Source organism: Serinus canaria, chromosome 4 (genome assembly GCF_022539315.1).
Source record: "Serinus canaria isolate serCan28SL12 chromosome 4, serCan2020, whole genome shotgun sequence".
Taxonomy (NCBI): Eukaryota; Metazoa; Chordata; class Aves; order Passeriformes; family Fringillidae; genus Serinus; species Serinus canaria.
Window position 1 is genome coordinate 26,663,001 of NC_066317.1, and position 108,482 is coordinate 26,771,482.

Below are 108,482 nucleotides of genomic sequence, written 5' to 3' on the forward strand. Positions count from 1 at the left end.
ATTAAGGCTTTATTTCTAGCAAGTGACACTTGTAACTGGAGTGTAGTTATCTCCTCTTTGCTGGAATGGAAACTGCCTGTCAGCATAGCTGTAAATTTTAAGACCAGATGATCACAATTTCTTTAAATCTGTATTCTGCAAAACCCAGATTAATGTAAGACTGAAAGTTTTGACTGCTTCAAGTTGAGTATCTCTAATCTAACAGAAAAAAGAGAACAGGTAAAAAGAGGTAAACAGCTGAAACAAGAATAACTCTTATTCACTGTTTGAGGATTGTGCCTCTAAAAAAATTATATTTGCAGGTTGAGACCCCTCAGCTGCAGAGTTTGGAATGTGCAACAACATTAGGGAACCTGGATGAAGACTAATTGTTATGTGATTCTGTCCAAGCTCTCCCCCAATCTTCTGAATTATGTATTTAAAGAGCATTGTAACAGATAAGAAAAAAGAGCATTATGTTGAAAGAACAAGTTCTATAATGAAGTTTACACCAGATGCATCTCAATAATTGGGACACAACTTTCCATACATAACTTCATTTTGGAAAATAGCATTCTTTACTGGCAAAAACTCTTCTGTAAACTGTATTAATACTGATATAGGTGTTCCTTCTTACATTTTTAGGCTCTGTACATGTGGTTGTCATTCATAAAAATTACTCTGTCCCATCTCCTTTCCTTTTCAAAAAGGATAATCCCTCTCAATGCAGAAAGGCCTGTGTGCGAGTTAAATACAGGTTAAAAGAGTGAGGATTTATATTCAGAGGCTAGAGGAGTTTAAAAAATGCACTCTTCATGTGTGCAAATCTCTCGTCACAGAGAGCACCTGCCAGAGGCACTTAGGGTTTGCTTGGATGTTTGGCTGAACATCCTTCCTTCCAAGGACACAGCATTTTATAGAATTAAGCTTCACATTATGCAAATTACATATCAAGATCAATTCAGCTCTCCAAGTTGTTTTGTGCCTTCCGGAAGGTATAATCTCATTCAACTGTAGGTACTAATCTATTTCCCAGAGAACCTTGCATTCAAGAACAAAAGGCAGCTTGAATACAGAAGTCACCCAAGAAACCTACAAAAACCCACTGAAAATCCATGGCAGTATCTCCCTGATCAGCTGATTACTTCATCAACTCATTCTCTCCATTTTGTGGGACGTATCCAGGTGCTTTACAGCTTGCTGGGCTGATGTGTCCTGTAGCTCACAACAGTACTTATCCTCCTACTACTTTGTTGTGAAGGATAGAAAATAGAGGCACTGATGGCTTCAGGTAAGTATCAGCAGCTCTAGTTCCAAGTCCAGTTCCAAGTTCTTTGTGAATACAAGTCTGCGACTGCCCAACGAGATGGGGAGGTTTAAACAAAGAGTGAGATGTAATCTGGCTCTTGGTCCTCTTGTCCACATGGATAAAGCAACAGCTCCTTCCCCAAGGAAGTGATGGGTTCCTCCTGTTAATAAAGGACATGATCAAACACCAGTTTTCAAACAGACCCTGCCTGTCACAACCTCACAAGGTGGACAGCAGTCTTCCTGCCTCTGTTATGGTGTGGATGTGTTCCCACCCCTGTGTGATACAGCTCCATTTCCTGTAGAACTCAGGGAAGGGCCCTCTGCCCTCTGTCTTCATAACACAATCTCTGTGCTCTGTATCATAACTCAGTGAGACAACTCTGGCAGTTCTAGGAAAGAGCTGCGCCCATCCCTGAGAAAACTACAGCTTCTCTGGCATGGAGTGGTGCCCTGCATAGAAAGTGCTAGAGCCAGGAATGTGTAGCATGCAGGTAAAGCAGGACCAGGGATTGTGAACTGTGTTTCTGACTCTGTTTGTGGGAGGACAAGGGTGGATTCTGGAGAGAGCACACACCCTCTGCTTAGGCAAGTCCTGTTCTAAGTACAGTCTGTGCTTCCAATCTCATTGTCTATCCTAGCAACAGATGCATGGTGGGAACTTGCCTTCTTTCATGGTCACCTGGTGGGTGATAAGCAGAACCCAGTGGGGCACTTTGGCAGTGTGGGTTCATCTGCCCACATGTGCTGTAGTACAGGGGAACTGTAGGATTCTTTGCAGACTGTGGGCTTGGCTCTATATTTGATGTAGCTATGCACAGCAAAGCCTTAATTCCTTTAGCTCTGCTACAAATAGCTGTATAACTCCTGCTTTTAATACTTTCATCCTGAACTGTGAAAATCTTGCAAGAAGCAAGCTCAGGCTGTCCACGTAAACTTTCATAGAGCAAATGAGTATAGCTATTGTTCTCATGTCCAGTTTTGTTTAGCTATGTCTGTTGACATTATTGACCTGTCCCTGGGCAGATCTTACAGTAAACAAATGAACAATCCACCTGGCTCTCCTAGAAACCCATACAACTGCAGTCAGTGCTTGTAAACTCCACTGTTATTGTTGCAAGAGCCTGCCAACCTTCCTCTTTCCCTTCTATTTTTCACCTTTGCTCAGTACCACCCCTTGTCTGCTTTGAGATTATAAAGATACATTGCCCTCTTTCATGCTGAAGCTGAAGATAAGCAGGATTTTGTGTTTACCCAACTTGCCAGTGCCCCTTAACCATGGGGAGAATACAAAAGAAAGGAGTTTGTATGAGTATGCTGTCGCCTCTCATCAACATTTCTACTAAGTAACTTGTAAGTAACTTGGGCCCAGCATGCAAGGTGTTCTGTGTGCTTGAGGGTGAGTGAATCAAATCTAAGATATCTGAGATGTATTAGGTCACTGGGCTGTACCAGTCAGGCTGACATACCCTTCTGGAGCAGCACACAGGATACCCAGCAGCAGTTAAAATGGGTCTTCAAAACAACTGAACCTAGCCTTTCTTATTTTGAAGTGCCCTGAGGCAATTAGGCAATTAATGAATGCATTGCTAGATGTTCACCTTGTGGTAGTCTACAAGGTCAGCCAGTGTTGAATGTTGCAGCTGGTCCACTCCAAGGAAGCTGTAGGAATCACTGGAGGCGTCAATGAGGAAATGTTTACATCCTTCCAAAGACCGATAGGAGAGCACATAGCCTTTGATTTTCTCACTGACCCGGATCAGAAAACTCCCTGGTAGTGTTTTATTCAGAAGCTCTTCTGCTTTCTTAGAGGTTAGGATACCTGTTCAAAACCAAAACACAAAACTGAGGGAGAAAAGCATTTGGGCAGGACTGGACAAAACAGTTCTCACAAGAAATCTGCTCTAAAACCAGTCCATGGCACTTCCATCCCTTTCACTGTTTTCTTGCCCAGTAGCCCAAGAAGAAGAGTGCTGCCATTGCTAGTAACTGGCCATGGCCAACAGCTCTTTGTTAACTGTGCCACACTTGGCCAACAATGAATGAGAGATGTGGAGAGCTCGAAAGGACTGTTGCTGCGTTATGAGAGAGAATGGTATTGCAGCTGTTGAATGTTGATTCTAGTATAGGAGCTTTACTCCCAAGCCCAGCCCATGTTAGCAGCCATGTTAACAGAAAACACTTCTTAAACACTTGGGTTGGAGCGGAAATTCCCAGGACTCACCATGGAACCAAGGTGCTATTGTGTCTGTGGTTTTCAGATAGCCAGCTCGGAGGGGGAATTGCTCCTCTTTGAACCACTTGATGATGCTTTCTTCTGTGGCATTGGAGATTGTCCTCTGGACTCCCTCTTTCCTGTTAAAAAAGGCCTCTGGTTTGTGCATCAGATTCAAAAGACAGGTTTTGAGTCCCTGTGCAGGGCTTACATTTTACTTAGGATTTTAAACATGCAGCTCACACCAGTTCAGCTGTATGGAATATGGTTTTTAGTATACATCTGGCATCATAGGGGCTCTCTGTGCTCCAGGCTTAGGACACTCTACTAACTAAACCTGTTACCCTCCAGGAATGAACACCTGAAGGCTTCATCACAACCTAGGCTGGAATATAGCCTAGGCTCTGTATTCTTCCCTGCTGAGTGTCTCTTCCACACAAGGAGGAGAGATAACCATTCCCTTCTCAACCATCCCATGCTAGAGCAAAAGAATCTCATCCCTTCTCCTTTCCACAGTGCACAGGGGCTTCCTTACCTAATTGCTCTCCCATTTGCTGTTGCAGGAGGTAGAAGTTTAGGCTTGGGGGGGAGAGGTGGATATTGAAGTGGTTGCCGATCTCCTGCTGTGGCACCCTTGGAAATATCTGCCTGCTTCCCTCTGTGGATGCCCTGCAGTGAAAGCCTCCTGTAGTCATCTCTGGCTTGCCGTGCAAGGGAGCGTCTCTTCTCATCTGCTGCCTTGGATTTCCGCACTGGAACAAAAAAGGAGTCCTACAGGAGTGAACAAGCAGCAAGTTTAAAGCTTCTACCCTTTGGCCATCTTCCTAATTGCTGAAATGCAAGAATAATTTCACAAGCTGAAAGAGTGAGACCATTTGCCACATCTCTCCCATGTGCTAAGTGGCACAGTTTTTATTAATTTAAAAGATTAAAACCCAGGTTTTTTCTGAGACAAGATTCAAAATCTGTGTGTTTTTTCTCGGTACCAGGTCCTTTTGTACTCAAAGACTTCTTGGTTTTGTTTCAGATGCTGACTCCTGGTTCAGACATAGATTTCTGTAGTGCCTTTCATGTAAACTGGTGGGGGGGGCAGAGCTTCAGGCTGCTGGAGTTGAAGCTGCTGAAATGACCCCAAATCAATAATTTGAAGGACTTGAAAGTGCTAATCAATTTTGGAGGGTGGGAAGGAGCCTTGCTGAAACTATTATGGAAAGTGAAGACATGACTGTGTTTTTGTTTGGGTTTTTTTTCCTGTAAAACTCTAGGTCCATCTCTCCCTACAGTCTGTATGAGTAACCAGCTCTCCAGTCAGCAGTTTTTTTATCAGTCAGAAAAATAAAACCACTAGACTGAAGTAGAAACAACTGGTGGTACAGCATTGCCATCTACTGAGCAGCAGGGGAGGAACTGGGAAGAAAAGTGCATCAGGTTCTCTTTCAGGAAGCATTTGGCAACAGTGATGGCTGCTACTGCAAGTGTCATACTGTTTGCCATTTTGCTTTCTATTATTGGGATTCATTACAGGAGAGAGTGCAGCAGTGCCTTATTTGGGTGGGATCATGCTTGAATGACAGGGAAGCCCTTTTTGATTAGTCCCTGTTCCCCATTATCCTTGTCCTCAAAAGCAGTTACTGCAAAGTCCTACAAAAGGCCAGCTTCTAGTTTAAAATTAATTGTACTGGCTATACTCATGTGGTTCCTGTTTGTTGCTTGTTTTAACATAATGTCAGTTGGAAAAGTTTTCCATTTCCCTGCCCAGCTCTAGTCTCAATGCTGCGTGGACTCAGAAATATTTCTGATAATACAGCGCTGTATTTATTGGCAATACTCTCCACCCTCCAACCTACTATTCAGTTCTAGTATGGCAGGGAAAGGGTTGAGATGACCCCACAGAGCCCTAGGATTTCTCAAGCCTTATGGGAAAAGGTAATTTTAAGATCTTACAGAATTCCTGCCATTCAGGCTCATTCTCATCCGATTTCTGCAGCGTTCTCTGGCTCTCTGTGCTGGAGTGGCTCTGTGGTATTGGCTTCTGGGGGACTGTGATCTCTTCTGAATTTTTCTTCTGTGCTTCCTTCATCTAGGAAAGAAACAGTATGTTCAGGCAAGTATTTGTCTCAGGCAAGCTTTAGCCCTGCTTTTTAGCTAGCCTTGAAACACTGGGAACTCCGTCCTTTACAGTGAATTCCTCCAATTTCAACAACATAGAGACCCTCTGTCTTCACTGCAGGTATCAACTGGGCAGGAAGGGAAAACAGCCTACCAAAAATCATCAGGAGCATCTCCCTGTGCCAGTCCTCAGTGTGCCAGCCTGGCCTGCTTTGTATCATCTCCAAATCATCACACCATAGATAAGGAGCATAGCAATACTGGATAAAACTGGTCCAAAATGTGAGAATATTCTTGGCTCATATGAGTCTCTGAAGCTGACTGAAACTCTAGGATAAAGCACTGACCCCACTCAATGTGTTAGGAGCACCATAGGTTGCCACTTACCTGTTGAAAACTCTTCTTTCTCAAGTGGCAATCCGCTAGCATCTGGTGAACATTTCTGGTTCCCCTCTGAGCAGAGCAAAAGAGTGGTGAGAAATAAATGTGACATTAGGACAATTGCTCCTTTTTTTGCTGCAATAGGAGTTTAATGCAAAAGCAGTTAACAAGTTTTTCCAACTCACTCTGACAAACATTGTGGGGGTTTTCCCATCATATTTGGCCAAACACGCCACGGGAGGAGAACTCAGGAACTCAGGATAGCCATAAGCATGCCTAGATTTGCTAAGCAATGCTCACAAGTGCTCCCAGGGAGTAGTCCCTTTCTTCCCTTCCTCTAAAGCAATCCCTTGCAGAACCTGCTGTCTACAGCTTTACCTGCCTGTGCGTGTTTGCAGCTGTGGCTGGGTTGCTGCAAACTCCTACTTGACAAACTGATCCAACTGGCTGGATATTTTGTGTTCTCTCTTCCCTGAAAACCAGTGCAGCTGCCCTGCCAGGAGTCCCTAGCTGAGAGCTGCCTCTGCAGACAAACTGTTAGGTTTGGCTTTCAGTAAACACCCACCCACCTCCCCATCAGACCCTGACTGCCTCCCACAGTACAAGTGATGAGTTAACTGTACTATTCTGCTTAACAAGGTCACACTTCCTTTTAGCTCCATCACCTACTTGGCTAATATTTAATAGGAACATGGCTTTACATTTCCCTCTCCACAACAGGAAACTAGGAACTTCAAATGTCTGTGGAGCATCATTTTTTTTGTAGATCACTCTATTCCCTGCAGCATGATACCTGGATCTCTCAGGTTAAATGGGAACCAGATCTCAGAGAAAACATTTTTATGCAGGAGGTGGGAAAAAGCCTCTCTCCAGCCCTAGAAAATACAACAGGGGATTTCAGTCTGGAGCCCTCTTCTAACAGGAAAAGCCCCAAAAACCTGGGAAATTTTACTAATAATATAATGACAGAAAAGAAGGGAAAATATACAACCCCCATCTATCCCCATGTGCAAGATTTTGAAAGTGGGTTAGATTTTGGGGGGTTTTGTGCTTGTTTGTTTTTTGGGGGTTGTTTTTGGTTTGTTTGGGTTTTTTTTTTTTTGGTCAGTTTTGACTAATAAGTTCCTTTGAAAAACAAGAACCTCCCACATAGTTGCTCAACTTCAGCAAACAGTGCAGAGAAAAACCCCATGTGACTCAGAGACTTTTGATAAAGGAGACAGTCACTCCAAATTCCATTCACTATTTTGGTAGCAGTAGGAGAGCATTTTGCCAAAACCCAACCTTCTGTTATCATACTTTTTATACCCAAGTATGGAGTGGCAGTATGATAAAAGAATATACACTCATACAAGTTCATTCAAGGCTGAATGAAAACTGCAGAATGAAATAGGACTTCTCCCACTAAATTGACAGGATGTCCTGTTCCTTTTGTTCAACTGCATGGGTAGTTAATTTAACTCTTTGTTTTTCTCCTTTCTCTGCAAATGGCTTTTTGTAGATAGTTAAAAAGCACAAATTTATTTATTGCTGGAGAAAATATCTCTGTAATGAAACACCACAGGAACCCAGACACTGTTTTACTGCATTTGGAGCTGTCCTGTGCTATCAATAAGCTGTTTTCTGTATTAGAAGACAAAAAAACCTTAAGAACCACCTAAAATATGCATGTCAGATCATGTTGGTAAAATTGTCTTCCCTTGGTCTTTTATAAAAGTAAATTATTTCACTGAGGGCTGTGACATTCCATTTAAAAATCTTAGGATAGCCTCCCTGGTTTTGCCCCAAAAGCCGTTCAAACCAGCCATGGTGCAGAAGGGGAAGTACTGCACCCCTTGTTTTACCCACAAAGAATGGAAACAAAGCAATCCAGAGTAGTTTATCCATTGGTGCAGAGCAGATCTATCCCAGCTGAGAACAGCATGTGGACCTTCTGAGTCTTAAGGAAGGATATAACAACATGGCTTCTTTTATGGCAACCTGCATCTGCTGCACTTCCTAGATCTCAAAAAACTTGTTATAGTTACGGCAAAATTGAAAACTACCTTTGTGAGCTCCTGGCTTTTTCCTATTGTATCAATATCAGCTATTCTTCTTCCATGTTCCTCTTTTTTCTCCACAGTGTTTTTTGTATTCTCGTGAAGATCTGTCTCAGCCAGAAGTCCTGGCCGTGGGTGCAGAGAGCATGTTGCCGAAGAGTCAGTCTCTCTGAAATGCAAGAGAGAGAGGACTTAGGAGGGAGTCACTTTCTGATGTCTGAGCATCTCGTGAGGAGGCTGCACGTGAGCAGAGCAGAGCTGCAATAAAGCCACATGTGTATAGGCAGTTATATCTCCAGATCAGGTAGGTAGGTAATTAAATTAATGACTCGTGGTGAGTAACCGTTGTCCGGCTGTACCCGGGCACCTGCCAGTGAATCAGAGCAATCTGAGCCCATCACCTGCTTCAGTGACAGCATCAGCATTTCCTGTGGTCTGCAGAGGGTCCCACGCAGCAGCCTTGTCACAGGAGGCTCAGTGAGCCAGGGCAGTTCTTGGGCTGCAGTTGGTCTCTGCCAGCATTGTGGGTCCTCTCAAAAAACCAACCTTTGCCTGTGCCTTTTGCCAGCAAGACTAGCATGACAGTGCTAACCACAGCCCCTACAGAGAAGACTCCAGCTCATGCGTCCCTAGACAAAAGCCTTCTCCTCCCTATCTGCCCACCAAGTCCTTCAGCTGAAGGGTGCTTACCTGCCCTCCTGGCCTTGCTCTCTCGCTAAGCGCTTTGCTCTTTGTGCCTGGATCTCTTCACAGATGGCTGCATAGGATTTATCTGAAGGATGCTCGCCCATCACCCAGACCCACACTTCATTGTCAGCGCCGAGTTTCCATGTCACTGACTTCCTGTTGGCTGGAAAAGAAGCAGCTCTTTGGCAAATGCTGTCTGCTTGGTAGCTCTTTGCAGGGCCTATGCTGCACTTGCTGTGTCCTACCAGCTGCTGTTGGTTACAGAGCTCCCCCAAAATAAACAGTACATGAAGAAACTCGACTAGGATGCAGCCCACATTTGCCAATTTTTTCACACTCCTTGAGCCAGGTCAGTGAAGGAGGCATTTCTGAGACTGGGAGCAAGGGAGAAGAATCACCACTGTTTCCTTTCTTGCCTTAATTCCTGACCACTGTCCTCCCCAAACTGTGTGAGGGAGAGCTACCTACAAATAGAGCATGTGAGGGAGACCTGGGAGAAGAGAGCTATCTTCCTAGCAGCCGGCATGCTGTGCAATCCTGGCGAGGGAACTTCAGTGGGAACTGCCCATCAGATCTAGTGCCTCAGGAGAGTTATTAAAATCCATGGTTATGTTAAAGACAGATTCTGAGGCACCATTTAGTGGGAAACTTAATGAGATGCATCTCCTGGGGGCAAATAAGCCCTGTCTTCCCAGTTGAGCAATTTGGTCAAGGACAGAATGTCTGGGCCAGGGAGTAAAAACCATTGCGTGCCAGGCCAAAACTACCCCATTGCAGGTGGATTTATTTATGTTTGAAAATAAGCCTATGCCATGTCCCTTGGAAAAGAAATTAATCTAAGAATATATTACTTCCTATTTCTAGGAAGCAGTCAACTAGGCCAGATATGTGCCAGAGGGTGAAGCAGCCAGGAGGCAGAGACTTACCTTTTCTTGGCAGTAGCTTCTTTGCTGAAATCTTTTCTGCAGCAGCTTCTCTTTCCTCCCACCGTCTGATCTGTTCCTGCCTCATCTTGAAGAAGAGGATCTGCTTCTGCTCCTCACTGAGTTCTGCCAGCAGCTCCGGATCGATGTACATGTCTGATAATATCTGTTTCAGCATGGCTGCAGGTTTCACTTACGCACGTTTGTGGTGATAATCTTCAGGGATCGGATCCTCTTCCTGGCTCCGACAAGAAAGAGTGCCTGCTCGTCTGAGACTGAAGCAGGAATGCAGGCGTGCCAGAGCAATTATACTTCTGTCTCTTTTTTTTTTTTTTTTTTAGCTCAGACTTCCTGCACAGACCAAAAAAAGTAAATAAATACCTTAAAACCTGCTGTTAAGATTCCTTGGAATAAGAGGTGAGCTCAGCTCTCATGCAGCCCCTGCTGCTCTGCAGGGAGAGCTGGCCAGAAGGGGAGAGTTCTGGAGTGGGGAGGTTGTGTTGATACTCTGATAAACCCAGCTGATAGTATATCAAAGAGAGAGAGCGCTGCCTGTTAGTCATCAGAGGTGCGGCTTGGCTGTGCTCAAGCAAACATTCTTGCTGGGCAGGGAATCAATGAACCCATGACTAAATGGCTCCTCCTCCTTCTACACAGGAAAACTTTGATGATTAAAAGCCCAGCCTACCTCATTTTACCAAAGAAAGACAGGGAGGACTTTTGACTCTGCTTTTGAGGTGGGAGCGAGAATTTCGGTGTATTCCCATCCATCAAAGTCGGCCTCCCAGCAAGTCAAGGGAGCACAAGGAGTGCAGCTGGTTTGATGAAAGGCGATTCGGCTAGCCAGTGTTGGAAACCGCTCCTGCTATGACACATCTGGCTGATGCATCTGCCCACGTGGTGAGCCTGGCATGGGACATATCCATGTCTGACAGGATGAAGCTGATGGGGAGAAGGGGCATCCCTGTTCCTGCCCAGGATATTGGCTTGTGTCCAGTGCATGCTCGCGAGATACTAACACCCGCAGAGCCTTGCTTTGTGCTCATGGATTTACATTTACGACGGAGAATTCACTGGAAAATTGAAAGCTCTCCTGTCACTTGGGAAGGTGACAAATGAGAAAGTAGAAATGTGGACTAAAGACCTTGAAAACAACTATTTTCCTTATCTTATCTGGATAACTGGAGATCAGGAGATTAGTGCTTGGTGATTGGAGATTGGCAGTGCTTTTGGTGACATGGGGAGGCTGACAGTCACATATTAAGTGCAACACCAGAGCAGGGTGGCTGACTGGCAAGAAGTGGCAGGGACTTTCTGGACAAACTCTTGGGAAATGTTGCTATTGGACTACAGAGAAAATTAAAGCAGTGGGATTGTCCATGTCCTCCTGCACAAATCCTGTGAGTCTAAGGAACAAGCATGCTAGAACGTAGCACAGTCGGTGGGAGGCAGAGGGTTATGGGGGGGCAGTAATGTGGAAATACAAAGGGCACAGACATGGCAGGACCTGTGCTAGGATGAAGTGGGAATACATATTAAATCAAGTTAATGGGGTCAAATCAATTAGCCATCTTACAGGAGAGAGACTGGACTTCTAGGAACCCAAATGTTGGAAGAAAACTACTGGAAGCATCTTCATCTTCACAGTATGACTGCGTGGCTTCTGAAAAATAAAATAACAAAGAAGGAGGTAGTAGATGAGCCTGCAAGTGCAATACTGAAGCTTCCCAAGGAGCACACACAGAACACACAATTATTTAGATGAAATGAGACAGCACAATGACAGCCATCATGAAGTCAGACTGTCAAAACAGTATCTGCTGCATTGGTCCACCTTTCTCCGACTTGCACCCGTGCTGCGAGCAAGCAGTCTGTCCCAGGCATCCCCCTGCTTCTGAACATGGCTTGCCTTAAAATTGCCAGAGACACAGCTGGCTGGAGCCCCACTCCAGTGAAGTCCCCATGCACTTTCGGCAGGAGGAGCTTGAAAGGAGCTTGGAGCAGGGGGAGGAGCTGTAGGCAGGGAGACAAATTGCTCCTCAAGGACCTCAAGGAAACAAGAGAGCAGATCATGGTCCCAGAAATGCATTGTCTGCAGCAGAAGCCAGGAGCAAGAGTCCTGGGGAGCGTGCAGTGACTAGGAGTTGGTGTTAAGTCTCCTCATGTCTATTTTGTTTCTCTGATTATGTAATACTTTCCCTATTACAAATGTTAACTTCATTCTAGAAGAAACATGAAGCTGCTGTTCCAAATCGGTATGGGTTTGTTTTAAATAAATTACTTTCTTGATTTAAAAAAAGGTTTTTAGGGGAGATGATCTGACTTGAGCAATGCCCCCTGAGTACCCCCCTGATGGCAGAGATTTTTCAGCTCAGCAGCCAAAGGGTCTTGGGCTGTCCTCGAGCCATGGAGATGGCAGGTATAGAGAGGGAAGAGCTTCCTGGGACATGACACATGAGAAACCATCAGCAGAATGCATGCAGCAGCATGTCCATGCTGCTCTGACTTCTCAGGAGTGGGAATGGCTTTGCTATGGCATTTACTTAGGAGAACATGGTGTGCTGTGCCATATGCCATGGTGACAAACTGGTCTCTCTTTCCATGCCTGGGGACATAGTGTGTTGACAAGATGGAAGGGTGCTCAGCAAACAAGTTTCACAGTACTGATGCAGTTTTGCAGAGTTGGATTTCCTCGTAACATTGGTTGTAAGAGGAAATTTATAACGCTGTATCCCAAAGGTACCCTTTAAAGCACCAGCTATTTTAGCACAGGGAAATTACATAAGTGTCTCGAGAGGTTTGTGATATTTCTGTGTTAGCAGTCACTTCATTAAAGATCTAGGAGCTGAAATCCTTGTAATCAGTCATATACTGTTCCCAAAGTCTGAATCAAAGCCATATTACTGACACCTGGCTGGAAGCGGTTTTGCAGATGCTGTAAGTACTATATTTACAGTTCAAACTTTGTGAAGACAAAGACCACAGTAATGGCAGAGGGACCTCCAAGCAGGTACCTCTCAGGAAAACTCTAGTAGATGTCCTGTTAAACTTTCTACTTGTTTGAATTCTTTTCATGGGAGTAGTAGGTGGGAGCTGGTTTTGTGGAGAAACAGAGATGGGAGTAGCCAAAAATAGCAAAAACTAAGTGGGGAGATGTGGGAAACCAAACCAGGGCTTTGGGGCTCTGCCACTCACGTATAAGATACTCAGCCTGAAAGCCATAAGGATAAACACAATTCAAAGGCTAAATGATCCTTCAAAATGTTGTCCTTCACACAACATTTGAATCTCCTACTGGAGGGCAGCCTCTGCTCTGTGCTCCTGTAAATCATCTACCATGAACAGGGGAAATAATTCTATGAATACACATGAAAGTGCCATAGCTTTGAGAAGAACTGGCATGAGCTCCTGCTCACGTGTGCAACAGGTGACACTTTGGGCACAAGAGGATCACAAGACACTCCACCTGGCCATACTAGTTCTGGTCCTCATTATCAGTGCTGCCAGCAGAGGGGAAGTTTCTCCAAGAAAACAACAGACAGACAGAAAATCATAGATATGATTTTCACCAAGAAATCAAACAGCACAGTGTAAATGTGCTCATTTTCAAGGAAGCAGCTTATTCAACCTGCTACACACATCTCCACTGTAAATGTGACAGTAACTGTAAATTAAAATTAACCCAAGAAACCCAACAGTGAGGAGGTAAGAGAATGTAAGAAAGGCTGCTTCAGGGTACAGGCTGATGACCTAAGAGGATTCCTATTGTCATAAAGTAGTTTTCCCCTTAAAAGGAAGACAAGACCACTGTGCTCAGTAAATGATGGAACTATATTATTTTGAGTCAAGAGCTTCTCCTTGGAGCTTATTATTTGTTTAGTGAGAGGTGGCTTCAGAAATACCACTGGGAATTCTTTTCCCTGATCAAGAGGCTAGACTGTGAGAATGCAACTGAATTTCCTTTCACTTGCCAAACTAAGCCTCACAGCACGAGGAAGCTCAGGTTTTTCTGGATTTCTCCAGTTCCAGCCACTCCAATGCCATCAGCTCTCTGCCAGACTTCATGAAGGCATTTCTGATTTTTTTTTTCAGAAGTGAAGCAAATCAGAATTGCAAAATCCACTTGAAATCAGTGCAGCCAAAAGTAATCACCAGCCCAGCCTTGCTCTGAGTACACAAGCCTTCATGGGTTAACATATTGGTTCATAACATGCACTTGTGCCAGAAAACATTTATGTTAGCAGCTGCACCAGCAAGGTTAGTACCAAAACATCCTTCCGTGCTTTGGGGTTTAGTTGCTTATTTGTTTGTTTTGTTCTTGTTCGTTTGGGGCTTTTTATAATCCTCATCCTGTTCTAAATAGGGGAGTTATTAATTCCTCTCTTTCTGTTTAACTTTCCTTCAGCCTACTGGTTTTGGTTTTTGGTTTTTTTGTTTTTTTGTTTGTTTTTTTAAGATGGAAGGAAAAATTCTAGTTTGGGTATAAGAGAAAGAAAACACAACTGCACAAGCACAGCCCCCAGACAGAACCAGACCTGTTTGTATCTTACCATTATAGAATGGCTTGGGTTAGAAGGCACTTCAAAGATCATCTAATTTCAACCTCCCCTGGCCATGGACAGGGCCAGTACACCAGGCTGCTCAAAGCAGCACCCAGCTTGGTCTTGAACACTTCCAGGGATGTTCCAGTGCCTCATCACCATCACAGGGGAAATTTTTTTTTCCTGATATATAATCTATACCTGCCTTCTGTCAGTTTGAAGGCATTCCCCTTGTCCTGTCACTTCATGCCCTTGTCCAAAGCCCCTCTTCAGCCATCTGGTAGCTCCTTTATGTACTAGATTCTGCGTAAGGCTGGCATATAATGGCTGAAAAAACAAAACCAATGAAGTCACCGCAACATAAACTACCTTGAAATTACCTATAGCTGAGCTGACTTGCCCTATAGGTTCCTGATATTGCTGGAGGGACAGCAGTTATCTTGCAGCAGGTAAGAATGGATGGTAATGTCAAGAAGGAAAAATAATTTCATATAGCAGCAGCCACTGAACACAGTCTGTGGCCGCAGGGCTCTATTTACAAGGAAAATGTATCTTGCCTCCTAGAACAATGTGCAAACATTTCTTGGATCATTTCCCTGTATCAAAATTACTGAGAGAATTAACAGTGTGGTGAAAAGGGTGAGAGCTTCTGTAAGTTAACACACAGGATTGGATACTCAACCAAACTCAGTCACTGTAAAAAAGGAGATTTCTCTAGCCATGTACTTTGATTAACTGTTCTGCACAGAAAGAGGTACTGGGTGGTAAATCCCAGAGCCAGCATCCCGAGGCACAATCTTAGGCTATTAAGTCTTACTTATGTCACTACTTGGCTTAAGTTGTTATTGGCTTGTCCTTTCTCTACCTCAAATTAAAGCCATTGTGTCCCAAGAAATCATAGCCCATGCCTGGTGAGTAGTAGTCTTTTTGTAGGGGGAGATGCCTGAGCTAGGGTGTGGTTTTTACTATTATAAGGAGCAAAAGTTCATCGCTAGGGCAAGTTCTCACTATAGAACCAGTAAAAACTGGGGATTTTTTTAGTTCATCATTAACATCCTGGATTAGAAGGGTGTTACCATTCTGTGTTTTCCCCTTTCAAGAGCTTATGCCATCAATTTTCTCCCTTCCACATTCCTGTGATTATTGCTTCTGTTGCTTAACCACTTTGTTCTTTAACTTGTTTGGAACTTCACTCCCTTTGTTCATCAAGGTGGTCAGAGGAAAGCTAATGTCTTTACAAACAAGAGTGACAGTATTGGTAGTAATGCCTTTGAAAAGGGTGTTGGTGTCTGTACTAACTTTGGGCAGCAGGTTTGTTGCAGAGACCAGACAGACAGCTTGGCTCCTGAAACAAGCAACGGGTCTGCACAAGCCTGAACTTCTGAACTTTGGGGTAAAGCAGTAAGTACAAGTGGGGATATGTGGTAGGCGGTTTGGGAAGGCTGCACCTTCCGAGTACCTCAGCCAATGGGGAAAGGAAGAGGATAACTCCTGCAGCCGGGAGTTGAGGAGAGAGGCTGTGCCCTCCAAAACCTCGGGAGAGAAAACCCCGGGGGCTTGTGCGGGACTCGCTCTCTTTATTCGAATAAAGTTGCAGGACTCCTCTGTCTCCTTTATGGACATAAACTTCTGGCGTTTGTGGATTTTCCTAACAGGGGGAACCGGTATTGGGGCACCTGTGGGGAATCAACCTGTGGGAGGTTGAAGGTCCACTTGCATTAGCCCAAGAAGTTTAGTCCATCTTTAGACAATTTATGTCCGTTCATATTTAAGTTATGATAGTGATTGATTTGTGGCCCTGTCAAAAGCCAAGATCATTTGAACAAGCACAAGCCGTAACAAGCCAGAGCAGAAATGAACTGGAGCCACAGACCAACCGAACATGGGAACAAACTGGAGCTGCAAATGAGCTGAAGCCAGAAAGAAGCCAGGGAAGGTGAAAACAAATTGGAGTCTAAAACACGCTGGAGGCACGAACAAACTCTATGAGCTGAACCTGAGACAAACTGGGGACAGAAGCAAATCACCTGAAGCTGCAAACGAGGTGAAGCAGAAACTAGAGAGAGCCTTCCCCGAGCTGGAGACGCAAACTAACGGGACTCACACAGGAACGGCAGCCGCCAGCTCCCCGCAGCATCTCTGGGCGGGCTGAGCCGGCTGGGCGCTGGCAGGGCCGTGCTGAGGGCAGGCAGCAGCAGCATCGTCCTCGGTGCAGGCATCCCGGCGTCTTCCTGGGGGATCCACACCCGGCGCGGACCGCTCGGGCATGAGCGGCTGCTGGAGCGGCCAGTTCGAGCTGTTCTGCCGGGTTACAGCAGAGCCAGCGCGGGGCCGAAGGGTTCGTCCTGCCGGCAGTGGCTCTGGAAAAGAGCTGCGGAGAAGAACCAAGCTGAGGGACGGTGGCAGGGGTGTTGCCGGGGGGGCTGACCAGCAGCTGCTCCCGGGACGGGACCCCCGGGAAGGACCCCTCAGGCTCCCGCGGCCCCGGGCGGTGGCGCCCCCTGGCGGCCGCGGAGGGGAGGGACTGTGCGGAGCGGCGGCGGCGCGCGCCTGTCCCGCACCGGGCGCCGCCTGGCGGCCGCGGCGCCACCCCGCAGTCCCGGGGGCGGCAGCGGGAGCGCCCGGCCCGCAGCCAGCGAGGCGCTGCTCTGCGATTTGCGCTGCGAGCTGCGTGAGGATAAGGCTAGCCCTCCACTCCTGGGAGACAGCTCCGGGAGGGACACTGTAAGGATCATGAATCCACTCTGTCAGAGGTTTATGTCCAAAAGGGAGACACAGGAATCGTGTGACTTTATTCAAAAAAAGGGAGAGGACATGGGAATATTCCATCGGGTCTCTCAGATTGTTGGGGGACTCAGCCTCCTTTTTATCCTAAGTTCCTGGCCACATCACCCTCTTCCCCATTGGTTGAGGTACTCGGAAGGTACAGTCTTCCCAAATTGCCTACTCTATGCCCCCATCTGATATGCACCCCCCCTTTTGTTATATAAAATAATGAAGAAAAATAAAGGTATTCATAATTCTATTAAGTCTTTGTTCTTCTTCTCTAGGTTCAGAATTTAACACGGCCTTGGCTAAGAAACAGTCCGTGTTGATCAGCAACATTTTCTAGAACTAACAGTTTCTTCTGTTACTACTCTATCTCATAAATTCCCAACCCTATCTACAAGCAGATTCACATGGCCTGTTTGTAGAGACACATTCATCTTATTCCTTTCAGACATCATGCCTGGGATGGATACAGTAGCTGGAATAGGGACACAGTAGTTTGAATATGCACACCATAACTGGGATATCACATTCCCAAGCAGAAAGACCCTCCCATCGTCCCACTCCAACCTTCCACCCACGAATAACCAGCCACAGACATAAAAACTTTGTCAAAAACCAGTTTTGCTACTGAAGCCACTTGAGGAGGAAAACAAGTTTTCCATGGCTGGAAAGGTCTCATGGAAGACTCTCACGTTTCCACCCACACATGTCCCCCTCCATGTCCCCAGTGCCAGCCACACACTCCTCCCCTTTCCATGCTGGCCCTGGCCACGTCCCCCTGAGCCATCTCAAGCCACATTTACCCCATGCCCTCTCCCAGCCGTGTCCGCCCCATGTCCAGGGACACACACTCCCTCCCGCATTTAGATCCGAAAACTGTGCTGTGCTGTGCTGCCACTTTGAGCTACAGACCCCGTGCTGCATTCCGTGGCCGTATCCACGGAGACACCCAGGGGAGGGGAACATGGAGCGGGAGCAGGGATAGCTGCCGCGGGGGGGGCCAGGGCTCCCTCATGAGGGGACACCGCCTCCGCCCAGGCCGAGCCCCGCGCCCTTTCCCCGCCCACCGGCCTTTGCCCACCGATCAGCTCTCTCTGTCCCCGTGCCTTGGCCAATCGTGACCTGCAGGCCCGGGCGCCCCGCCCCCGACTGCGAGCGCCGCTCTTTCCGGGCTGGCGTTGCCGCTTCCGGCGTGCCGGGCCCGCGGCCGGGCCCGTGCCGCTGCCATGGTGCGGGCCTTCGTGCTGCTGTCGCCGGGCGGGCCCGCCGGCCACGCCCCCTGCCGCGTGCTGTACGCGCACACCTTCGGGACCCCCCCCGGCGCCGCCCCCGGGGGCCCTCGGCAGCGCCTCCGCCGCAAGGAGCAGCTGCTGGTCGTGGCCAGGTACACGCGGGACATCCTCCGCGGGAATCCCCTTCCTGCGCATGCTGGGCCCGGTGGGACACCCGGCACCGTGTTCTCTCCATCTCCTGAACCCTCTGAACTTGGGACACCTCCTCCCTCTCCCTGGGTTCCCCACTGCCGTGATGGACCCTTTGTTTGATGAGACGGCTCTTGTCCCTGACCCCCAGGGCTGGGGTACTCCTTGGCTGTGGGACACCTTCCATTCTTGAGGAAAACCTGTGGCAGTTCCCCTTTTGGGGGACAGGGCTCCGCGAGAACCCCAGGACCATGCCCCTCACCCCCTTCATTCATGGGATCTACCCTTTTGGGGATCCTGGGCTCGGCAGGACCCCTGGGACTCTGTTTCCCAAACAGAGGGGTCACTGTCCCTGGATGAAGTGGAGGTCCTTAACACAAGGGGTCTCCCTTTTCTCTTCCAGGCAAGTGGCTACCCAGTGTCAACTGCTTCAGACATCCTTGGGGTGCCCGTCCTCCCCACAGCTTCCCCAGCTACCCGATGAGCTGATGTCACTCCAAGATGCTCCAGGGGGTCTTTTCCAGCTGCCTCCCGGAGACCCATTCCCTGAGCGAGTGACAGTAGTCTGGTTATCAGTGCTGGCGCTTGCCTTCGCCTTGGTTTGTGAGCCCCAAGAGAATCTATCGTTGGCTGAGATCACCCTGCGGCGCCTGGCTCCCCGCCTGCTCGTCTCCCTGCGCCTCCTCGGCCCCGGCGCTGACGTCCTGCTCCGTCCTGATGCCGCTGATGGCCTCCTAGACCGCCTCCTGCCCCATGGGCAGATGCTTTTTCTCAACGAAGGTTTCCTCCAGGCAATGGACCGAGAGCTGGGTCTCAAAGCAACCCGCTGAGCCACAAATGGCATTCCCGCCTACCACCCCCAGATATTTTTGAGGGATGAGAGACAAGGGAGGGATCTGAAATGGTCACCAAGCCCCAGTGGGATGGATGAGAAACATAGTTCAGGTATAAAGAGCAACAAGCCAGCTAAGAGCAGGGTTTTAATCCATTTATCACCCCAATGCCATCATGGGAGAGCTAATAGCCATCCCCATAAATCCACCTGGGGCTGGGACAGTGCCAGGTTCCTGTGCTGTTTTCCTGCCACGTGCACATGACAGCGAGTGGAGGCTGCACGTGGCCGTGAGTGAGGAACCCTGGGTTGTGGTTACCCCAGCTGGGCACTGTGGCGTAGGCAGGTTTCCCTGGAGTGGGAAACATGGATCTAGGATGGGACCTTGCCAGGGTACATAGGGCAAGCAGGAGCGTGCATCTGGCCATGGGGCATTGGGGTCTCTGTGTGGGGGATTAAATAAACAGGCAGTGGGGCAGGTTGTAGTGCCTGGCACAGCAGGGTGCCAGTCCCTAGGTGGTGCTGCTTGGGGCCAAGGTATCTGTGACTCCCTGGGAGGTGGCAGGAGCTGGCACCACCCTACCCAGCTGTGCAGGGTGCAGTGGGGAGCAGGGTCCTACCCTAGCAGTTTCTGGGTGCTGGGAAATCCAGGGAGCCAGGCGCTGCTGTGCACAGCACTTATGCCACTGTGCCGGGAACAGGCTGGGCGCTGCCAGGCTGTGCAGAGGGGCTGTCACAGGGCCAGACCCCAAAATGCTTTCCCTTGTAACTGCACCAGTAAAACTGGAGCACCTGAGGAGGGGTGCTGGGCACTGGGCTTCAGCCATGGTGGGTCTTTGGCTGTGCTGGGAGATCTCACTGTGCGCTGGAGGTGTGGGGACATTGGAGCCCACTGTGGCATCCCACCCTTAAGGGGAAGGAAGTACCATCTTCACCTTCCCTTGTGATAGCAGCTGTCACATACTGCACCCACAACTGGCTTGAATACAACCAAGAGCCAAAGAGACATTGTCCTGGAGTGTTTCAATGGTGTTAGCAATTAATTGTTGGTGAGAATCAACTGGAATCTGAATGTATGGGCCAATTATCATGTCTGCACTGATAGGATTGCAGTTGCTGGATTTCAATACCACCTGGTTTATGGCCAAAATTTTCTTGCAAATCAGCCACCTGAATTGGATCAAATGGAATAGTTATTTGTGTGTGATTTTCCTCTCCACCCTGAGGTCTAGTAGATTCGGGGGGCATTGAAGGAGATAAAGAATCATCTTTTCCCCATTCTCTGTCATGGGGATCGCCCTCTATGTTTGCATCCCATGTAAGTCTGCCAGACTTTTCCTGGAACTTCGATATCATGGTCACCATATATGGCACCATTTTGGTAGCAGTTTGCTCACCCTGTCCATCATCTGTGTTTCAATTTTAAGTAAAGGTCATAATCTTATTTCCTCCTAATCAGATGAAAATGTTACATGTATTTTTTTGTCAGGGTTACAGACCCATTTACTGTCTTCCAACTCCCTCATTGGATAGAGAAGGTCAGAGTTGTGAGACTGTATTTCTGCAAATGGTCCAGATGCTCTTTCCTGCACTGGTGCCTCCTTTCCCAGAGACACCACTGACCTGGCCTGGGCCAGGCACCACTTGGCTTCTGCTTCTCCTTGATCTCCTCCTGGAGCAAGAGCAGTACCTGCTCCATCATGGTGGGTTCCTGTACTGTGCAACCTGCTGGATCAGATCATCCAGGATGGAGCAGATCAGCTTATTCAGCCCTTTCTTACAAGAGGCATCGAAGGAGCACTCAGGAGGGCAGAGAAGGGGGCTACCCCTGCTTGCAGCACCCTCTCCCAGGTCCATAGCTGTGCTCCATAGCTGAGCCAGCTCTCATCAACCTTTTCAGCTTGGGTGTGGCAGGAGGGTGGAGGTGCCAGGGCTCCTGGGCACCAGAGCACATGGAATCCTGAAAGGTATGGCTGCCTGCAGTGAGGGTCCTGGGTGGCAGAGCTGTCTCTGCACCTCCACAAACCCGTGGCACTCGTTAAAGGGGCTGTGGTGCGGGGAGAAGTGCAGACGGGAGGAGAGGTGATGCTGGACTCCATTCCCGATCCTTTATGGCTTGGGCTTAGTGCATGGCCAGCATCCACGTTACCAAAGTATCCTACCAGGGATCTGGGCATGCTCCTGAGGCACTGGTAGTACTTGTCACGTGTGATTTGGGCTGGACTTTGCCTGATGGAGCACTGCCCCAGGCACAGTCCTGGCACAGGATCCACTACTGCCCCAGGCACAGTCCTGGCACAGGTGCCAGCCAGTTCGGAGGTTGTGGAGGCTGCCAGCAGGGAAGACAGCCAGTGCTGTGTGGACCCACTGTCAGCCATGGAGCAGGAAGATAAAATCATGCAGGACCTGGGAAGCCTCCATGGCATCCCCCTCTACAAGAGCTTCATCGAGGGCTGGCCACAGGTGAAGGCTTTCCAAGCCCGTCCAGACGACTTGCTCATCTCCACCTACCCCAAATCGGGTGAGTGGTCCTGGGGAAGGGTGCAGGGGGGATGGAGTGACACCAGCCTTTGCAATGCTGTCCCTGTGCGGCAGGCACAACATGGCTGAGCGAGATCATGGACATGATCTACCACGATGGCGATGTGGAGAAGTGCCGGCGGGATGCCATCTACAACCGCGTGCCCTTCCTGGAGTTGAAGGCTCCCTCGGAAGCGAGTGGTGAGCTTCCCCAGCCTGGCTGCCTGGCTTGGGCAGAGAGGGAACAGAGCCAGCATGGGGGGTGAGGGTGCTGGGGCTCACACCTCTAAGTCCCTGTGCCACAGGTGTTGACCAGCTGGAGAACACCCCATCACCACGGCTGGTAAAGACCCATCTCCCAGTCCAGCTCCTCCCAACCTCCTTCTGGGAGAAGGACTGCAAGGTAACATGGCAGGTGCTCCCTTTCTCCCCTTCTGGGTTGGTGGGAAGGAGGCACCGCTCTGTACCTCTCAAACACATCCTTGGCTCTCTCTCCAGATTATTTACATGGCCCGCAACCCCAAAGATGTTGCCATCTCCTACTACTACTTCCACCAGATGGCCAAGATACACCATGACCCTGGCACGAAGGCCGAGTTCTTGGAGAACTTCATGGCTGGCAAAGGTATAAGCTGAGCCACCTGTGGGAAGGACATCCCCCGCTACCCCTCTTTTCAGCTAATCCCTTGACCATATCCCGTAGTGCCCTATGGATCCTGGTATGACCACGTGCGCGGATGGTGGGAGAAGAAGCAGGAGAAGAAGATACTCTACCTCTTCTATGAGGACATGAAGAAGGTGAGGGTGGGATGTAGGGGAAGGAGCCCTGGTTGCCCCCCAGCTTTTTTGGCAGCCTCCTCATGTCAATCACCCTGCAGGACCCACGGCGGGAGGTGCAGAAGATCTTGCAATTCCTGGGCAAGGAGTTGGCAGAGGAAACAGTGGATAGGATCCTGCACCACACCTCCTTCCAGGAGATGAAGAAGAACCCTGCTGCCAACTATGAGACCATGCTCCCCACCTTGATGGATCACAGCATCTCCCCCTTCCTCCGGAAAGGTGGGGGTTCAGCTGGTGGTGGAGAATTTGGGAGGGATGTCCCTGGATTGTATTTCAGCCCCCATCTATGGCTGCAAATATGTCATGTATGTGAGGATTTACCCCAGTTATTTTCTTGCCCCAAGGGATCTCTGGAGACTGGAAGAACCATTTCACTGTGGCCCAGAACGAGCGCTTCGACCAGCACTACCAGGAGCTCATGGCAGGCTCTGACCTCCACTTCCAGATGGAAGTGTGAGGGGCTCATCTCCCTTCCCGGGAGTACTGTGCTTCCCCTTGCTCTCCCAGTGGGGAGGATGGATCCAGATGGAGATTCTTGCACTAATTCAATTTGCCCCCTGCAATAAATTGTAATAAATGGAGGTTGCTTCATTGCCTGCAGGGAAAATGAGGGTGGGACTTGGAACCCCTGAACTCCAGGCAGTGTCTGGGAACACCTTCATGGTTATCAGGAGAGAGGGTGGGCACACAGTGTATTTTTAGTTAGTGATGGTCAGGCATCACCAGGAGTGGGCACCTTCCCAGAAACTACCCCTGTCCCCTGGGCTGCCCCAGCCTACCAAGCTGCCTGGAGGAAACAAAGATCGATGATGAGTGGAAAATCCCCAGAGCACCAGCGAATCCAGGGCTGCCACAGCCCTTGTGTGCACAGGAGCTTTCATGCCTTTGGGTTGGGGCAAGTTTCTTGACAGAGTGGGTGGTGGTCAGGTTCTCATTGGCCCAGCTCGAGCTTGGTAGCTCATGGTCTGTGGAACAAAGGTGAAGGGGAACCGCTCCCTGCTGGTATGTGGCCAGACTCAGCAACATCACTGTCCGTGCTGGATAAAGAAGGACAACCTATAACCTGGCTGCACCATGCCCTTGCTCTGGGATGCCTGGACCAAACCAGTCCCTGTCCCACTGGGAGCAAGGGTGTGCTTTGGAGCCCCAAGTTCCCCATTTACACCCTATTTCTGACTGGTTCTTCTGCAGCTTCTTGGCAAGACAGCCTCATGGGGTTGTTCTGTCCCTAAAGAGATGCAGCCCAGATCCAACTGCTAAAGAGCAGCACCACTACGAGGGGTCCTGCCTCACTGAAATAAATCCTTTTCACACATTCATTTAAATGCCATGATGCCATCTCCAGTGGAGATGCCTTCCACTGGATAATGTGCTTAGCCAGCTCCTAGCTTTGCGCATGCAGACAATTTTGCTGGCATGTGGACAGCAAAACACCTGAACACTTGCTGTGGCATGCCTTATCTTACCAGAAATTTGGCCCTGGAGATAAATCAGGGACGTTTTTCTCAAGGCTGACAACAGCTGAGCTGCTGGCCCTGCTCAGCTGCCATCTCTCCTGCCCTTTCCACTCCCTCCCAGATAAGGTAAGGAAGAACATTGCCCCGCCATCGGCACCTTTAAACACTTTTCCCAGGAGCACTTGTGCTTTGCAACCCCGCAAACTTTGGACCCGTATTTATGTGGGGTCGGGGTACTACCAAAGCCTGAACCCCACATCCCGCTCGCAAGCCTCACGTCGGTGTGAGGAGCTGGGGACGTTCACGCATGTGATTCTTGGACCAGGACAGGGTGATATTCAATGTCCCGGGATGTAGGTTGGGATTTCCTCCCTGTGTTTACTTCAGCGGGTGGAGGGGGAAGCTGCGATTTCCACTCCCGCTGCCCGAGTGCGTCCCGACGAGCGCAGAGCACGGACAGTTCATCACAGGCATTTGGGGACCGTCCTCAGCCCCGCTCGCCCCTTCCCCGCGCTCCTCCCACCGCAGTCCCGGGACCGGGTCGCTCCAGGCTCCTGTCCCAGCGGTGGCCCCCGGGGACTCCATCTTCCAGGCAGGGGAAGGAAATTAACAAATCCCGCCCCGTAAGCGGCGTGCCAAGCTTTGCCTCCTCCCTGCCAGAGCACCCGGAAAAGAGGCAAGTAGCCGGGGGGTTTTGGCCACTGGCGTTTCGGGGTGCCCTTACCTTTATAAGCCGGGGACCTGCAGGGGTGGCTACGGCGGCTCCGTGTCCCCTAAAGCCGTCGGGAGCTGGAAGAAAGACACCAAGTTTCTCTCTAAAAATCACAGCGTGGGGGTTTTGTCACTGGCATGTCCAGCGTTTCTATCCTGGGCCGTGGGTGGAAAGGCTTCCTAGGGAGACAGTTCTGGGAGTTCTGCTCCTCGTTCCTGTCTCTGTCAAACCCTCACTCAAGCCCCCGAAAGCAAGGCTTCCCCCTGTGCTGTCGTGCAACAGGGAGATAGGGATGAAAAAGCAAAGAGAAAGCAGCCTGCAGCTCCAGCCAGGAATGCCCTTGAGAGTTTTTACATCCAGGAACAGCCGCTGCCAGCATGGTATGGGCAGCTGCCCACTGCCTGTCTGACATGAGCCCCCCCAGAGCTGCCATGCCCATCCACTCTCCTTGCACTGCCACCGGGGCCACAAAATCCCCATAGAAAACAGGTGCCGCCTCCTGCAATGGGCAGGGCATGGTTTCCTTCCTATGGCCGGGATGGCTGGGTACAGCAGGGATATTGGAGCCCTCAGGGAAGGAGATGGCCCCATGATGCTCCTCGCTGCCAGCCAGCCCTGGCTCATGTCCCTGTCCCCAGCAGGATGGCCAATTCAGACACCTACCTGCGGCAGCCCTGGCGCACCGTGCATGGCATCCCTATGGTCAGCGCCTTCGCCCTCAACTGGGAACGGGTTGACACCTTCCAGACCCGCCCCGAGGACATCGTGGTGGTCACCTACCCCAAATCTGGTGAGCATGCCCAGGCACCAAAGGAGGGCCAGGCTCAGGAAGGGAGTCCATGCCGCAGGTGCCTGGGCTGGGACTGGGGGTGTGCCAAAAGGCAACACTGGTAGGACACTGGATCTCCAGTGGGAAGGGCATCAGATGGACACCCAACCTCTCCACACCAGGCACCACCTGGGTCAGTGAGATCGTGGACATGGTCCTGAAAGGCGGTGACCCAGAAAAGTGCAAGCAGGAAGACATTGTGAACCGGGTGCCCATGATGGAGTGTGCTGCCCCTGGGAAGTTACCAGCAGGTAGTGGCATGGCAGAGGGTGGTGGGTGGCCGTGGGTGCTGGATGGAGACAGGTTTGGTTTTATATGGGAGGGCAACACAGTGGAATCACTGCTAGGGGAAATTCTTACAGGCACAGAACAGCTGGAGGCCATGCCATCCCCTCGCATCATCAAGACCCACATCCCAGCTCACATCTTGCCCAAATCCTTCTGGGAAAACTGCTGCAAGGTAACAGGCTGGAATGAATATGCCTGGAGGGATCCAGCAACCTAAGGGGGCTCCCTGCCCCGTTAGGACCTTGCAAGTCCCCACGTGCCACCAAGCTTTCCTGCAGATGATCTATGTGGGACGCAACGCCAAGGATGTGGCTGTCTCCTACTACCACTTCGATCTGATGAACAAGTTCCACCCTCACCCTGGGACATGGGCCCAGTACCTGGAGGAGTTCATGGCTGGCAGAGGTGGGACGGGGCACCCCTGAGTGCATGCAGGGGAACCTGCAGGGGACTGTCACCTACCGGCTCCTCTCCCCATGCAGTGGCATATGGTTCCTGGTACGACCATGTCAAGGGCTACTGGGAGCGCAGGAAGGATCACCCCATTCTCTACCTCTTCTACGAGGACTTGAAGGAGGTGATGGGGCAGGGGGGATGGTGGTGTGGGGTCTGGGGGTGGCAGGAGGGGTGAGTGTTGGCCTGTGTCGCACAGGACCTCCGCCGGGAGGTTGCCAAGGTGGCCCAGTTCCTGGGGCAGAAGCTGTCGGATGCAGCGCTGGACACCATCACCCAACACACGTCCTTCGAGGCCATGAGGGACAACCCTGCCACCAACTACACCAAGATTCCCTCCGACATCATGGACCACAGTGTGTCGCCCTTCATGCGCAAAGGTGAGCGGCTGCGGGGGGTATGGCGCACTGCCTGCCCCGGCCCCTGCTGAGCCCCATCTCTCCCGGCCACAGGCACCACCGGGGACTGGAAGAACCACTTCACCGTGGCCCAGAACGAGCGCTTTGACCAGGACTATGCACAGAAGATGTCAGGCACCGACCTGCGCTTCCGCACTCAGCTCTGAGGGGATGCTGCCGGATGCCCCCCAGATCCGCCCTTTGTTGTGGTGGCACTGCTGCCGTTCCTTCCCTCCCCTGGAATTGATGGAGAGAAATAAAATGTGTTTCCTGGCCCTGCCATGGAGTGCTCACTGTCCTGAGCCTCTGCTGATCCCCACCCAGCTGTCCCCCTGGGGCTTCTGTCTCTTCTTGGGCTGGGGACAAGCAGGTGTCACTCCTCAGCCACTGTGGTGGGAGAAATGCCAGCAGCAGCTCATGGGATTGCAGAAGGTTTTGGCACATCTGTGTATGGGGAGCGTGCTGGGTGGGTGTGGGCAGTGAGAGGTGCCCTTCCCCCCGCTATACAGGATGTTGCTTTGGACCTGAGGGGCTGAGATGTCCTCTGTGGCCCTGCCTGCAGGTCAGTGGCTGCCGATATCTCCCTGCACTCGCTCCTCCCTCTCCGCAGCTGCTGGGCTGGCAAACATTAGTGCCCTCAGTGCCCTGCCTCTTTCCTTTTCCTTCCCGCAATTACTGAGGGAGGCCCCGAATCTCCCTGTCCTCTGCTGTCACCCTCCTGTGTCACTGTCCCAGCGTCACCCTCCCGGCACAGAGCAGCAGGTCTTAGGTGAGACGGGTGTCCTGGGGTGCCCTGTGGGTGCTCTGCCCATGCTCAGCTGCACAGAGCTGCATGCTGCAGGGGCCAGAGTGGTGGGTTTGGGGCATGTTGGGTTTGTGTGCAATCAGCACCCCCAAACCTTCCCCTGCTCTATGGTCTCCTGCAATCTCCCCAGGGACTCAGTTCCCTGCTCTCCAGGGGTGCTTGGGCAAGGGAAGAGGTGCTATTCTAGTCTTATCCCTAGGTCTGGGTGATGCTGACACACTGTTGTCACTCCTGTCCTTGCTGGGGCTCTGGGCGTGCTCCTGTCCCCGCAGCTGGGACCCCTGTTCCCAGGGGTGTGTGCAGCAATGGCCGCGGTGCCCTCTGGTCTGTGCTCTGGTGCTACCACTGCCGCTCCTTGAGCAGGCACAGTGCCAGGTGACCGGGCTGCCCTGGCTGATGGCCGCTCCCTGAGAGGGAGGGGGTGGGCCCTCCCCTCATCAGCCAGCCCTGCCACATGTCCCTGTCCCCAGCAGGATGGCCAATCCGGACCCCTATCTGCGGCAGCCCTGGATCACAGTGCACGGCATCCCCATGGTCAGTGCCTTTGCTCACAATTGGGAACGGGTTGACACCTTCCAGAGCCACCCTGAGGACATCGTGGTGGTCACCTACCCCAAATCTGGTGAGCATCCCCAAGGCAACCAGATGTGCTGGCACTGGGTGGGCAAGCGTGTTGGTCAGCTGAGAGCCACTGCCTGGGAGTATGCAGCACATTTAAGGGCTGTCAGAACAGGGTTGTGTAGGATTTACCTTTTTCCCCGTGGCATCTGGTTGAGGTCTGAGGGATTGTCAGTGCTGAGACACCCAATGCTGCCCTGGCTGCTCCCCTTTATGGGTTCCTTTCCCCAGGCACCACCTGGGTCAGCGAGATTGTGGATATGATCCTGCAAGGCGGAGATCCCGAGAAGTGCAAGCGGGACATTATCAGCAAGAGAGTGCCCATGCTGGAGTTCTCTGTGCCTGGGAAGATAGCAGCAGGTAGTGAGGTGCTGGGGTACCCCACAGGGGCAGAGTCCCAAGGGTCTTTGCCAAGGGCCCACTGAGGAAGTGCTCTGGGATCCCCCAGGAACAGACCTGCTGGCCACCATGCCCTCACCCCGCATAGTGAAGACTCACCTGCCGGCACATATCCTGCCCAAATCCTTCTGGGAAAACCACTGCAAGGTAATGCCCAACACTTGTCCCTGCTCTGGAGGGAATAGCAGCAGTCCTGTTCCCCGGAGACAGGACTTCCCACTGCTCCCTCCAGCATCTTAAGTGTTCATGGGAGTGCTAGAAGCTGGAGTATCCTCCCTGCTGGGGGCCCTGGGGCTGTCCCTCATACATTCGTGGCCCATCTGCAGATGATCTATGTGGGACGCAACGCCAAGGACGTGGCTGTGTCCTACTACCACTTTGATTTGATGAACAAGTTGCTGCCGCACCCCGGGACATGGGCCCAGTACCTGGAGAAGTTCATGGCTGGCAGAGGTGGGACAAGGCATCCCTGAGTGCATGCAGGGGACCCTGCAGGGGACTGTCACCTACCGGCTCCTCTCCCCATGCAGTGGCATATGGTTCCTGGTACGACCATGTCAAGGGCTACTGGGAGCGCAGGAAGGATCACCCCATTCTCTACCTCTTCTACGAGGACTTGAAGGAGGTGATGGGGCAGGGGGGATGGTGGTGTGGGGTCTGGGGGTGGCAGGAGGGGTGAGTGTTGGCCTGTGTCGCACAGGACCTCCGCCGGGAGGTTGCCAAGGTGGCCCAGTTCCTGGGGCAGAAGCTGTCGGATGCAGCGCTGGACACCATCACCCAACACACGTCCTTCGAGGCCATGAGGGACAACCCTGCCACCAACTACACCAAGATTCCCTCCGACATCATGGACCACAGTGTGTCGCCCTTCATGCGCAAAGGTGAGCGGCTGCGGGGGGTCTGGCGCACTGCCTGCCCCGGCCCCTGCTGAGCCCCATCTCTCCCGGCCACAGGCACCACCGGGGACTGGAAGAACCACTTCACCGTGGCCCAGAACGAGCGCTTTGACCAGGACTATGCACAGAAGATGTCAGGCACCGACCTGCGCTTCCGCACTCAGCTCTGAGGGGATGCTGCTGGATGCCCCCCAGATCCGCCCTTTGTTGTGGTGGCACTGCTGCCGTTCCTTCCCTCCCCTGGAATTGATGGAGAGAAATAAAATGTGTTTCCTGGCCCTGCCATGGAGTGCTCACTGTCCTGAGCCTCTGCTGATCCCCACCCAGCTGTCCCCCTGGGGCTTCTGTCTCTTCTTGGGCTGGGGACAAGCAGGTGTCACTCCTCAGCCACTGTGGTGGGAGAATTGCCAGCAGCAGCTCATGGGATTGCCAGACATTTTGAAAAAACTGCATGTGGGGAAGGGGTTGGCTTCCTCTCCACCCTCACAAAGCAGGATGTTGCCTGGGACCCGTGAGGAAGAGCCGTACTGGTGGGGCTAGAGATGTCCTCTGTGGCCCTGCCTGCAGGTCAGTGGCTGCCGATATCTCCCTGCACTCACTCCTCCCTCCCTGCAGCCACAGCGTTGGTAAACATTACTGCCTCCAACGCCCTGCCTGCGCCCTTAAAAACTGCTGCTGTCACCCTCCCGTTGTCACCCTGCTGGTGTCACCATCCCAGCGCAGAGCAGCAGGTCTTAGGTGAGAGTGGTGTGCCTGGGTGGTCTGTCCATGCTCAACTGCACAGAGCTGTATGTGTGGGGGTCCTGGGTGGTGAGTTTGGGGTACTTCAGAGTGCAATCAGTACCCTTAAACCTTCCCCTGCTCTGGGGTCTCCTGCAATATCCCCAGGGATATTGAGAGGGAAGCAAGGGCAGTGTTTCATTCATCCTTGCTCCCCAGGGGTGCTGAAGCAAGGGAAGAGGTGCTTGCTCTGGGTGATGCTGGCATGCTGTTGGTTGCCCTGTCCTTGCTGGGGCTCTGGGTGTGCTCCTGTCACTGCAGTTGGGACCCCTATTCCCACCACTGGGTGCAGTGATGGCTGCGGTGCCCTCTGGCGCTATCACTGCTGCTTTCCAGACAGGAATGATGTCCGGTGACCAGGTTGCCTTGGCCATTGCAGCCTGCCTGCTTTACCCCCAGATCCTTCCTGCTTCAGCAGCAACTCTCCCACTAAAACAAGCAATTGGCAGGATGACTGGGAAAATCATAGGGAAAGGCTTGCCATGGGAGCATGAACAGCAAACATTCATGAAAAGGTGGAATGGAGAGAGCAACTCCTTTTTGAGCTGCTCCAGATGAGTGTCATCATGTCCATACCCATGGGATTTGTAGATTTGCCCATCACCACATCATGCAGCTTTCCCTGGGAGGGTGGACAGATGCTGGCAAGATAGGAGTGTGCCACATCTGCAGGGAGCCTGGGCAAGTCTGCTGCTGCTCCTCACTGACAAGCACAGGGTGCAGCACCTATTCTTTCACCAACAATGCAGATTCCTAGCAGGCACACCAAGCTTGGCCTGAAGCTTCTCTCATTTCTTTAATGTTTTGGCTTTGCAGAGTGGAAATGGCTCCCGTGCCAGCCACCCTGATTGCTGCTGTTTACCTGCCAAGGTGCCCCTGCAGCATTACAGCAGCAGTGAAGAGAGTTCATAGAATCTTAAAATGAATCAAAAAATCCAAGTGCCTATAAACCTGCCCTGCTTTTTTCATCCTGCAGTGCAGGAGGTAACATCCTAACAGTGCAAAGGTAAAATGATACAATTTAATCAAGAAAGATAGTCATGGTGAGGCAATTTCATCTCATTAACTTTCGCTGGAGTTGCCCTATACCCCGGGGGATTACAAAGCACATGTGCTTTTACTGAGTGCAGGCACACGTGACTTTGCAGAATTGCTTAATCCTGTCGCCTCTGTGTGTAGGGATGAGTCAACTTTGAAATTTTCCCAATCTAGTATACTCCCTTCCCCTTGCCAATCCACCCCCTCAAAAAAAAAAAAAAAAAAAAAAAAAAGGAAGCTAGTGAAGACTTTTTAAAGTTTGCTTTCAGACCAGAAGCTGCTTCATTGCATTAAGTGAAAGGGAAAGCACAGAGTCATTTGGTGCTTCTTCAGGGCAAAAGCTTCCCTTTTCCACTCTGGCCCAGAATTTCTGAGGTGCTGGCTGGCATGGAGGTTTCCTAGAAATCAAAGTGCCATGCACACTGCAACCCCCAGCCAGCCAGCACAATGGTGAAGAGACCCGTGTGTGGAAAACATTAGTTTGCATTGCCTAACTTTTGCATGAGGGCCTTAGCCTTGAAAAGCCTGTTGTTTTTTAACAAGGCTGGAGGTTGCATCACTGTCTGCAGCACTTCTGTTAGTAATGTTAGATGTGTGAAATACAGACACTTAACACCATTGACTTTCTTCTGCCCCACTTCTCTCTCATGTGCTGGATTTTGTACTTTAATCCTCTCAAAATACTTATTTTCTCTGATCTGAGTAATCTGAGTATCATCTTTAGAGCTGGCTGTGGAAACAAGACAATTTAACATCTTTGGTTCCCCTAGCAATTGCTCTCATTGCTGTGGAGGAATTTGATATGAAGGGGTTGGAAACAAAAAACAAGTTCCCATCTAAGTTTTTATCCAGGGAAGTGGTTACAGCACCAAGCCTGACAGAGCTCAAGAAGCATTTAGACAATGTTCTCAGGCACATGGTGTGATTCTTGGGGCCATCCTGTGCAGGGGTAGGAGTTGGACTTCAATGATCTTTGTGGGTACCTTCCAGTTCAACATATTCTGTGATTCTATGATCTGCTCTAGCCCATATATACATGGACTTTCATAGTCGCTGGGAAAATTATAAGTTTCTTATAGGACTTAATAAAATAAGCTACATTAGCCTGAAAAAAAATCTTACTCTGGATACAGAGGTCTGTGGAGAGACTGTAGTGAAATTCCTGGCTGTAAGGCCAAATTATGGTTGAAACATGCTGGCATAATAGTCCTGGATTCTGAGGGTTTAGAAAAATCCCTGTTTAATATTATGGACAATACGTAAAAATCATTGAAATGCACCTTTAGATTCCTATATTTTCAGGTTATTATACACTCGCCTAGATCTCCAGAATCAAGAGCCACAGAGCCAACACAGGTAACATACCAACTTTAGGAAATTTGCACAAACACCAGCTTTTGAAAACCTCTGCAAACAAACCACAAGATTCACTCTTTGTTCCTGTTGACAGTTTATATACATATCTACTATGTAAAAAACAATTTTGTTTTGCCACCTGGGACCCTAAAGGGAGCAAAAAAAGTATTTTTAGCAGTCAGACACCATATTTCTTATCTCTAGCATACAAAGTCTTCTGAAGAACCTGGCTCTGTAACAACATTATAGTATATTCTGGCAAGGGAAATACCATCTCAACCATTAAATTCCTAGAGCATAACAAAGCAATGGATAAGTACAGAATACATGCCTTGTTGCCATCATCCCGTATTTTATTACTTCCTCCTTTTGAAAAGTCCAGTTCAGAGGGTAACTTACTTAAGCTCCTTCTGCCTGATAACCCATCCTGCTGAACAGCCCTGGCACAGAGGAGAGGAGCAGCAGGGAAAAGCAGCAAACAGGTGTAGCATATTGCACCTTGCAACTCAGAGCACGATGTTCATGTGCCTCAGAAGACTCTGCTAGGTAAGAGTTTTTTGCTGCATGGTATTTGTTCCCCAAATTGTGTTGGATGAAGTGTTTCATTGTATGTGTGGGTTTTAGTTGTCATTTTGGCTCCAGGTGGTTAAAGAACTGCTTCCAGGCATGGTGTTTATATTCAAGGCACAACTTTCTAAGTGAGAGCCATCCCAGATGATGTAGGTTTTGCTCTTTAGCACCTTTAGGGCCCAGAAGAGGCCCAGACCCATGTTTAGACATCTGAACTGAGCCCACAACATGAGCAGGTTGGTGGTGATGTGTCACAGGCAGTAGCAATGAACTCACCCATTGTTGTCTGGGAGCAGTTGGAAGCTACCAGTGTCCTATTAGAACAAATTGCATGTTATTATTGGCATTATCATCAACCAAAGGAAGGATTTGTTGACTTCTCTCAGCTTAAGAAATATCAGCATTTTTAGCATCTCACTGTGAGGAAGGATGACACTTCCAAGTCAGCCCTGTGGCCTCTTATTCCTTGGCCTCTGGCATTGCTAGTTCATGGAAAAAATGCAAGGGATTTGTTTGAGTCTCAGGGCTGTCATGCAGGGGACTGGCTCCTTTGACAGCAGGGAGACTGCTGTCATCCTCCTAACAGGAGAATAGAACTCCCTCAGTGGGAAGCTAACAGGGTAGAAGGCAGAAAGGGAAAATATATAAATCACCGAACGTATTTTTTTTTCAGAGCTCAGACAAAACACAGGTTATAAAGGCACTACCACTGCAACAGCAAAGTCTCACTTCTGCTAAGAGTGCCAGGAAGGAGCCATCAAACACAACACAGAGGTGCAGAACTCCCAACTGGAAGGGAAAATTCCCAAACTATCTAGCCCTTGACGCTGCCATGGCCATGAAAACAACCGGCTCAAAGAAATACCTCCAGCTGCTCCTTTTTCAGGTTGCTCTTCTAGGGCCTGTCTTCTGTGGGAAGATACTGGTTTGGCCAACAGAAGGCAGCCACTGGATGAACATGAATGTAATGATACAGGAGCTCATCCGCCGTGGGCACAGCTTTACCATCCTGGTAGCCAATGCCAGCCTCTTCATTGAACCCAGGCCTAAGACCACAGAGAAGTTCGAGATCTATAATGTGCCCTATGGGAAAGATTTACCTGAGACCCTGCTTAATGAAATAGTGGATCTATGGCTCAACAACAGGCCAACCATCTTGACCTTCTGGCAGTTTTACAAGGAGCTGGGAAGACTGTCCGTAGGCTGGCAGGAGATGAACAAGATGATGTGCGACGCAGTGCTGACCAACCAAGAGCTGATGGCTCGTCTGCATGGCTCTGGCTTTGACCTGCTGCTGTCAGACGCCGTCACCCCCTGTGGGGAACTCGTGGCTCTCAAGCTGGGCATTCCCTTTGTCTACTCGCTACGTTTTTCCCCAGCCTTCACTCTGGAAAGGCACTGTGGCAAGATCCCAGCCCCACCATCTTACACGCCTGCATCCCTGTCTGAGCTCACTGACCGCATGTCTTTTGGGGAGAGAGTAAAAAACTTTGTGTCTTACCACCTGCAAGACTTTGTTTTCCAGAGCTACTGGGGACATTGGGATGCCTACTACAGCAAGGTCTTAGGTAAGCCTTCTGATACTTCACTTCTTGTTATACAGTCTGTCCTTATGATCTGCAGGGCTAGGAACCCACCAGGGTTGCAAAGTCAAGAGAAGGGTCAGCAAGAGTTTGTCACTATGTCCCTAAAAAGGAGCTGAGCCACAAGCAGGCAGGGTGCTGTGCTGCTATGCCACTGCATAGAGACAGGATCAAGGTCATTCCAATTGACGGATTTGACTTTTGTCATAATTGTAGTGTGGAGTTTGATATGACTTCCGCACCATACAGGGTGCTCAGCAAGGGCGACTGCTTGCACAGAAAGCAGCCAAGAACAGAGCCATTTTCCTCATACAGAGGACCATAACAAGGAGGCGAGAGCTGGTGAATTACAAGCCAGTCTTGTCACCCTCAGCAGCAATATTTAAGTGCATTGTGGCTTTGTAATAGACTTCACTTATGTCACTGGTCATATAAAACCAATTCTCTCTGCACAAAACAAGTTTTATTTAGAACATACCCTCCTACCCACAAAGCAAACTGAAAACAACGAACCTTTCTCTGCAGGCTTTTCTTCTGCGCTGTTTTGAGTGATCAGGTAGAAAAACATGTTTATTATTAATCACATGTCATTTCTACTACTTTCCCATTGAGCTCTTCAAAAAGACCTCTTGCATAATTCTCAGGGTTCAATTGCCTGCAAATACCTGCATGATGCAAGACTCCACAAGTACACCAAGCTGGTGTCATGTGTACAGTACATGAGGTATCTCAGTTTGGCTCCTCACAGTCCAGCTGTTTCCATAACCTACATTTTTGTCCCAGAAAGGGAGTCTAGTCTATGTACGGAAACCATACTAAAAGCCTTGGACGACATTAGGAAACCATTGTGTAACAGCACTGGGCAGAAACTCTGTAGCAATGATTTTTTGCACAGAAAAGAGATCTTACAGTATTCCTTAACTGCACATCAGGAGGGACCATATAAATTAAACTGTTTGATGGATTTTCTAGTTCAATTTATAGTGCATACTTGGCTCTTAGTGGCAAGCAGGAAGCCTGCACTATCCACTCCTGGTCTCCCATGGTGCTCTGTAAGAGGTAAGTTCACATGAGGATAGTCTTACTCTGATATTGGAGTAATTTGCTGTGTAGTTTCATGCATTTGACATGCAACTCTTGGGCTGCAGCGCTGGATCAACACTTTAGTGTGCTCTAAAGGAATGTTTAGTGGCTTTATAAAAGCAAAAAGTTGCCCACACAGTCAGCGAACATCTTTGCTACCTACCCAGCTGTGTTTCAAAGATCCAGAAGAGTGAAGAAGTCACCTCGTCTACCAAACAAGTAAAACGGAACCTGTAGTCAGATAGGCAGGAGGGACGGGATTACCAACAGGATACAATCCTTGCTGGACTGAGCCCCCCAGGGCTGAAGGCTCTCGGCTGCTCCAGAGGAGTCACATCTTTCAGCTTCAGCAAGCTGTTTACCACCAGAGGGTGCCAGCTGGTGCCAGTCACCTTTTCTGTGCCCTAGATAAACATGCTATTATACATGCCATTATCCACTACAGGATTTCACACCACCTTCCTTTGGCTCCCTGCCCTCGGGATCAAGGCAGTGTCAACTCCCAGCCCAGTTTAGGAGTGCCACTGCATCCGGTGAAGGAAGGCCACAGAGGCATTGCCACACAGGGCAGGCTATGGCAGGGAAGGAGGTGGCTGTGCTGGTGCTGCTGGCCGTGCTGGGCTGGGGGTCCGGGGGGAAGGTGTTGGTCTGGCCAGCTGACAACAGCCACTGGCTGAACATGGAGCACATACTACAAGAGCTTGTGGCCCGGGGCCACGAGGTGACTGTACTGCTGCCTTCGTGCTTCCTCATCGTCAATCCCACCCAGCCCTCACCCTTCCACTTTGAGGTGATTGAGGTGCCAATCACCAAAAAGGAGATGGTTGACTTAATGGATAAAACATTTGATTTTTTTTTTAATGAGGAGAAACTGCTACCTATCTGGAAAGCTACTTACAAGATAGCTCAAATCATGCTGGAAATGAAGAACGTAACCAAAATAATTTGTGATGGAGTTGTGAAGAATGAGGTCCTGATGGAAAGACTGAGGGCATCTGCTTTCGACCTCTTTTTGGCAGACCCACTGTTTCCCAGTGGGGAGCTGATTGCTGAGAAGCTGGGTATCCCCTTTGTGTATACATTCCGGTTCTCCATAGGCAACACGGTGGAGCGGCTCTGTGGAAAACTCCCAGCACCTCCTTCCTACGTACCAAGCACCCTAAGCAGCCTAACAGACAGGATGACCTTCTGGCAAAGGCTAAAAAACATCCTCGGCTACACTTTGCAGGATTTCGCCTTTCATTACCTTCTCTGGGCAAACTGGGATCAATACTACAGTGAAGTTTTAGGTAAGGCTTTCTCTTTCCAGAAACTACATCTGCTGTGCACACAAGAGTAAATTCCCAGAGATGAGAGGTAAAGGGACAAATCAGGAGCAAGACAATCCCAAATTCACCCTCCTTCCTTCAAAATTCCTTCATCAAGTCAAGCAATCCAGGCAAGTACAAACATTGCCTGTTAATCCTGATCTGCTGCAGTGGTAGAGCTAAGTCTGTACAAGTACTTTCAGGATATGTAAAACAGTGCTAAAGCACTTGAAACAGAGCTCATTAGTCATATTCACAGATGAATCATGACATAAACTAAGAACAGTAAAATACTATATACCCAAAAAACAATAGTACTTTTTCTCCCATAGCACACTTCTTAATTGCTACCTTGTCTCAAAATTAGAGGCAATATCCTCCTCTGGATCTTTAAAAATACAGGAGATTAGATGAGCCCAAATTCACAGTGATAAAAGGGCCTCTGCAGAGACATGATTCCTTGCTTTTCTGAAAGTGTCTGAAAAACTATTAGTTATATTTATTTGTAAGTGGTTTTTAATTTTTTAAAAAATAATAGTTGCATAATTGTTTTTCCATTTTTGTTCCAGGTGATGCTTAAAAGGAAACAGGCCAAACATATGCATTGCTAGTGGGGAGATAAAATGGGTATTTCAATATGAGACTTTAAAGTGTTTTTATTTATATTTCACTAGTAAGATGTAATTCTGATGAGAGAGCTAAGTTGTTAAGTATCCTACTCTTAGAGTCTCTAGCAGTGCTTTTGTGCCGCTTATCATATTATGATGACAGAGACTAGAAAATCTTGTGCTGGCTGGAGCACAGTTTGGCGTCTGTTGTGTAAGTCTCAGAGCTGTTTGGATCTTGTGGTATCTTTTTTTAATGTGAACTGCATGGTTTTGCATTTAAGGCTCCATGTGCAATACCTGTTTTGCTAGCTTGCATAGGCTGCATGATGGATTTGTGCTGAGAAGAGTTTTGATAATCTAGGGATGTTTTAATTATGGCTGAGCAGTGCTTACAGAGTGTCAAGGCCTTTTCTGCCTCTCAGCCCACCCCACCAGCGAGGGGGCTGGAGATCCACAAGAAGCTGGAAGGGGACACAGCTGGGACAGCTGACCCCAACTCACCCAAGAGATACCCCAGCCCATAATGATTTTGTGCTCAGCAATATAAAAGATATGGGGGAGAAATTTGTCAGGGCTGCTGTTTCACAGGGACTCACTGGGCATTGGCTGGTAGTGAGCAACTGTTCTTTTTGCATCACTTGCTTTTCTGGCTGTTTTCATTTTTTTTTTTTTTTTTAAGTTGTCTCAGTCCATGAGTTTTATAACTTTTGCGCTTCCTTTTCTCCTCCTACTGTGGGAGATTCAGAGGCTCTCTGGTGCCTAGCTGCCTATCAAAACTAAACCACGACACAGGGAAAAGGCTTCTAGTCTTCACATGCTGCAAAATGCACTTTGTGGTGATCAGATAGGAGCTGCTGTAATTTTGAGATCAGCTGTGGCTCTGCAGGACACTCCAGAATGGGATTTACTGCTTGCCCAGCCCTCCCATGAGTGTTTTGTGTTACGACATCCCCTCTGGCCACGTTTGCCAATCTTGTCACGTTTTCCAGTCTTAGTCACCAAACAAACGCCACTTTTAATTGGTTGGCTCTCAAACACTTGCACAGTGAAGCCGTGAACTGCTTCCAGTTCAGTCAGACCAGAGTCGTACATCAAATGCTGAGATGCTGGGGCCAAAGTTCCCCTGGCTGCTCTGGGCCTACACATGCTGCTGCAGCACTGTTTTTTGTGGGAGGGTGGTGGTCTGGCCCACCGATGCCAGTCACTTGATCAATGTGAAAGTGCTTCTGCAAGAGCTCGTCCTCCGGGGCCATGAAGTGACTATACTGGTGCCCTCAAGCAATCTGCTCATCAACTACCAGGACACCTCCTCCCCTTTCACTTTTGAGGTCCTGCAAGTCCCCTTCAGCCAGGAGACCCTGGATGCCTTCATGGAAGACTTCCTCAATTTCTGGATGAATGAAGCCTTTAACCTCTTCCCCTGGGAGATCATGTGGACGGTGAAAGAGCAATTGGAAGTCTTTACCAATATGTCAAAGCAGACCTGTGACACCTTGGTGATGAACCATCACCTGGTAGCAAAGCTGCAGCAGGCCAAGTTTGATGTTCTGATCGCTGACCCCCTTCTGTAGGTGGGGAGCTTGTAGCAGAAATCCTAGAGATCCCTTTTGTCTACAGCTTCCGCTTCTCAGAGGGGAATGTGGTAGAGCGGCTGTGCGGTGGGCTCCCATCCCCACCTTCCTATGTGCCTGCCAGCACAATGGGGCTGACACACCACATGTCCTTTATGGAAAGACTACAGAACTTCATCTTTTACATTTTCACGGATTTATTTTTCATGAAGTTTTGGCGAGATGAATGGGATGGGTACTACAGTAATGTCTTAGGTAAGGCAGGTGTTGAGTAGTTTCTCTTCTTGCTTAGGTTGTGCCTTTTGAATGCTTTGGGACCACCATGTTGTTGTCTCAAAATACTCTTTCTCAAAGGCCAGCAGAGGTGGCAATCCTGAAGTATCTTGCAACTCTGCATAGTGCAGGATGCTGAGTGTGAGTTCAGAGTCTCAACAATAAATGCTGTCACCTTTCCCTTTCATCCACCATTCAGAGTTTGAAACAGTCTCCTTAAACTACATACATACCTGAAAATTTTGCTCCAACATAGTACAACTCAGGTATGACTCAATATTTACAGAGTTCCTTTTAGTTCAATGGACTTTGAATCTTTTCCAGGGTATCTAAGTTTAGGCAGATAACGAATGAACAGCAAACACAAGGGCATCTCTTCTATTGCTTTCCAATCTTTTCCTGCATTTGCAAAGAACGCCTCTGTATTCTGAAAACTAGTCCCTCTTTGCTGGATTTAATTTTTTAATACCACATAAAGATTTAATTACACCTTTATATCACTCTACTTGTAATGCAAACTTAATTTTCACTTCAGCAACTTTATAACTGACTCACTGCTCTCTAATTTAAATATAAATAAAAAATTAATGGTGCAGATTATTATCCTGATCAAGCAGTGTAAAAGATGCCCTACAGATATTTTTTATCTTGCTGCTTATTTAGGTTGATTCCTGCTTGCATTAGGCAGGCTTTGGAAAACTATTTATCAATACTTCTAACCCTTTTATGCCCCAGTTTCACTTTGTGGAGAAAATACTGGAAAGAAGACTTGCAACATCTACCTAAGAATATATATTGATGGATTTCTAGAAATATTGGATTTTGCATAAAATTACATTAAAAGTATCTATGAAGGTGGTCAAATTTTCCCAATATGTGTAAGAAGCAGCTGACCCAGTCCTCAAGAACACTAGAGATGTCTGAACCTGGGTTTTATTGTTATCTGAGCAGTCGCTAAATGAGTGACCATTTGAAAAATGCTACAGAACTTTGTTTAAAAACTTTCCTCCTCCCTGACAGATAATCATCACACTCTGATTCATTCATTTTTTATTTGGAACTAAATTTTCTGTGATTGTTCTCTTTCCCAAGTGTGCTCTGTTTTTACTACAAGCACAGGTAATGATTCAGCACTACAAGAATTGCACTTCTATATCAGATACTAAAAGCTTCTCACTTGTGTTTCTCTAAAGTAATCCTGAAGGTTCAAAATCCTTTTAAAGATTGTACCTTGTGCTCCGGGCCACCTGCTAAAGCTGAGCACAGGACAGGGCAGGGAATAGATCCAGATTTGTTGATGTTTTCATTTTATGCATGGTTTGATGAACTATGCTGATTGGGAGTGTGAAAAGACAAAGGTAAGGGTCCTGTTTCACAATCCAGAGCAAACAAGGTCACTGCAGTGCATGTTGTAAACCTCTTGTACCTTGTCCACAGGAAGGCCCACAACCCTGTGTGAGACGATGGGGAAAGCAGAGATTTGGTTAATCAGAACATACTGGGATTTTGAATTTCCACGCCCTTTCCTGCCCAACTTTGAGTTTGTCGGAGGACTTCATTGCCAGCCTGCAAAACCATTACCAAAGGTATCCCAACTTCAGTTTTCTGTTGGCTAGTTTGTTACAATGACTGTTTCCCTCCCTGACAACCACACAAGCCCTGTCCTGGGAAAGCTCATTCTTATTCAGCATCCATCCATACTTGTCCAAACTGAGGGCTGGTTTACAGTCTGCTGTCTTAAAAGAGGATAGCTAATGTCAGCACAGGGTAATAGAGTGTCTGTTTTAGGAGAAAATAGGTGCTACCTCAAGGTACTTAAATGTAATATTTAATTCTAAGACACAGACTTGCAGCCCATGATAACATTGAAATACCTGATGCCAAAAGGCACTGTGACAAGACAAATTCTTTAGGTAAAATGGGGTGAAAAAGTGCAGAAATAGATGAGTGATGAACACTTTTTGTATTATACCTTAGTTTAAGACAGCTTAAAGGGAGTAAAGCGCTGAGAATCTCCAGCCTATGCTCTCTGTGAACTGAAGTAATCAGGTGGAATTTGAAATTCCCAAATACTGAAGATGACAACACAACAAACTCTGGTGTAGATTATCTTTCCTGCAGGAGCCTTGGAGAAAATAAGCCATCTTCAAGTGCAAGTTGTCTACTAAAAGAAACCTTCTAACTCTGTTCCCATTCCCCTGTAGCATGGGTTGAGCTTGGAGAAAATGGATAACCAATCTATTTTGCATGTTACTGCTCCAGTTCACATGATACTAACTAATAACAGGAACAGAAAAACCTGGTCTGATTTGTAGATGATGTTTTGAGCAATGTGGTGCGTTGTAAGAAATGAGAACTGTCTGACCAGCAAAGTGACAGCACCAACTTGGTGAAACTGTGATCAGGATGCTGAAACATCCTCTCAGGTTTCAGCAGAGCTATGTAATACTAAGTACTTGTTCCAGTAAAATCCAGAACCAGGACTATGCTAAGGAGAGTGTCAGAGTATGACAGGCCTGCTCATGATAATGCCAGTATTCGTTCCTGCTGCTTGAAATGAATCCTGAAACTGGCTTTCAAAAAGACAAAGCATCTGTCACCTGTCTCAACTTGTCCTGCTCCTTGTTTGGGAGAAACCGACTGTTTTGCACAGGGCCAGGTCTGTCTTTGTCAAGCCCTTCTGATAGGAGGTGCTCACACCACCATCATTTCCTTAATAAGCTGAAAAAGTTATGCTCTGTATTCACAGAAATCTGTGTAATCTGAATTGTGTAATTACCCCTGGTATGTTTTCTGCCTCTCCTAGGAAATGGAAGAATTCGTTCAGAGCTCAGGGGAACATGGTGTCATCGTATTCACTCTTGGGTCAATGGTCCACAGCCTAAGTGATGAAAAAAGTAATGTGATTGCCAAAGCCCTCAGCCAGCTTCCACAAAAGGTGAATTTCTTTTCAAGCCTCAAAGAAGTTGCCTTGTTTTTTTCATTCCCTTTTATGTTTGGAGTGGCCTGATCTTTACCTGCATCCCTGCTGGATGTGATAAAGCCAGGAAGCTGGGCTCTCTCAGAGAGACACACTACTGAGTTACTTCATGGGGAGTTCTGGTGTTTCACCTCCTCTGAACCAAATGACATGGAGGTGCATCTATGGGCCAAAATACAAAAATCACTCCATGCATTTTTTATGATTAGCACATAATAACCAGTCAAAGAGTTCAAGTGCAGCCAAAGCTATCTAAATTCTGGGAAAAGGTATATGGGTTTGAGATAAAGCTCTAAATTATATGTAATAATTTAGAGAGGCATATCACATGCACCGTGTTTATCTTATTCTTCCTTTGTTCAAGGTTCTCTGGAGGTACAAAGGGAAAAAACCAGAAACTCTGGGCTCCAACACCAGGATTTTTGACTGGATACCACAAAATGACCTGCTTGGTAAGACTGTTTCTATTTGGGATGGATTGCACACTTGGAAAAACTGTTTCCTTTTTTCTTTCCACTAGAATGGTTAATTCTAGCCAGAACCATGCAAGGCTTGTGGACACACTTAGTTTCACAGCTTAAGCTGCAGAGCTTTGCTCTTGGGAGCCTTTGTTTCCTAAAAGGCTCTGACTTAGAGAGCTTGGTGGCAGCTGTCTGAAGAGCTCAACTGCCACCAATCAGGAGTAAATACCAAAGTAGAGATGTACTCTGGAGTTGGATTTGGCCTCTGCAGTTCATTTCTAGAACTCATTCTTCAAAATGCTTGACTTAAGCAAGGCTGAAGCCCAGGGCTGTTCTGACCCTGATACCATATGAAAACTACAAGTGCACAACAGTGGAAGGGCTGAAGTAACTGGGGTAGTCTGGAGGGACATGCTGATTCACATGTTGTGTTAAAATAATTAAAACTGTGTTAAAGCTATGTATGCAAGTTCTGCTGCTGATCCAGAAGTCAGAGCTGCTCCCTTCTCTAGCAGCACATTGGCCCCTCTATGCTGTGTTCGGATCCCAGTGAATGGAGCCTGCCACAGCTGCTGTAACACGCCTCTCTCTTCTGTTCCAGGCCATCCCTTGACAAAGGCCTTTATCACACATGGTGGGACCAATGGGCTCTATGAAGCCATCTACCACGGGATCCCAATGGTTGGGATTCCCATGTTTGCTGACCAGCATGACAACCTTGTCCACATGGTAGCAAAAGGAGCTGCAGTTCAGGTAGATTTCAACACAATGAAGACACAGGACCTGGTTGATGCACTGAAGACAGTAATTTACAATTCCACGTGAGTTTTGTTCTTGCCTTACAGTGGCTGAGGTTATTAAAATCCTGGGCTGTTCATGTGAGAAATGCTGCTGGCTCTTCTGGGAATTAAAAATGCAGAGTAGCTAAATTTGGATTTCAGATAAAGGCCATCTTTCCTTTCTGAGAATCAGCATTTCTCAAAAAGGAGAGATCAGTAATTTGGCTTTTCCTTATAGCACATTTTATGAGTGCTTTGAGAAAAATCATTCTTGGAAACTTCAGAGGAGCTTTTGAGAGTTCTCTGCTAGTATAAATCCTCTGAGGACCTAATTCTAGTTTTAGTAGGTCTTAGCTGCCTGCAGTCATAACAGTTTTTTCTCCTGCCCCTGACTTAGCAGTATTCTTTGGTTACTGTACCTATCAGTCAGGACTTAGAGGAGAAGGAAGCCCAGCAGCTGGGATCCTTTGCTAAGAATAAGACCACAGACAACGGGACTGGAAAAATGCAGAAGTCCTCAATCTTTAGCAGCAACTCCCATCCAGTGTGAAGGACAGGTGTGTTCCTTCAAGTAAAAACCTGCAAATTCCTGAAGCAAATGGATCAGCACTGATGGAGGTATTGAGTATCTGAGGGAGTCAGCCATATTGGAGGTGATATGTAACAACCTGGATAGCAGCTGCTACATAAGCCTGACACCACAGGGTCTGGAACCCCCTTAGGTAAGTTGGGATCAGCTTTCCTTGCTGCACCCCCTCCCAGCCTCCTCGCTGGTGGGGTGGTGTGAGAGACAGAAAGGGCCATGACTCAGTATAAGCTCAGCAATAAGGAAAACATCCTTGTTGTATCAACACTGCTTCCAGCACATACCCAAAAAAATAGCCCACACCAGCTACTATGAAGAATGTTAACTCTATCCCAGCCTAAATCAGCACACTCTATTATACTGGAATAGAAATGCTGCAAATGCTTCCCTATTGTTTTTTTTTAAAAGGAGTATCTGGAATAATTTTTATTAACTGTTTTTTTGCAAAATACTGGCTTTCTCTATTACTATTCTTAATCCAATTTTACACATACAGGAATAAACTGGAACAGTTTTACATATATTTAAATAAGATTGATGAAAGTAAAAGCAGGGCTGTCTACCTTCCTCAAGAGGACTGCCAGGTGCTAAATGGTTTATGTCAGAAATAAATGAAAAATCTCTTTGGTTTTTCCTTTTGTTTTTTTTTTCCCCAGCTATAAGGAAAATGCTCTGAAGTTATCCAAGATACAGCACGACCAGCCTGTTAAGCCTCTGGACAGAGCTGTCTTCTGGATTGAATTTGTCATGCGTCACAAAGGAGCAAAGCACTTGAGACCAGCTGCTCACCATCTCACCTGGTACCAGTACCACTCTCTGGATGTTCTGGCATTCTTGTTCACCTGTACAGCCACTACTGTCTTCATTCTTTTCAAGTGCTGCCTATGTTGCTGTAGAAGATGTGGCAGGATTGCAAAGAGGAAGACAGAATAGACACCTTGTTCCCATCTCTCCTAGGCTGATTCAGCAAGGCATTTATGCACATTTTTTGGTGAACAAGTTTATTGGGATGTGTTTTAAGCTGGGCATATCATGAATACACCACAACAAAGCTGCTGTGGGGCACAGCTGCTTGCTTAGTCAGCAAATTCCATCTTGTCTAAATAAAACTGAATTATAGTTGCTTTATCCCTTGAGACCATGTTAGCTGATCACACATGGTCCTTGCCATAGTAATTGTTGCTCTATATTTTCAAATATCTCAAATATTTTGGTATATTTCATAAATTCAGCCTTGCCCTATGAGTCTGCAACTAGGCTCCTTATCCTAACTCTGTCCTCTCCTCTAATGTTATGCAGGCTTGATAACTGTTTAACAACCAAAATGCTTCTTCTGTCAGAAAAACTCCTGACTGGACAGTGAATCCAAGATCATGGGCTCCTAAAAAGTGCCCATCTAAAAGGCAACAATCATGAAAACTGGGAGCTGCAATTGAAAATGCACTGACTACCTGGGGGCTGAGGGGAGATTAGAATCCTAAGACCGCCATAAACATTACTTTCCTGGGAATCATTTCTCTTTCCCATTTAGTCAGGAATTCCTACTGCACAGGCCATCATTCTAACTGCAACATTGCAGGGGTGTGAAAACCACCTCTGTCAGGAACTTGCCCATCTTAACCCCCAAATGCCTCTGAGCCATGCTAATTGATAAATGCAGGAAAACCTCTAGAGAGGGAACTTGCAAAGAAGTAACATTCCATGTGGGAACAGCGCAACAGCCACTTGCCTTGCCTGAAAAGCTGTAGAGAAAATAGTGCTGCACTTGGGTCAGACAAGAGTGGTAGTAAACATAGTAACTCTTCAGGTGTTAAAGATGCCTGTAAAATGCTGCTAGTCCAGGCCTCCTTTTCCAGGTAAGGTTATTTCACTGCTGTGCCAGCTTACTCAAGAAAAAAACCTGCTCAAATTTTAACTGATATTTTTAAATACTCTGGAATTGTTTTCAAACAGAACATGATTATTTGTTTACATAATAAAATTCCTTATGCCACATCAACTTTTTTATTAGCATTGTCATGTTTCAACATCAGCTTAAACTTCTTCATACTAAAACAAGTACAAAAGCTCAACTGTTTCCAAACTATAGAGGGGTTACAAGAAGACTACTGCATCTCATGGCAATTTCTGGTACACTGTTCCTGTTGTCACGATGGGATCATAATCAGGAATATGCACAGCGAATATAAAGGGGAAGTGCATGACACTAAGGACCCAAACAGAAAGGCGTTGCTGTAACTGTTCAGAGAGCCAGGTGGGTTCCTGGGCACAGCTCCACCAAGCTGGATCACTACGAGCTCCTCTTGCTGAGATGTCAGTATGGATGCCAGAAGGCCAGCAAGCCTCCCAGCATGCTGCACAGGTATTGGTCAGACAGTGCTAACAAAGGCCACTGGAAACAGGATAGATGGGAAAAGCTGGACAAAGTGCCCCACAGTCCCTGTAAGGAGGTGCTTCATTTCTGTAACCTACTCAGAGTCATTTGGCTTATCTAGTACTGAATTTAAAAAGCAAAACAAACAAACAAACAACGCCCCCAAAAAAGCTCAAACAAAACCAAAACCACCTCTTCATTTTAGAGTCTGTATATAATGCAGAGAAAGATATCAAAGAGTGAGGGTGATCTATGACACATTTCTCCAGTTAGACATAGAATGTATTCTGACAAACTGATCTAATCCTCCAGCCAGCAGTCATTACCTCTCTGTGCACAATAAACTGTGCTGAGGAACCCAAACACATATTCAGCCTCTAGTACTGCTTAAAGAATCCAAACATATTTGTACATTGGAGATCTTTTTGTCTAACATATGTAGATGTTTACTGTGACTGTAGACTAAAACAAACAGAGCACAAACTATTGCCAGATCAAAAAAACACATTTCCACAATTGCCACACAGTGGCCAGTCCTTGACTGCCTTTTATAAAAATAGCTGCAACACCCAGCAGGAGGTGTTTACAGCACAGTTTGGATTTGTTACATGAGAAGACACTGAAGGAAGTTTATGAAGAAGTCCACCAAGGCAGTGCTACTCTTACAAGTTTTGGAAAATTGGAAATTGCTGGATAAACTTAAGAACTTTCACTACAAGTTAATCCTCTCCGCCCGCCCGCCCCCCCCACCCCCCGTTTTACCATTGGCATTTAGATAAAATATTTCTTATTTAAGAGAAGTAACAAATGATCACTACAAAGAATGTATGTGCAGACTCTGGATCTTACAGGACTAACACATTCCTGAGACAGGTATGTTGTGGCTGAGGACAGCCTCTCTACAGCTTGAAGATCATATTAAGTTGAACATGTAGGGCCTTAACTCTGATGAGCTGCAGGAGTTATTGGCTACTTCACTATGGAAACAGAAATGCAATTACCTTTTATATCAACAGTCCTTTTCCTAAATTCAGGCTTCAGATCAGTTTTGCTTACCACGAAGAACATTTGAATTATTTCTGAACATAGATCTTTTCCTAGAACTGCTGGAATCTAGCAAAGCTGCCAAGCTTAGAAAACCAAGAAACCCGACATGGAGTTTTAAACATTTCAATAGTTACCAATTTATTTTTATAAAAAAAAAAAAAGGTAGCAATGTAGAATACAGCAATATTTTCTGGTTCCACGCACGCAGGTTGTGAACATTCCAAGCAATGTGTACATTTTGGAAAGAGACCAGACAAGAGAATTGACCAAAATGTTACTGAACACAGGAAGATTTTTAAAAAAGGCTAAAAATTAGGTATCAATAGTGTCTTCTTAATATTGCTTTCCTTACTGAAGACTGAAAAAAAACCACTTGACTTCACAGATAGGGTTAAAAAATAGGGGGAAAGAAGGGGGGGGGAAAAAAGGCTGCTACAACACTGCCATACCGTCAAAAAAAAAGAAAGAGATCATACTTCAGTATTTGCATACTTGATAGCAGCATTCTCCCATCGAACCATATGAAACTACAGGAAGAAAACATCAAAGCAAAAAAAAAAAAAAAAAAAAAAAGGCAGTTATCCATCAGTATTCAAAAACCTAGAATGAAGTCACTAAGTAGAACACTTATTGAGAATTAATCAATATCTACATTCTTAGCTGCTTCCAACTTTGTTCCAATAGAAACATGAAGCTGAGTGTCAGCTTTGTGTATTTTATTTTTGGCCTATTTGAGTTTTTCCAGTTCATAGTTCACTGCATGCTTGGAATAGAGAGGGTCATTATAAATCCTTCTACACAACGAACTTTAAGTAGACAGCTGAAAATAAAATGTACTACTTGTAAACACACAAAAAAATACAAGCTTTTTTTGTTTCAAGTGAGCACTGCTCCAGATAGATTATCTTCGGTATCTACCTCTTTCACCTCTGTCTCTGTCCCGGTCACAAATCCTCTCTCTCTCCCTTTCCCGATCACGGCCTCTGTCCCGTTCTCTGTCTCTCCGATTATCTCGAGGCCGGTCGCGCTCCCGCTCTCGGTCCCTCTCCCGGGGCCGGCTTCTCCGACCACTGACAACAGCTTGTGTGCGGCGAAGGAAGTCATCTACTCTCATGTCATAGTCGTGCTGTGATGAAAGGAGAGCTCTGCTATTTTCTTTCTCAGATCAGAATTCCCTCCCTTATCTATAAGGCTGGCTGTAACTCTTCAAAAAGCCCAATATTTAAAAAAAGGCAAATCCAACCAAACCAACTGTCCAGCATCCATGTACAGAATTTGGGGTTCAAATGCCAGACACCAGCAAGAGACCTGAAAGCTAAGGAGTCTTTCAAGCCAGCTAACAGAAATTTAATCCACCCTGTTTTCTGATGTACCTGTAAGAAGTTTTAAAATACAAAATTCTGCTGATAATTTGTTGCCAATGAGCACAAGCAAAGTTACAGGCCTGTCCTTATTCAAACCAGGCTTCAGCATGAAAATATTCAGAGGTCAGGCTGGAAGCCAATTTAAGCATACACCTCAGTTTAAGAGTATGAGAATTTTTCACCTCTACCTCACCAGGGAGAGAAAGGCTTTTCAAATTTGCTGTAAGTGTGCAGTCAATCTAAACAACTGATCTAAGGAACTCTAATGCAGGTCATAAACATGCTGTTTATCATAGCAAACAAAGCTAGGCTACCCCTGGACCCCAGATTCCTACTCCGGCCTGCAGACTTGCATCCCCTCCGTCTGTGTGAACACTTACTACTCGTTTGTCTCTGTATCTCGCTTCATGGGGTACAGGATGATGTCCTGAGTATGGAGGGTGAGCTTGAGGTGGAGGTGCATGGTGCTGATAGTAAGGGTGGTGTGGTGGTTGCTCCATACCTGGATATGGTGGCTACAAGAAAGTTACAGGAAGTTTGTTGATGCAAAGGAATGCACACAAGGAGTGCATCATTCACAGGGAAAACACAGCATCTAAATAAATCTGATCACAGCCTCCTAACTGAACAGCAGACTACTTTCCATTAGGCTGGCATGCTTTACTCCCTCTCTACCACTGCTTGGAGAAGTCTGGTAAACACCCTCCCCACAGCCCAATATCCCTTCCTTCTGCATCTGCCTCAATACAACACTGTACACAAAACTTCTACTTTAATGTGTTAGTTTCGGTCTTGGGTTTTTTAAACATTTGTGTATAGAATGTGAACTCTGTCCAAAGCAGTGAGCTCTTACAGAAACAATTCATTCCTTACGAATATGTTTCTATTCTAAATTAAAAACCAAATAATTTGCAAGACAAATAATTTGACAAAATGCTAGCCTTTTTTTTTTTGTTTTAACAAGACCTATTTTGGCCAATCTCTTCCATTTCTTCAAACCGCACAGTCCTCCTTTGCCTAGTACCAAAGCATCTTGGCTTGCATTTTTGTTACAAAGAAAGTAAATGGAAGCACTGGATTCTAGGACAACTACTTGGACTGCATGCAGAAGAGGGAAGGAGGAAAAAAAACAGAGTTTCTGGAGGCTTAACTGTTTAAAAAAACTGTTTTCCCTACCATCTGACAACCTAGTTTACTTCCTTCAGTTGTAAGGAGTTGTGTCTCAGCTGACAGAAATGAGAGGCTATAGGGCATCTCTACATCTGGCTCTACTTTTTGCTCATTGCCAGTACAAACAAGAGCCAAGAGATTCATTATAGTTATACAAAATCAGGCCAGACTTACTAAATATAACCAAAATAACTTCACTATGACTACTTCTCCTGACATGAAGGCGACACCTTGTACAAGTGAACTATCTACATAGTTGTAGATATGTCTACTCATGTATCTGCTCATCTTACTGGGAAAAAAAGTGCATTTCAGTGGAGGCTGTAATACAGGAAGACTTATTTTAATTAGGTTGTGCAGCACATTTTGCTAATTTCCTGCATGCTTCATTGCCACAGCCAAAAGCAAGCCACTGCACAACACTAGAGCCCAGCAGCCCATTCCATGAGCCTCTTCAACAAGTCCACCTGTTTGATGCATTTGCTGTTCAAGAGCCAATTACCATCAACATTTAGCAGGACACAGAATGTGATCACACCCTCCCACCTAGGCTAAAGGAGGGTTCTGCTATTTCTTCAGAGCTTACTAAGAATGCCAGACTACTGTTGAATGTAAATTTCAAAATACTTACTATCAATATTTTTCCCTAAAATTTTTACACTGTTACAGCAAAGCTACATTTTAGGAAAAGCGAAGAGTGAAAGCATACTGAATATGCCAGGCTCCTTTTGGGGAAAACAAAAAGAAGCTGTATACTAAGGAGAAAAATCAATTCAACAAGACACAAACCATTCCTTGCCATGGTGGTGGTGGTCCCATGTTGTGGAACTCCCGCACGTAATCATTGTAGGACTAAAATGAAAGACAGTAATATTAAAATTACTGTTGAGTGTTCTTTGGAAGTGCAGAAAGCTGAATATATAGTTGCCCAAATGAACTGCATGCAGAAACTTACCCCATTTAAAAATACATCTCGTCGAACTCCTGAAAATCGTCTGTTGGGAATAAAAATTTATAGAACTAAATCCAACTTATCCGTGCAGACAAGTTACCAGGACATAAAATGAGTAACATGAACACACCTTACCTGTCTACTTCGGGATATCTGGGATCCTTTATATACCCTGTTCGAACATCAAGCAGTATTAATTCAATTTACTGTCTCAAGGTAACAATCTTAAAAATTATATTAATTAAAAACTGTCCTTTCATTTTGTGCCTGCAACAAAATTATGTCTATCTGCCATTACCCTCATTTTTAAAATAACTCTTGAAAACTTACAGCTTCTAATAGAAGCAGACAAGTAGTATAATGTAATAAAAAAGTGACATCAATAAACCCATTAAGAACTTGCACACAGTAGCAACAAATATGCAAGAAGGAAACTGTGCAAATAAAGACTTGAAATTTAGTCAAATGAATTAGGAATGCACATAATTTGAAGAGTGCTGCCTCCAGGCATTTAACCTGGTTGTTACTACTTCCTGTGTATTCAGAAGAATGTGTTCATCTGGGCAACCCTTAAATTAAGTTCATTTCCTAATATGTTTTGGATACAATGCCACACAGGAAATTAAAAACAAACTAAAAAGTATCTGGAAAAGCCCCACAGGGCAAAGAATTCTTGCAGCTTCAGTAAATCCCTTTAAAGAGCTCAGCAGAATGGTGCAAAACATCAGGCATGCTTGCACTAAAATAAAATAGCGACCTTCATTATTTTTTAAAAAAATCTTGTTTTTTAAACAACGGCCTTAGAAAGATGCAGAGCAGCAACAATACTTTTTGCATGAAATAATGTAGTCTTTGCAGACAAGCTGGACAGATACAGGCATATTCTGAAAAGGTTTAGAAATCTACGACTGAAATAGCAGAATGTGCTTTTCTAAGAGATGTGAAGCACAATTTGGTAGACTAAAAGTGACAAGTTCTTAATAGCTGCTTTTTGAAGGAAAAAAAAAAAAAAAGCTGCACTATGAGCAGTGCTGTTGCTGCAGTACCACTGCAAACATTTCTTTCTAGGGAACAACAAACTTCCCTTTATCATTAGATCCTCTTGTAAAATGCAGTGCAATGTCCTCCTCCCTAACTCATGTCAAGCTTGTAAAAAAACTCTCTGAAAAAATAACTGAATGTCTACCATCATCTTCACACAAAGGCTACTAGTCACACAGTCTCAGCTGACATTCCCAGGTGGAAATTTCTCAAACATTTTCATTTGATGATTAGCACCTTGACAAGTAGGTCAGATCTATTTTTGTGCCCACATTAACACAGCACTTAAGAAGATCATTCACAACAATGTACACAATTCAAGGGAATTAATTAGATTAACTAGATTAACTCAGCTCTCAAACCAGCAACAGTGTCACTGACTTCTTTGAGAGGTGGGTTAAAGCAGCAGGCAGCACTTGAAACAAGTCACATTTTTATATCCAAGTTATATCAGTATTTTACTGTTGAATTAATGAGGATATGCTAAAAGAGAAAACACTTGTGAATTGGTGCACACAAATCTTCACAGTAAGATATTAACCTGGTCTTTGGTGAAACTCAGGGGGATAGTCAATCCTTGGTTTCTTTCTGCTGTTATGAATATCATAATCTTCTGGTCGACGCCTACACAAATTAGATATCAAAGATTAAACAAGGTTGCTTGGAGCATTTGTCACAGCAGAATACCTCACAGGAATAGTCTGAGCTGCCCAGGATATCAACGTAATAATTCTCAACTCTATTTGTTTAAAAATATTCTACAGCTTTAAATCTGAGCTAAAAGAATCAGAAATAGCTCAATTATATACACTCCACTGTTACTTTGTGTTTACAGGAATTTTGGTAGTAAAGGAAGGAACTCTACCCAACTGTATCTTCATCCCAGACAAAAGGTAACAAATTTGTCTAAACCAAACTCGAACTTAGGCATTAACATTACACTTTCCACATTACATTTTGAAACACCTATTGGACAACAAAGAATTTCACAGAACATTGCAGTCAGAAGGTATGAAGACTACTGCATTTGACAGCTAATGGATAAAGGATTCAATAAAAGGTCTACTTACATAATATTTATAAATAAAACTCTGCATGCTTTGTGAAATTGCAACTTTAACTGTGACTTCCCTAACTGAATTGGCCAATTACATTATTTCTAATAATTTCTTTTCTAAGCAACTTACTAGCAATGCACTGGTGCATTTTTCAATTTAATAATGCTCCAGCTTCCTAACAATTAAAATAATTAGGGCTCTTTTCTATAAAAGCAGCTCTTTGACAGAAGAGATATTAAGAACTCTGCTCTTCCTTATAGTTACATTTCAGTTGCTGTTAGGCTCAAAAAAGAGCTGACAACTGGGTGCTTATTTTGCTCCAAGGTACAGAAACATTACTGTAGTGGGAGACTCTAGTGCTAATGTAACAGTGTTTCTAAACACAAAGCAGCTACAAAACCATTCCCTTCTCACCCCCTCCCCCTCCCCAAGAGTATAATTCCTTATGACAAGACATTAACACTTTCTTATATGGCTTAATTACTGTGCAACTTGCCGGCTGAGTAACAAGCTTATATGGCTTTTACTTTTATAAATAGTGACTTCTCCCTCCCTTCCCCAACTTCAGTCATTAAAGCCCACCATACCCAGTTACTAAGCTTTTTAAAATGGAAGCAGATTCTTTAGTATGAGCAAAAAGCCCAAAAACCAAAGCAGTTGCATCTACAGCAAATTCAGATCAAAGAAAATAAAAGCTGGTGTAAAGAATAAACATACCGCTTTCTTGTAGTTTTGAGAGTGCATTTACGACCGGTATAAAATATGATAGAAACAGTTCATATAGTAGTCCAACTACTGACTTTAAGCTGTAAGCCACATACATAAATGGAGGCCCTGGCAGGCTTGAGAAGGTGTGGTGGTGTTATATGTATAGTTTGCAGTCCATTGCAAAACCTTCACTTGTATATACTTTATTGCACTGGAAACCTCTTAGCTTAACTCCAAAAGCCATCTTGGTGTTCAGTCCTTTAAAGCCAAAAATAGGGGGGCGCTGCCAGGTTTCCTCCTACCTACTCGTTACAGTGTCCTTTTTTTTTTTTTTAAGCTCAAGGAAATGGGGACTCTTGTTGGGGCTCTGTACCTACCACAGGATGTTTCCACAAAAAGGAAACTTAACCAAAGGTTTCAGCCCAAACCATACATCAGTCTGTATGCAAAGTGGCTACCACGGGGAAAAGGTGTTTGGCAGAAGGGCTAGTATCAGTTCTTTGCAAAGACTTCTCCAATTCTGTAACAAGTTATACCCCCTTTTTTCTGGAAAATGATGTTAAGTTCATAAAGCAGTGATCAATAAACATGTCGATCCTCTAAAAATACTTTAAGTCCACAGGTACTGCCAGCATCTGGAAAGGTTGTATATACAGACACAGCAACAGCCATTCTTTTTGGTTTGTTGCCGGGTCTCCAAGGGCCACTTGATCCCTTTTGGAAAGAACCTACTGTTTTCAGAAGCTCAGCAAGATGTGTGAATTCAGTGGTTACATGTTAGAGAATATTTGGCAATAGGGTTAACACATCACGGTGACACAATTTGAAACAGTCCCAATAATGCTCCTCTTGAATATCAAAATAACTTAAATATTTTATCCTCAAAATGAGGCGGCATCTTCTGCAAAATTCTAAGTGATCCTTATAAAAGTCCCATATTTGATAAGGCTTATCCAGAGACACACCTGAAAGAAAAGGCTTTTACAAGATATTAACACATTTTTGGCATATAAATATTTCCTCCTCTCCATCTAGCCTGCTCATAATCAAGCCAAGCTTACCTACAGCTAGCATTACAAGTTGCATTAGCTCAATAAATGATCTAGTCTAAACTAGAGACAGAACTTTAAGAGCTTTTTTCTGCAAAAGCAAAGATCCCCATTTTCCTCTTGAAAAATGACAGACCGGGGAACCAAGTGAAATCCTCAATGAAGCCACAAACTTGTCCATGCAGCTTGATTTGAGGATTTTCTCTCTTCTTTATCGCAGGGAAAGCTTTGACGAATCACATTCCTCCATCACGTTATTCTCACACATGTGCCTATTATCAGTCCAAAGAACGTTTCTAACCTTCCCACGTCCCGAACGGGGTCTCGACGGGATGGGCGTCCTCTTGATCGGGGTTGTGAGTGCATTCTTCTCTTGTGCCTCATTTTATGAATGACTTGATACAAGTCAATACTTTCATCAGGAGGGAAGAGAAGACAAAGTTGGGTTCCACATTCCGGCTCAATTTCCTAGAATTAGTTAGAAGTTCAGTAGTGGTTTATAAACTGGAGAAATGAAACTCTCCCCAAATACACTGGCAACAGACATTTAAGGAGGAAAAAAAAAAAAAAAAAAGGACACTTCAAAGATATTTCAGTATCACTAGACACAGCAAAATTCACTTACATTACCTTTAACTCTTTAGGTACTACTTAGAACTTTCATAAAATAGTCCAACACTTTGGGTAACCATATCTTCCCATGAGACATACAGGCCACATCACTGTTTTGCTATAAAATCAGAGGACTGTTTTTCATCACAAAGAAAATGATTACCTATTACAGAAAGAAAAGGGACACACGTAGGAAAAAAAAAAATCCATCCCAGCTTCACATACAAAGCCATGGCCTGATGAAGTTGACTACTACTACTCAGTATGAGTTCTTCATTGGAGGGTAGACAGGTCCATGAAAATACCAACTCAGAGTCTGACCATAGTCAAACAAGCAGTTTGTGTGCTCAGGGTTATTGGGAAAGGAACATGGAATAAGAAAGCCATTGTATCACACTGAATTTCATGTTCCACCCACACCTTCAATACTGGGTGCAGTAGTGCCCTTGCATCTCAAAAAATAAGGGGACAGTAGAAATGGAAAATGTCAAAGCAGGGCACCAAGAATAACTGAATGAGTGCAACAATTCCTACATGCAATGACTGAGAAGGTCAGGTCTCTCCAGCCTATATTAAAAGTGAAATATCTGGGATATGGGGAACAAGATGGAGACAATGGGACCATTGAACAACACAAATTGTCTGGAGGAGAAAGGGACAGACATGAACTTTCTGACTCTCTCTTCCAGTACAAGAGCTTGGGCCATCAAATAAATCTAGCAGGAGCCAGGTGCAAAACAATCCCAAAAAGTGCTTCTTCAAACTGGTGACTGCAGGCCTGCAGAACACCTTCCCAAATGATGTCATAAAGGCAGATTTTTCAGTGTACGCATCCTCAGAAGAGAGATCCATTCACAGTTGTGCAAATATAAATGGATAAATGACAATCACTTCTGGAAATAAGCAGACTTGAAAAGCAGGGAGAGCAAGCATCAGGCAATGCTTGTCCAGACCATAACAGTACAGTAATTTGATGAAAAAAGCTGAAACCCATGTCCAGACTGCAAGTCTACTGTAGACAAAACATTAGAAAAAAAATAATTTCCTTGGCCATTTAACAGTATCTAAGTAAATTTAAATACTTTTTTTGAAGTTCACATTAAACTACAAACAAGACCAAAACTATTGGTTTTCTCCTGCTACACAATAAAGCAAACATTTCTGCAGGCAAAACAACGCAGCATGAAGTTGACATTTTCCATACAGTATGGAGATTACCTCCCACCTAGTCTTAACGAAAGCAGAACCTGTTATTTTACCCACAGCTTGGGTACATGATGACAGCAGCAACATACGTGCACTCTGGTATGTCTGACAAGACAAAGAGCCAGCCCCACTTGAAATTTGCTTAGCATACATTCTATAATGGGAGCCTGTGCCTTAAGCAATACAGCACATATTAAAAAATGTAATGCAGAGCACAACTGGAAACACCAGACCTTTTTCTTAAAAACTGATGCTATATGGTTTGCACACTATAGAATGCAAGGCAGAATACCACACAGTTTTGAAGCAAACACTGTTTATGATAAAGATGACAACAGAATTGGTACTATATTGTTTCCTTTTCCTTCTTCCACAACAGCATTAGAAAGAAGCAAAGTGCCTTTGCCACAGCACTCTACTCCAAGTAACTGCTACAAAAACATTCCTACTCTCCTGTACATTCTAAGCTGGAAGCAAGCACTAGAGGATGTCAGGTATAGAAAAAAAAAAAGAATAAACAAACCTGTCCATCGCGTCCAATCTTTACTGGTTTATGTTCGTTCCAAGGATTGGTCAGGTGAGCAGATTTAGTGAACGGCAATTCCCGCCTAAATATGCAAGTGGCACCATTTATAGTTTTGCCTCAGTTTTTTTTATTAGGAAAAGAATTAAAAAGGTATACAGCAGGAGATAACATATAAAATAATCCTGTTATTCTTTGTACTATTAGGTCTCTGAACATATTCTTATGTTCTACATATTAGTAGCTGAAGATTTCACTTGGACTTATTCCAGTAGTAACTAATATAGTTCATACTATGACAGGCCCTCCTTTAAAAGAGAATATTTTGGACTTTATGCAATATTGAGACTGTGCTTGTTTATTATCTCACCATCTGAATACACTGACCAGTCTCTACATGCGGTAGCTCTTGGCACATACTTAAATCCCTGAACACCAACCTAACTATGAAGCTAGAAGTGATTTGAGCTGGAGATAGGAATCAGCAGCTTCAAGAGGACCTTTCCAACACAGATTTTTCTTTAATTCATAGTCTCGCTTTTCCTCTATTCAGTCTTTCTGGCAGTCCAAAGTACTTGTAAAACCATGCAATGTGTTTCACAGGACTGCTGTAACTTTTTTCCTTAATAGAGATCTAAAATCTTTTCTCTAAGAACATACTGCTCAAAACCTATACATCATGCAATACTTGCACTATCTCATATGTTGCTTCAGAACAGTAGTATTTTCTTTGTTCAGTCAGATCAAAACAGATTTGTCCTTACATCATTTTTTTTTTTAATTTTTCATCCACAGCTGTCTATTCAAGTGAGCAGTGAGGATAGATCTCCGGTTGAATCAAGTTTCAGAAAGATGCTGTTGGCACTTGAGTAATATGCAAAAATTATAATATAATGCCTTGTTACTAACAGCAACATAAACGCACAATTGGTTACCTGCAAATCCAGTCAATTTTAAAGACACCTCCCAACATTTTTGCATTCATTCCTGCAGGCAGCACCCAATGTATAGGTGATCCTCCATGATGGGACTCTGAAGACAATCTTGCAAACCCTAAAGGATTTTGTATGAATTGTAACAAAGATACAACAGAAAGGCTATTGCATATAGAACTCATTTTCACTCACCTTGATAATAGCTCACTTTTCCTTACCTTGGAATTTGCCACTCTCTCTTACAGAAAATATCAAAATAACACTCCTTGCTGATCTAAATGCAGCATTAAGCTTCTTTTCATTCACTGGAAGTGTTGACCATACTCCCTAAAACAGAAAAACACCCACCCCATCATCAAAACATAACAGTTAATCTCAAATGATTTAGCTAAAATAAATATGCAATGTAGATGAAGAAAACAAGACCAAAATATTGTACTGGAGTAGAAGATAATAGAAAGAAAAACATACTGCTAAATTAATTTCCATCAAGAAATATTTTAGCCTGCCTTGTACTAAAACTTTTAAAACACTGGCTTTTCAATCTTTTTTTGAACACTCAAGATGCATTTAGACCATCTAAATGCATTCACACTTCCACTGTAATTATAAGGATTGGCAGTTAACTTAAAAATAGCAAGGGTTAAAGTTTTCACATATGTTTCAAGTGATTTAAGGAATTTAGGTATTATATAGCACACAGAAATTATGAAAAACCAACAGAATACTACTAAAAGGTGGGCAGGTAGACTTGACTATAGTACTGCAGATTTGCTGAGGACAGTTTGCAGACTTTAAAATTCTTTCAGTGAAATGCCAGCAACATGAAAGACACTAAAGTAACACTTTAAAATGGCAAGACAACTTCGTTTACTCTTACACATCTCCTACTAAATATTATCTTTTCCATTTTACCAGCTGTTATGCAGCCACACACAATAAAACTCAACCTGTTTAAGGTGCCAGCTGAGCTGAGATATTGAATAACAATTTATTGAATTACTCCTCCATCCATTTTCTGGGTAAACAAGCTTCAGCCTCAGAACAGGATATACATACCAAAGTCAACGTTCCTTCCCTTGCATTTCTTTAGTGAAGGTAAGGATTTATGCCCTACTCTGAACTCAGATCAGTGTTTGTCTGATTCTGGTAATTCACTATAGCCACCAGAGAATATTTGGGGATTTTGCTAGCTTTCAGTCAGATTACATGGCTTTTGGCTGCTTGTACAGCCCTGCTGAGAACTCAACAACCTATTACACTGGCACCACAAAAGTGTGTTTCATGAAAGTCCAACATCAAAGCACTGATGCCTCTACCCTGAGAGACAAAGCATCCACTTCAATAACATCGGGAACAAGGATACTACTGCAGCTCCATACGTGGACGAAGCATAAAAAAAGCAGAGACTCCTTTACAGAGCCACCAGTCAGAATGCTGTTCACTGCACCTTCAAAGCCGGAAGGAGGGGTGAGAACCAAACATGCCCAGGACTTTGAGATTTGTTTAATCATTTTGATGCCATTTTCATCCTAATTCAGAAAATCTTCAATAACAGAATCACCTACTCTATGTATATTGTGTAACAGCAAATCAAGTATTTTCTCTATGACCTGTTCCAAAGAATGCATGCCAATACAAAACCACCAGAGCAGTGCAATGGACACCTAGTGCGATTCCTCAACAGCTGAAATCAGGTGCTCTGGAATCCCTCACAAAGAACTCACACACCAGCACTGCCAGGCATATATTTCCACAGTAAGGCTTCAGATCCTCAATCACCTGACCTAAATTACTCTCGTAGCATTAGAAAAAAGCCAAACAACCTTCTGAACCTTCTCAGAGTACAGTAATAGGAACAGAGGTTCTGATGGATGGGAGAAAATACTACCCCAGCATTCCCGCTGGAGCCTTGCTTAGGATGTTATCAAACAGACCCTAAGGCCCCTTTAACTCTATTCTTGGCAAGATAAATGGCAGATGGTCTAGGGCCTTTTCTAGGTTACAGTGGAAGATGAAGAACCAAGGTGAAGTAGCTTTTGTTGCTGCATCCACCGGGATCCAAGCAATAAAGAAAATAAAACATCCAACTACACACTCTCCCAAACTGAGGTGAGTGTGTCTGAAAACAGACAAAGGGATCACTTTGAAGAAAATACAACATACCTTTGCCTTAGCAAGTGATACATTTTCATGGTTATTACTCTTGATGAGAAAAAATCTTGCATCTTGGAGAATGTATTTAAGTTTGCTTGTTTGGTCTGAAAAGAAAACAAAGTATCAAATAAGCTGAACTGTAAATACTTACCAAACATGTTGCTTTGAGTACAGACAGCAGTTTGCTTCCTTAAAAATACACAGTATCCCACCCATTTCCTATCTATGTATTCTCACAGTCAACCACCCAACTTAAAGTCAAAGCTGCAGAGCACAAAATGCCAGGGGAAACCAAACCAAAACTAAAACTCAGATATCCAAGTAAAGAAAAAAGTAAAATAAAATCAGCATGATTCAGTGATGTTCCGATATGTAGGACTTATTTCCTTGCTTAAAGATCTTTGCACAAATGATGGGTAACACTCGTAACAAGCACAAACTGTTCAATAGAGAATGGTGAATGCTGTTCTTCTTTGCAGCTTTAAGCACTTCCTTTTTAAATCTACTGCCTCTGCAAAGAGCACAGTGACTGAACTTTTTGCATATCACTCTCAAAACATGCAAAAGTAGCCCAAGATTCAATTATCATGCTCAGAACAATGACGTGCTCATACTGATTTATATCAGAACATCACTACTTACAGGTAATTTAATCAACAGAGACAATGGCTTACTATGGGGCATGCATTAAAAATTCAAATTTAAATGATACCTTTTTGGACAGCACGAACGGAAGATGATAATTTCTCATGCTTCTTTTCTGAACCTGTGTTTAGCCAAAGTACATTTGTTCAGATTGAGCCTTAATAGAGATAATATACAATTTCTACAGCCTTGTCCCATACAATTTTCATTCATGACAAATTATGCTTTCTGGCGCGCACCCACACACACAAAAAATACTATTCAATGTGCACGAGTGTTTTGTTTTGTTGTTTTTTTTTTTTTGTTTCAGTTTTGGGTTGTTTGATTTGGGTTTGTTTTTTTTTAAATAATATTTGAACAATTTCCTACTCAGAAAACTAGTCACTGAATCATCATCTTCCAAGTTTAAAAAAAAAAAAGTGAAATTTCCACTTAAGCAACAGAATAGCATTAAAGTAACAAGAAAGCCTACTTCCCCCCAAAGGTATCCACACACAACATGCCAGAAGTCAATACCAAATTATACAAAGCTACAAACCCTATAAATCTCTACAGCCAGTTACATTTATTTTAGATTACACATTAAGTTTTGATGCAAGTCACAATGACTAGCAACAAAAGGGAAAAATACCTGCATATGATTCTGATGCAGAACTGCCACTTCTGTCAAAAACAATTGGAGAGATACCTCTCGCTCTCTTCCTCTCCTTCTTTTTCTCATCTAAAAGAAACCATAAAAAATAAAAGCCATACTTTAAACACAAAGTTGAGATTAAAAATTAATTTGACAGGAAAATAGCATCAGTAAAAGTGAAGTTACCATTTGTTTTGCACATTAAAATTGTGGTTGCTGCCACAAAACTATCATGCACAGAAGAAGCAAATGCTAGTTACTCAAGCTTTTCATCCACAAAAGGAAGATAGATGAATGGCACAAATCTATTAAATCTGTGCAATGTTTAGAGACAGAATTTATTATTATTATATTTTTAGTAAGGGTGGGTTAGCATTTCTTTTCAGCCTTCACCCAAATGTGCAACATCTAGCACAAATTGTGTAGCAATAGTGATATGAGCTCATTTGCCCAGAGCTCAAAAACAGTAAGAAACAGAAAAACAAAACATTGTGGCACACAGGCAATTATTCCCACTCTTAAGAAAGTGTTATGTTATACCACAGAGTTTTTTAGAACAGTTATTACAGCTTCACTTGTCTTTAGGTTACACCTGGCTGTCTCTAATTCCATACAGCAGAGCTGAGCTAAAAAAGGCAGCATATTAAGCAGGATGACCACCTATGGAGACTTCAGACAAGGAAGATACACAATAGGAATCTTAACAGGACTGCAAGCTGCTTTCCTAGAAAAAACAAACAACGAACAGCCAAACCCAAAAGTATTTACGTCATTAGCACTTCACATCTGCAAGTTAGGACCACTTACAATATACAAATACAAACCAATTGTTTCTAGTTTCTGCTTATTTAATTCTAAATTTGCCCTAATAATTTCAATATAAGTTTAATTTCCTATGCTAAACACAGCCACTCTTTAAGATTCAGTTATCCTTCCCCAGGGACATGTTTTACTACCAGTCTACCTGGTCACTCATCTAGATGGATACCAAACAGCTCAACGCTGAATTAAAATTAATAGTGCGGAAAACTAAGCCGTTAGATACCCAAGAAAATACTAATTTTAGTGTTTCAAAGCATTGAACAGCAAGGCCAAAGCAGTCAAGAATACAATGAATCCTCAACACAGTAATGTGGATATTCACATTTTTGTTTTAGCACTTTCCAGTACATTTTCTCCTTGACTATGGTATTTCATAATTAACATCTTCCTGACTTCTGCCACCACGGCTTACTTTTGACATGGTCAGGAAGCAGTTATTTTTCAAAGCAGTCAAACTTTCAGTGGCAAGGTATTTCACATTAGCATGCAAGATGCTGCCTACCTGATGCATCTGAACCAGACCCAGATCTGACTGACCCATCTGTGAAAGAGGCAGATTCAGAATCAGAATCACTGGCTTCACTGCGTGTGTCATAGTCATTTCCTTCCTTCTGATCCCTCTCATCCTGTTCATACTCTTCTTCATCTTCCTCCCCATCTTCTTCCACCTCTTCATCCTCCTCCCCTTCATCATCTTCCTCTTCTTCCATTCCTTCCTCCTCATTCTCTGTGTTGCCTTGTTCAGAGGAACCACTACTGCCAGTCTCGTGATCTGAACAATATTCCTCAGAGTTCACCTCTTCTTTAGAAGAATGGCTAGATCTGCTTGGTCTTCTATCCACATCATGCCTGATTCTCTGATGTTTAAAGAAAAAGTGAATCAGCAGTCATATAACATTGTCAGGATGCACACACAGTCCTAAGAGAATGTGCCTTACAAAAGTCTCATAAAATTGCTTTATTTATAAGGCAGCAAGAATACTTAGTACCTCTGAACCGTCCGGTGTAGAAGACTTTGCCCTTCTGTCAATATCCCTCTTCCTCATGTAAGATTTTTCTGGTTGTCCTTTATAAGGTTCCCTGGAACTGCTTGACATTCGCATCTTCCGATCACCATCTGGGCGCTTGTTTCTGTCAGATCTCTGGTACTCCTCAGTCTTGTACTCTGACACCAGCTTTCCTTTCGTACTCACTATTCTCTTGTTATTGCTAACTGATGAACTGGGAGGCTTTGGCATCATCTGCCTTGAGGAATGCACAGAAGGTTTTTGCCTCTTGCTTTCAGCATTTTCCATCCTGTCAGTTTTTCTTTTTGATCCTTAAATAGAAAGAAATATCAAGTTCAGTGTTATTTCCAATACCAAAACAAAAACTGTACAGAGGCTTCTACGTCCTCTATTTTAAATAATTACCCTGCTGCGGTCATAGAGAACATCTTCCAGTTGTAGGCTTTGCAGCAACACTCAAAACTGCTTCTTCGGAATAGCTCATGTTCTAAAACACATATTTTACTTCTAAGAGGTATGTGTTTCTCAGATTTTAAATTAAATGTTTAGGGGACTGGCATAAAGCCAAATAAAGAAGTGAGCTGGAATCAGACTTTACAACCCCTTCGCTCCACTTCCATCTCACTTCATCGAGCCAAAAAGGACAGTCATTTTCTAACAGCAAATGAATTCAGAACAAGCCAGACGCAGCAACTGCTCTTGAGACAAAAGGCAATGGATTTGACTGTTTGCTTGGAGGGTCAGGTGAAACAGCACATGTCCATGAAATAAAGACTTTTGGAACTCATTCACTTTTTGAATCAAGTTATAAAATCTACTACTTCAAAGACTAACTGAAATAAGATAGACACTTTTTACCACTTATGTTCCTGCAGAATATCCACTATCAAAGCCACATACCCTTTTTCTCACTTTTGTCTTGCTCACTGTCGGGGTTATACAACTCATCATCCTGGTCAGGAGCATCAGTCAAAATGTCATCCAGAACATTCAGTTCACCATCTGAAAATACACAAAAAAAGTCAAAACCAACCATAAAAAGTCTGGATATGTAAACTACAGAACTAGTATTTACAAATCCAAACATTTCCTTCAGGGCTACAGATCTACAACAAAGCAAAAATTGACATCTGCTTGATTTATTTCTACACTTTCATTTGAAAGGATCAGGCAGAGCAAATAAAAAAATTAAAATATGTCACAAGATGCATTTAGACGTCTAAACAAGGTCCAAGTTGGCTCCTCGTGTCACAAAACCTTTTCAGCAAAGTTGACCTACAAATGAAAGCTGAACATAAAATTTTAGAAAAAGGGAGACCAGGAGATAGTCTGAGTGCCATTAGTAAAGAGGAGGGACCCTTATCTCTGAAAAATTCTGAAACTTGCATGATGAATTATCTCTCTTCCACTATTTTTGTTGTCATTGCTCTGTTAGAATGGTGGGTTTTGTGGCTCACTAACAAAAAGAAAAATCACAATGGGAAAGCAGTACTTATTTGCTGCATTATTAACTCTGAGCTGTTCTGAAAAAAGCCCCCACAACTTGACCAAAAAGGCAAACGTTAAAGAAAATTAATGCCAGAAGCAGTAAATGACCACACCTGCTCACAAAACTTTTAAAATCTGTCACAATTTCTGGCTGTTTCACTTTGCCTGAAACCAAAAGGGATATATGGTGATCCCATTAGAAGAGTCACCAGCTTTAAGGGAGCAGATCTATATTCCAAGCACTTTAAAAAGCGTGAACTAAGCCTAAACATGCAAATGAAAAAAAAAAAAATTAATTCTGGAATCTCTCCAGAAGTGATTGATTGCATTTTCTGTGCTCAGGAAAAAGAAACCAGAGCAACCTCTAAGGATTCAGCTGGTTTACAATATCCATGGCAGTTGCAGGTAAGGATTCCAGTATTGCATGAAACTGAGGTAATGCAGCAATTAAGTCTTCCAGAGTTTGGCAGCTTGTCTATATCAAAATATTGAACTAAGCCACATAATAAAATTTACAGCTTGATATTAAAAAAAATCCAAACATAATCCACATTATATATTTATTAAAAAATAGTATTATAATTGTCTCTCTACAATATACTACCAAATCTGAAGTCACTAACTTTCCTGCTGGCACTTTTCCACATTTTCAGTGGTAGGGGAATGCAGAAGTGATCCCTGGACTGCTCAGTTGGAGTCTCTAATGCAAAGGAAATGGTGCAGAGAGAAGAGGATCAAACCTTTCCCTGGCAGTTTACACTTAGCAGGCATTTAAATGCAACACAAACTTGCATCACAATTCTCCTGGGAACAGCCCTTTATGTTTGTAGACATACATCTATAGCAAATATTCTTGCTGTGACTGATAAATATATAAGAGTCAGATTCATGGATGTGCAACTGCCAAACATGGGATGCAATTTCCTGGCTCACATTCTGCTTGCCCACAGGAAACTTGGCAAGTCTAGAGCACAAGGTTTTTTTTATGGGATACTAATGAAAAAGAGGTGCACTGAGATTAGAAAATTAAACATATCATCCATCTCAAATGACATGTATTGAACCTTAGATTTGTTTCCCTCTTGGTGAGACAACAGCATACTTGAGTAAACTACATTTAACCTACCTACTGCAGCAGCATTAAAAGGTGCTAAAAGACTCCTGTATCAGCTCATTCAGAAGCAAATGAGAAGGAAAATTTAACAGAAAACACAAGTCTGATACACACTCTCTCCTAAATCCCTTGCAGGTTAGATGGGCCTCATTTGCAGCTGGAACCTTAAATAGGGTGCAGGAGACAGGAACAGAATTCCCTATCCCCTTTTACAGACACATCGACCTGATTTGTTTAGAAGCACATCTCCAGATTTATTTAGCAGCCTGCTTCCTGTCTTGCACTGGATATGCTGCTTGACTGACTTGCACAAGACAATTCCTCTCACTGAACCGCCACTGTCAGTTCAACCCGAAGAGCTAAATTATCTCAGAGAAGCATCAGGAAAAACACAAAAGCAGAAACAGAAAAATGGCAGAGGACAGGTGTTTTATAGTCCATAAGCACTGAAGAGGAAGGGACCAAATGAGTTCTTTCTGTGGCAGAAACTCCCAACAGGGCTCTCCGGCCGCTTGTCTTTTGTGGGATCCTTCCATGAATAAATTTAACTCACCCAAAATAGCAGGAAGGTAGCCCGGGAGGCCATTTCATCTGCCGGCCAGGAGAATTAGAACTATTGGAAGGGTCCAAGCAAAAAAACTGATTTGGCACACAAAAGAAATAAGACCCTGGGATTTCAAACTAAACCGGTCTGCAAACCTTATTTTTGCTTTTCTGAAGTGGTAAAAGTGCATTTCTTTTCCAATGGGAGTACTTACAGCAGAAATCAATTCAGCTGCAAATGTACATCAACACCTGTTATTCAGTCAAAATAACCCCTTTCACATGAGAAATAATTAAAAAGAAAGTAAAAATATACCTTGACCACTGGCAGTGATTAACAAACACTGAAAAAAAAATCAAGCCCAACTGGAAAAATATTTATATGAATAGAAATTTATAGATGACAACAGCAAACATTTCAAAGTCACTGCTCATCCACAGTGGGCAATCAGATCTGTTCTGACACAAACTGATCATATCCCAATCTACCAGTTTTACAATAATACCATTAAGGATAAAGCACAACCAATAATTTTATTTATCAGTTCTAACAAAACCTACTGGGAATTTTCCATGTCATATCGTTTCACAATAAATAACAGACAGAAAACCTTTACCACTACGACAAAGCCATTTTGTGGGCACATATCCTGCAAAGGCTTTACAGGAAACATCATTCTCCATAGAAATCCAAATGAACACAATCCATGCCACAATACCCTAGTGATACTTTGCCCTTTTTATAACTAAACAACTCTCTGCACTAACCACCAAGCGGCAATCTGCTACACCTGACTTTGGTCTGGCTCCTTAAAGAAGCTATTTTGTGACACTGACTAACGTAATCTCAGATAACACGCGGATCACTTCGGCTTCCGTGGACAGCGGTAGTCATTTTTAAGAGCTGTGATTCTATTATTCGACACTAATTGCCCTAGATTATTATTTCAGAGTAATGACTCTGAACTCGTCTGATTCCTCTAACTCAAGTTTATTTACCCACAGTGCCCAGATTTCACAGCTGACTGCAAAAAGCCAAGCAACAATCGGCAAAATAAGATTCCAACGCCAGTTTCTGCTTACTAAAGTAACAACACCCCCCCACAGAAAATCGTGCAAAAAATCCCCAAAACTAAAACGGCCTAGCGATCCAAGCAGAAACAAAAAGCAGTAATAAAAATAGCAAATATTTTTTGCGAAAACACAACCTGCAGTAACTCGCTGTCGATGATGTAAAACTTACGGCCCACGAACTTCTCCCTCTTCCTACTGCTCGAGTCACCTTGCCCCGAGCCCTGCGCTGCCGGGACACCAAAGTATGAGGGGCACTGTTACCTCCTGCTCCCCAAAAAAACACAGGGAGCGCTTCCGCAAAAAAAAAAAAAAAAAAAAATAAAATCATCCTCTAAGGGTCACTCCTGACCCCGCCGCCCCTCCGCTCCCCTGTAAGAGACGGATGTCCCCCGGCTGAAGGCCCAGCACCAGCTTCCAAGGTGGCCCCGGGGAAGGGGGAAGGCTCAGGCGGGGATCGGGCCCCCGCCTGAACCTTTCCCCTTCCACGGGGCCTAACGCTTGCCCTCCTCTCTACCGCCACATACCCTTCTCCTCCCGGCCATCCGTCGCCATCCCGCCGCCGCGACGAGCGCCTAAGATGGAGGCTCCCTCTTCCTGCACGTAGCGCTTCCCTCTTCCCACAGGGCGCCGCTTTGTTTACGCTCCTCGCGTCAGAGCGCGCCGCGGGCAGGCGGTGGCGGGGCATGCGCCGCGCGGGGCCCTGAGGGCGCGGCCGCCATGTCAGGCCCTGGCAGCTCTGGGCTGGGCTGGGCTGGGCTGGGCTGGGCTAAACTAAACTAAACTAAACTAAGCTGAACTAAGCTAAGAGGTGCAGGGAAAGGAGATTTCTCTCCTCTCGAAATGCGGGAAGCTCGCTTTTCTCCCGTGCTGTTGTGACAGCTGTGTGTGGTGTTGGAGCCCTTCCTCAGAGTCTTGAGTGGGGCAAAGTTTTACTTAACCCCTGGTTGGCCATTGCTTGTTCCCTGGTTTTCTCTCTCTTTTTTTTTTTTTTTTAACCTTTTTTCCGCCTTCTCATTGTTTTTTCCTTTCTCCTAGCAATCCGGCCAGTTCAGAGGAGGTTTACCAAGCTGATGAGGGGGCTGGAGCACCTCTCCTATGAGGAAAGGCTGAAAGAATTGGGATTGTTCAGCCTAGAGAAGATTTTGGGGTGACTTAAGTGTGGTCTTCCAGTACTTGAAGAGAGTCTACAAGAAAGATGGTGAGAGACTTCTTACAAGGATATGTAGGGTGAGGGCAAGGGGGAATGGCTTCAAAATGAAAGAGAGTAGGTTTAGATTATGTATCAGGAAGAATTTTTTTATGGTGAGTGGTGAGGCACTGGCACAGGCTGCCCAGAGAAGCTGTGTGTGCCCCATCCCTGGAAGTGTTCTAGGGCAGGTTAGGTGGAGCCCTGAGCAACCTGATCTAGTGGAAGGTATGTACCCTTCCAGCCCATGGTAGAGAGGCTGGAACTGGATGACCTTGAAGGTCACTTCCAACCCAAGCTATTCTGTGAAATATGAAACAAGTGTGCCTTAATTATCCACACTGTTTTTAAAATAAATGTCAGTTCAGAGCATAACTCTTTTCTACCATAATGTAGGTGGAAACTTTACCACCTCATCTTAGTTGCCCTTTCGGGCAGCTTATGAAGAAGCTTGGGCACTAAGTTGCATTTGCTAGTTTATCAGTATGTACAATACAACCAGGGGGTCAGGCCATGGCATGGGTTTAGGGAAGGCAGGCCCTTCTTGACTAACCTGATCTCCTTTTATGACCAGGTGACCTGCCCACTGAATGAGGGAAAGGCTGTGGATGAGACTACATGGGCTTCAGTAAAGCCTTTAGTGCTGTGTCCCACAGTATTCTCCTGGAGAAGCATGGCTCACCCAAAAGAACAGGAAGCTCAGGGGAGGCCTTGTTGCTCTCTACAATTACATGAAAGAAGGTTGTTGTGTGGTAGGAGTTGGCCTCTTCTCCAGGCAAGTATCAGCAGGATGAGAGGAAATAGCCTCATGATGTGCCAGGGGAGGTTCAGGCTGGATATTGGGAAGTATTTTTTCACAGGAAGGTTAGTTAAGCATTGGAATGGGCTGCCCAGGGAGGTGGTAGAGTCACCACCCTTGGAGGCATTCAAAAAACAACTGGACCTGGTGCTTACTCCTACAGTTGACATGGTGGTAATTGGTCAAAGGTTGGACTTGATGATCTTGGAGGTCTTATCCAACCTTAATGATTTCATGATTCTATGATTAGGGCTGTGTGTAATTTGCAAATATAAAGTAAGGCTTGTTTTGTCCGCTATGGTAATTTATACGTTTATATCTTATTACCTATGTGCTAACTGTTATAAAAGCTCTCCCTGCCTTTTGTTTATTTTTTTTTTTCTTTTTCTTTCCTTAACTGGAGAAGAGGCATAGCAAAGCGAGTACTGCTGTAGACTATGGGATAATTTTTGTTGTAAGACTGCAGATGTTTGCTAGACTAGCCTGATAGGTGGAGCCAGTCAACTAAATACCTTGAGCTCCCCTCTCCAAAACACTGCAGTTCCAGGAATCTTCACTCCTGATATTCACTGTGTTTGCCTGTGCTCCCAGAGTGGACGGGTTGGTAGAAATGCCTGATCAGCACAGCAGCTGTTGGCTAGTTTAAGGGAGCACTTTTCCTTTCCAGTGGAGGGGGCTGGAGTGCAAAAGGCACTCTGAAACACTGCTTGGTGTTGTCTGTCTCACCTCAAAGCTGTGCAAGCAAAATCTGAACAGAGGATGAAAGCATACCCTGAAGAACTGAAGTATTTCTGCTGAGAGAGATGATAAAAGATGGAATTATGTGATGAGGTAAAAATTAGGAGCTGATTGTGGAGTTCTATAGCATGAAATAAAGGTTCCTATTCTTCAACTTTGTATTGGCGTCTTGATTTGATGAAAGGTGATTACTATTGTAGCGCTACAACTTGAGCTCATTCAACATTTATCGCATTTATCTGTTCTCTGGAGAGTCAGATAGGCAGATTTACTAGTAGATTTACTGGCACTTAGCTTCTGATTCTGTAGCCAAATACTGAAGCAGTTCTTGTGTGTCTGTTCTGATCACATCAATTATCACTTGGGTAAGGTGCTTGTGGAGTGACCTTTCAGTGTCTGGTATGAACGCAAGTTTATTTAACATGTGTTATTTATAAGCAATACCTCCATTTTCTAATTTTACTAGAAATTACTGTGTGGTGTTAACTTCCTGTTTTGCTAACTATGGAAAAAAGGTCTGTTTGCATGTAATGCACTAGATGGTGCTGTCAGCACGACTTAAATGGAAGGGCACTTCCCGTGGGGCTGCTGCTGGTGTCAGTTTTTGTAATTCCTTTTGAATCTGCAGGTGTGCCAAGACACCTTTGGAGAATACTGTACTTTAAAGCCCATCATGGTGGGTTCCATGCCTTTCACATGGGGCTAAGTTCAAATATTGGTAGTATGAGCCTGGCACCTTTACTGTAGGATGTTGTAGTGGTGGTGGGTATCTGCAAGTGAGCATAGCTGCTGATGCTTTTTTCGAGGATATAATGTTAGTCTATATAGATGAAACCATCTCCAGAGGTCCCTTTCAGCCTTAACCATTTAACCATTTCTATGGTTTTCTTTTTTTTTTTTTTTTTTTTCTTTTTAATTGATGGGCTCTCGTTCAAGAATGTTAGGGTAAGAGAAAGTCCTTAGTGCAGCAAGCAGCTGGTAGCTGTGGCTTCCTGCGTTGATTACAATATAGCAAATCGCTCTGGAAGGGAGGGGAAAAATGGTGCTAAACTTGGTGGTGAGTTCCCTTTTAGGTCTTGCTGTGCCAGAGATTTGATAGATACAGTTATTTAAAGGGACAGCTAATTGCTTTGCCCTAACCCATTTTAAAGTGATGTTGAAGAATTCTCTCAGTGTCTGCCAAATGCCTTTCAAAACCAGATCACTACAGCTGCTTGGAAATTCTCACTTTGAAATGTCTTTATAACATCTTCATATTAGCCCATTTGTCCTTCTTTTTTGTGCAAGCAACTGCTGATGGACATTCTCTGAAGACTGCCTACTAAGATGGGCCATGGCTGAGAAGTGACTAGGGTAACTGAGAACATCTGTGTTCCACATAACTGACAAACTTGGGCTTGCTTTTATGTCCAGGCCTTCTGCTATCTATCAAGGAGCTGAGTGGGAATGGTTGCTGATTGTTTGAGGTGTTTTTTGGAAATTATTTTTTGTAGGCCGGTTGCGGTCTGTACAACATAGAACTGTGGAGAACCAAGGTGGGGTGGGACTATCACTTTTGTAAAGTAGAGCAGTGTTTCTAAAATCAAAATGCAAAGTCCACTGGTTTGGAATTTGTGCTCTGGATCAGAAGATAAACCTTTTTACTGCTCCTGCTCTTATCAAAATCAGACTTTTGTAATGCAGCTTAGCAGGGAGCCGTCCATGTAGCTGCAGTCTGGTATTTAAGTCTCTATTGATACACCCATATATTTGACTAGTGTTGCCAGGTGTGTGATTCCCATAAAACCTGATACCTTCCAGTATGTATGAGCACTAATGCTTGTCAGCTGCCTATAACCCCAAAACAAAAAGGTGCAGCTTATAATAAAATTTTCCGCTGCTTTGCTCTTACTTATTTATGCCTAATAGCCTTTCAAAAGCCACTCTAAGACATCTGCAAGTCTTTTGGCTATGTCAGCCCATGGAAGATGTTTACAGTCAAAAGAAAGTTGTGATTTTTCAAGAAATCTTCAGAAAATGCTGGCAAACACTTGTTGGCGTAGATATTCATGACATATTATTTGATTTAATTCCTGATTTGCACCAGAAATAACCTGCAGGAGGTGCTGGTGGAGCAGTATAACTCCTGTGTGCTTCTTGTTCCTGTGCCTTGGTGCACTGGCAGCTTCCTGTTTACAAGGTAACTGCTGTATGCTGGACTGAGTGTGTGTCAAGGTCACGTACTTCAGGCCAGGGAGTTTATTGGATCACGGAGTAACTGCTGTGTAAACAGGAAACTCCCAATAAGGATTACTCAAAAAATTATTTTTAATTAGTAAATTAATAAGTTGGAGTGGGGAGGGAGGAAAGGGAAATTTAAGTTCTTGGAAGCCAGTGAGATTTTTCCCTGCTTGCCACAAGATATGGGTTTGACTGCTTTTCCTGTAGTTTGTCCTGTTTGTGTTTGTTGCCTGTTTTTTGCCCTGGTCAGGCTTCTTCCTCCTCCCCCTGTCCCATCAGGTGGTGTGATTCTTATGCTGGTAGTGTTAAGGGTGATATCTGTTTGTTTTCACTGGGTTTCAAGGAGGGTGAGCATTTTATGAATAGATAAATGAAACCTGATAAGTGCTTTTGAAAGTGCATGTTGTGAGACAGACTGACCCTGAAGAGTTGAATAGTTGCTTCAGTGACAAGCAAGTTAGGACAAAGCTGAGTTTATTGAATGGTCCCTTTGATTTTGGTTTTGTGGGGAGACCTGAAGAATCTGCATTTCATAATCATCACTGCAATTTTCCCTTCTTTGAGCAGTTCTGCTTTAGAGACCAGAGTGTTTCTCTGTCCTTTGCCTTTTCAAATCCCCTGAAGTAAGGTTAAATGATACAGCTGAGGTGATCTGTATTTCTGCTGCAAGATATGGTGACCTTTTCTTCTATCTCTGCTTCTTGCTTTCAGTTGTGCTGCCTTCAGTTCTCACAGTCATCACTGACCTGATTTGAACTGCTTATCGGAAATGAAAGTTTAATTTTTTTTTTCATGGATGGCTTTCCAGAACACAAGTTGAAATAGCTTTTCAAGAGGCAGAGGGAACACAGAGAAAAGGAAACTGTCCTCTCTTGGCAGCCTTCAGTAGTGTTTAGATGGGCTCAGTCCAGCTGCAACCTTGTTCAGCTTTGTGGGTTTTCTAGGTCAGTCCCCTACTGAATCAGGAGGTGCCAGCATCTTGTGTTTGATGCACATTTTGATTCCAGATCAATATGAAATATTTTATTTTCTTTGCTGCAGTAAAGGGGTCTACAGTGGTTATGGCTGGAGGAAAACAAATGCAGGATCCCCTTGAGATCACTGGCGTAGTTGGACCTTATGTGGAGGTGGTGGGTAGGATTTGTTCGGGTGATATTTCAAGTGGTAAATTTTTGCTCCTTGTCTGCTTCCCTGGGAAATGACAGGGTGTAAAGTTGTATTAAGGGTCATCCCTGAGATGTGTTTCTCAGATCTGTTTTTGACATTTGCATTTGCTGAATTCAGCTGGGCCTTTACAGAACTATGAAAGCTGTCAGAGCCTTACAGTAGCCACAAGACCCTAACATCTGAAGTTAAGCATGGCCTTATGGTCCTTACTAAATTTTTTGTAGTAACTCTTTACTAGCAGTGAGCCCTATACTTGGAGCTCAGTTTACATGCTCTCCTGCACTGAAGGGGTGGGGTGTGTATTTGGTAATCTCACTCCCCTCTGCTGTGATTTATAGTTGCGGAAAGTACAGCTCTCTTCTTAGCTGTCACCTCACTGGAAGTGTATGAACAATTACTGTGTGGTACAAACTGTCTAGCCCAATTAGACAGGGGTTTAAAGAACAAGCTTGACAAGACTAGGTGTCTACATGGTACTATAGTAGACCCTATCATTAGCTAGATAGCCCTACCTTAACTTATCCTGAAATAGATGAATAGCACCCTGATGCAAACCAAGGAATTCTTTGGGTAACAAAAATAGTGTCCAGGACTCTGCACACAGTGTTCCCACCCATGGGCAGCAGAACAGTTTAAAGGTATAGAAAATGGACTGATAGCTTTCAATAACATAATGGAGAGAACACATCAAGTTTCTCTGTCTTGTGCCAGTGCATTTTGCTCTATTCTGTCCTGAGGAAGAAATCTAGAGGGTTTCAGTTTCTGATACTACAGACTTTTAAGAAAGAATTGAAGAAAGGCAATGCCTTGTGCTGTCTAGTTACCAGACTGTAAAGGTCACCTTTTCGAACTCTCACTGTCATAGCCAAGGCTTCAGTGGCTGACAGTTCTGAACATCTTCTGCTGTGTTTCTCTCTGCAGAGAGCTCTTCAGGGTTGAAGGTCTGATTAAAGACTGAATGTAATTATTGGGATAATGTTTCTGGGAAGTCATCTTTAGAGAAAGAAGGAAACTTGTATTTGGTGAGTTTGTAGGGTTTTCTGTTAATAAGTGGTTCTTTGGGAATCCTAAACAAATTAAAACGCAGTTACCTGTATGTCTTTAGCAGAGTTTCTGGTGTCTAACAAGATGTGACCATAAATGGTGTTGTCAATAAGGGTAGTAGCCTCTTTTCCTCCTTTGCTCCTCACCCCTTCCTCCAGCTCTTAAAATATCAAAGCCCATTGATTTTGTTGGGAGACACTGCCTGCATTAATGGTCTGTCTTTGAGAAATCAGGTTCAGAGTAGCAGTTGCTCAGAGTTTTAGTCTATTAGAAGCAATAACCAAGGGGAATCAAAGGGCAGGAAGCAGCTAAGAAAAAAAAATATGCTATCCATCTCATAATTGTAGAAATGCTTCTTTGGCATGCATATCTGGTTTTGGGTAGAGGTTTTGTATTTATCCATCTCTTGACCCCAAAGCCATGAAACTGCATCAGGAGGAACAAGTGTTATGTTTGTTCACTTAAAAAAAGGACAGTGTGTAAATAGACATTACCAATTGCGTGAGGAGTTACTGTCTCGTTCTCCACATATATGTAGATGGTCAAGTTGAGACCTACATTTTACACATTTTACTGTGGAAGGAAATTCATTTGCTCCCAATATTGTTCCCTTTTGCATCTGCAGTCTTTATGGTCAGACTCTTGGTTGTGACTAAATGTCTTGGTTCAAATTGCAAAAGCTGTGCTGCTTTTTAAATTGGCAGCACAATCTGTGTTTGATTGCAGATGGCTGCAGTGCATCGCTGTCAGGAGATAAGCTGGTAATAGCCATTTGTGTTTGTGATGGGTTTTGCTTCTGTGATGGCTATAGTTTTTCCCATTATTTGTACTCATGAAACAGGTTGCCCTGTTCTTAACCTCTCATTCCAGCACCAAAGGAGATGTTAAGGCTGTCACTGTGTGTTGTCATTACAGTGCAGGTTTTGGCTTGTCTCTTGCTTTTGTACTCTCATTGTCTTCCAGCTGAATCACTGCTGTTATCTGGTATCACACCCTATTTTTAAGCCACAATGCTTTTCTGTTTCTGGTGCTGCTGGAATACTCATGCTTCATAGGATTGGAGTTTAGACTTGCTGATTCTGTGTCCTGCTTCAATTATTTTATGTTTTGGAATTTTTTTCCATGTGAGTTTGATTGTTTATCAAATAGTTTGATTGCTTATCTGCGTTACCCTCACTGGATACTTAGAATCATGAGTCAGATAGCAAAACTGTGGGATTTCATAGATTAACAGTAGAGCTATAATAGAAGCTAGGGCTCAAAGGATATTGCTGGGTCTTCTGATTCCTCTTCCAACTCACAAATTATCAACTACTGTTTAAGTGCTCTTGGCTGTTTACTTACAGAAGCTTTAGAATATCTGTAACTGAAGCTTAGAAGAGCAGGTTGAACAGTTATTAAGTGCTCAGATACCATAAGAGTGGGTGTTCTCTTGCCTTTAAGTTTTAAAAGTAGGATTCATACTTTGGTGCTTTGTGTCACTGTAAATGTTAAAGAAATGAAAGTAAATTACCAGGAAGTGCCTTGTCTGCAGTAGACAAGTGGTGAGAGGTGAAATGTTGGAAGGAAATTATTAGACTCTGAATCAGTGATCAGAATCAGTATTGACAAGGTTGCATGTGTTTGAAGCCTTGATTTCATGTAGTAGGTTTCAATGTAGCACTGAAAAAGTCAAAGCTTAAAGAATTATACATCTTTCTTAGGAAATTGTCCGTGAATTGGATTCAAGAACTGTTTCTTATTTGAGATGGCACTTCTCAGCCTGTACATATGTTCTTCTAAAATTTTAAATTATGTCCTGAAGGACTTGTGCACATCTGGAGCCTTTAAGTCTCCTTTAGTTATGCATATGCCTCTGACACCTTCCCCCAAGAAACCTCTCACCATTTAAAATTGGTATACAGTGTAACTCCTCTCCTTGTATGGTGTGTGTTGTGGTACAGTGCTTTGGCTGGATAATGTTTGTGAGCTAATCCTTAATGACTGAGTCCTGCTGCTGGAAGCTGAGGTGCCAAGTTGCATGGCACGGCTTCCTGTGGGTCTTGATAAGTCTTGATGAAACACAGTGATTGTCAGGAAGACAGCACATGTGCCAGAGGTAGCAGGAGGGGCCTTAGGCAACTCCTGTGCCTTCACAGGTTTGCCTCAGAGAGGAGTTATTGTGGGAGCAGGTAATGAAGTGCAGTAGACTTAAGATGACGGCAGCAGTTGTTCAGTCCAGAAAAGCTTACGAACTTAACTTGACCTTTCAAATGTTTTCTGGGAGCATCTACTCACCAAATGTCTCTGTATGTTTCACATATGTATTGGTACATATGGAATGTGACTTATTCTTTTCTTCTCAACCTTGGTTTTCTGTTGTTATTGTACTAATCTGCTTCTGCAGCTCATCACAGCTATACTCTGAACTTTCATTTGTTCTGCGTCCTTTCTGCTCCTCCTCTGCCACTTGGCTTTCTCTGCGAGGCACCAACAAGTTCTGCTGCAAAGCAAGGCAACTGAGTACAGCTTACCTTCTGTGACCCAGGTGTAGAAATTCTTCCATGCTGAGATGTTTTTTCAGACACAGCTTGCTCGGCAATTATTCAGATGAGTCATAAATACATGGGTCTAATTTAATCTGTGGTGTGGTTTTGAATTTGTCAGCACCGTTGGCTTACTCATTTGCTTTTTTCTGACATAGGATTTAATGTTTCATTTTGAGCCTCTTTGTAGGGTTTTGTACTTTGACTGCTGTATCTTTTTTTTTTTTTGCCCCAAGAAGTACTTTGCATTTTTCTGAAAATAGTTAACACGAGCCTGAGGATTTTCAGTTCCATATCTCCTAAAGTGAAAGCAGATGCAGAAATATGTAGTGTTACTGCACTGACTTTATCTGCCTTATCTTTGTCCTGGTAGTTTAGAACCCGTTCAACCAGCTGGCTTCTGATGTATTAAAAAACCTACATGGTTTCTTTTTAGTTTTCTGCTCCTGAAATCCCTAGCTATTACAATAAATTTTCAATTCACCTGTAGGTTTTTTTTTTTGAGAGCCCCAGGTTACCCTAAGTTTTCTTTAATCTGACCTGCATGACTCTGCATTCCTTGGTTTGTAAGGCGTAACTCTGTCTTTTGGGGTTCTGAAGGGAGCTGACACTGGTTAGCAATTCATAATCAGCTGATGGCTCAGGTCCATCCAGCAAGATGAGGGAGAGTCTCAGAAGAGCAAATGCAAGAGAAACTCCTGAAGATGAAGGCAATTTAAATGAAGGACAGTGTGTATATGGACATCAAGTGACACAAAGGCAGTAACTCACCATGTTTGACAAGAAGTAGGATGCCCACTTCTTGGGTCAAGCAACAATTACTTTGGAAAATATGACCCTCAGACTTTTTTGCCAAACAATATGTGATGTGATGATATGTGATGAGGTATCCCTTTAATCAGTTTGGGTCAGCTGTCCTATCAGTGATGCCTCCCAATCTTCTGCCTACCTTTTAGCCTTCTTGCTGGCAGGGAGTGGAAAAGTAGAGTGGAAAACAGAGAAGGTCTTGTTGCTGTGCAAGCACTGTTCAGAAATAGCTGAAATATTGGTGTGTTATCAATACTATTTTGATTACAAATCCCAAACACAGAACCATATGGGCTGCTGTGAAGAAAATTCATCCCAACCACACCAAGTATACTCTTCTGTGGTGGTACTCTCTGCAGTCAGTTGAACAGTTTTAATTGCCTCCTGTTTTATTTTATAACCTACTAACTGCTGCTTTGAAGTTCTTTTTAAATTTGTATCATGTAGCAACATGTTAGTAATTCTTGCAAGTATTGAAGTAGAAATCATAATTACGTGTGTATGATAGGTTAATTATCTTAATTATGGCTTCCTTGGGTATTATAGTTCCTTCAAATGTGGATATATTAGATAAGAACTTGACAATCCAAAGAACAGCCAAGAAATTACTTTACTTTGGGAACAAAAATAACTTTTCTCTGGGAACAAAAATGTTTTGTGGTTTGAGGTTTTTATGCCCTTCAAGGTCATTCTGACAATGCTAGATTACTTCAGTTTTAAAGCTTCTCTATTTAAAAAAACCCAAAAAACCAAAACTTAAACTGACTGTTTTTCAAGCTGTTCTATAGGGTAAAATAATTTAAAAAATTTCAATTTCTGAGTTACTTCAAATTAATCAATTCCGTTTATTCTGCTCATCATGGATGTAATTTTGAGATATGGCCACAGGATATTTTGTTCATCCTCAGTAAACATCTTCTAGTCTTAAATCTGACAAGGTGTCTGTGACACTGAGGAAGTCAGGAACCTTCAGATTTTGCTCCTTATCATTGTTGTCTCTTCATCTTGGAAGGCTTTATGGCAGCTATCCCTCTTCAGAAAAGACTCCTAGATTTTGTGGACCCCTTGGTTCTTAGCTGCCCTTTTGCAGTGTGAAAGTGTGTGGGCCCTATTTTGTGGCACAGCCCCCTTACAGTGCTTATGGGATTGTTTGTGAAAGGGACAGGTTTCAGTTCCCGTGTTACAAAGCAGATCACATCACATCTGGGTGTTTTAATTTGGTCAGTCAATTAAAAACTCTTAAATGGATGAAGTTAGATTATGTATGGAAATACGGGCAATATCAAGGCAACCCAAACAACATGAAGTCTGGCTTTCTTAAAAGAAAGCAGGGAACACTACAAGGTCATGGAACCTTATGTCTAGGATGTAATCTCTGTTTGATTGGTAAGTGGCAAAAGGGATGCCATAGCCCTGGGAGCCTGTACCTGATGGGGGATGCTATGGGCTTGGGAGCAGGTGACCATGCCTCTTGTAACAGAAAGAGCAACTTCCTTGGGGGAGGAATTGCATAGTGTTTGCTGCAATCCAGAAACCCACCAGAGTGACCAGAAGCAAACCTGCCAAAGAGGACAAGTGTCTTAGGAGAGACCTGTCTATACATATTTTGGATTTTTTTTTTTAATTTTGCATAGGCACTTTGTTTTTCCTGCTTAAAAAGTTAAAAGTTAGCTTGTAGTAAATTTTTTCTCTTTAAGTTGAAAAGCTTTTTAAATTTCTGCAGAGCTTGCCACTCCAGAGATGTCTTGACAGATACAGCTAGGGAGGTCAGCTTGGCAGGTGAGAGCTACTACAGATGGCTGTGTGCAGGGAGGCTGCCTGGCAGCCCCAGCTGGCCTGGGCTGCACAGACACTGCCTTTTTGACTATCTGCTGGCAAGGAATGGTGCATTGTGATGGCTTTCCCATCTGCTAGTGCGTGGGAGAGTAGGATGTGGCTTTCTTCCAAGTGAGAAACTAGGTACTATTAGCAGATTAACAGTCTAGGGGCTTTTTGCTGTTTTCTAGGATCAGAGAATGCTTAGCCATTAAGCAACACCTCCATGCCTGTCCTAGGTCCTGCTGTATGCCTGCCTGGATTGCCAGCGCTGTTCACAGAGCTAAAGTCAGCTCTTTTGCCACTTTCTCAAGATACTTGCTATTGCAGCAAGGCCAAGCAACTTGGGTTTGTATGGATCTTTGTCTGACTGGCTTTTGGTTAGTTTTGTTGGCTGTGTCACTGATCATCTCACCCCTAGGAGTTCTCTTGTTATCTAGGAGCCCTGAGTTCAAACACTAGCCTTTCATCAGTAAGGTATAAATGTAATCTCCCTTTCATATGGTAGCATTGAACTATTGAGAGTAAGTACAGGGGAAATGTGGTAGCAGAAGACTTTTTTCTTCATAAGAAACCAGGCTTTAGTATTTTTTTTGGGTCTGACACCAGTCTGAGACAGATCCAAAATCAGATCTGCTATTTCACTTGTAGATCAAAAGAGAAATGGAAATACTAGTAGTGAATATATTCTGATGATCCCATCATCTGCCGTGGGAGATACTATAAGGATGTGCTTATTGCATGTTCTTCCTCTTTTACTCCACAGTTTTGTAATGTAGTTCCTCTAAGTGCAAGTTGGACCAGAACAATTGTACCTCACAGTGATCCCACTTTATTAATGCAGTAGGTTATGCCTTAGAGGCCAATGTTAGTTGTGCAGAAGGTTATGTCCTTTGGGAGATCCTTGTTTTTGTGTTCCATTTGCTGATTGCTTTGATATGTGCTAAGTGAGGACTTGTGCAGCATTGCCACAGCTGGAGACAAATTCCCTCCAGTTACATACAGGTAAGAGTGATGTCAGCCTGGAACTGCCCTGCTGTTTGAAGCTGGATAGGCAACTGCTTTATACTTTTCATAAATGTTAAACAGCTGTTTGTCACATTCATATCTTGCAGCAAGGTAGTAATTGGATAATGTGTGAAAACCCACTGTAAATTCATTGCTTTTAATTTCACTAAACGCCTGTAGCATTCGCATTGTTTGATAATTTTACAAGTGCTGGAACTTACACCTGGCCCTGCAGGTGGTTAAGTCATGTCTCCTCGCTAGTGTGATATCTCTGCCTGTGTGCCATGTTGTCTTAAGGAGTCAAAATTAGAGAGAGATACTTCCTTTTTTTCTTTGAGAAAGGCTGAGGCTTGTTCTGGCTGTAGGTGCTTAGAAATGTTGGCAGAGATATCAGAAAACACAGTGATTAAAACTATCATACTCTATGGTCTCCTGCTGTTTTGGAGGTGTGTTTGGTAGCTTCCCACCTAGCTAGGCAAACTGCTGAGCTTTTCAGGCCTGAGTTTGTCAATTCATTCCCTCTTGATGCTTAGCTATGAATGTGACAGAAATTTTGATGCCTGTTCAACTTCTCTTCTTGTGTTTATTGTCATGTGCTGATGGTCTCTGTTTGAATTGCTAGCTACCTTTTGTGTGGAAAAGCAGCATCTTGAGAACCAGCTCAAGTTTTAATGTTGTAACTGCTGTCACACGTCTTCAGGATGGGGAGCTTCTGTTCTCCCTTTCTCATGTTCCACTCTGTAGAAGTTATTTTTGAATGTTTGGTTGAAATTACCCGACCTTAGCAAATGCTAATAAAAGAATGAGTAAATTCTGTTCTGCTGAACACAGAAGATAAACTAGTTCTAAAGAAGGACTCCAGAGTACAGACCTCACCAAGCTGCTGTGAGGAATTTCCTTAATTTTTTTTTTGAATGCATCTTCTTTTGGTACTCCTTTAATAGTCCGATAGTCTGTTGGTCCTAAAGACTTTCTACCTAAAATGCCGAAATTTATCAGCCAGTTTGTCTTGGCCAAACTGTTCAATGAATCTTTCTGTGATTCTTTGTTATGTTGGCATTTTAGAACCAGAGTTTGCTATTTTTCTTTGGAGCTATCACCAGCTTTTTCAAGGACGTCTTAATGGACATTTTTCCTCTGCTCTGTATTGTTACTTTTCCCCCCTTGTTTCTAAAGCCTTTTTTGTCACAAGAGGATAGACTTGGCCCAGGCTTCCAGTATGGTGACCTGAAACAGCCTTCATATTTCTTATAGGTGTTTAATCCATTTAGTTGTCAAGACCTGATGGGAGTCACTAAGAATAGGCCCAGCACGCCCACACTGCTGTCACTCAGAGGACCGGATGTGTGGCAGACATCCTGCAGGTAGCATTAAATTGGATGAACTGCCTTCTGGAAGAAGTCTGACCAGCTAAACTCATATGGCAGTGACATGTAGACGGACAGTGATACTGGGGCATGTGAGTGGAGCACCAATTAGATGTGTCTAAAAACCAACAGCTTTAAAAACCTTAGTTTATTGATAAGATGTATCTGAATATGAATAGCCTAGCTATCAGAAGTAGGAAACTCTATTCTCCAGACAGATCATCTCCCTGTTCCAGGTGTTCGGCACTAGTACACAGGAGTCCTGGGAGGAGACTGGCAGCCAGAGCCACTTCCAGTCAGACACCAATTTAGCTGTCAGGGCTATGTGACCTAACAATAAGTGCTGGTGTTTTCCCAGCTGGAGCCAAGTGGCTACTTGTTCATGGTGGATTTTCATTGTTTAGCTTCTCTTTCTTGAAAGAAGAACTGAAGAGAAATAACCACCCTTTTTTATTAAATATGTATAGGTATGTATCATGCCTTAGTGACAAGCCATTGCAAGCAGCAAACTGATTCTGGTTTTCCTTTTCATATAGGAGTTAGTTGACGTTTTGGGTGGTCAGAATCTAGGTCCTAGTGAAGCATCTTTCATATTTTGTTACACCATTTCACTTTCAGGAGACTTTTCCTTAACCCCTGCCTTAGATGTTTGTTCAGGCAGTATGAGCTGGAATGTAGCTCATAAATAAGCTGTCATTTTAAAACCTGCAGTCTGCAGAGGAAAATAGTGCAGTTGTCACCAGAAGTGGAGGTAAGGGAGAAGGTCAAGGAAGACTCAAGATGGAAGGATGGAGACCTTTATCTGAAATACAGAGCATGTGTATGCTATTCGAGTCATGAATAATGGTTAGAACACAGCAAGCTGCTTTACTTAACAGTTAGGAATGTCTAATGAAGACCTAGTAGCTTAAATGATACAAATGAGTCTTCACTCCTCACACAATTAAGTTTTCCATGTTATTGGCAGACATTACACTTGGAGCAGAATAACACAAGCTTAGATTTCTTCAAGCTGATTATATTTAGATTTTTGTCTGGCCTGGGTAAAGTGTGTGGGAGAATTTTGCTTGTTAGGTTTTTATCTTGCATCTTGTGGCTAGTGACAGACTGCTTGTTGCTGTTACAGCAGCAGCTCCACCTCTTCCCAACATCAATTAGGAGAGGTTACATTCAAATTAAGTAAACTAGTCCTGGGGCTATTTGTGAGGATGACCACAATGATACAGGATGAGAAGGGGAGGCAGAGGGGGAAAAAGGATTCATGGTTAACAAGTTTCTTATGTTTTTTTCTATAATTATTTTCTGGTGTATTTTCTGTCGGGATAGGGAAGGAGATAATAGTTTACTACAAATAATGCTGTAAAGGTGCTGCACCCCAGTGCTCCAGGAAGGATGGATAGGGATGCCGGAAAAAGGGGTGACCTTTGGATTGCTTTTGTTCAGCTTGGTACAACTCAGCTGAGTCATGTTGATTCCATGGTTGTTTCTATCCCATCACAGCACAAAGCAACATTATATTAGCTTAACATCTTGTTGTAAATCAGATGGAAGTAAGTTTGGGTCACGCTGCAGTTGGCAGCTGATTAGTGACTGCAGTTCAGCAGGTAACTGGTCACTAGTTAATATGCTGTGACTTGGCTGATAGCAGGCATCTCTCCTCAGGCTCAGCTCCTTGCAGGACCACCTCACAAAACTTGTGCCTTGTGATCCTAACTGCCAGCATAGTGGGTTAAATTTGTGGCTTTGGAAAGCAAGCTTGTGTCTTCAAACATAGGACTCTCAAAGACATAGAGCTTGCTGTTTCTTTCAAAAATCCTTGGAGTTGTTTGGTTGGATAATTAGAAATGTCTGCTTAGTTGCCTGCCATGTACAAGCTTTTGGTTTTGGTGCAAAATTAAGTATGAATGACCTTAGTGTGTCTCCCACAGGTTATTCTCAGTGTAAGAATCCTGGATTATTTACAGTATAAACAGCACTTTCTGACCTTGTCATGTCTGGGAATTTACTTTCATCTGTGCTGAACTTACAGGGAGGATACTTGAAGTGTGTTATACTGCTAGCGTAATGGAGATTTCTGGCCTTGGAAAAAACAGTGGTAGGAGCAGTGTCCACCTAGGGTTTGATTCAGTTGTCATCATATTGGCTTCTAACACTATCTGAGACACCTTGGGGGATATGAAATGTACTCCTGGGTCTGGCACATAGGACTTGGTCAAACCCTCACCTTTCCTGAGCAGCAGTTGGAGCCTGTGTGTGACAGAGATGTCAGCACAGGCACAGAGCTGCCTGCTCTTGGCTCCTTTGGTCTTGAAGAAAGAGGCAGAAGAGCCAGTCCAGCAGCACTGCTAGGATAAGGGCATGGGGAATTGATGCTTGTGAATGTCAGCTACTAGTAGTTTTGCCCACAAGTGTGTCAGCATTTGAAGCACAGGTAATAGTAAGAGACCATCTCCCTCTCTCTGCAGCTGAATATATTGGAAATTTGTTCTCCTTTTCAAATGTATTAGCGCTCATTCTGGTCTTTCTGGTGGGCAAAAAAACCTTCAGTTATAGATATTTTTTTGTACAGGATAACAACTTTGAAAAGTTGTAATATTTTTGTTGAATATTTTCTTTCTTGACAGTCCAGGTTTTGCTGACTCGTGGGAATGTCATGGATGGCTGAACATCTTGAATACATGCTCATCATCTCCAGCATAAGATTTATGGTTGCCAAGCGCTTTACAAGGGTTTGGCCTGGGAAATTTCAGGAGTATTTGAACTAAAATACTGTTTACAATGGATGATCACTAGTCTGTACAAAGTAAACTGCCAAGCTCTTACAGAGTCACCATCATTGCAAAGCCTTTGTTTTGTGGACTATGTCAGTGTGAACAAGACTGCCTTCCCAAATTAAAAAATTTGCAAACTTCTAGACTTTTGCATTCTGCTAGTGCTAACAGCTGTATTGAATGAGCTTTGGATCAGGCACAGAAGGCATTTACATTGCTTCAAGTTGTAACAATATTGGCTTTCTTTACATTGTGGAAGGAAAAATATTTCCTGTTATTTATTAGCAGCTTAGCTAATATTAGCAACTAAGTCATACAGTCATGAAAGCTCTTGGCTACAACTGTGTCTTGCAGCACTTGTTCATACAAAACATTTTTTTCTAGCACTGGGTGCAAGACCAATTTTTAATGAATATTATGCCCTGACAAATCCTTTATGTTCACTCTGAGACTGAGTGTTAAAACAGAGAGGGCTTCACAGATATTGTTATTGATCAGCTGACTGGGCCATATGCTGGCCTGAGCTCACCTTGCAGTGTAATTGCCTTGCCCTCTGTGCCATCCTGCAGGGAAGCCAGTGAAAGAAAGGCAGTGAACAAATGAAGGATGAAAAGTCACCCTTCATACATGTTTTCCTCACCTGTGCAGCACCATCATTAATTTGGCAAAGTTCAGAGCACTTCTCTCTGTGGCTTAGCAATGAAAACTGCTGGATGATCAAAGACAACTGGAGAGGTTTCTTCCTGCCCTGTGGCTTCAAGCTATCACCTGTGTGGTAAAAGTTAGTTTACATGATCAGAAATCATGCACTCAATTTTCTTTAAACATCATGTATCCATTTTTGTTCCCTTCCAAATGCTTCTTTTCCTCTGCTTCTTTCCCTCAAGTTCAGAGAATGTGGAGAAAAAAGGTTTAGTTGAGATGGAGCTGACTACTTAAGGATGAGCTACCATTCAGGAGTACCAGTGAGATGCTTTCCTGCATCTTGCTGACTTGTCCCTGTCAGGAACACAACAGGAGCTGGCCTATCACCAAACTTCTCCCCTTGTAGTTGCTGTGTGCTGGAGCATACTGCCCTGGCTCCCTGAACAGATGCTGCCTGGCAGTGTCTGCATAGCAGAGATGATTGGGTGAAATGGAGGCTTCTTCCACATAAGTCCAAGAGCCTATTTCTCCCCAAGTAAGGGAGGTACAGTCCATTTGTAGTATGCAGACACAGCCTGAAAAACACAGCTGTCACCAGCACTATTTGATTCCATGTCCCCACCCAGATGCTTTGTGAGCTGAGCTCCCTGCACTAGCATTCTCTTTTTTTAGCAACCCAAACCAAGGCTGGGCCCACCCAGTTTCAGCAGACAGGAAGGATAAAACACCCTGAGAACCCTTCCTCACTGAAGGGAGATCACATGTGTGATCATGCAAGTTCATGACGTGCTCAGCACAAAGATGTTGCTGTGTTTTTATTGCAGCCCTGTTACAGCTAAGCATTCCAGATGTATGTCTCCTGCTTTAGTGTAAATATGTGCACGACTGTCACCAGGGTGGAGGCTGTCCTCTAATATCTAAAAGAATGGGGGGAAAAAAGTAATCCTAAATAACGCTGTGTTCCAGCTAGTAAAAATCTTGAAGCAAAGACTCTTGGTGTTTGCAGTGGAAGGTTGCTGGTTGTAGAAAGATTCTCCCACTGCTGTGTGCGCTCTCTTTGGTACTGAGTGTTACAGGGTACTCAAAGCATGGTCTGGACCTTTTGTTTCTTGCAGGTGATGAAGTTCCAAGCTTACTAGAGAAGTCACCTGTGACTGCTGCTGGGACACTTTGAGAGCAGGAAGGAATTTGGATCAGTCTGCCAGAATAAACCTTCTCTGAGTACTGGAGCTAGAGGCACAGGCAGTTGTATACAGCCAGGGCAACACTGTTCTTGCTGGCCATGGTCTAGTGCACCTCTGCACAGCATGGACTGGAGCAATGAAATGCAACAGGTCACGGGTTGTGTCCTTCATGTGTTGGTGATTACTAGTATGGTGTCTTTGCTCCATATTCCCTGAGTCTGGTATCTCTGTAGTGGGACTGTGACTTTGTCCTTCAGTGTGGTAGGAAGGCTTCTGAATCCATGAGACTGCAGGATCCACCAGGGTTAGTACTGAAGAGCTGTTCCTTTTTGCTGTCCAGGAGTTCTAACACTGTATTTCTTTATTTGTTGCTATAGCCTTTAATTTTCCTTGCTCCTTTCTGGATGTATAAGAATAATATAAATTTCTGATTTCCACCCCCCCCCCCAAACCCCACCCCACTTTGTTTAGCTGAGTTTAGTTCTTTGTCATATGTAGGAGCCTCAGCCTACATAGGGAAGTGCTTCAAGGTTTAATTTCCAGCATTTTTGATTCTCATCTTACTCATGAGAATCTCACCACTACTTTCCCTTTCCTGATTTAGAAACTAGAACTTTGCTCAAGATCGTATCTACTTCCATTTCCTTGTGTCTCCTTCTTCATACGACTAATGACAACCTGAAAATATTTTGTGTCCTTTCATGACCAGGTTGTTCATTTCATCATTCACAATGGGAATAAGTTAATTAAATATCTCTTCTTCTTAATACTATCTTTGTAAAACACTTATGTTAAACAGAACACACAAATACCAAATTAGTCTGCTCTTTGGAGTCATCTTTTATCCCTCAGAGATGTATGTTAATCCAAAAAGAAATTCTTAGGAGTTATATTTTTGTTAATTGCCCTGATCTACTCCCCTTTTTTATTTTGTCTTTAACAAGACTTGCAGCTTAGTCTCCAAGCATATATTACTGCCTGTACATGAATAGTCATCCCTGAAGTAAAGGGAAGAAATCTTCAGCTAGTGGGTATTAGCACAGCTCTGTGCTGGGTGAAGATGAAATCATCTGAAGATGATTTGAGTCATCCAACTGAGCCTATCAGTTTCTGTTGTTGCACTAAGTCCTACCCAGGTAATTCATCACAGCAGCAGCTGATTGTTCTTGCTTCTCTGTGTTTCAAGGACTGCCCAAGGAGAGGTTAAATACTGTGGTGATGGTATGGGTTGTGGGCATGTCCATGTCTCAACAGCGCTTACGGAAGAAAATGAGAGCTGTCCTGGCAAACATGATGGGGAGGAGTCACAAGGGTTGCTGAAGCAATTCTTGTGACACATTAGTAGAGCAGGATCTTGTTAATGGATTAGTGTTCAAGACAATTCTTCAGCATTCTGCAAGTCAGGGCAGTTCTGGATAATGTTCATTTCTCAATTAGGGAAGAGAAGTGATTGACAAGGCAGCAGGAGGCTCCAAACAGAAAAATTTCTACACAGTAATTTAATAAGGAGGAGAATTTTTTTTAGGATTATCCTAAATGAGAGACTGATTAAATGCTGCTTGACTCAGAGCCTTAGGTGAAACTGTACGGTTTGCTCTTAAGGGCACAAAGGAAGCAGAACAAATTGGAAAAAAAAGTGAAGGTTCACAGACATAAATTACTTCTGTATCGACTGGCTTTGCAATACATGAGTTTAATGAAGTTCATACTACAGCAGTAAAAAAGGACAGCTGAAGATTTAAGTTTGGTTGTGCCATAAGCTCTGCTGAAAGTAATACACAGCTTCTACACAAGCTGTTGGCACTTGTTGCTGCTGAGCGGAATCCTGGCTATTCTGTAGCTTGTGCTGATACAATTTCTAGCAAAAACAGCAACCCATCCTGTTAATGTTTCGTTAGAGACATGTCAAAGCAGTGTTCTGAAAGGAGGAAGTTATCAAGTGCCTTTTCAAAGGCTGAAACAGCACTTAGCTTTGTTTGCATATGACTTGCTTACTGTATCCTTTATGCAAGGATAGAGAATGAAGTCATAGGATGTAGGATTATTTAGGTGACACTAAAGGTGACACTAAATGTATCAGAGCATTTGTGGGTGAGACAGGATAGTGAGCTCTTTATGGGGAAACTCCAAACTCTGTGCAAGTCCTGTAGGAAACTTTGGGGCTTAAGATAAAGCCATGAACCTGTTCTGGAATCAGTCACATATCTGTCCCTTCATGGGTTTTCTTCTTTCTCCGTAACAACCAAACAAGAGTTAAGTGACATATATGCCTTACTACTGTAGGGTGTTCCTGCTCAGACATCACTAACATTTTTTTTTAAGTCTAGCTTTGTGTTAAATTTTTTCCAGCTTCTGTTCCTGCAGTTACTGTGCTTGAGGGCTACATAGATTCTCATGTTTGGAAGGACTTGACAACAGCAAGATGATCTGGTTTGGACATATCAGGTAGACCAAGATTCAGGCTAGAGCAGATTCCCAAGATGGAATGAAGGCTTCAAGTTCCAAGCATATTTTGACTTGAATTAAACAGACTATTAATAAAAATAAACTTGGCAGCAAGTCCTCTGGCCTTGGTAATCAATCATGACCTGATGACAGCCTCAGCTATCGCGGTACGACTAAGTGAAAAAGCAAAATGTGGGTGAAGGTCCTTATGCATTGAAAACTTCTTGTATTTCCTAAAGTTTCATAATGAAAAATATTCCGTCAATAAAATGAGAAAGGAAAGGTTTAGTAGTTATTTTTTTTGTGGGCCTGATAAATGATATTCCATTTTGTGAAAATACTCTCAAACTGAGGGACAAGTTAATTTTTAAAGTGTGTTGGGTGTATATTCTTCTTTTTTCCTCACACAGAAGTTTGAATATACCTTTCCTGAGTGCTTTAAAGTAATTATTTTAAAACGTATATTTTTGCTTAATATTTAATATATTGCTAATATGCGACTGTGCAACTAAGATGCTTGAGTGCAAACAGGAGGAAAAGCATAAACTATGGAATTTGGATTTGCATTTGTAATGGGTAACAAGAGAGCTGTGTTGCAAACTTTTTTGTGCCATTAATTATACAGATCTTACCTTTTCCATTCCAATTTTCCTATCCTGTAGGTAGCCTTTCTTTCTTTCCCAACTCTGACTGTAGAGCTCAACTGTGACAGAGTTGCAATGTTCTGCACTGAAGACTGAATTCTCTAAACTTGTGGCTACAAAGGTGTGGTGAGGTGTGTGCCTCAAGAGTTAATTGTGTTGACTTTTTCTTGAAGGAAAAGGAATTTGTCAGGCAGGAGCTTCTGTAGATGCGAATATTCTTTCAGGAGTTTTCTATTCTAATGTTAATTTAGAATTCTTATGAATAAAGGGGATTTTATTTCCTTGGCAGGTGTTTTGGTAAGTGGAGAGCTTTGGAGAAGAAAAGATGAAAAACATCCTTGGCTCATCAACCACTGATACATTAATGTCTTCTCAGTGTCCCCGTGTGAAAGAAAAAGTAACTTTCTGCTTTGACATCAGGTAAGTGCCTGTTGTATACTGTACCTCACCTGCCAAATTTTGGGAGGATCTAAGAAAATTATACTGTATGTCTGAAATTAATTTCAAAAACAAGTGGCAGATTTTGGTCATGTGCAAGACATCAAGTGCTTTGCATTATGCTCCTTCAGATCAGAAACTCCATCCAGCTAAACAGGGGGGGCCACAGCGCCTTTCTGGAGTCTGATGTGTCATCAGGTGCAGACCACACAGAGAGGCCAGGAATGCCTGCTGCTGCAGAGCACAAACCTGTCTGTACCTGGAGCCTGATGCACTGTCAGGTGCTGAGAATGTAGTGCCTGTAGCTACCTGGCAGTCAGGCTAAATGATCCCTGTAGCACCATTCCAATGGAACTATTCTGATGAGAAGTGTGCCATGTTTCCTCAGCTGTCTAAAAGGAAAGACACCAATGTGTCCTTCCCATGCTTCCTGGTCAGAGTAGGTGGGTCAGACCACATTTTGCTCAGAACACAGATGGAGAAAACATTGATTCCTGGTTGTTCTATCAGAGGATTAATAGTACTTTGTTATTGTTATGAAGGAATGCCTGGCAGCTAAGTGAGCTAGGTTCTTGCGAAGTAATCAATGGAGGGCACCTAGAAAATATGAGATACTGCAGTCAGATTATGGTCCTTCCTGAGAGTGTTTTTTAAATTTCCAGTGATATGAGTCAGGAAATTCTTGGATCATGAAGCTGAATCATCACATTAAGAGCTCTGTGTGGCATTTCCTTCCAGAAAACTGATTATTCCATTTGAATGTGCAAAATAGTTGACATTTTACAATACACTGAAGCAGAGTCACATACCTGACCTCTTTTTTATATGTCAGAATTTTCTTGTGCTTATTTTAAATTGGCCACTCTTGTTTGAAGTCTCCTAGTAATTGTATGAGGAGAAACTGTGAACAGTGGTTTCCTGTTCACTTTCACTGCTCCACATACTACTCTCTAGACCCCTATCCCTTTCTATACCTTTGTCAGGTTGTACAATCCTGTCTATTTGGGCATCCCACACATAGAAGCTGCTTTGTTCCTTTGATCAGCTATCCTGCTTTCTTTTACTGTTCCTCTGTATAAGCTCTGAGATGGGCAAATGGAATAAAATTTAATGCAATATTGTGGATGCAGGGATAATATTTATTAATATTGGAATATAAGTTTGTTTCCTTTTGCTTTTCTGTTCTCTTTACAAGTAGTTTCTAGCATTCTTTCTTTTTTTTTTTTTTTGACTGTTTCTGAGTTGATAGTCTCATAGAAACTGCCTCAGTCTTATTTCTGAAAGGAATAACAATTCAACTCCTGACACCTAGGGGGTATGGTTAGGACTAGGGTTTTTTAATATGTGTCACTTGTTACTTTTTAATTCCAAAGTTCATTTGTTGTTTTATTACATGGTTTCTCATAATTATGTTCCTGCAGCATGCTGTATTATCATATCAGTATTTATTTTTTTCCAGACAATTTATGAATATAGCAGAGATTCCTATGATAGTGAGCTGGCTTCAGAAAAAGCATTATCATTTATTTATTTTATTTACTTGTTCCAAATGGGTTTTTTGTTTTTAGATACCATTATGTTTGGCTTTAGTCTTCCTCAAGGCTTTTTTATTTTCCTTTACCAGGTAGGATGCATTTGCTCTAAGACGTTATCTCTTGAAATAGTCTCTCCGTCTCCAGAAAACATGCACTTTAAGGTTTGTGTTTTAGGGGGTTTTTATAATTTTATATAATTTCTGTCTTTGAAATCCAGCATGTCAGTAGTTGATATGGTTTTGAGTGTTTTTAGAAGTGCTGAATCTGATGCTGATATAGTTCAGACAGAAAGATGATAAACCAATTGTTTAAACTGGTCAGGACTAAATCAACAGTTGCTTCCACTTTTGTGGATTTCATAGCTGCCTGTTACTGAAACAGTTATTTACAACCTCCAGAAATCCAGTATTATCTAAGTGATCAATATAAAAGGTTTCACATTTTACTTCACAGTAATTAAAGTAGTTGGAATGATAGTTCCTGGGATTTCCACATTCCATGGCCTTCCTGCCACCATGTTTCCTTTATACCTGCAGTGTCCAAGTCCTTTTTTAGGGTAAGATTCTGCATCTGCCTTCAATGTCTTGGAGAATCTTGTGGAACATGGAAACCATGGTTTTGTCTCTCTGTCTCTGTATCCTGTTCATATCAGACTTTTAAAACATTTTTTTAATATTTTACTTTTGTTTAACTTCTGTCTCATTCTTGACTTGAGGTTGCAGTGTCTAACACGAGTTTAGAACAGGATACATTTTTTCCTGTGGGCACCAGTCTGCTTTCTGCTTGTCCATTTGAAGCTGCTATATAGTCTTCCTGATGTGAAGTGCAGATCCTGTTTCCCTCTCACTTTAGGCAGAAATTTGTTCATCCTTTACTGGGTTTAATCCACTCTGGAAGCTCCAAAGTTTCTGGTGAACCTGAGCCTCACTTCCTTTCTCCATTGCTATAGCCAGTCATTGAAACTTTGCCTCCTCACCAGCTGAATTCTGGTGAGGGTCTTGATCTATGGCATTTTATGTTCAACCTCCAGGATCTTTCTTCTTTCTTTTATATGGTACCCAGGTGGGCTACAACCCCTGCCTCCTTCCCAGCATTTCCTAATTTTTCCAGGATTTTTTTTTCCCCCAGTGTTGCAGTGTAGCACAAAAAGGTACATAAGAAGACTGTCTCTGGAAACAGGAGCCAAACCTGTTTGGTACCTGGCAATGGAACCACTTGTGGCTATTGTCTGTCCCTTTTTCTCATATGAGTTTTTTGCTGCAGGGAGTTATTGCCAGTAAACAAAGAAACTCAGACACCTTGTACAGAGAGGGGACTATTGACTAGCATTATCACATTATTTAGTAGTTTAGTGCATTCCTGCCATGACATCAGGCCTGGAAGAGATTTTTAGTGCCCTAAAAAAGCATCCTCAGTTAAACTTCTTTCTTTAAGCAGCAGTAGTTTGGTTTTTTTTCCTTGCAGGTGAAACTATATAAGGATTGCCATGAGGGCTCTGTGTTGTACATTCTCCCACCTATGGCACAATCAAGTCACAAGGCAGAGCTCTATGCCTGAGCATCATGGGGTGCCTGGAATTAATGTCTTTGCATCACCTATGTGCAGGTCAGGTAATCATGTGGCACTTGATACTTTACCCTGGAAATTGTCACCCTCTAGCTAGGCTTCTGTCTGCATTTTTCTTGCACATCTGGACTGACTCAGTTGTTCCTATATAGGATGGCAATGCAGCTTCCAGTTAAAGAATTGAGAAGTAATTACATTATATGTGTCATTAACAACTGTATTCATCATGTTTTGTAACAAATTATGCTGAGACATTGAATCCAAATTACGAGAAGCTGAGGCTTATCTTTAGCTTATGCTTCACTCAAAGGAAGCTGGCATTCTCCAAAAGGCAGTCTTGCTGTTACTTGGCTACGGACTTGATGTAAGGTGGAAGGAAGAGCTCCAGCCAGGTAAGGTGTATTTGCATCAGCGTGTTACTAAGCTGGTGATCCCTGAGCTGCAGAGGGGTCAAATGGAGGTCATTAAGGTGGAGGAAAAGAGTCCCTAGAGGTTAGAAAGTTTATTGCAGGAGAGCAAAGAAAATGTGTGCCACTGGTATCGTTGTGAGGTCTGTCTTCTGTATTGTCCTTCTGAAACAAATCTGTGTGTCAGGCTCTATGGTCACATATCTCTTCTAGTAAGTTTAGTGGTACTGAGAAAAATTAAAACTTCTTAGAACTTTAAAACTTAAAGCATTTCTGAAGATTCAGAAATGCTGCTTTAGATTAGAGTTTGAGCTTGTGATGATTGTTTGCCAGCTAACTTGCTGTCACCAGCACAAGTAGAACTTCATATTTAAAACCTGAAAATATTTATATCACAAATGTTTATGACACAGCAGAATTTTTTCAGGACAGAAATGTATGTGTAACTAGGTAACCACAATTAAAATTATCAACTAAGGAATTAAAGAAGAATGAAAAAATTGCATTTCGCTGTTGTTATGAGGGCAGACTCTTTTATGGCCAAATGACCAATTTCAAGGGAGTTAAGAGGCACATACCTTTGATTCTGCACCAGATTGTCAGCTCCATACCTGGCCTAGGGCTGAACATTGTCTCTCGAACATGCAAATTTTCTGCATTGATCCTTCCCACAGTTTCTGATTTGTTCTTAATTATACCAAAGAAGGAAATAAACTCTGCATCCTTGCAAAATTTTCATGGCTCTTCTGATTTGGGGTGTTGCAGGGTGTAGCTAATACTCTGAAAAGGCTTCAGGATTCCTGGATGAAAGGTGTGATGAAAGAAGTGTATTGTTATTGTTTTAGGGGAGGAATCATGCTACTGGGTAAGCCTCTGTCACTGAGACTTGCTGGACTTGTTTGTTCTGACTTGCCTATGACTCCTTTCTTTCTTAATTCAGGAGATAAAGCCTCAAGTCTATGCTGAGATGCTGCACAGTGTGTTGTGGTGCTCGGGACGGTGGATCTCCCAGAGAGAAGAGCTTCTTGCTGACCTCTCAGTGGTACACAGAGGTGAGTGCCACAAGCTTCTGGCTTGCTTCTTGGTATTTTGGACAGCATGGCTATATCATGTGTAGATTAATAGGGCAGTTTATGCTTCGACCGAGGGTGTGGGGAGAAGGGCACTAGTTCTGAGCTTGCTTCTGTTTTGATCTGCCTTTCATGCATCAGTAATCCTTCTGATATTTCAGCCTTTCTCCTCACCCAAAATGCATGTTTTCTGAGAATTCTCCAGCTCGTCTACAGCACAGTATGGCAAATCAAGGTGGCCTATGTGGAGGGCAGGTGAAAATCATCTCACGCTGCTCTGACTGACCTACCATTTGTGCTAGCGCAGTTAGAATGTGTTCTAGGCACAACTGCTGGACAAGAGGACAAGCGAAGTACAGTTGGTAAAAGTAGCTTCTTGTGCTTTTGCTTATTTAATGGATTTTGTATGCAGCCACTGAAGTGTTAATCTGTGCAGAATCAGCTTGGAAACACACCAAATCTGGCACCTGACCATTTTGCCTGCCCTGCGCTGGAACAAAAATCAAACTGAAAACTCATAGAGACTGTAACTACTTGTGTGGTGTCTTGCTTTTGGAGCAGATTTCAAGAAATCAAAGAAGGACAAAAGGAGGCAGGCAGTGCTATTTTTGAGGGCTGGAAAGCAGAGATCTACTGCTATAATCTGTGATTGCCAAACTAATAGAGCAAGATATTTGTCTATGACCAACACTGGAAGGGGAAATCTGAGAGGTAAAGATAATGTTAAAGTTACAGAAACTTATCCTAAACTGATTGCAGTCAGTGGCCATGTGCTTAACATTTTCTTTACCCTGAGATGGCCTCTCAGTGTTCATGCAAATTGTAAGTCTTTATGTAGTAAGTAGTCCTCCTACTTCTGCTAAAACTTGTTTCAGAACATGAGTCTCAAGATGTTGGCTGTGGCAGTCAGCTGTAGAAAGACAAGTAAATGATAAAGGATATCTCAGTCCTTGGCAATACAGTTACATCCCACAGACTGTGGTAGTGGTATGGGAGGCTACCTCTATCCCAACGAACAAAGAGCTCAAAACTTCCAAATAGTCGTGCGCAAAATTGATGAGAGAGTAAGGAACAGCAAACCTTTTGTGCTGATTGCAGAGGTGATTGGATAAGCAGGGAAGCCTGTATGAGAAGCATTTTGGCATCACGGATATAGTTGCTGGGAAGCTCTGAGTTAAGACATCCCGAAGACTGAATGCTGCCCTTGAATCTTGAAGCAAATGACAAGAGCTCTGTTTGGGGTGGTTGTCTTTACCCACCTGAAGTGTGCTCTGGGGAAGCAGCAAGACCTTGGTAAAATTGGATGGTTAAGGGGAGGAGCTCAATTAGTAAGTGGCAAATACATTACTGGTGCTTTATCTGACTGCAGAGGGGTGGCATGCAGCACCTACTGTTTTTGTGGGCTGTTCAAGGGTGTGGGAGATCAAGCTGATTTAGTATGACGCATAGAAAAACGCACACTTCATTTCCCTCAGCAGATACCTTCAATGTTTGGAAGTCTTTCATTGTATCAGAATGCTTTAGGAGATATCAAACACTGAGTAATTGAGGCTGGTAGGTAACTGACCTCATCCAAACAAGGGTCTGGCAGTACTTAGGCAGGCACCATCTTCTTCTGCTTCAGTTCTCAAAGCAGCTTAGGTTGTTGTCCCATTCTTTTAGAAGTGCGTGTCCTGAGTATGCCACAAGAGCACAGGAGAAGTGCTGGGTTGGTGTGGTTGTTTGTGGTAAAGGTGGGAGTGAAATTAGCAAGCCTTGCTTTGTGGCCCTGTGCTTTTTCTATAGGCCTCCTGGAGTAAAACAGATGTATCCCATTTGCTGCCATTCCCAACCCCCTGCCAAGGCAGATAGCTCCAGAGACCTAGTCTGGATTTTTAAATCACACTTACCAGGCCAGCAGATTAGTCTGTTCAGTTGTCTTGTGAAAGGTCCTATTTCTAGGAAGAGTGTTTGTAGGCATGTACCTGAACCCATCAACTGGGAAAGCTGGTCATGACTATAAATGTGGAGGGACCCTCCCCATCAGATGTGCCACCCAAACTCTGCCACTGGCTCTTCTGAGAATACTGGATTGTCCATTGGCAGGGGTATAATAAAAAAACAAACAAAAAAAGTATTATAGGAAGACGGCAGCAGATCACATAGAAGATGTTGCATGTTTTCTTCTCTGTGGGACGTGGCAAAACACTTTCAGTAAAGAGCTGGTACAAGAAAACATGGTTTGGATCAATCTAAGAGCAAATCTAGTTTGTGATGCTATGAGGTCTTAGCTTAAGAAGTCAAAAAATTTCAAGAGCAGGTCTGTAAAGCAGAACAGGGTAGCTGTTCCCTGCTTATCCAGAAATTCGGTGACTAGGGCAATATGATAAAATTACACTTCCTTTTCTTGTCTGAACAAATGCATTCTGATCAGTTTGCTGGTATTGCTCTTGTTGAAGCTTTTGATAACACACAGTAACTCAACCATAAGAGATGGATAATCTTAATGTAGTGAATCAAACCCTGTCAGGCAGAGGTGGGAGCTGAACTTGCATCACTTGCATTGTGAATGAATATAGTAACCTTTAGGGAGTTTGGTACAGGTTTAGGGAAAACCAGCTTGTCACTTGTGTGTTGCCCTTGTCTTTCACTTTTGGGTAAGTGTTCCAAATTCAAAGGTAAGGAATTCATTTGGGGCTGATTAGAGGTCCAACCTGAAATCCTATATGCTTTCTTATTGGTTTCACAAGGAAGACCAATTTTAGCTCTGTAAAATTTTGGTATAACTCTTCTTCATAATATGTCAATAACTATGTTAATGTTGCTTTTATTTCTTTCTGTATTTCACTTATTTTAATATCTGGTATTGAGGTTTGATTTATCAAACCTTTTCTATCTCTTTCTAAACACAACTTTAGTGCATTTTAAATACTTAATTATATTAAAATATATCTATTTTCAAAAGAATTCATTTGGATTTTTTTTTTTAGTACAGAATAACTTTTTAGTGATCCCACTCTTTGTCTCAGAGCCAAGGTGTGTAAGCTAGGAGATTTAATAATTTGCTCTTCCCAACCTGAATTAGCTATGATTATGAATTGGAGAGATGCTGCTGTCTTCATGGATTATCTTGGGAATGACGCATGTTTTAAATGAGAACACGGATTGCTGGAGGAGGTTTAATGTTCATGATAGTATTGCCAAGATAAGCAGGTCTGTACTGAACTAAAGGATCTTGGGTTTGAAACTTTACACTAATTCACTGCAGACTGAAAGCTGTCAAATATAGACCACAAAGAGGTGGTTTTAATAGCAGAGATTGGCCTTTGAGATCTCACAGTGGTGTCTGGGTCTGATCTCTTGTTAGGGTTTGCTGCTGTGGAATTTGAGTTATCTCATTCATGCTAGAGGGTGGATGCTGAATTCCCATCGGCCCTGCTCAGAGTTAATTTGCAGCTTAGTGGAGTTTGGGCAGTAAAAATAGTCAAAGCCTATGATATAAGGAAACAAGAAACGTGAGGCTGTGTGAACCACCAGACTCTAGAAGGCATCACACAGACAGCTGTGGTATTTGGGGTCTTCTGAGGAGAAGGCCTGTCTGTTATGCAATGTCTCTTTGCTACAGGAAGAAAGAAAGGATGTATCCATGGTGGAAGGCTTTCATCAGCACTGCAGAGAATCAGTGTTTCTCTGGCCATTGAGTGTTGCTGGGTGGAGCAGAATTTGCTTGGTTACTAGTGCAGAGAAGACCATGTCTAATTCCTAAACAGGGGGATCCACCTGCCACTAAATTATATAACTATGGAGCAGGATATCCCGAGCACAGGAATCCCTGTCAAGGTGGTTATTCTTGTAGTCCTGCTCTCTGTGGTACCACAGCAAAAAAGGCTAGGGGAGTGAAGAGCTGGTTGGAGGTGTAATGTGTATGCATAATGAAAGCATTGAGTGGAGATAACCTGAACTGTCTCTCAGTAACCATCCTAGCCTCTGTCTCAGCAAAGCTAGGCATGCTTAGTAAGATAAAATAGAAAAAACCCAAACAGCAAAACGGGGGTTACTGAGCTATGTCCAACACACCAACACACAGGTATTACAGTTGAAGCATACTGGTAACTGTACACTGTGGGAGTTGATGAGTCTTGATGCATCCATTGCATTTTTTGTTTTATTCTGTTACTTAGCAAGATAGAAGTCAAACCATCCTGCTAAAGGGAGGAAACTGATTTGGTTTTGAACAGATATTTCCACTTTAATTTGTATATCCTATATACAAATTAATTACCTGTATGTCGATGTTGGTTGACACCTTGTGGGTATTGGTGGATGAAAAGCTCAACAAGACCCAGCAATGTGCACTCACAGCTCAGAAAGCCAACTGTGAGCTAGGCTGCATCAAAAGAACTGTGGCCAGCAGTTTGAGGGAGGTCATTCTGCTCTGCTCTTGCAGAGTACTGGAGTACTGATCCAGCTCTGGATAAGCTGAGCATAGGAAAGACACAGACCTTTTGGAGCAAGGCCAGAGAAGGGTTGTGAAGATCATCAGAGGGCTGGAACAGCACTCCTGTGAAGACAGATTTGAGAGAATTGTGGCTGTTCAGCCTGGAGAAGAGGAGACTCATGCAAGATACTGTGAAGGTGGTGAGGCACTTGTACAGTTTTCCCAGAAAAGCTGTGCATGCCCCATCCCCTGCCTGGAAGTGTTCATGGCCGCACTGGGTGAGGCTCTGGGCAACCTTGTCAAGTGCAAAGTGTTCCTGCCCTTGGCAAGGGTTTTAGAACTAGATGATTTTTAAGAGTCCATTCAAACACAAACCATTCTATGATATGAATGCTTTAAAGCTTTTTCTTAAAAAAAAAAAAAGTTGAGTGAAATCAATATTGGAAGCAGTGTAGGGTTTTATTCCTTATCTCCCATGTTTATGTTTCCCTCAGCACTGCACCACTCCTAAGGTTTCTGTTTCCCTTTGCTAGTCTGTGGGACTTGTGGAGAACAAGCAGTTCTGAAATATTGGAGGAGAAAGGGGTCTGTGGTGCTGTTGTTTGTGGCTGTAGCTGGTATTTGCACAAAAAGGAAATAGAGACAGATGGCTGGAAGGACAATGCTGCCTGTGAGAACATGAGTCTCATAGGAAAGGAGATGCTCAGTTTTTATAATCTTAAGCTTTGTAGCTTTGGCATAAAGCCACGTTTTGAGGAAATCTGTCTGGATACATTACACAAAATGCAGCAGTTACAATCCAAGAGCACAGTTGCCTCAATATCTGCAGAGTCAGCCATACGCTGCCGGGGCTGTGCTGTGTGTTCTCTGTGCCAAGAGCAGTGGAGGGATGGTGCTCCAATTGCCATTCAGGTGGAAGCCCTTGGAGGGGAGACAGCTGCAGGACAGGGAACCAGTCTGATTGAGATGGATGGGAGGGGCTCAGGCTGGGAACAAAAGCTCTCCAGTGAGGAGAGCAAAGTGAAATGTAAAAGCTGCCTCTTCCAAGCATGAGATGTGGCTACTGAGGGGGGCAGAGGCATGTTGCCATAGTGGGCTGTTCTGATTAGCCAAGAGGCTTGAGAGCAAGAGTAATAATTGACTGACCATGAGGTATGTTGCAATTCCCTGGGACTGGGAAATGCTGTGAGATGGGTTTGGGAGTGCTCCATGGAGAGCTGCAGTTTATTGAAGAAACCGAGGTAGAACAGTTCCACTGGTTTTAGGTTTTTATCTGAATCTCTTTTTCTGCTAAACTCTCAGAGCTGATGTACAGTGTATACAGGTCCAGATGGTGAGAAGTCAAGGCCGCAGTGAAACCAGTTGAGTTTTGGTGGGTGTTATTTATGTGCTTATTGCAACTTGTAGTTTGCAAAGGAGTAATCTTGGCTAGCCTGGGTTTTCAGACTCCTATCAACTGCCCTACAGCCTTGACATCAGAAAACTGAGCCGGTCTGGTGTGGGAAATCTTGGGCTGTGGCGCATTGCGAGAGCAGAACTTGCCCCAGAAAAGTAGGAGCAACAGAAGAAGTACTGGCTTTCTCCATAGCCTGTGACTCTGAAGCAGAAGACTTGATCTTGGTCACCTATCCTGTATATTTTGGTAACACTAAGCTGCTTCTTGTGACTACCTGCAGTTGTGATGCTGGTGGAAGCTCCTTTATTTTAACATTTTCTTTCCAGTATGCCACCTGTTTGAATGGGTAAAAAATTTGCCCATTTGGCTAGCAGTCTCACTAGCTAAAACAAAGATTTTATATGAGGAGATTAAGTTTCTTCCAGCTTCCCTGTCTCATGCTGAATACACCCTTGCTGCTTACAGATCTCTCATCTCCTTCCTCTGTAGTGCTATCTGGTTGTTGGTTTTTTTTTTTGGTTTCTTTTTTTTTTTTGGGGGGGGGGTTTGTTTTTTTTTTTTTTCTTGTTTGTTTTTCTTGCCATTTCTTGCTTGTGGCTTTACTTGGTTTTCTTCCCATCAGAGCAGAGGATATAACACCATCCCCCTCTCTCACCACTTCGCTGCGTTTTGCTGTCTTGGATTTGTGCACCAGACCCTCACCTTTACTGCTCATCTGCCCACTCAGCTCATTTCCTGAGATGGAGCCCCTGCTGTTAATCTGCTCTGCTTTCACTGTGATTTCTTCCTTTCCAGTCTGTATTCAGAAAACCTGCAAACACTTATTTTCTCTGCCTTTCTTCCTCTTCTGCCTGCACCTTCTCAAATTTTGCTCAGAGATGGCTGTGCTATAGGCCTGAAAAGGGGAAAACAGTGTTTAGTATAAGTTATATATATATATATTAGTTATATAGTTCACAGCAATACCAGCATGGATCAGGGGGTGTAAAGCAGCATGGTGAATAGCCAGCCAGTCCTCCTCCTGAGGGATGGCTGCTGCCATTTGTCTCTCCAGGATATCTGAGAGATTATCCCAGGTGTTTTTCTGATACCATGTTCTAATGCAGACCATGTTGCAGAGACTCAGCATGACGATTACCACATGGTGTGCTGTGGAACTATTTGGGATCTTTAATAATTGTGCATAAGATTTTGAATCATCCTACAATAAAGCTACTGAGGGCATGAACAAAAATGCATTTTTCCTAATGTTCTGTTTCTTAATGCTGCACTGGAGGACATAAGTGGAAGATAAAGTCTTCTGTGCCTCTGTCCATGTGTGAGTCAAGTTCTCAATCATTTTACTTTTCTGCTCTTGGCTTTCAGAGAGTTACTACTGGACATTGTTGCCATGTCATGTTTACACACAAGTACCTCTTTCTCTATAGATTGTCTGGCAGGAGACAGGATGTGGTCGCTTTCAATATATGTGTGTCTTTGGAGCAGTAAGCCCCAAACCCTGTAGGGACTCAACAAATGTTACTACTCACACCAACTAAATATAACCAAAGCTATGTATTATGTGGCATCTCTGGTTGCCTAGAATATCCTTGGGGCAGAGGTTATTTGATCAGTCATCAATTATTACATTTACATTCAGTTTGAGTACCTGTGTGGGCAGTTGGCTGCACCTGAAATCTGTGTAATATTTCTTGAAGTGAAATTGTCTCTACTAGCATTTCCTGCACAACTTTTTCTCAGTGTGCATGTGAGGCAACAGAGGCAAGTTAGAACACAGAAAACTCTGACTAAATATAAAGGAAAAGCTTTTGCCATGAGGATGGACATTTACTGGACCAGAGATCTTGAGTTAACTTTCTCCTTGGAAATATTAAAAACTTGACTGGACAGGGTCTGGAGCAACTACTTTAATGGAGCTTAGTTTAAACAGTCAGGCCCTCAGAGTCCAGAGGTCCTTCCCAGCCTGCCTCATTCTGTGGGGTTTTTCAGCTGAGCTAAGCTGTGCCAGATATGATTAGACACTGGATGAACTATTGTCTTTGTACTGGACTTGAATTTCTCCATGTTGTTTTCTTCAATGCAGGCAGTGATCCAGATGGACAGAGCAGTAAGGCGCTTAGAGCCATGGAAGATCGCAGTCATTGTTGTGTCAGTGATAGTAGGCTTAGCCCTCATCATTGGCTTGATTACATTTTTTTTGTGCCACGGTAAGTGTCCTACTATTTTGTTGTTACAAGCTTTCAGGAATCTGTTGTGTTTTACTTGCTACTCTGGTCCTGCTTGATGATTTAGGCATGCAATTTTCCCCTGGTATAAAACTCACATGAGAACTTTCAAAATGCTATTTGAGAGCTAGATTGATCTGAAAACCTGTAAGAATACTTGAAATATGCTTTACTTGAAGCAGGGATTTCAGTTTTAACCCTCCTTTTGTTTTCTGGTATTTCCACTGGTAAAAGAATAACAGTCTTTTGTATAAGCCACAGGTGTGTCTAGTACTCAGGATGCATAGTAAGCTTAGTCTTGAATGGGGTTTTTGCAGAAACTCAACCTGGCCCCCCTAGTTGAGAATATTCCAGAAAAAGACAGGGCAGAGCTTTAGGCTTTTCAGAGGTCAGAACTCAGTTCTGGTTGCCAAGAGCCCAATTTCAGTAGCAGATCATAGGATCATTAAAGTTGGAAAAGATCTTTAAGATCACCAAGTCCAACCATCTTGGCTTATGACTTAAAGACAATTAATTCCATTCCTAGTCACTTGCCTCATGAATGAAGTTGAGTCATTCCATTCCCAGTCTCTGAGATAGCAGTGTGAGTTTTTTGAAATGCTTTCCTGCTGGAATGGAATGAATCATGTGGCCATCTCAGCTTACCAAGAGTCAGTGAGGCTGTGGCTTGCACTAGGACACCAGAAGGAGCAGTGGCAGAGCTACAGCTCAGCATTGCCTTTTGCCAGCACGGTGTTGCAGGGCCCCTCTCTGCCATACACTCAAGAAACAGATTTTAAAATCAACTCAACCACTGAACAGATGCAAACAGCTCTGCCCCCATGCCTCTCAGAGGGGCAGGAATGTGAAAGAGTGCAGCTGGGGAGGAGTGGATGTGGCCAAGTTGGAAGGGCTCCTTTGTCTCGTGCTGTGCTCATCTCAGGCTAACAAGAAGGTGGACCCCAGGACAATGTTGTAGTGGGTGTAATTTAGAGCTCCTTGGGATGGTCCTCAAATAAGAAATGAGCCCCTAGATGGTTCATGGGGAAACAGGATGGTCCAGAACCCCCTTTTACCAAAGTGCTGCTAAAGCTGTAATTTCACAGTTGACAGGATCACTGCCAGGGCCAGGGACCCTTGCTTGTGCCATGTTCTGTGAGATATTGTGCATCTCTGAATTGTACTAAAGATGATCAGCTACCTTTCCTTCTTTTTCTCCTCTGTAGATCAAGACAGATATTACAATGCATCTTTCCTAGTCACCAATGTTGACTATAATCCTCAGTATGAAAGGCAAACTACAGAGGAGTTCAGGAACCTAAGTGAAGATATTGAAACCATGGTAAGTTAAAAGCTTTTCTGCTTACACCTGACCTATGCTGAAGAGTTCTGCAAATGTGTAATTGAAAATAGTCAGAGGTGATTGTGCCTCATCCCTACATGGCTGGCCTTACCTTACACACCTTGCTGTTGTGGGTTAAAGATGACAGCTGACTTTGCATGTGCAGATGGTAAGCACAGGTTAGTGCCAGCTCAGTGTTTATTTTGGATCTGCATTCCCTGATGGAAATTTAGTGGTAGCTTTGGTGTGGAGGTAGAGATCTGAAGGCATTTTCATGTGTTTCAGAGGCTCATGAGATTGTTGTATTCTAAAAGCATGTACCTATTTCAGGTGTACTTTAACACACTCTTTTCTTTTAACAGATATCTGAAGTATTCAGGGGGTCCTTTCTAAGTAAAAGATATATCAGGTCCCACGTGGTCAGTCTAAGGTAAGTGATGTGAAGGCCAGGAATAAGCAGGGATGTGCTAAATACCTTTTTTTCCTATATGTTGACCACATGGAGCATTCCTGGTGGCTTGGGTTACACCATCAGGGTGACTAAGTCTTGTTTGGTTGTTGCTGTCCTCTAGTGCTCACAACACTGAGGACTCAGTTACCCTTAGAGGTCAGCAAGGAAGAGAAGTTTGGCTTTATACTTCTGCAGATTGATTATCCTTTCCCTAAGTGTTCCCAGAAAATTCCCTCTGATCACTGTCATAGCAAGAAGCTTTTGCTCCCTGCTGACATGTAATCATCTTCCTTTACTTGAGCACAGACGTACGATTTGTTCTGGACACCTGTGCAGACCAGACCTGTTCTCATATAAAGAAGGCAGGCAGCACAAAGCAGAACCAGGAGCATTAATAGGCAAAGAGAACTACACCATTTGTTTTTGTTGGTTTGTAGCCCAGATCCTGTTGGAGTACTTGCATCTGTTGTTCTGGTATTTAAATTTCCCTCTGCTGACAGTGAAGAAGCGACCTGGGGTCAAGTGAACCGTGTGTTACTCAGAAGGCTGAGAGCAACCTCGACGTTCCTAAATGTTGACCAGTCTACCATAAAACTCACAGGCAAGTGCCTTGGGTTCGTGTTTTCAGCTTGGAATTTGTTCCTCACACTTTGTTCTTAGCGTAATGAGTTTCACCTTAGTATGCAAATATGAACTATTCTTGTTTTCTTTTTTTGCCTTCTCAAAATTGTCTGTTAGGCTGACAGCATGGGAAGTTGGAAGATGGAACATGGAAAGAACTAAAACATATTGACATTGATTTATGAGTGTGAGCTCTTCTCCATGCATCAGAGGTTTTCTCAGGTTGAGTTGAATGAGATAGTCCCCCTCAATTCATCAAAATTCATCCAACTTTGTGACCATGGGTTCACAAACAACTGTAAGACATACAGTAAATTGAATAAGAACTTTTATAACCACGCACTGCAATGCAGAGTCCTCAAGCTATTAAAAATGCAGGGCTGAGGTTGTTCCCTTCTCTGTCCTCTGCCATTTCCTTTGTAATTTGACAGATTTCTGTTGCAAGTGTCTGCAACAAGATCCTGAGGATCACTGGGCAGTAATCCTTTCCCATGAATCTGTTGTGGATTGCTATCTGACTCTGACAGAGGGGTTTTTGTAGGAAAGAAATTAGAAATGTTGCAGTTTACATTCAGACAATCCCAGCACTGAGGACTTGTGAAGAGTCATCTGACCACCTTGCCACACTAAACCTGAGAAAAGGCCTGTAGGCATTTGCTGGTGCACATTGTATGTGTAGATGTAACTTAGACCCACCTGCAGTCATCTGCATTTGTTAGCTCTGAGCTAAGGCAAAAAATGTGCATCCTGTGGCCTTTCAGTGAGGAACAGAGGCTCAACTAAACTTCTCCAACAAAGCAAATTACTACTTCTTGTGCTGTCACTCCAGGTAGCAATGCAAGCCATTTAATTTTTGTTTCCTGGGTACAGGGAGAGAGTCTAGGCTGGATCACATCGCATATGAGATAAACTTACTGTGGTCTTTGCTTTTCATTCTAGAGTTGAACAAGGAAAAGGGAGATAACCTTTTAAACAACTGTAAGTACAAATGCTTTGTAAAGGTCCAGGGACACAGTGCTGGAGGTTCTGTGCTTAGAAAATCCTTATACTTTCATGATACAAGCTGAAAATAGAATTTGTTGCAGATATTAGAACAGTAGACAGTGCATGAACCAGGGGAGACTTCAGCTCATTTCCTTGCAGTCTTGCTGGCTCTATACATTTGTAGAAACAAGCATTCTGGCTTGGTGGTGGGAAGCACTTACTTTAATGTTGGTTGTTGGAAGTAGGGGCATGTATTGAGCTGCTGTTAGCAAGTTTGCAGAAGGACTACAGTTTTCCTGTGGGACATGATTCTAGCTGGGATCCTTCAAAAACCATTTTCCCTCCTCCCTGAAGAAAGGTTTGGCAATAGATGTCTGTCAGATTTGACCTAAACTTTAAGGAAAGACCAGAGGGTGGGAGAGGGAGAAGAGCTGTCCACACTCAGAGCAAGGCAGTGGCACGGCCCCGGAGAGTGGTAAGTTCTCTTGTCCTCCTGTTGTGCTCCCCCTTGAGGTCTTACAGCTCCTCAGGAAACTGGGAGACAGCATAAGTATCCTCCCAGGGCACTCTATCAGGCCACTGCATGCTCTTGAAGACTTTGCATGTTGGATTTCCATCTTCAAATGGCCTCTGAGAATTAACTGGTTTGAATCTAGCTTTTTTCAGCTGGGTAATACCTGATTGTTGGCACAGTGGTTGTAACTAAATTGTTGGGAAGAAGACACTACTTTTTGTTGCTGCTGCCAAGACTAATCTGTAGGTGACGAGAAAAAAATCCCTTTTTTTCCAGTGTCTCAGATACACAGCCTTCAGGTCCCATGGGAATTCCTATGGGCTTGTGTGTCTGAAAACTGGCTTAATGGAAAAGTACTGACTGCTCTACCAAACTTCTTCATTTGCCCTGCATGTATCCTGAGACACTTGTGACCATAGCACTTGGTTTCCCTGCTTTAGGTGAAGGCTGTCTCTTGATGTAGACTCCTGCCTTGTTACACCTGTGCCTGCAGCCATGAGGGCCTTCCATCAGCTAAAGCAGAGCTGCCTTTTCTCTGACAGGCTGTGGAATACGAAGACAGGCATTTTCATCCTTCACAGGAGTGGAAAGAATAACTGGTGGGCAGGGTGCACGGGAGGGAGAATGGCCATGGCAGGCGAGCATTCAGCAAGATGGGACCCATCGCTGTGGGGCATCAATCATCAGTAACACCTGGCTGGTGACTGCAGCCCACTGCTTTAGAGAGTAAGTCATCAGCACCTCTGATCCTACAGGCCTTAGGACTCTTGGCCTCTAATATCTGTATCTGCTAAAAGATAATGAAGTTTTACTCTTCCCCTTCGGCAAACTTGGTCACATTGATTTTGATGCTTAAATGGAGACCTAAGCTCCCTTAGGTATGTTGTTTTGTGTGGCTATGGCATAATCTCAAACATCTTACAGAGTAAAAGATCCTCGGAGGTGGACTGCCAGCTTTGGAATTCTGCTGAGACCTCCAAAACAGAGAAAACTTTTCCGGAGAATTATTGTTCATGAGGGATACAGTAACCTTCTCACTGATCATAACAATGATGTGGCTGTTGTGGAACTTGCCTCTCCTATTGAGTTCACAAGTGAGGTGCACAGTGTCTGTCTTCCTGAAGCATCTCACGTTTTCCCAGACAACGCTTCCTGTTTTGTCACTGGCTGGGGAGCTTTGGAGAATGATGGTGAGTGTCTTTTGCCTCCCTGTGCCCTGTCACACATGTACCTGAGAAGACTGATGTTAGTT

At 44.0% G+C, this 108,482-nt stretch overlaps 9 protein-coding genes across 29 annotated transcripts in view; 7 read left to right on the plus strand and 2 right to left on the minus strand.

Moving 5' to 3' along the window:
• Positions 1–331: 331 nt before the first annotated feature.
• On the minus strand, positions 332–16,546 carry SH2D4A (SH2 domain containing 4A). 2 transcript variants are annotated; one of them, XM_050973858.1, is made up of 11 exons: positions 16,287–16,546; positions 11,218–11,304; positions 9,645–9,992; positions 8,722–8,881; positions 8,038–8,200; positions 5,999–6,064; positions 5,447–5,582; positions 4,038–4,254; positions 3,512–3,642; positions 2,889–3,109; positions 332–1,448 (listed from the first exon to the last, which is right to left on the minus strand). In XM_050973858.1, the coding sequence occupies exons 3-11, from the start codon at positions 9,817–9,819 to the stop codon at positions 1,356–1,358; spliced, it is 1,362 nt and encodes a 453-aa protein (XP_050829815.1). In that variant the 5' UTR covers positions 9,820–9,992; positions 11,218–11,304; positions 16,287–16,546; the 3' UTR covers positions 332–1,355. The 2 variants fall into 2 exon arrangements, with proteins under 2 accessions (XP_050829815.1, XP_009099785.1); XM_009101537.4 differs by lacking the exons at positions 11,218–11,304; positions 16,287–16,546 and having other exon boundaries at positions 9,645–10,226.
• A 1,572-nt stretch (positions 16,547–18,118) lies between these two features.
• Positions 18,119–20,213, plus strand: AP5S1 (adaptor related protein complex 5 subunit sigma 1). Its single transcript, XM_030239395.2, has 2 exons — positions 18,119–18,338; positions 18,779–20,213. The coding sequence occupies exons 1-2, from the start codon at positions 18,181–18,183 to the stop codon at positions 19,203–19,205; spliced, it is 585 nt and encodes a 194-aa protein (XP_030095255.2). The 5' UTR covers positions 18,119–18,180; the 3' UTR covers positions 19,206–20,213.
• A 144-nt stretch (positions 20,214–20,357) lies between these two features.
• LOC115485335 (sulfotransferase 1 family member D1-like) lies at positions 20,358–23,148 on the plus strand. Its single transcript, XM_030239394.2, has 7 exons — positions 20,358–21,728; positions 21,803–21,928; positions 22,033–22,130; positions 22,226–22,352; positions 22,431–22,525; positions 22,606–22,786; positions 22,912–23,148. The coding sequence occupies exons 1-7, from the start codon at positions 21,440–21,442 to the stop codon at positions 23,022–23,024; spliced, it is 1,029 nt and encodes a 342-aa protein (XP_030095254.1). The 5' UTR covers positions 20,358–21,439; the 3' UTR covers positions 23,025–23,148.
• A 924-nt stretch (positions 23,149–24,072) lies between these two features.
• On the plus strand, positions 24,073–26,984 carry LOC103826246 (sulfotransferase 1B1-like). 4 transcript variants are annotated; one of them, XM_050974242.1, is made up of 9 exons: positions 24,361–24,377; positions 24,617–24,700; positions 25,375–25,526; positions 25,688–25,816; positions 25,928–26,025; positions 26,132–26,258; positions 26,336–26,430; positions 26,506–26,686; positions 26,759–26,984. In XM_050974242.1, coding segments are annotated over exons 1-9 (981 nt in total). In that variant the 5' UTR covers positions 24,361–24,375; the 3' UTR covers positions 26,872–26,984. The 4 variants fall into 4 exon arrangements, with proteins under 4 accessions (XP_030095261.1, XP_050830198.1, XP_030095259.1 ...); XM_030239401.2 differs by lacking the exons at positions 24,361–24,377; positions 24,617–24,700 and adding an exon at positions 24,073–24,150 and having other exon boundaries at positions 25,378–25,526; XM_050974241.1 differs by having other exon boundaries at positions 24,239–24,700.
• Positions 26,985–27,226: 242 nt separating this feature from the next.
• LOC103825396 (sulfotransferase 1B1-like) lies at positions 27,227–29,705 on the plus strand. 3 transcript variants are annotated; one of them, XM_050974244.1, is made up of 8 exons: positions 27,366–27,473; positions 27,983–28,131; positions 28,359–28,487; positions 28,576–28,673; positions 28,853–28,979; positions 29,057–29,151; positions 29,227–29,407; positions 29,480–29,705. In XM_050974244.1, the coding sequence occupies exons 2-8, from the start codon at positions 27,984–27,986 to the stop codon at positions 29,590–29,592; spliced, it is 891 nt and encodes a 296-aa protein (XP_050830201.1). In that variant the 5' UTR covers positions 27,366–27,473; position 27,983; the 3' UTR covers positions 29,593–29,705. The 3 variants fall into 3 exon arrangements, with proteins under 3 accessions (XP_050830200.1, XP_050830201.1, XP_050830202.1); XM_050974245.1 differs by having other exon boundaries at positions 27,380–27,473; positions 27,980–28,131; XM_050974243.1 differs by lacking the exon at positions 27,983–28,131 and having other exon boundaries at positions 27,227–27,473.
• LOC103825989 (UDP-glucuronosyltransferase 2A2-like) lies at positions 27,450–46,396 on the plus strand. Of its 9 annotated transcripts, none has more exons than XM_050974240.1 (9): positions 30,091–30,160; positions 32,543–32,596; positions 33,840–34,734; positions 36,489–37,121; positions 41,029–41,177; positions 42,398–42,529; positions 42,936–43,023; positions 43,634–43,853; positions 45,054–46,396. In XM_050974240.1, exons 3-9 carry the CDS (start codon positions 33,999–34,001, stop codon positions 45,328–45,330), a joined length of 2,235 nt encoding a protein of 744 aa, XP_050830197.1. In that variant the 5' UTR covers positions 30,091–30,160; positions 32,543–32,596; positions 33,840–33,998; the 3' UTR covers positions 45,331–46,396. The 9 variants fall into 9 exon arrangements, with proteins under 9 accessions (XP_050830196.1, XP_018782305.1, XP_018782310.1 ...); XM_018926762.3 differs by lacking the exon at positions 36,489–37,121 and adding an exon at positions 33,035–33,142 and having other exon boundaries at positions 30,100–30,160; XM_018926764.3 differs by lacking the exons at positions 32,543–32,596; positions 36,489–37,121 and adding an exon at positions 33,035–33,142 and having other exon boundaries at positions 30,072–30,160.
• On the plus strand, positions 38,846–39,556 carry LOC127059595 (UDP-glucuronosyltransferase 2B16-like). The gene has a single exon (XM_050974246.1). The coding sequence runs from the start codon at positions 38,851–38,853 to the stop codon at positions 39,316–39,318; it is 468 nt and encodes a 155-aa protein (XP_050830203.1). The 5' UTR covers positions 38,846–38,850; the 3' UTR covers positions 39,319–39,556.
• Positions 46,397–47,925: 1,529 nt separating the features above from the next.
• Positions 47,926–68,604, minus strand: YTHDC1 (YTH N6-methyladenosine RNA binding protein C1). 4 transcript variants are annotated; one of them, XM_009101237.4, is made up of 18 exons: positions 68,445–68,604; positions 64,602–64,703; positions 63,684–64,012; positions 63,197–63,551; positions 61,870–61,959; positions 61,306–61,359; positions 60,603–60,697; positions 58,655–58,763; positions 58,437–58,554; positions 57,502–57,586; positions 55,462–55,628; positions 52,887–52,969; positions 51,440–51,476; positions 51,308–51,347; positions 51,142–51,204; positions 49,563–49,697; positions 48,737–48,944; positions 47,926–48,345 (listed from the first exon to the last, which is right to left on the minus strand). In XM_009101237.4, the coding sequence occupies exons 1-18, from the start codon at positions 68,470–68,472 to the stop codon at positions 48,296–48,298; spliced, it is 2,148 nt and encodes a 715-aa protein (XP_009099485.1). In that variant the 5' UTR covers positions 68,473–68,604; the 3' UTR covers positions 47,926–48,295. The 4 variants fall into 4 exon arrangements, with proteins under 4 accessions (XP_009099485.1, XP_018782304.1, XP_009099486.1 ...); XM_018926759.3 differs by lacking the exon at positions 61,306–61,359; XM_009101238.4 differs by lacking the exon at positions 47,926–48,345 and having other exon boundaries at positions 48,571–48,944.
• A 21,969-nt stretch (positions 68,605–90,573) lies between these two features.
• The window catches only part of LOC103825988 (transmembrane protease serine 11E-like), a 22,514-nt gene continuing 4,605 nt past the window's right edge, over positions 90,574–108,482 (plus strand). Inside the window, exons 1-11 of one of the 4 annotated variants that reach the window (XM_050974028.1) lie at positions 90,574–90,705; positions 92,348–92,419; positions 93,723–93,863; positions 95,172–95,283; positions 103,198–103,321; positions 104,545–104,660; positions 105,023–105,090; positions 105,549–105,712; positions 106,672–106,710; positions 107,773–107,956; positions 108,155–108,420. In XM_050974028.1, coding sequence (XP_050829985.1) covers positions 95,191–95,283; positions 103,198–103,321; positions 104,545–104,660; positions 105,023–105,090; positions 105,549–105,712; positions 106,672–106,710; positions 107,773–107,956; positions 108,155–108,420 — 1,054 coding nt within the window. In that variant the 5' untranslated portion in view covers positions 90,574–90,705; positions 92,348–92,419; positions 93,723–93,863; positions 95,172–95,190. Of the gene's footprint in view, positions 90,706–92,347; positions 92,420–93,722; positions 95,284–103,197; positions 103,322–104,544; positions 104,661–105,022; positions 105,091–105,548; positions 105,713–106,671; positions 106,711–107,772; positions 107,957–108,154; positions 108,421–108,482 lie in introns of all 4 variants that reach the window. The other 3 variants (XM_050974026.1, XM_030239591.2, XM_018926758.3) reach the window with 3 other exon arrangements.

Bases quoted from the DNA above. Each gene is read 5' to 3' on its own strand.
- LOC115485335 (XM_030239394.2), top strand. From the start codon at position 21,440: ATGGAGCACTGCCCCAGGCACAGTCCTGGCACAGGATCCACTACTGCC. The intron at 21,929-22,032 runs GTGAGCTTCCCC...CCTGTGCCACAG, and splicing joins GGCTCCCTCGGAAGCGAGTG to GTGTTGACCAGCTGGAGAAC. The intron at 22,131-22,225 runs GTAACATGGCAG...CTCTCTCTCCAG, and splicing joins TCTGGGAGAAGGACTGCAAG to ATTATTTACATGGCCCGCAA.
- LOC103826246 (XM_050974241.1), top strand. From the start codon at position 24,366: ATGTCCCGGGATGTAGGTTGGGATTTCCTCCCTGTGTTTACTTCAGCG. The intron at 26,026-26,131 runs GTAACAGGCTGG...GCTTTCCTGCAG, and splicing joins TCTGGGAAAACTGCTGCAAG to ATGATCTATGTGGGACGCAA. The intron at 26,431-26,505 runs GTGATGGGGCAG...TGTGTCGCACAG, and splicing joins TCTACGAGGACTTGAAGGAG to GACCTCCGCCGGGAGGTTGC.
- AP5S1 (XM_030239395.2), top strand. From the start codon at position 18,181: ATGGTGCGGGCCTTCGTGCTGCTGTCGCCGGGCGGGCCCGCCGGCCAC. The intron at 18,339-18,778 runs GTACACGCGGGA...TTTCTCTTCCAG, and splicing joins CAGCTGCTGGTCGTGGCCAG to GCAAGTGGCTACCCAGTGTC.
- LOC127059595 (XM_050974246.1), top strand. From the start codon at position 38,851: ATGCTGGGGCCAAAGTTCCCCTGGCTGCTCTGGGCCTACACATGCTGC.
- LOC103825989 (XM_050974240.1), top strand. From the start codon at position 33,999: ATGGCCATGAAAACAACCGGCTCAAAGAAATACCTCCAGCTGCTCCTT. The intron at 41,178-42,397 runs GTATCCCAACTT...TGCCTCTCCTAG, and splicing joins CTGCAAAACCATTACCAAAG to GAAATGGAAGAATTCGTTCA. The intron at 43,854-45,053 runs GTGAGTTTTGTT...TTTTTTCCCCAG, and splicing joins ACAGTAATTTACAATTCCAC to CTATAAGGAAAATGCTCTGA.
- LOC103825396 (XM_050974243.1), top strand. From the start codon at position 27,242: ATGTCCTCTGTGGCCCTGCCTGCAGGTCAGTGGCTGCCGATATCTCCC. The intron at 28,980-29,056 runs GTGGGACAAGGC...CTCCCCATGCAG, and splicing joins GAAGTTCATGGCTGGCAGAG to TGGCATATGGTTCCTGGTAC. The intron at 29,152-29,226 runs GTGATGGGGCAG...TGTGTCGCACAG, and splicing joins TCTACGAGGACTTGAAGGAG to GACCTCCGCCGGGAGGTTGC.
- SH2D4A (XM_050973858.1), bottom strand. From the start codon at position 9,819: ATGCTGAAACAGATATTATCAGACATGTACATCGATCCGGAGCTGCTG. The intron at 4,255-5,446 runs GTAAGATCTTAA...TTTTTGTTCCAG, and splicing joins GCCTGAATGGCAGGAATTCT to TGCGGAAATCCAAGGCAGCA. The intron at 3,643-4,037 runs GTAAGGAAGCCC...CTTTTTTAACAG, and splicing joins GCAAATGGGAGAGCAATTAG to GAAAGAGGGAGTCCAGAGGA.
- YTHDC1 (XM_009101237.4), bottom strand. From the start codon at position 68,472: ATGGCGACGGATGGCCGGGAGGAGAAGG. The intron at 58,555-58,654 runs GTAAGGAAAAGT...AAAATCCTTTAG, and splicing joins AGAGAGTGGCAAATTCCAAG to GGTTTGCAAGATTGTCTTCA. The intron at 49,698-51,141 runs GTTTGTGTCTTG...ACTTTCTTGTAG, and splicing joins CACCACCATGGCAAGGAATG to CCACCATATCCAGGTATGGA.